This window comes from Callospermophilus lateralis, chromosome 5, assembly GCF_048772815.1.
Source record: "Callospermophilus lateralis isolate mCalLat2 chromosome 5, mCalLat2.hap1, whole genome shotgun sequence".
Classification (NCBI taxonomy): domain Eukaryota; kingdom Metazoa; phylum Chordata; class Mammalia; order Rodentia; family Sciuridae; genus Callospermophilus; species Callospermophilus lateralis.
The window spans coordinates 23,840,183-23,984,361 of record NC_135309.1 but is presented as its reverse complement, the minus strand read 5'-3'; the positions used below and the strand labels follow the sequence as shown (position 1 = coordinate 23,984,361).

At 34.8% G+C, this 144,179-nt stretch overlaps 1 protein-coding gene across 3 annotated transcripts; it reads left to right on the top strand.

Moving 5' to 3' along the window:
* Nucleotides 1-46,565: 46,565 nt before the first annotated feature.
* On the top strand, nt 46,566-130,154 carry Gabrg2 (gamma-aminobutyric acid type A receptor subunit gamma2). 3 transcript variants are annotated; one of them, XM_076855698.2, is made up of 10 exons: nt 46,566-46,672; nt 71,443-71,585; nt 73,115-73,182; nt 76,458-76,678; nt 79,749-79,831; nt 80,665-80,802; nt 120,969-121,121; nt 125,923-126,128; nt 128,469-128,492; nt 129,879-130,154. In XM_076855698.2, exons 1-10 carry the CDS (start codon nt 46,566-46,568, stop codon nt 130,152-130,154), a joined length of 1,419 nt encoding a protein of 472 aa, XP_076711813.1. The 3 variants fall into 3 exon arrangements, with proteins under 3 accessions (XP_076711813.1, XP_076711812.1, XP_076711814.1); XM_076855697.2 differs by having other exon boundaries at nt 71,434-71,585; XM_076855699.2 differs by lacking the exon at nt 128,469-128,492 and having other exon boundaries at nt 71,434-71,585.
* Nucleotides 130,155-144,179: the final 14,025 nt, after the last annotated feature.

The window sequence follows — 144,179 nt, the reverse complement described above, 5'->3', positions numbered from 1 at the left end:
GTGCTATGTGTATACACACACACACACACACACACACACACACACACAAACAAGGATGAAATTCATTACAAGTTTTGAAAAGCAACTTTCCCTGATCCAATTCATCCTACACATGATTCTCTAGGATCTGTGATCTCATGATTGTGTTATTACCACTGGCTCTCAGTGGCTGCCTCTGGTTTTAGTCCTTATATTCCTTAGAATATTCCAAACTTTTAGTTTAAATTCCTAAACTAGATCCTCAAATGTACATTGTGGGAAGGTTGATATAGAATCCTTCTGGCTGGGCACGGTGGCTCAGGCAAGTTCATAACTAGCCTTTAGCATCTTAGCAAGGCTCTAAGCAATTCAGCAAGATCTTGTCTCTAAAAAAAATATATGAAAGGGCTGAGGATGTGACTCAGTGGTTAAGTGTCTCTGGGCTCAATCCCCAGTACCAGGAAAAAAAATAAAAAGAGCGCTTTAACTGTGTTAAACAACAACAACAACAAAAAATCCTATTTTCTGTTAAAGCCTTCTACTGTAGGACATAATTAACCATTTTTCTTTTCCATATAAACCCTCAGTGCTAGTCTAGCTTTTCTGCCACCACTCTCAAAACATTCTTTTTATTCTCACTTTTGCAAATCTACTGAATGCCCTCAGATCACCTTAAAAAACAAAACAAAACAAAACAAAAAACACCACAAACTGTATACTGAGGAAAACAAGGGATGTAAGAGCAGAGTCTAAGTGCTTATCTTGGGAGCAGTTGGATTACAGATATCATTTGGTATCATTTTCTACTTGCCTCTACTGTCCATGCACCTTTTTTTTTTTTTAAGAGAGAGAGAGAGAGATAGAGAGAATTTTTTAATATTTATTTTTTACTTTTCGGCAGACACAACACCTTTATTTTTATGTGGTGCTGAGGATGGAACCCAGTGCCCTGCGCATGCCAGGTGAGCGCGCTACCGCTTGAGCCACATCCCCAGCCCCACACACACTTTTAATGAGAAAGCATTGCTTTTATAATCAGGGAAGCAAAGACAGCCATTTTCTTACTGGGCTTTCCATTCCTCTCCTCCATTGTCATATCAGAATTTCTTAAAATCTGAACATGTTGCTGCACAGAATGAAGGATTATATTTTCCATCTGCTTTGCAATTAGGTATGGCCATATGATTTAGCTATCGCCAACAAAATGTCAGGGAAAATATTCCAGAACGTTGGCTCATTTGGAACTGAATTCAGCCAAAAAAAGACCCATTTTTTTTTTTTCATCTTCCATTTTCCTGTTGGGCAATGGATTTCTGGAATTGCCACTTATAGTTTTGGACCATAAAATGAACTAAAAATGGGATCCATATTCTAGAATAAGGGAGTAAAACAAAGGGAGCCTGGGTCCTGAATCAGTATGGAACCTCTTCCTGCTCTGCCCTGCCACTGAATCAATAAATGAGGGTCTGCCATCTCCATCTTCTCAGCCATCTTTCCTTCCTAGACACCTTTCTCTTGTATATCCCTTCCATGGAGTATAGACTGAAATATTTCTTTTATTCTATTTTAATGAGTAGTACATTGCAGAAATGATACAATGTTACTTCAGATATTAGGTTATAAAAGACCACAGTTTCCATCTCTCTCTCTCTCTCTCTCTCTCTCCCTTTCCTATTCTCTCACTTCTTTACTCCCTTGCTCTGTTTACTTGTGCTGAGAAAGCTAGCTGCCATATTGTGAGTATCCCTGTGGAAAGTCCCTTATTGCATGGCTAGATCTGAGGCTGTCAGTTCAACTGTCAGTTAAAAATAAGCTTGATAATTACATGAGTGGACTTGGAAGTGAGTCCTTTACACTCAGTTTAGCCTTGATATGTCTGCAGCTCTGCTGACAGCTTATTTGCAATCTCACAAAAGACCTTGAGTCTCAGAGACCCAGCTTCCTGACCCACAGAAAGTGTGAGAAAATGAATCCTTGTTGTTTTCAGGCATTGTGTTTTGGGGTAACTTGTTATTTGTCAAAAATAATTTCATTGTAATACATAGAGATCAGAATATCTCCACATAGATAATTTCTTTTTTGATTTAAAAAAAAAAGCAGTATGATGGTCGTTTTTATTTTAAAGAATTTAAAGAATATTTTTTGAAAATTTCTCTTTCAATTGCATACTCTTCCCTTTCTACTTATTATCAGTTTCTAGATGTGGAAAAATAAAATAAAATAAAAACTCTCCAGTTATCATGAATGAACAGAGTGAACCAGACAAAAGCCATTTTACTGCTGCTATGTTCAGGACTTTTGATCTCAGCATTATGGAGGTTTGGGGCCTGAGAAATGGAAAGTTCTTAAGGTTGTCAGTCAGTGTAGACTGGAGTAGCATTGCTGGAGTCTGAACACTGGATGTCAACAGAATTCCTCCTTACAAGATGTGAGAACCCAAAATATCACCTGAAGGAATGGAGAAAATTGCTTCTCATTGGGGACTTTTAATCCAGGGAGAGATTTCAGGTGATTGCTTATTGTCTCACATTTGTGCACAAGTAAGGGTTTCTACTCTTAAAGCAATGTCTTCTTGGGTATCTGAAGTTCTACCTGGATCAGGAATATTTTGTTATTGTATTTTATTTTGTTTTGTGTTGTTTTGGCTGCTGCTTTTTTTGCGTGGATTCAAAAATGCTCTGGACTATGAGTAAAAGGAGGGAGCTGGGTTTCCATGGGGCTAAGCAATGTTCTTAGCTGATAGTCCATACATTCTGCAGGATGTGTTAATGTCAGCTGCCATTCTTAGATGGACAGTAATATCCACATGGGTGACCCTCACTGATGTTTCTGTGGGTGTTCTACAGCTCCCGTTGGCTCCTTGAGGAGATCCATCACTGCTGATAAATCCCCAACAGCCTATGTTTTCGATGACCAGGGTCTCATGATATTTTCTAGGTTTATCTTGTACTGATCCTTACCTGTGGGGCTGCAGTCAGACTTTTCTGTCTTTCTTTATTCCAAGTATATATTATATGCTATAAACTTCTCCTTTCAGGGTTGAGCCTATTGAATTCTTAATTAGCAACTTCATACCAATTGAAATGTTTTTGCTTTCATAGTTAAACTCTCTCCAGAATGTTTCAAGAGGGTTTTTTGGTTTTCCTTTTGTTTAGATTTTCTGTTCAGATGATGTGACTCATCACTCTGATCTGCTTTAATGTGAATTGCAATGTAAAAATAGTAGGGTAGCTGATAGGGAAAGATATCCTCAGGAGTGTCAAAGTACTGCCACATTATAAATTTAAATTGATTATTTTGATATATTCTGAAGAGTATGAAATCGACATGTTTTATGTCCATGAATTTAGGCTCACATTTTTACGAAGGCATGATCCATATGATTCAGTCTCTAAGGACTGTTGCTATTTCAAAGCATGATTTACAACTGAATAGTAATTAAAACAGAATTATATTCTTCCTTTTCATGTTCTGGAGGCCAATACAGATGGTCCAACTGATTGCATTCCAGCAAATTTTCCAAAACGTGTCTTTCATTTCCTCACATGGTGATACCTCCCCCCCTTCCTCTTGCATCTATTACGTCATACTATCTGTGAATTTATATGTGAGTGCAGCTACAAATTGGACCATCTGTAATGGTTTCCAGAATATGTGAAAGAACAGATTCCCCTTTAATTACTATTCGGTTCTAAATCTTGTTGCAAAATAGCAACAGTCCATAGAGACTGAACCATATGGGTCATGCTTAATAAAAATGTAATCCTACTTTCATGAGCATGTAGCAGTGAAATATTATGCTTTTTATAGTACATTATAATAATTTAAATTTATAGTGAGGCAGTATTTTGACATAATAATTCCTGGGGTTATCTTTCTGTTGTCTTCAATATTGTGTAATACATTTTTTGAGTGAAAAACAATGTATTACACTGATCATTCTGAGAACAATTTAGTGAATTGCAGACACATAAGCAAAGTTATTTTATTTTATTTTTTGCATTTTGGTGAAAAGGTGATAAAAATTTCTCTGGTCCTCCTTCTCCTCCATGACCCAATTCCTCTCGTGTAAAATGTGAATCACATATAGTCACATGGAAGCCTTCAAAATCTTCAGTCCATAGAAGGGAAGGGAAGTATAACTCACAAGATGCTTCTTAACTACACGGAGACTGGAATAGAAGTCTGGAGGAGGGAATTTCCACAAAAGATCACAGATGTATTATTTACAGATTAGCCAACATATGGCATGTTTAATTGCTGCTCTGAAACAACAGCAAGACTAAAATTGATGGTTCATTTTTAAAATTTCCAGCTATGGAGCCTTCTAAGCATCCTCTGAAAAATGTCAGTGTTTTGGTTGACTCAAACCAAATTACCTGAGGCATTTTGTATAGTTTAAAAATTAAAAATTCCAAAATAGTTTAAGATTTGGAAAGAAAAATAATTTTTTAAAGTGTGTTGACTTTTCACTCTATGGTAGAATCACAATCTTCTTCCCTCCTTACTCTTTCTTCATTTCAAGCAAGACCACAGAATATGAAATAAAACCACATTACTGAAATGTAAAATTTATATTTGTGATTCATCTTGAATAATGGAAAAAATGAAAATCAAGAAAAGAAAAAAGTATCCATCTCAAAAAAAAAAGCATCATTCAGAATGTACATTTATATTGGGGTGTTTTAACAGTGAGGGAGCCTCTCTGTACTGGGTTAGACTCCACTTTGATTCACGTGATGGCTGTGAAACAGGAATTTCATAACTCCATATGACAGGAGGTGGGTTAAATGTTTCATGTGCCCAAAGGTGTTCTCAATTGCAATGCCCACTTTCTGTTTGTACCTTAGTCATAACTTTCAAACCTCTACTTCAAAGTGGACATCTTTAATTTTCATGAGGGTCTGGAACTTCACAGCTGGCCCTACATTTCCTTGAGGCAAGAGAAGAATGGACTATCAAATCTCACATCCAAGATTCTGGAAAGCTCTACTACTCTACTATCTTGCAATCCATTGTTTCATGCATCCATAGTGAGATCCAGTGACAGATAGTTTTTTTTTTTTCATAATAAAACAGGTGCTTTAGCTTTGGAAACTATATTCCATTTGAAAGCAGTGTTTGGTGAAAATTTTGTAAATAGGTTATGTCAGGACTTTCCTTGTTCAGTCTTTTTTTTTTTTTCAATTATGATATACGCTGAATTTTGTCAACTTACTTTTCTAAATCTATTGACATCAAGGAATTATCCATTTTAATGTCTTAATTTGGTGGATTACTTGAATTACTTTTCTATTGTTAAATCACCTCTCTTGCATTCTGTGATGCCTGTAAACTCCTTATTATCTATTTTAAGCCATTTGTGTTTGATGTCTATTTGTTAGAATATTGGTACATTACATGGTTATAGTTTAGATCTGAAGTGTCCCCTGAAGGCTCATGTGTTGTAGTTGCCAGCCTGTGGTGCTCTCTGGAGGTGGTGGAATATTAGGAGTGTGGGGCCTGGTATGAGTAAGTTAGGTCACCTGGTGTGTACCCTTGAAGGGTTTATTGGAATTCCCCTCTTTTCTGCCTCCTGGCCACCATGAGGTAAATAAGCCTCCTTTGCTATAATGCTTCTGTCATGATGTACTGTGCTACAACACAGGTCCAAAGCTACCGGGCCAAGTGACTCTAACAAAAACCTCTGAAACCATAAATCAAAATAAACCTTTTCTAATTACAAGTTGATTTTTCTCAGATATTTTGTCATAGTGATGGAAGAGTAACAAATTCATGAAGGAACTATGAGTGAATCTATACACATATGATGCTAGCATGTTATTAATACAAATTCCAAAATAAGGCTTAATAAAAAATATGATTATATTTACATATATAGTTATATGTATGTGTATGTACACATATGTATGTATGTTTGTGTATCTATCACACATATATTTTTTTTCTTTTACATGCAGTCATGTTCTGGGGTTTTATATCAGGAACACACTGGGTTCAAAATGTGCTGAGGGTATGATTCTGTGATATAACCTGGAAAATTTTGTCTTTAGTCAGAAAATATTTCTTTTTAAAAACTGCATGAAAGTTAACAGTGAAGCTATTTGAAACAATAATTTTCATGCTGGGAAGGTGTTGCACTATTTAATTTTGCCAAAGGTTTGCATGACAATTTAGGTAAATTAATTCTTCTTGAATAGAGTTTACTAACTGATGTTTAAAATATTTTGTCCATCATTATGGACAAAGTATGCATATCAAATTATTTATAATGTCCTGTTACAATGAATGTTTAATAGTTACAACTTAGTTATGCCTTTTTTATTCATATTATTATTTGAGCTTCTATTTTTCTCATGAACTTTCCTATCTTCTGAACTTCATGAAATTAACCAGAGATTATTTGTTAATCCTCTTGTAGTAGAGTTCATTTACAGAGACAGAAACACTAGAAATAACTAGATATAAATATAGATATTATACTCTAAGGTCAAACCACCTCTTCCCATAATTTCTGTAACTTACTTATCATTTATTTAAAATTATTGGCTGTGTGTGTGTGTGTGTGTGAGAGAGAGAGAGAGAGAGAGAGAGAGAGAGAGAGAGATTATGGGGATTTGATGTTGTGCAAGTGTGTGAATTGTTAGATAACATTGTCTTCATTTCTTACACTGGTGCTTCAGGTTTGCAGGGTGGGAAATCAGCAAGGGAAGATGGATGCATGGTTAGAGAACTAAGGTTCCACCAGGTGGACCCTCTGAGGACTAGGTGAACCACTTTATGGTCTCTCCAGCCTCACTGCCTTTAATTTAGCTCAAGTGAGTGTCTTGAAGAACCAGCCAACACTCTTCCTCATGGAAAAACATTTTGTTGAACAGTTTGAGTAGTGGGAGGAAGAGGCTCAAAAGGAAATGGAGAAGAGAGGCAGCTGAGAGACTGGCCCTAGCCCATGCCAATGAGGTAAGCCTATCATTATGCAGCTTGTGTGAGCTTCAGGTGTCTTCCAGAGCTCAGGGTTGCTTAGGATGACCCATCACTGTTGCCATAGTCTGTTTCTTATAAGAGAATCTCAAAGTCCAGACCACCCACGAGAGACAAAGAACACTGGGGCCAACTTAGAGGCTGCCTATCCATCCATTTTTTTTCTTTATCAAAACTGCAGAGCCAAAAAACCAAATATCAAGATAAACAAGTGTCATCAGACTATCAGAAATTATAAAACTTTGCTATATTTACAGATGTTCAGAGTTTAAAAACCATAATATGCAATATTTTATTTATTTCCTTTCTAATACCAGTATAAATTTTGCAAGTAAATATATATAAATATATATATGAATGTATATATACATACATACATAAACATAGGTGCATATTATTGTCAATATCTTACATATAATATATTAAATATATATAATATATTTAATAATATAATTATAATTAAGATATTAACAATGATAATAACAGGAAGGAAGAAGAAAGACTAAAATTTAATTTGGCAGGAGATAATTATTTTCAATTCATTTTAGTTTCTATGTTTATCACTAAAGCAAATGGGCTTGTTTTTTATCAAGTCAATATTCTACAGCCTTATATCAGAATTTTCTACATATTTCAGTAATTAGAGGCCTCACTGTAACAACTTTTCATAAGTATCAAGCAGGCTGTGTCCTTCTTCATTTATCTTTTCTCTTCTAAATACTTCCTAAAAGAAATTCTGAAAAGTAATCCCAGTTATCCTGCTTTAAAAGGCAAAAGTGTAACAAGAGCAAATGTATTTTTATGCATATTTTGGAGACCAAGTACAAGGAAGATAGGAAGTTGGCCTGGTGCAGTCCTGCAGATCTGTAATCCCAGTTATTTGGGGGACTGAGGCAAAAGGATTGCAAGTTTGAAGCCAGCTGGGCAATTTAGCAAAACCTTGTGTCAAAATGAAAATAATAATAATAATAATAAAACTGGGGATGTAACTCAGTGGTAGAGCACTCCTGGGTTCAATCCCCCTGGTATGGGAGAAAAGAAAGAAAGGAAGGTAATAATATTTAAATTATTTTTCTATAAAAAAAAATGTTTTAAAAAGTCAAGCACAAATCACTATTCATCATATTCTTGTAAAAAGTGTCAATTAAACATATTTGGGAAGACTGTGAAGACATCTTTATTAAGAGACTCCATTTAACATTTAAGATGGGTGCAGACTTCACTCAAATTTACCACAAAATTGATTAGAATGTTATAAAATACATTCTGTAACTTATGGCCCTCTCTTCTAGAAAATATTAGGAAGAACATTTGATGTAAATTCAATAGTCAGGTGCAATATGTTGTGTAAATCTTGAACTTGTAATTCTCCAAAGGACATAATGAGTTTTTTATGCATCAAAATGTGTACAAACACCTACCAGATGGCATCTTGTGCCTAGAATTTTCTCAAGAGGAATCAAATGTCACTTAGGCTGTCTTTGTGTCATTTCCAAAGGAAAAATTCTAATTTTAGTAGTCATCTATTAAAATGGGTCTAAATTAACTAGGGTGACTATGTCCTGATATTAATGCCTCAAGATTCAATAGTTTCAGACTGTCCTCAAGGAGATGAACAACCTGAATTAAAACTCTTCCCAGTCTTTTATTTTACCAAAAGCTAAATGAAAAATGTATGTATTAATAGGTGAAGGTAAATCACAAAATTTCTGGTCGTCATTTCTTATTTCCTGAAATTGTTGGAAAACTGATCACATCAAGTGTTTTCTAAGGAAAGCATCACTTCATTGGCTATGTTTATTTTTAAGAATGTCTTATGGGGCTGAGGATGTGGCTCAAGCGGTAGCGCGCTCTCCTGGCATGCATGCGGCCTGGGTTCGATCCTCAGCACCACATACAAACAAAGATGTTGTGTCCGACGAAAACTAGAAAATAAATATTAAAAAATTATCTCTCTCTCTCTCTCTCTCTCTCTCTCTCTCTCTTTCAAAAAAAAAAGAATGTCTTATGGATCATAGGTGTGTTGCAAATTTAAAAAGACATACATGTTAATTACAGAAAGCTTTTTGTACTTATGTGTGGCAAATTGGTTTAAAGAATAGTAAACAGTTTCACCCACTGATTTTTATCAGTATTATTATTATTATTATTACCGCCTATGAATGATGCTAAACAAATTTCATACTGTTACATAGTATCATAAACTACATCTCATCATAAAATTTCTCTCAGTGGTTGATTTGTATGTAATTATTTGCCTACATCTCTGTTAACTAATATCCACATGATGATTAGCTAAAACAGTGATTTCTGTGATACAGGACATGCAATTTTTTTATCACAGCCAAAAAATGCCTATTGCTTATTTTTTTTTTACCAAAAAGAAAGAAATAAAGTAGTGTATAACTTAGCAAAACATCCACCAATAATAAAAACGTATCAACACTTATCAAATAAAAACAATTCTTCAAATAAAGGTGGATTTGGGGTTAGAAAAAATGTCCCTTTTCTGCATATTTGATAAGCCAAAAATGTGGAAAATTCATTCAGAAGCATAGTTTTATATTCACTTTGTACAAAGAAATAAGAGCAATAATTCAATTAACAGACATTTCACTGCATCAAAAGTTTATGATTATGATCTCTATTTAGCAAATTACAATTTGAACTAATATGCATGGGGAACTTTCTTGTGTGTTAAATACTTCAAATGCCTTAATTAAATGAGTTTTTCCAATGATCCTTATGAAGAAAGAACTCTGTTGTCTCCATTTAACAGAGAAAAATTGCAGCTCAGAAAAGGCACTCACCCAAGGTCAACACAGCACCACTGGTGTTAGAATTCTGATGTTCTGATTTCAAAGCTCGACATAAGAAGTTTGATTATTTGACCACATACTTATCATTTGCCCTCCCAATTCTCCTTCTTGTTATCTGTACTAAAATATTTATCAGAAATGAAAGTAAAGATTTACATAGAGAATCATTGCCAACTCACTTACCTACATTGATATACATACATATGTATGTATGCATATACCTAAACATTTATTTCCATTTCAATATTTATCATTATTACCACACTGTTTACCTATAGTGAAATAGATATTCTACTGCTTTCCTTATTGTCTTCACATTAAGGTGTAACATAAAAAGGGTATACAAATTAGATCTATAGCTCTAGAATTTACACATATGGATAGAACCCTTTAATTACTATACTGATAAAGATTTCGAACATGTTTCAAGACACCAGTAGAATGCATTAATTCTCTTGTAATCAGTATCCCTGCTGAAAGGAAAACATTGCTTTAATGTCTGTTGAAATACCTTAGTTTCACCTCTTTATAAATTCATATTTACGGAATTGTGTAGTATGCTCTCTTTTGTGTCTTACTTCTTTTGCTATAGGTAATGTTTATGAAATTGGTCTATATTTCTAATAAGATTTTTTTTCAATTTGTTGAATAAATAAGAAACGGTGAACAGATCCATTCTACTGTCATTGTAGCTAGGCTATATCCAATTTAATCAATACCCATGTTTTGTAGAAAATAATACCTCTTGAAAATGTTATATATGTGCTTTTGTGGATTTACAAAGAACTTTTGTTGGATTTATACTGACTAGTACTCCTGATGGGACATAGAGTATGTACATATTCAGCTTTCTTAGAAACTGTCAAGTTGTTTTTCAAAGTGGTAATATTAATTCACTAGCAATGTAACTGGCAGCACATTACAACACTAGACATTGTCAGTCTTGTTAATACTAATCATTCTGTAGAAGGAAATCAGGGTCAGGACACCAAGATCTGGAAGTAACTTTATTAGAGGCACCATAGCCCAGAGTAATAATTCCCCAAATCTGAGCCCTGATCATAAATAGGACTTTTAATTTTATACATAAGTGAGTTTGAGGTATATCAAGGCAAAAGGCTAGGTTCAATTCTATTGGAGGGTGCATTCCACATTCCTCATGTGGATACAAGTTTGTCAACAGCCTACGGACTCTTAGCTCATACAGATAAGAGACTTTTTTCTGTATTAAGCCTAAAGGGGGTTGTTCTGTCCCTGTTACTCTTTTTTTCCCTACTTCTGTTACTGGGATTATCTGTTACAGTTACCTGTCAGCTGCTGCAAGCCTCTGTAGCTAGATGTTTGTAAGCAGAGCTACTATGTGTCAGCATGCAAAACCACAGCCTGTCAACCCTTAAACTGCTGAAGTTTCCATTTCGCTCCACCACATACTTTGGGGTGTAGAGTTCTATGACATTATGTCAATGATTCGTTTTTCTCTGGTGATCAATAATATCACTCACTTTTTTTGTTGTTGTTATCAAACAATTGAGGATCTTGAGTTGATAAGCTTTTTGAATCTTTGCTGATTTTTTTTACAATGTATTGTTTCCAAAAAATTAATTAGTCAATTTTGTTTTTAAGTTTTTATCTTTCCTGGAAATCAGTGGCTTGCCATTTTGTTCTCTGATTTTGTGTAGTTATTATTTCTGTAATGCTAGGTATCAAAAAATCATCGTATTCTCAAAGTTATATACTATCTTTCCTTTGTTCTAGAATTTTTATAACCAGAGTTTTCACATGCATTTCTTCATGGATTACTTTTGTTTATAGTATGGAATGGGCATCAAGGTTATATTTCCTCATTTAAAAAAAACTATTTAATCCAGCAACATTGTTTGAAAAATGATTTCTTTCTCCATTAAATAATATTAACTTATTTATGAAAAATCAGGTGAGTATATTTGCAGGTATAAGTCTGGAATTCCTTTCCATTCTATTCTAATTGTCTTACCTCACCCTAATGCCATATTGCCTTAATCACTACAACTTTATATAAATTCTGGAAATCCAGAAGTAGAACATCCAAGCTTTTCACATTTGCATCGGATAGGAGTTCCAGTACAGTGTTGAATGCACATAGTGAGGACTTCTGAGCACCTTTCATAACCTTTTTCCTGTGCTGCCTGCCAGAAGGATGAGGAGAGGTTTGCCGTGCAGTCTGAGAACCTCCTGATATTGCTAGTGGGGAAACTCACTGTACTGTGCTGTGTCTGGAAATATGGAAGCCACCAGGAGATTCACACTGTTTAGCTTCTGCACACTCAGCCTCTAGCCATTTATCAAATTTGCCACTTGTTTCTACATATTTATGACTACAGTACCTTCTCCTCCAGGCAAACGTATCTTAGCATTGATTTGCTGCTTTAGAGTTGCCTGTTTGTTCTGTGACCTTACCTCTGTGATGGTTACAAGAAAAGTTATTGATTTTTAGTTTCTCTTCATTTTTCTTCTTCCCAGGATGGGAGTGACAATTTCCAGGTTTATGTGTTTGAGCTCAATTGGAATTCCCTGCTGTATTCATTTATTATGATAAAATGATAATATGGTTACACTGGTATACCATTTTCCCTTTTTAATTTGCATTTCCCCATGTTATGTTTTCCTCTATTATTATAATCCTTTGTGGTAGTTATTATTTTATTTCTTTATTAGCTCTTTATTCACACTTTACTTGTTATTCATTTTATATTGTTAGTGGTGACTCTATAGATTAAACTATATATCCTAGATTTATTGCACTATTATCAGTTCCCAAAGAATGCAAGAAACATAACATTTTATCCTCATTTGCCACTTTTTACTCTTTGTGGTAAATATAACATTTAAAACATAATAAAATTTAAAAGACATCATATTTCTTTTAATGAATAAGAAGTATTAATTCATATTTATCTTTATACTTACCTTTCTAGTTTACTTCTTCCTCATCTTCTTCCATCTCCTCCTCCTCTTTCTTTTTTTTCCCCTTAAGTTTTAATTTGTTTTAATTTGGGGGTCATTTTCCTCTTATCTAAAGAAATATTTTTAGTCATTCTTGCATTTTAGCCCTACTTGCAAAGAAAATTTGATAAATGTTATTTTTTTTATCTTAACAATTTTTATACCTCAATTACTAAAGAATACCTTATCTACATACAATTCTGAGTTGGTAGTATTTTTTCTTTTATTTCATTAAAAATTGTCTTTGAGCTTTCATAGATATTTCTAAAAAGTTTGCCATCAATTTCTCATTCCTTCCCTTTTCTGGGTGGTGGGAGGGGTACCAGGGATTGAACTTGGGGTGCTTGACCACTGAGCTACATCCCCAGCCCTATTTTGTATTTTATTTAGAGACAGGGTCTCACTGAGTTGCTTAGCACCTTGCTGTTGCTGAGGCTGGGTTTGAACTCCTGATTCTCCTGCTAAGCTTCCCAAGATGCTGGAATTATCTGTGTTCTTGGTTTCCAGTGTCATTCTTTCTGTTTTCAATATCTTTTTTCTTTAGGCTGTGACTAAGATGAAACTTTTTATTTTCATGTCTTAGATGTGACTTCTTTGCATTTAGTCTGTGTGACATTTGCTGGATTGTTTAAGTCTGTACTTCATGTCTTCATTATACTGGGGAAACAATTAAATAACATTTTTACAAATATTACTTATGCTTAGTGTTACTCTTCTGTTTTTCTGGATCTTCAAATAAAAATAAATCATACATTTGGACTGTATCTGAGACACTATTTCCCTTGGGTACTATTTTTAAACTAGTTTTCCCTTTGTATTCTAACTTGGATCTTCTCTATTAATTTTTCTTTTACATTATAAATCCCTTTTTCTTTTCTATTTCTCTAGTCTGGTCTTAAAATCACTGAAATAATTCTGAAGTTCAGATGGTGTATTTTTTCAACCCCAAATGGTCATTTGATGTTGGAAAATGGGTTCTGCTTCTGTTGATGTTCCCATTTTCTTCTTTATCCATCTGTGCTCCGGTGTTGTCACGTGTGACTGTTTTTATGCTGAGGTCTGCTCCTTCTATATACAGTGTCTAGTTCATCTCTGGTTATGATTCCACCGACTCTTCCATTCCCTTTGATTATCTGCCACTTTTCTCTCTTTCTCAAATTTTTTTAAATGTGCACTGAGCATCATAGAAGATATATGGTAGATATATGTTAGATTACCATTTTCTAAAGAGTATTCAATGGTATCTGTCAGGTAGTGAATTATAAGCAATCACTTAAGTTGTATCAACCTTTTAGTGAATCAGTTTCAATTGTTTCCTTAATACTAGGGTATGGTACTCATTCCTATGCTCTCTCTCTGCTAGAGTCTCAACTGAAATCCAGGATGATTATCAGCTGAGCACAGGCTTCAGATTCTGTATCCACTACACTGTACAAACTCTAGAACATCTGCCCAGCTCTACATTTCCCTGTGGCTCTCTCTTCTTGGCCACCTCAAGTTCTTTCTGTGGATGTTTAGCAACCACAAAGAGGGGAGTTTACTTTTTCCTCTATTAAGCATAGGGTCTCTGGTATAATTCCTAGATCCTTGACCCACTTTGAGTTTTGTGCATGGTAAGAGAGAGGGGTTTATTTTCATTTTGCTGCATATGAATTTCCAGTTCTCCCAGCACCATTTGTTGAAGATGCTATCTTTTCTCCAATATATGTTTTTAGTGCCTTTGTTTAGTATGAGATAACTGTATTTATGTGGGCTTGTCTCTGTGTCTTTTGTACCACTGGTCTACATGTAAACATGTCTATTTTGGTGCCAATACTATGCTGTTTTCGTTACTGTAGCCTTGCAGTATTGTTTAAGGTATGATATTGTGATGCCTCCTTCTTTGCTCTTCTTGCTAAGGATTGCTTTGGTTATTCTGGATCTCTTATTTTTCCAAATGGATTTCAAGATTGCTTTTTCTATTTTTATAAGAAATGATGATGAGATTTTAATTGGATCACATTGAATCTGTATGTCAGATTAGGCCCTGACTTTATTAACCAGACTCCTAAAGTGTAAGAAATCAAATCAAGAATTAATAAATAGGATGGACTCAAACTAAAAAGCTTTTTTTTCAGCAAATGAATCAATGAGGAGAAACAGATTCTATATTTTGGGAGCAAATTTTTGCCTCATGAACATCAGATAGAGCACTAATCTCCAGGATATATAAAGAACTCAAAAAACTTAACACCAAACCAAACCAAACAAAACAAAAACAGTCCAATCAATAAATGGACTAAGAAGCTGAACAGACACTTCTCAGAATAAGATATCAATAAATCAATAAATATATGAAGAAATGTTCACCATATCCAGTAATAAGAGGAATGCAAATCAAAACTACTTTAAGATTTCATCTCATGCCAGTCAAAATGTCAGTTATTAAGAATACAGACAACAATAAATGTTGGGAAGGATGCGGGGAAAAGGAACACTCATACATTGATGGTTGGACTGCAATTTGATGCAACCAATCTGTAAAGCACTATGGAGATTCCTTAGAAAACTTGGAATGGAACATCTGTCACACTCCTCAGTCTATATAAAAAGGACTAAAAATCAGCATACTGTAGTAACACAGCCACATCAAAGTTTATAGCAGTTCAATTCACAATAGCTAAACTGTGGAAGCAACCTAAATGCCCTTCAGTAGACGAATAGATAAAGAAACTGTGGTATTCTCACACAAAGGAATATTACTCAGCATTAAAAGAAAATAAAATTATGACATTTGCAGGTAAATGGATGGAGTTGGAGAATATTATGCTAAGTGAAGTAAGCCAATCTCAAAATCCAAAGACCAAATGTTCCCTCTGATGAGTGGATGCTGATCCATAATAGGGGAAGGGTGGTTCACATGGGGAAAATGGGGGAACTTTGGGCAAAGAGTAGGAAGGGGTGAGGAGGGGGTATGGGGGCAGGAAAGATGGTGGAATGAGATGGGCATCATTACCCTAGGTACATGTATGACTGCACATATGTGTGATGCTACATCATGTACCACTAGAGAAATGAAAATTTGTGCTGCAATTGTGTACAATGAATCAAAATGCATTCTGCTGTCATATATACAATGAATAATTTAATTAAATTCAGAGAGAGGGGAGGGTGAGAATAAAGGTAAAAGAAAAATAACAGGAGGGGGAAAGAATCTTCATTTGCCCTTTGTTTTATATCTACCAGAGAAGCTGAACTGTCTTTCTGACTCAAAAAAGTAAGCACTAAAGTTTGTAGCTGGTCCTTTTTATTTGGTTTGAGTCCCTTCGCATTTGATTAGCATCAATTTAACACACTCTGATCAGAGCAATATAGAAATATCTCAGAGCAATATATAAATAATTAGAAGCATACTTGAAGTTTGAGACTTTCTGAACTCTTCTAAATTTCCATTAACAAGTATAATTAAGAGGTATAAAACTGGTAGACACTGTAGAACTCTCCTGATCGTTTTTCTAAAAAGATGCCTGATTAAAAAATGCCTCCTGAGTAAGGTGTGTTCTAGAGCTTAAGTAACATTACATAAGAATGAAAATTACTTAATAAAGTTTTTAATTCAGAACTTAAATTTTTTAGACTGCTAATTATATTCTTTAAGGAAAGTTTTTTTGAAAACCCTAAGAAAGGAAAAAATATATTTGCATAATATATATAGTTATATATATATATAGTTATATATATATATATATATATATATTTATATATATTTATATATTTATATATTTTATATATATATATATATATATATATTTCCTAAATAGCTAGAGATAATGGGGAGAACTATCCAAACACTTATTTAGAGGTAACAATTATGTTTCAAGGTCATGTAGGCATTTGAATTCTGAACTTAATTCAGCTCATATCCTTCTCTTAGCATTAAACTAAAGTTTCTGGATGTTGAAAATAACGCTAACTCATTTGTACTGACCAGGATTTCATTTGTAAAATCACGAACCTATCAAAGGCAAACACCACCTTCAATGAGCTGGATGCAGTGTGAAATAAAGAACTCTAAATTGTCACATAGAAGTTTTCCCTGCTGTAACTGCCCCACTTATTTTCAAGTTGGAGAAAACTTTGAAATTATCCTAAAACTGTGGTGGAATTGCCTTAGAGAAGATAGTATTTAGAATCTCCTTAAGAATGGGGACAACACCTTGTCATTTAACGAATATTCCCTTTCTGAATATGAACTTTGATATGAGAAATAACATAAAAGCTGAAATGTCATAAAAGTTCTACTTACTCCTTGTAGTGATGAGGAACTATTGAGAGATGAACCCACTTTGTCCTAGAGGAGCCTCATGAATCCCTAACAAAAATCCTAGGAGCTACCACTGATGAGCATTTAAAACAATGCCAGACATTTCACATGGGTTATGTCTTTTTTTGTTTCCCAATTTATTGTAAAGTGTTCTCTTCATTTTACGTTTTACACCAAACAAGAAAAGGAGACTTAGATGGTGAAGGCATTTGCCATAATTCTGAGAATTAGTCAGTGTCCACCCCATGTTTACTCCAGGTATCTCTGAACCCAAAGCTCAGGATCTCAATGCCCTTGCCATTTTGCCTCCATGTGGATATGACATTTATGAAAAACTAATTTAGTGGGTTTTCAGACTAATCAATTAATCTACAAGCTCAGAGAGGTTGAGGCCACTTTAATTCATTCTCATTAATTTTTGGTTCACTCATTTGTTACTTATTCATTCATTTAGTAACTATTTATTAGTGCAGATGCCTGGACATTAGAAATTAAAAGCAAGACTGACAAAATCTTTATCTTGATAAAATTGCATTTTAGTTAGTGTAACACGAAGCATGGAGGTCAGGTGGGGTTTTTGTCATGCAAATTTGAAGAATGAAATCCACAGACAAAAGAGTGAAAGTGAAGTAACTGGATTTATTAGAGCAATAGAAGGAAAGCAGAGCTCCCTAAGAAGGAGGGATCCCAAGAGAAGATTGTTAATGGGTGTCTGTTGTCTAGGGGGTTTTATGGGTTTGATCTGTCCCTAGAGGTGATTGGTGCAGTATTAGGATTCAGAAAAGGGTCATTTAACTCTATTTGTCTTCTTCAACAAATCTGCGGAAATGAGTTTTCCAGCCTTTCTTAACATCAGGGTGTTGCACACACACACACAAAAAAAAGTGCTTTAGATATTTTGTGGTTGGCTGGTGCTAACAGAAGGGTTAGGGAGGAAGAGCTGTTGTAGAGGAAGCTGTCAGAGGTAGCAACAGAATATTCTAGGTAAGAATGAGCCATCTTCGTTGAAGCTGTCGGGGAAGTGACAGAATGTTCTCCAGACCTGATATTTCCTTCACCGATGAGGACTCATTTCCTCCTTACCTTCTCCAAGGCTATTTATCCTATCTGCCCATGGGTGGTCTACCTTCTTTACCCTTAGGAAGATTGACACTAGCATTACAAGAAATCAAAACAGTAAGATAATTCCAATCAGTGATAAGTTCTATGAAAATTGTGGTGTGATAGAACAGAGATAAAATTTATAAAAGTGAGATCAATTTACCTAGAGTGCTCAGAGCAGACCTTTTTAGTGCAAGTCACAGTGGAGTGGATAAAATTCACAGCTCATCATCAGCATTTTAAGGAATGGATTTCATCCTTGTCAAGCCATGATTTTGGTTAAGTCAAATTTAATTTTTTTCTCCATTTCTTTAAAATGATTCTAGACGAAAAGTCACAGAGCTCCTTAAATGGAAATTTATCGCTAATATGCTTCTTTTAAATCACAGTTATTACTTCATAGTAAGAACATATTTTGAAAAGATAATTAGTTTCTATAGTAGTATAAGTCATTGGGGAAAATGATTATTTATGCACTCCTAGTTCTTCACCTATTCAAAGGGCTACTGTTGCCATTGTAAGTCCTGTTGATCACTATTGGAAGTGAGAGAAGAATGATTGTCTCTAGAGAAAAGAACATTTCAATTTGTGAAATGGTGGTGAGTTTCTTCCATCCCTAGTATGTAAGGAAAAACATAAACCCATCAGACAAATAGAGGCAATGTAGTAAGAATGTCAAATACTTCTTTACACACTATCATGGTATTATGGTTTAGATGTGCGGTGTTCGCCAAAAGCTCATGTGTAAGAGAATCCTTAAAGGTTGAGAGGTCAAGTGATTGGGGTATGAAAGTCTTAACCTAATCACAGCATTAACCCATGGATAGGGATTAACTGGATGCTAGCTGTATGCAGGTAGGATGAGGGTGGAGGAGAGAGGTTCCTGGAGGCATGCCTTTGGGGTACATATATTTGTCCTTGGTAAGCAGAGCGCGCTCTCTCTCTCTCTCTCTCTCTCTCTCTCTCTCTCTCTCTTTTTCTCTCTCCTTCTTGATGCCATGTTCTCATCTCTTCTCCTTTGCCACACAACCTTCTGTTGTGATGTTCTGCCTCACCTCAGGGTCCCCCAAAATTGAGCTGGCCTTCTATGGACCGAGATCCCTCAAACCATGAGCCCTCAAATACACTTTTTCTCCTTAAAATTGTTCTTGTCGGGTCTTTTGGTCACAGCAACAAAAAAATCTATGTCAAACACATGGGTTTTCCTTTAATGAATAATTGTCACTACTTGCACAAGCAATATTTTCATAAATTTTACCTTAAATGCAATGAAAAAGAATTCAGGCCAAAAAAATGTTTTTTATATTCTGAAATTCCCATCTCCTTCATAATATGCTACTATGTATATTGTCTGATCACTTAAATAATGTAACCTTTGAATTTTGTTTGTAATGTTTCCTGATAGCACCTGATACCATTAAATAAAAACTGAGTATGTAGAAGAAATCAACTTGTCTTCCATTGGAGAAAAGGTATACACTGAAGAGAATGTTTTGATGATATTATTATTTTTGAAGACAAGTTATCCAATGCTTTTGAAACTCTGAAATGGCATTGTAAATCGCAGTTACACATTGTTTCATCAATGGGCAAACTAGTATTTTAAGAATTTTTATATTCTTATTAGCCCAAAGGTGCAGCACATTTTTTTTCTGCTGCCTATTAATTGAAGTGATGCAATCACTAAACATGAGAATAGAGGCATCTGTTCTCTTTTCTTTCTTCAATTATTTTGTATTGGCTTTGACAAGGTGTTACTGGAGATTTAGTGCAATCTCACTTTGCCTGAGCTTATACCCTGTTGTCTAAACATGGCCGAGCCACAGGCCTTGTATATAAGGTTTTGAAAAGAGCTAGAATTTCTAAACCAAAACTTAACATCTTCAATAAAGCACAACTATTACAGGTGCCAAATGAACTATTGAATTGTTGCTGAATGCAAGACCTGGTAAGCTAATTCCTGTTGTGTTAACTTTTTGTTACTTGTCATGACTTCCTGAATTTGTGTTCCATGATGTTCAGTACTCTTTCTCTCTCTATTCTTTCTTGTGAGGTCCATTACAGAAGACTTTTTGAAAAATTAACATTTCATCTTTTCCCCACATACTACCTTTGAAAGGGTGTTAGTGATGCTTTTCTGCTTGAGAATTTCCTAAGAATCAAGAGTGGATTCATTTTCCTAAAGTTACTTCTGTTAACTTGTTTAATTATCTGAAGTACCTACAATAACTCAATCTCTCATCATCAATGATATGAAAACTTCCCTCCCATCGAATAACCCTCTCTCACCACAACATGCACATCCCACAAGAATATATCCATTGAGGCACAAGCAATCATATAACTTGATGACCATGAAATCTACAAATTTTTTCATGGTTCTGAAGTGTGAACCTTGTGTGTTTCAGGAAAAGAAAAACAAAATAATATAAAAAAAAAATCTGTGACTAAAAATAGTGTTGAAGCAAAGACACTATTATCTCAATTCTGGATGTATAGTGGAAAGTTAATGTGTTTACTTAAATATTTTTATTATTGTGGGAAATAACTACTAATTTTTCTCTGACTTCTAGTTATGGAAATTTATGAATGACCTATTATTTAAGTAAGCTTTAAGGTGTTATGGGCTAATTTGAAAGTTATTTTCAGCCTGACTGCCGTCCGGCTGGCTGGGCAAAATAAACGGGGGCGGGGGTGACCAGCAACTTGTGTAAGTTGATACAGCAGGAGTGGAAGCCCTTTATTGTAGGAAAGGAGTGGTATTTATACATCACAAGCCACTCCCTCTGGCATTTTGCCAGGCTCCATCTTGACTTGTTTACAGACCCTAACATTTCTCTGGCAAAATGCCAGGCGCCATCCTGACTTGTTTACAGTCTCTAACACCTGACCCCATTCTGCTCATACATCTGACCCATGCAACATTGGCCTCCCTTCCTGTATGAGCCCACTTGCACAGAAACTGACACCCTCACCCACTTGTACCCTGACCACAATATCTTTAAACTATGGGGCTGGTGCTAACTTAATTCCTGAGCACAGGAGGTACAATTCTGAGAACTTGATGACACGTTATGAAATGGGTCTAGTAATTGTACTTGCCCTTACTGCCCCCCTCCTTTGTGGATTTTTGGTTTTTAAGTCTTGTTCTCTACCTTCATTCTTTGACTTGGGCTACAGAACTCTCTGCTTTCTGATTCTTCAGCCCTGGCCACAATAAATCCTTTGTCTTTACTTCAAAAAGACCCAGAGTTTTACTTGGGATTTTGGAATAGCACCTTAACAAAAGGACACTTTCTGTTAACTTGTAGCTCAAAGTAGTCTGGTATAGTATCTCAAACACGACCAGTGGTAAAATAAATCATTACAACCTTTTAAATAATTATAAAAAAGCAACTATAAGTAATATAAATGTACAACTAGCTGTACATCTTATAATATCACATGAGACAAGGAAGAGAAGCAATTAACTCACTTTCTCAAGTCTTTTTAAAGGCACTCGGATCCTTTATGGCCAAATCACCATCTAAGGTTTCATCTCCTAACACTTTAATATGGAGAAGTAAGTGTGGACACGAAATTTGAAGGACAAACACATGTGTCATCACAATAGAAAATGGTAAAGGTTGTTTAACTCTCTACTTGTTCACCTCATATGAATTGAAGTCTTCATCCAAATCAGCTCCCGTTAGGCGGAATATAGCATATTTGTTTTTGTTTCAATTTTACATATAAATAGATAGGAATATAATTACACTTATTTTTATTTCAATTTTATATGTGGATAGAGAGTTTCTACACTTAAAATTAATATAGAGTCGTCCCCTTTTAGTCACAGTTTTGCTTAGTAGTTTAGTTACCCACACTCAACTTTGGTCCAGAAATATTAAATAGAATATTCCAGAGGTAAACTATTCATAAGAATGAAATGCCAGGTCATTCTAAGTAGTGAGAATGAATCTTGTGTCAACCTACTCTATCTCAGTGGGACAGAAATCATCCCTTTGTCCAGTGTATCCAAGTTGTGTAAGTACCCTTTTTCAGTAGTCACTTAGTAGCCCTCTCCATTGCCAGACTGATTATAGTGGGATCGCATGCTTGTGTTCAAGCAACTTTTACTTTACTTACTCCCAACTCCAAAACCTAACTTTAGTGATGTGGTTATTCAGATATATCAGAGAAGCTGTCTATCATTTTGTACACCATGTATTACATTTAATCAAAGGAAGTAGGGAAGAATGGAATGAAGAAAGGAAGGAAAGAAGGAGCAGGTCAGTAGGCAGACAGGCTGGCTGGCAGACCACTAAACTACATTGATTCACAAGGCTTACCCTTCACATTTACAAATATTATTTTAAAGATATATTCATTTAAAAACATATATTTGACTAAGAAAGATATAAATGAATTTGTTAATTATTGCCTTTTTAAAGATCATTTAAAATATAATGGAAAATAGAGGTCTTAAAAGGAAATGCAAATATCATCTAATTGTGATCTCTTTACGTATACAAGCTGGTTCAATCATTAATGTGGGCTGATGGAAGTAAACGTTTGCTAAAGGAAGAGAGATAAGGATTATGTACTTAATCACTGATTAAGAACTATAAAGATTAGGTACTTACTCAGTAATTAGAGGCTATAAAAGGGTAATCTTAACACATCTTTTAAAATATCTTAAATAGATACCTTCAAATGTCAGCAACAGTGTTGAGTTCATGGAATACTTGGCTATGAAAGGGAAAATTGGTAAAAGGACATTGAAAAATAGTCTGCATTGCCTTATAGTGTTGGATTCCTACACATCTAGTGGCCCAGCAGTTCCATTCCAAAGTGTATGTCTATAGATGCTGAATCCTTGACTATGGGTCCAAAAGATATATCCAAGAATATACATAAATATACAGTTTGGAATTACAAAAACGGCACATATTCTGTTTTTTTTTTTTTGGGGGGGGGGTTCCCACCTCAAGATATCACATTTTTAATGATGTTTTTATTTATATGACAAGGAATGCATTACAATTCTTATTACACATACAGAGCAAAATTTTTCATCTCTCTGGTTGTATACAAAGTATATTCATAGCAATTTGTGTCTTCATACATGACTTTGGATAATAATGTCCATCACATTCCATCATCATTTCTAACCCCATGCGCCACCTTCCCCTCCCACCCTTCTGTCTTATCTAGAGTTCGTCTTCTCATGCTCCCTCTCTGTACCCCACTATGAATCAGCCTCCTTATAACAGAGAAAATATCCGGCATTTGTTTTTTTGGTGGGAGGATTGGCTAACCTCATTTAGCATTATCTTCTCCAATTCCATTCATTTACCCAAAATGCCATTATTTTATTCTATTTTATTGCTGAGTAATATTCCATTGTATATATATGACAGATTTTTTTTTTATTTATTCATGTACTGAAGGGCATCTAGGTTGGTTCCATAGTTTAGCTATTGATGTGGCTGTGTCCCTGTAGTAGGCTGTTTTTAAGTTCTTTGGATATAGACCAAAGAGAGGGATAGCTGGGAAGATATCACATTTTATGTATATATAAATAATCAAAAATATGAAAAAATATGCAATCCAACTACTTCTGGTCTCAAGCATTTCAGATATCTAATTTCAAACCCAGAAATCTTTGTACACATCTGCCATATGTGTGTGGGTTTCATAGGTAGATAGACTCAACATCTATTTGAGGTGAGTCTCAAAATGTATATAGTTTAGTTCCAAATACTATGTCATTGACTAGTTAAACCCTTAGTTCTAAGACTTTCAGATATGATTATCTCTTATTATTTATTTGGGTACTGGGGATTGAACTCAGGGGAACTTGACAACTGAGCCATATCCCTGGCCCTATTTTGCACTTTATTTAGAGACAGGGTCTCACTGAGTAACAGCACATATTCTGAATGACCACCAACATTCGGAGAATGGAGTAATATGTGTGAGATATTAATTCTACAGACTGCACTAGAGCAGAGACAGCCTACACAAAGCAAAATGGATCAATCATAAGAAGTTAACTAGGTGAAAAGAAAAGTTGAAGAATATACACTGTCATTTTGTTCATATATATTTCAAATGAAATAGGAAATTTATGGTGATACCAGCATGTATGGCTGAAGAAAATCAAAGGAACAATAATTTCAATATAGTGGCACTCGCAGAATGAAGAGAAGGTGATGGGGAGCACACAAAACTTCAGATTAGTATTAACAATCTTTTCTTTACACTGAAGGTTCTGCCCACAGGGATCACCTTATGGTTATTCTTTGCTATTTACCTAAATTTTATAAATTTTCTTGTATCTAGTCAATACTCTGTTTAAAATCATGTAATGCAATGTGAGAGGCAATTAATTGTGTCATATTTATGTTTTTAAGTAGATATTTATCCTGGTAAAATAAAAAGCTAAAACCCCAAACAAAATGTGAAAATAAATAGCAGAAGACAAATGGAATTATTTGAGATTAGCATTCCCTACTATGTTTATCTATTTGCCACCATTGTGTGACTGAGGTGAAAATAAAGTCTTGGCCGATCTCTATCTTTATTGGCACTTAAAAAACTTAATAGAGAGATGGGGTTGTGGCTCAGTATCAGAGTGGTTTCCTAGCATGTGTGAGGCACTGGGTTCAATTCTCAGCACCACATATAAGTAAATTATTTAAAGGTTCATGAACAATTAATAATAAAAAAACTGTTGAGTTTTTAATAGCAAATGCTAGGTTTTTTTAACAAAAAACCTAGCATTTGCTATCATTTTTGATTCATATAGAATAGTCCTTGGCCATATTCCCAGCCATGTTTTAGTCTACATTTCCTCAGTGGTAGATGCATATCCATGTGTGTATGCATGCAATTCAAGGAAATTGCCATTGGTCCCACACCTTCATGTGTTGGAAAGACTACTTTTCCTTTTAGTAGTAATATGTTTGGGGAATTAAATATAATGGGATAGTTTGATGATGTATTGTTATTATTGCATTGTGAATTGTCTATTGTAAGGAAAATCAAATCTATCTGTGCCCAAAATAGAAATAGACAGCATTGGAATCCTCTCACAGAGGGTGCCCTTCCTACATTATTGTGTCCTATGCCCATGGTCCACCTCATAGCTTCTTCCACAATGTATGTCTAGCCAAGGCTAAAGATTTAATCACATTGAGTTTACTAACCACCACAAAGTTGATGTTACCTAACACTAATTTGACCAAACTGTATGATTTATGGTCAATTTGAGGGAATATATTGCTAATGGTTATTACCTATTGGTCATTTGAAAGGATGTAAAACATCAAACTGAATTTTGATTCTTCCCCTAAGAGGTGACATTGTGTACATTGTTTCTCAAATCCAAGATAATGATGTTTCTTCCCCACCCCACTCCTCCAGATAATCTAAGACATATTAACAGGATATTACAATGTGCCATGTGGTTGCAGAATGGACAGAGAGGCTGCTGTTGTTGGAACCTGTCCTCCAGAAATTCATGCTTTGGGAACTCATTCCACAGTGAGGTGGTGTTGGCAGATCAGGCCCAAAGGGAGGTGTTTGCTTCACAAGGGCTCTGTGTTCCTGAATAAAATAGTGGAGTTATAAAAGATCAAGGTCAGTCTTCTCTGTCACTCTTGCCCCTTGACCTTCTGCTGTGAGATATCACAGCAAGAAAATCTCGGCCACATGCAAGTACCACAATTGTGAATTCCACAGGCTCCAGAACTGTGAGACAATACAGTAAATTTCTATTTATTACAAGTTACTCGATCCTGAGCATTCTATTATAGCAACACAAAACAGACTAAGAAAGAAGCAAGCAGAGTGATACTTTGAATATGCAGAAGTTCAAATGCAAATATTGGAAAATGTGTTTTGATTATAATTTTCCTTTTTTATCTCTTTAAATGCTATTAAAGGTATTATTTGTGTTTAATATTTTCTTGGTTTCTTTTTCCTCCTAATTTGGATCCTACCAAATTAATTTGGCATCTAGAGTTAAAAAAAGAAAGAAAGAAAGAAAAGAAAAACCTAACAGGCTTTGGATACATTCTCCTTCTATTTAATCAGGCCAAAGAACTTTCACTTTAAATATAGAAGTTTGTCTCTCACAAGTTTCTCTGCAAATATCATGCCACCCATTTCCTATTTGTTTGTTTTTAGATTCTTGGTCCCCATAAAAGAACAAGATCAAGAGGTGAGAACAGTCAGGTGAAGGTTCTGAATGGAATGGAATTAAAAATAATTTAACACTCCATATGGAACTAAGTTTTCCTTAAGTGTGAAACTGGGGGAAAAAAAATAACCTATAGTGTTATTATTACCTTATGGGTTTTTAGAATTTTCAAAGCTAATTCACACACACCAACTTCATGACTTTATAAAGGCTGTGAAAATATAGGATTGTTATTTTAATTTTTGTATAGTGATGAGAAATGAGCTAGTCACAGAACATTTAGATAACCTATACAAAATCACAAAAAAAAACACCTCATGAAGTGAGAGAGTTGGTGAACATTAAGAGCTGATTGCAGTTCTAACACTAGTGAGCTCTACTATGATCATTTTTTTTTTTTTTAGTTACAACTTGCTTTCAGTAATGTCAAGAAAGTTAGGAAATGGCAAACACATCTAGGTTGTATCTTGGGAAGAGTTTACCACTTATATTAGTTATTAATCAGCTATTCATCTTTGGGTCAAATATGGAAGCAAATAGTAACTGATTTTGAGTCTGCTGATTCAGCTTTACCTGGATGCATATATTTGGTAAGTAAAACAAAAATGTAAAATATGCAAATAGTGGAGCACCTATTTCCATAATTGGAAGGTTTTAGTCTATGATCTCTAAGATCTCCTTCAGACTGAGCACAGTTCAAAGTTCTGACACTTCTTTCCTATTATGCCTAAGAACATGCTTTTGAACTCTTCTAGCACATGACTCTTTTATAAAATGAAATTACAGTATAAATGTGTACATAAATCTATATTGACTTTCCAAGTTAAACATTTTACCTTTACCTTATCTGTTTTAAACAATGCATAGAATTCTACAGAACTCCATGGTATTTCACAGCAGCACCAAGTTTATTCAGTCATAAATCTATTTAAGGGAAATTAGATTATTTTCAGGATTTTTTGTGGTTTTATTTTTGTTCTTTTGGCTTTTACAAGTAAAATTGCAGTATATAAATATATACATATATTATTCATAATATGTATATATACATATGTGTGTATATATGAGTGTAAATATATACCTATATATGTGACATAATAAATAGATCATATGTGTGTTTATACATATATGCTTTATTTAAACTGAGCATATTTCCAAGATTCCTAGTGTATTGGTAGCTGACTCAAAGAATGTGAACAGCTTAAAATATTTATGTAATGATAATTATCCAGAAATGTTACAATGTTCTACATTACCCCTGACAATGTTTGAGGTAGAATATTAGGTTACTGCTGGGATGCAAAAAATTGAAAATGTTGATTTCAGTTCATTGAAACATTAAGAAAATGCTTCATCTCCCAAAGTTGAACATTCAGAAGATGAGAGGATAGTTTTCAGGCCAACTCCCTCTTCTTTCTTTTCACCATGTGACTCTTCCTAGCGACTACAGATTGAATGCTGTGGATCCTCCAGTTGTTCATTTGAGATATAAAACCATTCAAAGATTAAAATTGGCCACTTGGCCTATTTTTTGAGAGTATGCAAATCTTTTCCCCCAATAAATTATCATTTTATTTTATTTTATTTTGCCTTTATACATGAACTTTTTTGCATTACAATTCTTATTACACATATACCACAATTTTTCATATCTCTGTTTGTATATAAAATATGTTGACACCCAATTTGAGTCTTCATACATGTACTTTGGACAATGATGTCCATCACATTCCACCATCCTTGCTAATCCCCTACACCCTTCCATTCCCTCCCACCCCTCTCCCCTATCTACAATTTATCTAATCCTCCCATGCTCCCCCTCCCTAACCCACTATGAGTCATCCTTCTTATATCAGAGAAAACATTCGGCATTTGTTTTGTGGGGATTGGCTAACTTCACTTAGCATTATTTTCTCCAATGCCATTAATTTACCTGCAAATACCATGATTTTATTCTTTTTTAATGCTGAGTAAAATTCCATTGTGTATATATGTCACATTTTTTTTTTTATCCATTCATCCACTGACGGGCATCTAGGTTGGTTCCACAGTTTAACTATTGTGAATTGTGCTGCTATAAACATTGATGTGGCTGTGTTCGTGTACTATGCTGTTTTTAAGTCCTTTGGGTATAGTCCGAGGGGGATAGCTGGGTCAAATGGTGGTTCCATTCCCAGATTTCCAAGGAATCTCCATACTGCTTTCCATATTGGCTGTACTAATTTGGAGACCCCTCACACATCACATAGAGCACCAATATCATGTCATTCCAGTCAGAATGCCAGCTATTATAAAGACAAACAACAGTAAGTGTTGGCGAGGATGTGGAGTATGCACATCTTTTGCAGAATTTGAAGAGCAGACTTCTTCAATTTCATTGGCTTGAAATATAGCAAAAAAATCAATGTTTATACCAATTACTGGGAAAAGGTATGACCCATCAGGATCCATCCTTGGAGTTGGATTTATGGCCAGCATATTCTAAAGTGTACAGGTATAATGGACACAGTAACACGTGCCTGCTGTACCAGAAACTTGCGAGGCTGAGGCAGAAACATTGCAAATTCAAAGCCTGCATTGGCAACTTAGCAGGAGGCTGCATTAAAATAACAAATAGAGGGACTAGGGATGTGGCTCAAGGGGTAGCGCGCTCGCCTGGCATGCATGTGGCCCGGGTTCGATCCTCAACACCACATACAGACAAAGATATTGTGTCCACCAAATACTAAAAAATAAATATTAAAATTCTCTCTCTCTCTCTCACTCTCTCTCACTCTTTCTTAAAAAAAATAACAAATAGAAAAGCCTAGGAGTATAGCTCTATGGTAGAGAATTGCTAGGATCAGTTCTTACTCCCCCCCAAGTAACTAAATATAAATAAACAGTGTGAGTATTCTGAGAAGGATGCAGAGCTGCACAAAATCAGTTACTTTTAGAAACAACTAGGTAGTTAGTTGTGGTTAGGCAATCAACAACACATCACATTCCACCAACAACAGGTATTTTTGTTCTTGAGGGAAGGTATTATACCCATCTCATAGACATAGTGGCATCATATTATTGTTTCAATATGCATTTCCCTGATAACTAATGTGATTAAATTTTTTTCACATTTATTTATTGGCTTTTGTAATTCATCTTCTGTTAAAAGTCTATATCCCTTTTTCATTCTATCAGCATAAACATTCATCAATTAGCAGGAGCTCTTTGAAGAATAGTATTAAAGCCTTCTGGATCATTTTTTTTTTAATCATGGTCTACAATTAGACTTTGACTTATTTTAGAGTCTACTTTTGTCATCAAGATTTTTTTTCCTACCTCTCCCTTTATAGATTTTGATGTTTAAGAAACTATTAAGTTATAAACATATTTTCCTGCAACTGTGCAAATAAAATCTAATCTGTTTATTCACTGATATTATTTCTTTGGATATAAAAGTAATATAATAAAAGGAGGGGGAGTTGTCATTAGGAAACATTAATCATAATAATTGATCAGCCAGGCATGGCGGTGCACACCTATAATTCCAACATTTTAGGAGCCTAAGACAGGAGGAACATAAGTTTGAGATGAAACTGAGGACACTGTCTCAAAATAAAAAATAAAAATAAACAAGGCTGGGGATGCAGCTCAGTGGTAGAGGGCCCCTGGGTTCAATTCCCAGAACCAAAAAAGTAAAACCAAAATGATTTAAAAAAATTTTTTTTTAAAATGTAATCAATGATCAGCTGAAAATATAGCTCAGTGGTGAAGAGTTTGTACATCATGTGCAAGATTTTGGATTCAATCCTCAGGAATGATGATGCATTAGTCAGTTTTGGATCACTCTGACCAAAATACCTGACAAGCGCTTAGAGGAGGAAAAGCTTATTTTGGCTCATGGTTTCAGAGTTTGAGTCCATGATAGGCCAGTTCCATCACTTTGGGCATAAAGTAAGGCAGAACATAATGGCAGAAGTGTGTGGTAGAGGACGGATGGATGTTCAGCTCATGGCAACCAGGAAGCAGGGGGAGGGAGGGAGGGGCAGAGAGAGAGAGAGCGAGAAGCTCATGAGAAAATATGATTCACAAGAGCATGTCCCCAGTTACCTACTTCTCCAGCCTACAGTTACCACCCAGTCATCTGCTCAAGCTCTTAATTCATCAAATGGACTAATCCACAACACAGTCACAGCTTCCATAATCTAACCATTTCATCTCTGAACATTCCTGCATTAACACATGAACTTTTCAGGACACACCTGATAACTCAACCCATTAAAAAAATGTAATAACAATAACTGAAGGGTTAGAAAGCAGGATTTGTTAAACATTCAACACAGCCTCTCTTGAGCTGAACCTCAATACAAATATGTCCTCAACCCTGTTAATACTTCTTATTATAATGTATTTAGTTTTTCTATGCTACTTACTAAAAATTTATTAATGTACTTCGGTGGCCTAGTGTGCATTTGTTTTTCTGTTTAATATCTCATCTAGAAAATAAACTCACAGAAGAGAAGGACCACACCTGCTTTCCTCCCTAATTTATCCCCTGGACAACTAAAAGCATTGCCTTTACACAGGAGACATTCGATAAAGTATATTTAATTAACTAATTGACACAAGATAAGGTAATAGGATGCTATACTTTGGATGTTGAATGTCATCTAAAGGTTCATGTGTGAAGGGTGCAGTTTCCGAGTTGGCCCTACTGGGAGATGGTGGAGTTTTTTGAAAAGTGGTGTCTAAATTAGAGGTCTTTAGATCACTGGGGCAGGCCTTCTAAGGAGTTGTGGTACTCTGACCCCTTCCTTTTTATTTTTATTTCCTGGCTTAAACCTTTAATCAGAACTAGAGTCAATTTCTTTTTTATTCCTACTTTGAAATATTATCTCTCCCTAGTATTTACTTCTACTATTTAGGAATTTAAGCAACAAGAATCACTGCCTCTTGTTAAATCTCTCTGGATGGAGCTAAATGTCCTAAAATAGCATAGAGGAAGTTACACAAATATAGACCTTGTGTTTTTCATTGAAAAGGACACAAAATATGATGAAATATGCAATTTTAAGAAAGGAAATAGAACTTAAAACTTGAGGGATCATAAATTAAGAAATCTTAATTTTAGGGGTTAAAGAATTAGAATATAATATACTAATGTACTGTGCAGTGCACATTGAGTAGGGTACCAAAATATTTGACTGAAAGATTTTGTAAATTGGTATCTTTCTAAAGTATTCCTATAGATTTTCAGGCAAAGGACATAGAATCCTAAAACATAATTAGCATATAAAAAACTCCTTCATGATTCTCCTTAATCTTACAGCTTCCATTTATTTAATGCCTGGAAGTTATGCTTAGATTAAATTAGAAACAGAGTTTTTTTTTTTTTTTTTGACTTGATGTTCTTCATCAAGGTCTATCTCTAGCCACAACCTAATGAGTGGGGGAGGGAGAGAGAATGGTGAATACAGCATAGTTGGCAGAGGATCTGAAATAATTGCTTTGAACAGAATAGTAGTTTTAGGGACACAGTCTGACATCAAGGGGATCTGGCCTACAAACCAAGCTCCACTACTTTTTACCTATATTGTCTTGGCAACACAATTTAAACCTTCTCTACTTCAGATTTCTGCTCTTTTGTGAAATTGACAAAGCATTCCTCCCTATTTCAAGGATTTGTTCCTATTTATTTATTCAAATTTGTTATATATAGCAGCAGAATTCATTTCAATTCATAATACACATATAAAACACAATTGACTTTCTTAATAAGACTCCTATTGCACAAGAAATAAAATCAAGAATCAATAAATGGGATGGATTCAAACTGAAAAGCTTCTTCTTAACAAAAGAAACAATCAATGAGGTGAATGGGAGCCTACAGAATGGGAGCAATTTTTTTTTTATTACATGCACATCAGATAGAGCACTAATCTCTAAGATATATAAAGCACTCAAAAATCTTAACACAAAAAACCCCCCACAAATAACCTAATCAATAATAATAAATGGGCCACGGACCTGAACAGACACTTCTCAGAAGATGATATACAATCAATCAACAAATATATGAAAAACATTCAACATCTCTAGCAATTAGAGAAATGCAAATCAAAACTACTCTAAGATTTCATCTCACTCCCATCAGAATAGCAGCTATTATGAATACAAACAACAATAAGTGTTGGCAAGATGTGAGGAAAAAAGCACACTCATAGATTGCTGTGGGACTGCAAATTGGTACAACAATATGTAAAGCAGTATGAAGAATCCTTGGAAAACTAGGAATGGAACTACCATTTGACCCAGCTATCCCACTCTTTGGTTTATATCCAAAGGATTTAAAAACAGCATTCTACAGTGACATAGCCACATCAAAGTTTATAGCAGCACAATTTACAATAGCAAAATTGTGGAACCCACCTAGGTGCCCTTCAGTAGATGAACTGATAAACAAAATGTAGTGTGTTAAGGATTTGCTCTAAAGATTAAATAAGATAATGAGTATGAACCAGCTAACATAGTGTTTGCTGCAAAGCATTCACCAATTTCTTCTCTGAGGCCGGCATTATCAACAGTCCAGACCTGTCTCTGCTTCTGTACCTTATGCCCTTCTCCTCTGACCAAATGAGATTTAACGGAGCATATGTCTTGCACATACTAATATCCTTCCTCTCAGACATTTGATTTTTAGAACAGAGATAACAGGATCATGGTGACATTGGAGGAATAACATTAAAGGCAGGTTCTAGAGATGGTTATGAATTTTCATAACAGAACTGTTTCCTTTTCTTTCCAGCTTGTTAGTTGTTCAAGTTTTGGGGCCTATAATATGTATTACGAAACTACTAATATTTTGATCTATGAGTGTTAACAAAAAGAATCTCAACTAATACAAAAGTGAAGACATGTTCCAATTCTTATGTGAATATTCACATTTCCTTTTGGACTCAAGTGGCAAATAAAGACTATGAAGTTAGGAAGTGAAATAGAAGAAAGATAATGTGTATTATATGTCTATTGTAATATATATATATATATATATATATATATATATATATATATATATTACAATCTAAATTTCATATTGTAGAATAACAAAAAAAAAAGAAAAAGAAAAAGAAAAGCTCCATCTCTTAAAACCATTGCAGCAACAGCAAGCAGCAGGGACTCAAACTTCAACATATGGATTTTAGGGGTATACTAGTCTATAATATTCCATCCCTGAGCTCTTAAAATTCAAGTCCTTCTCATATGCAAAAAGTCCATCCCAATAATCCCTAAAGTCTTACCTCATTTCTGCATCAGTCCTAGAATTTAAAGTCCTAAGTCTCATGTAAATATTCTCTAAATCAGAGATGGGTGCGATTCCCAGTACCATTCATCCTGCAGCAATTTCCTCTCCAACTATGAACTTGTGAAACCAAATAAGTTACATGCTTTCAAAATCCTAAGAACATGCACTGTGATTTACTTATAAAGACCTGTCCCAAACGGGAAAAACATCATCCCTGTCGGCCTGGATTTGCTGGCAGCCCAAGCAATCAAGAATCTCACACTGCAGCCTGGAAGTCTTCCAGATCCTTCTGCTGTTCTGAGCTCCATTCTCCATTCAAGACCAACACCATCGTGGGTAATTCAGTAAGCAGGCAAGACTCCAGTATGTTAGTATCTTGTGAAGGGGGAGAGTGATGGAGAGTCTCAGAAAATGAATTGTAACATGAGGCTGGAGAGTTGGTATATTCTTAAGGGCTGTACTTGTGCCAGTTGCTAAATTAGATTGTGCACGTGATTTTCAATGATCTCAGGTTTGCAGCTATGGGAGACAAGGGTCTCTTTAGGGCTCAAAGAGAAATTTCCATTTATTTATGTGGCACTTGAGAATTTGAATTCTCAAGCTTATCCTTTTCTCTGATTTTTTACCAAGGAAACTAGGAGTAACCAGTCATTTTCATTGTATCCCTTAGTTTGCCATATATACAGGGTTATTCCGAGAATTCTTGCTTCTTATAAGTAATTGTTTACGAGTGTCATTATTTGTACTTGTTAATATCACGTAATTATTACTTTCAGATTCATTGGGCCTAATTTTCCCTGTAAGTTGGTAATAGCTGCTTGTGAAAACAGGCCTTTAGTATTAAGGTCTGAGGCAGGTATTACATTGAACTATTTACTCATGACTAGCAATATGGGCACCTCAAGCAAAATTATTGGATTGATATGAGAGAAGAAAAGAATTTCTATTTGACTACCAAAGAGAAGAAAGCCTTTTAAAATCATAAAGTACAATTTCTAATTTTAAGGAGTTTATGATTTCCTTGGAAAGATGAGAAAAATATTGATGCATTCTTTTGAACATTTCATTTTATGTGTGCTTAGATTTATCACACCTATGCACATATATATACAAACATATCCAAACAATCTTCTTGTCACAGACGCACATTATTTTTAAATATTAGCTAACAGTGTAAGGCTATTGCTAATATTACTTCTTAGAGATTTGATATACTGAGAATTGTTAGTATGTACCAAACATTATTTGCTTTAGAGTTTAATAAACATTTATTTTTCCCTTCCAGTTGAAGATGAGAGAAAGACAGATAGACACAGGAATCTGAATTATAATCTGCCATAATAAAATGTAATCCCAGAAGAGGAAAACATTTAAACAATGAGAGCATAGTTCCCCTGAAGAGTTACTCAAAGAATGGTATTATAGAAGATCAAGACTGTTCTTCCTTGTATCACACATTTATTGTGTGTTCTTTGATTCTTTGGCAAGCCATTTAGCACTTTCAGAATTTTATTTCAGAATTATTTATTCACAAAATGAATAGAATGAACTGTACTCTCTGTCATTGAAGCCTATTCAGTAAAAAAATTGTATACAGTTTTATTTAATAACAATAATATATTTTTAAAAATTCATTTTTATGAATCATGGAGAAATGGTTCTTAATGTTTTACGTAAGATAAAACTTAAAAATGGGTAAAATAATCTTGAAAATACCAAAGTTGACTATGAACTTCCTTTTATTAAATCAGAGAATCACAGAAAACCCAGTAAGATGTTGAAATTGTAAGCAGAAAATAGAAAATTGAGGTAGATAAAAAAAATAGTAAGCAGTTCATTTATTGCTTCATTTCCCTTCTCCTGGAAGAAACTGTGGACATCAAGGGAAGAGTCACCTGGATTCTACTCTCTTCTTGATCTTTGATTTTTAGTTCTTGTTTTTAACTTTCACCCACTTGGATCAGATTTGCCTTTTTCCATGTTTAATAGCATAATGACATTTGCATGTGTCCATATCTTACTCAAACCTACACATTGTTGGTAACTAATAAATGCTTGCTAGAAAAAATAAAGGTTATATGTTTACAATGAGAAGCAAATGTATAATATCAAAATATTATGAAAAATAATATTTTATAAAAATATAATATAATATAATAAATATATCAGATAAGCAATATGATAGGACTCCTTATTGCTGTGATGTGGCTAGATATGTGTGTGATATGATGATTAGTACTTGGTTGAGATGATCTTATTTTACTTGCAAATGATCTTTGAGCTAGTTACCAGTTACTACCCACATTTTGTAGATGGGAAAAGAATGGCTCAGAGAGGTTAAATAATAGGCTTTAAAATATAATATATGACTGGGAATATAGCTTAATTGGTAGAGGGCTTGCCTCACATGTACAAGGCTCTGATTTGAATCCCCAGCACCACTATATATATAGAATGTAGTGAATTTTCAGCCAGTCTTCAAACAGTCTCATTCTGATGGCCACAATTTTTTCCATGTAGATGTCTGGCTACTATCTATTTGTTCATCCATCCATCTGTCAATACGTTATAACTTTGTTTACTTATTTAGCAATACACCACCAATATTTGCTATGCTATTAAATACTTTAATATTCTACTAATGATATGCATTTCCTCTTGTTTTTGACATTATGTACCTGTTTCATCAAAAGTAGATTGTGCTATTTTTGTTCTCTTTATACTTAATCTGTGCTTTAACAGAAATTAAGCTCACAGTTTTCTAAGTTAACTTGAATATGGCATTTTATGTGAAAATATTTCATAAACAATTTAAATGTGGCCTTGAATTTAATTATGTATTCATAAGCTAATTATACTTCTAAAAAACCCTTAAAATAGCTTTTTATCACATTGGAATTTGAATTTTTGAGGAATTTTTCATTCTTTTAAACAAAGCTCAAATTCTAAAAGAAAATGATAGATGACTAAATGATTCCTCCTTAGGCAGCAAGAGATGACAATGTTAATATGATTTGAAGGGAAAAAAGAAATGTTTGAAGGCATGAATTTTTATATTAGAAAAGTTTTTCTTGGGCTGGGAATCTAGCTCAGTTGGTAGACTGCTTCCCTCATATGCACAAGGCTTTGGGTTCACTCCCCAGCACCACCACCAAAAAAAAAAAAAATTCTTCCTTTCTTTCTTCCTCATACACTAAATGCTTTATATGAAAGTAGCATATTTTGCTCAAATAAAAATACAACTTAAAATAATTGCTTACACTCCACTTGTATAAAGCACTTTTTAAATTTTATTTTTTAACTTATTGGTTTACTGATTATTTTTAGTTATATATAACAGTCGAATCCATTTTGATATAATTATACAAGCACTTTATAAAACATATCTGTTTGTCAGTTTTGCAGCTAGCTGGATATGATCAAAATTCCATGAGAGAAAACTATCTTTCTGAAGAGAAAAGTAAAAGTATGAGAATGTCATTAGCTCCATGGTTCAATCTAAGTTCTACCATTAAACTAAACTCTTGTGTTGACCAACACTGTGGAAATGGACATCACCGCCCACCTTGCCCTACAATAACAAGTACTCCTGTCTTCCATACCAAGTATTGTGAAGTTTGATAACTAGAGTAGTGGCATGTTGTTGAACAGTTTAATATCAGGAATCAATAAAAAGTAAACCGTCTTTTGAAGACTGGCTTAAATAAATAAGGAGCAAATCCATATACTTCGTAGCACTCAATAAGAAGAAATGAAACACAAGCTATGGTCATATCTTCTTTCTAAGAAAGTACAAATTGAAGTTGTTGTCAGGGATATAGGGAAGATGAAGACTGCTAGTCTATGAAACTGTCATTAATTAGCTGGGCAATTTGAATCAGTCATCAAATCTCTCTGAGCCAAATTTCTCTCTCTCTCTCTCTCTCTCTTTCTTGTTTTTCTCTTTCTTCCTCTCCCTCTCTTTCTCAAAGAGAAGCTCAAACATTTTATAAAACCTATTTCAAGTCTGAAATAATATTCAATAATTTTGAATGAGTAGTTAATATGATGTTGATTAGGGCATATGTGGGGAAAGTATCAAAGTTATTACATCATTTAATTTCATAAACATTACACCAGCAAACTGGTAATTTCTAAAAGTTTCAGTTGCCCTTCTATTCAGTATCAAATTCCCACATCTAGCCACGAATAAATGTTTAAGATTTCCATGAATATTTCACTTTTTAAGTCATTTTTTTCCAAAATAGACATGTGGGCCCTTGAAAACCAAGTACTAGGCTACTTCCCTGATATATCTGTGAAAAACATGAGGGAAAAATCATGGCTTGCTTCTGTCTGTATCCCCACACTAGGCAGTGCCTGTCACCTCAGGTGGCAGTTAATAGTAATTGTGCAATGAAAGAGTGAATAACTGACTTGAAAGCTGACTGGTTTGTCCAGTTTTCTGTAGAAATAAGATTAAAAAGTTTTTCTATTAGAAATTGGACTCAGATATAATCAACCTCCTAAATCAGTGAAGTCAGTAGTTGCTTTACTAATATTAATTGAGGAGTTAATATAAAAGGAAACTCTTTTCCTAATTATTTTCCATATTCTTATATTACAAAAGTTACAATACCAATGTAATATATCATGTCCCTTGTTTTACATGTTTTCATATTTTAAGTTTAATTCATGTTAAGAACACAAAGAATGTGTCATTTTTTGCCATTATCTTTTAAATCAACCAATGCAAGGATTCTCTCAAGTGCACATAGAAACAGAAAACCAAGGAATGTGGTATAATATGAACAACAGGATTTCAGCAGAGACACTCAGTCATCATACTTTTATTCCACTATGCAAACAGTACCGGACAGAGGATCCACCTTCATGAAATACATGTTGTCAGTGGAGTGACAAATGTTAAATGAATAATGAATTAATTATGCAATTACAATCACCCATATTTCAAATAATGAAAATTCAGAATAGAGAGGGTGTGTGGCTCAGTGGTAGAGCACTTTTCATGACATACAGAAGGCCTTGGGTCTAATTGCCAAGAAATGAAAAGGGAAAGAAGAAATTTCAGGATGATAGGAAACTGTATCTCCCACTTAAGCTGGAACGTTTACCTAGTTTGTGTGTCTGGTGAATCTTAACTGAAGAAAAAAGTTTAAAATAGGAGTTAATAGGCGATCAATAGCAAAAAAAAAAAAGAAAGAAAGAAAAGAAAACATGTAAAGGCAGAAATGACAGCATATGTGCAGGTCCAGGGGCAAGGAAATTATAAAAGTGCCCTAGGTAATGAGGTTTCAGTGTGACTAGTGCATAGGAGGCATTTATAAAAACAGACCGAGTTGAAAGTAGGCAGGAGGCTATAGGGAGACCATGAAGTCCTGCTTGTGAGTTCTCAATTTTATTACATACCTGAGTGATAATCTTTCACTCTATCCCTAACAGATCTACAGCCCCCCACACACATATACACTCTAAAGCATTTAACATTCATTATTTGTCCTTCTTAATATTTATTTTTAGTATGATTTACTCTTTTATCCTCTAGTTTCTGAAGTAGGAAATCTAGATCATTGATTTCTTTATTTTGATTTCTATGTATCTTTAGCTATACATTTTTCTCTAAGTCTGCTTTAGTTCCTCAAACCAAAATTTGATATTGAATATTTTTATTTATTGAGAAAGTTCTCTAATTTTCCTCATGGTTTCTCTTTGATCCCCCTGTTTTATTCAGAAGTATGTTATACAATTTAAAGATTTTTTTTTACGATTTTCTATTACTGATGTCTGAATGAGTTCTGTTACAGTGAGCTTTCAGAATTGTGAAATGTACTGAGAATTCCTTTAATAGCAGTTCAGTGTTCTATAACTGTCTAGTTAGAGAACTCCATTTAATATCTCCAAGGATGATGTTAGAAATTTTTTATGTCCTGTTAGCTTTTGCTTCAATTACTTTGAAGCTCTGTTATCAGTTATACAAACTTTTTTGATTTTTAAAAATTTTCTGATGAATTGACTTTTTTTGTTATTTTATAAATAAAGCCTCTTTGTCTCCTTATATCCACATGTACTTTCAGCCAATATTTTGCTAAGTGCCATTATTTATCCAATTATTTTCCTCTTCTCTTCTGTATTTTCTACTTGCTCGGTACTTACTAAATTATTTGTAATATTAGATTTTAATTTAGTGTTATTTAGTTGGGTTTTTGTCATGTTTTAATGATTACTATTTTCATCTTTCATTTATCATATTCTATTTATGGTTACTCAGATACCAGTTCATAAGATATGCAGGAAATGTGTAATAGTATGATTCTATTTAATTCCATCTCTGGGGTGCTTGTACTATTGCTAACATATTTTATATATATATATATTGTGAACTCCAGAATTCAGTATGATAATTTTTAACATTACATAGTCTGGGTGTCAAAAATAAAATGAAAAAAAGATTTTAAAAAATTAAAAGAGAAACCAAAGGAGCTTAGGGTCTTTTAAACAAATCAAGCTAAAATAATATGATGCTTAATGTTTTTTTCACATATTAACCATTTTTCAGCATTCTTCCTTAAAATGGATCTGTGTTTCTATCTGGTATTTCTTTAAGCATAAAATTGTTAGAATTATTTTTAGCTCAGCTTTACTGGTGACAAATTCTCCCAGCCTTCACTTATTGGAAATATTTTTATTTTGCTTTCATTTTGAAGGTTTTATTTACCAAATTCATAGTTCTATGGATACATTTAATTTTGATGATTTACAGATGTTTTCACCCACTTTCCTGGCCACAGTTATTGTGGTAAGTCAACTGTTACTATATCATCGACCACCAGCAATTGCAATTATAATGTTGCATTTTTTCAAGATACTTTCAAACTTTTCATTTTATCTTTAGTTTGTAGACACATGACCTGTATATAAGTTCCTAGACATAGTTTTCATTGTTTAACCTGAATTGCATCCATTGAGCTTCTTGGATCTCTATGTTAATATTTTCCAGAACAAATTCAGGGTCATTTTGTCCATTATTAAGTTAAATGTGTCTCTGCTTAATTTTTTTCTTCTCCTATACAATTTTATAAGTATTCTTTTTTATTTTAGCTCACCATTCCTAAGGACTCCTTTAACTTTGGTGTTCAGTATATTTTCTCTGTACTTTTTATACTGGATCATTTTTATTGGTCTGTGTTCAAGTTTACTGTTCCTTTGTTCTGCTTTCCTACAAGTGTGTTTCTGCTATTAAGGTACATGCAGTGTATCTTTCTTCCCAAGCATTAAAAATTTAAGCTCTAGAATTTCCATTTTGCTTTTATTTACTAGTTTTCCCTTTTCTGCTGAGATTTCATGCTGCTTGATGATTTGCTTATGCAAACATCATGATCAGATTTATATTTTAAGTGCTTTAACTGTTTTTTTTTAATGTTTGATTAAATGTCCTCATCTGCTATTTACACTATCTGTGTCTCATTACATTTTACCTCTTTTATTGACTGAAATTATTATTATTATTTTTTTAAATTTTTATTATTGGTTGTTCAAAACATTACATAGTTCTTGATATATCATATTTCACACTTTGATTCAAGTGGGATATGAACTCCCATTTTTACCCTGTATACAGATAGCAGAATCACATCAGTTACACATCCATTGATTTACATATTGCCATACTAGTGTCTGTTGTATTCTTCTGCCTTTCCTATCCTCTACTATCCCCCCTGCCCCCCTCCCCTCCCCTCTTCTCTCTCTACCCCCTCTACTGTAATTCATTTCTCCCCCTTATATTTTTTTCCCTTTCCCCTCACTTCCTCTTGTATGTAATTTTGTATAACCCTGAGGGTCTCCTTCCATTTCCATGCAATTTCCCTTCTCTCTTCCTTTCCCTCCCACCTCTCATCCCTGTTTAATGTTAATCTTCTTCTCATGCTCTTCGTCCCTACTCTGTTCTTAGTTACTCTTCTTATATCAAAGAAGACATTTGGCATTTGTTTTTAAGGGATTGGCTAGCTTCACTTAGCATTATCTGCTCTAATGCCATCCATTTCCCTCCAAATTCTATGATTTTGTCATTTTTTAATGCAGACTAATACTCCATTGTGTATAAATGCCACATTTTTTTTTATCCATTTTTCTATTGAAGGGCATCTAGGTTGGTTCCACAGTCTTGCTATTGTGAATTGTGCTGCTATGAACATGGATGTAGCAGTGTCCCTGTAGTATGCTCTTTTTAGGTCTTTAGGGAATAGACCGAGAAGGGGAATAGCTGGGTCAAATGGTGGTTCCATTCCCAGCTTTCCAAGAAATCTCCATACTGCTTTCCAAATTGGCTGCACCAATTTGCAGTCCCACCAGCAATGTACAAGTGAACCCTTTTCCCCACATCCTCACCAGCACTTGTTGTTGTTTGACTTCCTAATGGCTGCCAATCTGACTGGAGTGAGATGGTATCTTAGGGTGGTTTTGATTTGCATTTCTCTGACTGCTAGAGATGGTGAGCATTTTTTCATGTACTTGTTGATTGATTGTATGTCCTCCTCTGAGAAGTGTCTGTTCAGGTCCTTGACCCATTTGTTGATTGGGTTATTTGTTATCTTATTGTCTAATTTTTTGAGTTCTTTGTATGCTCTGGATATTAAGGGCTCTGTCTGAAGTGTGAGGAGTAAAGATTTGTTCCCAGGATGTAGGCTCCCTATTTACCTCTCTTACTGTTTCTTTTGCTGAGAAAAAACTTTTTAGTTTGAGTAAATCCCATTTGTTGATTCTAGTTATTAACTCTTGTGCGACTGAAATTATTTTTTAATACTTTTTCATCCTGTACTATGTATATCTGATATTTTTTACCATGTACTTGACTTTTTCTGGAATATATTAATAACATTCTTGATTAGTTATTTTCTTCTGAACAATGGTGGTTTTTGTTGCAATGGTAGTTAAATTGCTAACCAATCACTGTAATGTGGTGGATGGTCAGTTTTCAAGTTCATCAGCTTCAGTCCTCACTCTTAGGGCAAGTCTTTAGTCCAGGACAGGTGAGGTTGTGGTCCTTCCAAAATCCAAAAGGAACATCTCTGGTGGTAATAATGATCCTTTAACTAAAGTTCCAAACTTTGCACGTTCTGCAGTGAGTAGCAGCTGAAATATTGGCTCAGACTTCACGAATTTTTAAGTGTTGCCTTCTTCCTGGCTTCTTACTTTCTGTTCCTCCTTTCCACACAAAACAGACACTTGAGGCAAATGAATATTCAGATATGGAGTCTTATCTTTCTCTTGTTGTTTTGCTAGTGATGTCCTCATATTATGCTGCTCTGCAGTCCCTACCCTCCTCTGAAACCCCAAGCCAGTAAGATTGCTGCTTTCTGCTGTTTCTGGCTTCTTACACTTCTGGGTTACCTGGGATGTAGGAGTCTTCATTCTAAAAACCAGAAAATGTCAGGGAAATAGGAAGAAAAAGGTTTTCACCCTTTAAGTGTCCTGATGAGAAATGCCACAAAACATTAAGTCACATCCAATTCTGTTTCCTCTTCACACTTTCTAATCACTTTTGGTAATTTTCTACTTAACATGGTTGTACGTTTAATATTTTTCCAACAGTTATAATTATTATCTACAGAATGGTTAATTTCTCAAATAATGAGAGATTTTGTACATTGTTCAATTTTAATCTCATAATTTGTTTCTGAGTGTAGTGGCCATAATGTTAATAATTATGATACTGCAAACTGGAATTAAAAGTAAATGAAGACTTTACTCAAAAATAAAAATTCAGCTGGGTATGGTGGCAGACACCTGTAATCCCAGTGACTCAGGAAGCAGGAGGCAGGAAGATTGCAAGTTTGAGGTAAGTATCAGTAATTTGTGGACGCACTAAGCAACTTAGGGAGAACATGTCTCAAAATAAAAAGGGCTGGGTATGTAACTGACTCAGTGGTTAAGTGTGTCTGGGTTCATTCCCAGTACCAACATAAATAAATAAACATTCACATCCAAAATAACTTTCTAGCATAATTCCAATGCCTCATTTAGATCAAAGGCCATAGGTGGTAGTTTTTGTCTTTCTACTTCCTAATGTTTTTTTTATAAATTTTAATAAAATTGTATGTAAATAAATATATACATAAACATATGTACTATTTCAGTGACTATATATACATCATGTTTACCAAATAATGGTTATGTTTATATATTATAAATCTTTTCTTCAGAGTGGTTAAGAAGAAATATACCTACAAGGTGATTACAAAAGAAACAAGACAATGTCTCTTAAATATACCAATAATGTAACATGCAAAATATTAGAAAACTTATTAAAATAACTTTTTTTCAGAGACTAGTCACCAGATCAGAAAGATCCACAGAGGCATACTGAGACCAACGAGGCATGAACAGCACAATTAAAATTGTGCCCAGATTCTACAAATAGTAAAATTTCTTCTATGAAATCTCTTAACAGGCTGGAAGCTATTCTGTTATTGAAATAGATCATAAGTTAAGGGACCATTATATTCCATTATGGCTGTGAGTTTTGTGAAGGATAGCATTCATTCTCACAGCATCATTATGCTTGTTACTAAATAAACTCACCTGAGGGTCTCACTAAGTTGCATAGTCTGGTCTTGAACTTGTGATCCTCCTGCCTTAGCCTTCCAAGTGGCTGAAAAGATGCTGGAATTGCATTTGCTCCAGAATCCAGTTTTACTTGAAAACCTTTACAGTGGAAAATTGAGAATATCTTGTATGGTAGAAAACAGATTTCTTATGTGTAGTTTTTTTATATATATATATAGTCTATAATTAAATATGCAAATTAGTAGCCTGAAGGTCTATTAGATTTGGCCTTCTTAGGACATTTCACAAAATAATTATCATTGACATTTCTTCTGGGAACTCTGGGACCAGACAATGGTAACTATATTCAGATGACCACTCTAGTTTGCATGGATTCTGCCACTTTACAAATTCATAATGAGCCTCCTTCTTTTATTTCTCAAACTTGCTTGATTTTTATAAGCATCTAAGTATATATATTTAGGCCTTATGAAAATATGATGAGTTGTCTTCACTAAGGCAACTATAATTATAAACAACCTGGGCTTTTTTAAAAAGTCAAATTTTGACCATAGAAGGGCAATGTTCCTCATTGCAGCAAGGAACAGGAGAATTTCATAGAAATGGGATTTACATTGTTCTGCCTCCATTTTAATCTCAGTGGAAAGAAATAATCTTACTACATGTGAATGCTTTTGCTTTTGCTATGTTTTATTCATATTTCCTCCAAGTGTATAAAAATAACTTTTTTTAAGTCAAAGTTTTAAAGCCATGCAGATTTTGAGGATTATCTGTCAAAGCTTGTTGTCAGAATGCATCTCTGTGGCATGAGCAGCAGCCACCAGTAATTCTCTCTACATTTTTGGGTATGTTTTGGAGTTAGTGATGGAATTTGGACCGGATCATCTTGTGTTCTGTTCCTGTCTCCTGGACCTGCCACTCAAATTTCATTTCTGAAAGAGTTTTTCTTGAAGAAAAAGTACCACTTTAGAGACAACTTCCTTGTACTTTCCAGGAAGAGTTCTGATTCCTCTGAATCTCTTTATGAACACCTTGGTTGTGGCATGTTGGCTCTCTGGGAACCATGCAAGATTCCTCCATCTTCTTCCCCATGATGAGTGAATGGGGTTTCCTCTCTGATGGATGATCTGGGTTGGCATAAAAAAGGGTATCTCCATTCTATCAGTATCCATGGCAACATTCTACACTAGAAGGAAACATGCTAATACCACTCATCCACCCCAGGAATGTTTAGAATTGCTACTAAAGGACCAAAACTTTTCAATTCTCATAAAAGAAACAGAATTCCCTCTGCAAAAAAAGAAGGCCCCTGTTGTGTGGTCTATGTTCTTTGCTCTAGCAGCTATCTGGATGAAATTGTCTTCTTCAGTCTTCAAGGAGTTCATGTCTTCACATTTTCATTGGAGCTGGAGAGCTGAAAAGGTTGAAATAGAATCCTGGGAGCATAGAATGTTCCCATATCTTGTAATCCCATCTGCATTTTCTCCCTTCATTCAAATTAAATTCACCAAATCCATCTTCTTACAGGACGGCTTATAGGAGAGCAGCCACTTTCCCCAGTGCTCCCCCACCCCCAACAATATAACCCTGATTTCTAAGACTACCCAATTTTAAATTAAGGCTTCTTGGCAGATGTGACAAGACAAACCTTCTGTCATTAGTGATGTGGTTTTGGGACTTGCTAAAGCAGCTCTTCTTTCCATGAAGGCCAATCCTTACATGTCTGTGTGCATGGAAGGGTTAAAAAGCAGTGGCAGGATGCCATTCATGTGTTAATTCCTGCTGCAGCAGCGTGCATCCTTTGCCCTTTGACCTCTGAGTTAATCTGCGTGATAATCACGCAGAGCTTCTAGTGATGTTTTTTCCTTTCTTTTAAACACACACACACACACACACACACACACACACACACACGCACGCACTGCCCTTACTAAAAGGAAAAAAATAAATAAATAAAAAAGAAAAGAAAGAAAACAAAGCAAATAAATAAAACCTAAAACGATGGAACTGGGGGAGTTCGCGTGAGTGTGAGCAGCATGAATGTGCGTGCTTTTCTCTATTTGTCTCCCTGTGCATCTCTCCCTGTGCCCTCCCCCTACCTCAATTATATTATTCCCCCAGACTTGGAAGCCGCTGCCTGAGCTGACGCTTTGATGGTATCTGCAAGCGTTTGTGCTGATCTTATTTCTGCCCCCTGAATATTAATCCCGAAGCTGGTAGCAATACATCTCCCCAGTGACGGGACCTACTACAGGCAGGTGGGGGGAGCCACCATCAAACCATAAGCATAATAATAATACAAAGGGGAGGGATTCTTCTGCAACCAGAGGCAAGAGACACGAGAGAGGAAAAAAAAAAAAAAAAGCGATGAGTTCGCCAAATATATGGAGCGCAGGAAGCCCTGTCTACTGGACTCCTGTATTTTCACAGAAAATGACGGTGTGGATTCTGCTCCTGCTCTCGCTCTACCCAGGGTAAGATGTGCCTTTTTAGGCGTCGTTTTTTTTTTCTTCCCCCCCCCCGGAGAGGTGGGGGGAAGGGGTGGGGATGTGGAACTAGGAAGACCACCCAGATTTAAAACACTCTTCTAGGATTTGGGGCTTTATAATCTGGGGCAGAGTGAATATATGGGGCGGGAACAGGAGGGATGAAAGAGGAAGGTTACGTTCGTTTATTTATTCATGTATTGGATTTTATATTGGTTTTGTTTGAGAGCGGTAAAGCTATCCCTTTAGAGTTGGTATTGGTGGAATAGCCTTTCTCTATTACTGCAGTGCGATTTGTCGAGGTGGGCTTTTGCTGCACACGCCTGAGGATGAGGCCATGTTGAAGGCATTTGGGTGGGGGTCTGGGGGAGAAAACTGCAAATCGGGTCCTGGCGCACACAGGAGAGATGTTTTGAGGGAAGATGGGGGCGGGGGCAACTCAGTTTCTATACACCAAAGTATCCCTTGTTCCTGCACCTGGTTATTCAGTTAGCCAGGTTTTCTATCCAGCCCCATTGACCCTGCAGCCGACTTCCTGATGGGCAAACATGGTTCAGCACCAAGGACAGCGGTCCTGCTCTGGGCCCGATGGAAGGTGGCTTGTCAAACCTGATAGAGCATCTCTAAATCTGCACAGGACATCCCTATAGTCAGGTAGAAGGCCCGTGGAGCCAAGGAGCAAAAATAAAGCCTGAAGACCCTGCACTGGTTATTGCTACTCCCTCCCTGTGGTGGATGGGAATGTAGTTGAATGAATGTTCAGGGGAATACATGTCTGCAAGAGTTGGCCTTGCTGCAGTGTTGGAAAACATGCTGAACCAAATGAATGTGAGGCCAAAATTCTGAAGTATGCATTAACGTTTTATAGCATTGCTGCACTGAGTAGAAAAGAGGAGGGGGGAGGGAGTCCTAAAAATCCTGAGCATGAGTGTGCTACAAAGTGTCTTGCATCTAAATTCTTGGAACTTTCCTGAAGCTGGAGCATTAGGGATAACCCTCCATGTAGTATAGTAAACCACTCATCTACCTACATAAATAGCCTCACCATATCTCAAATTCCAACCAGGACCAAAGGCATGTTAGAGATCCACTATTTACATTAATTATACTCCTCTATTTTGCTATTTTTAAATAAAACTGTATAAGAATTACCCTAAATTGCCTTACTCCCTATACCCTAAAAAGAAAAACAAATAGCCATAGAAGAAATCCAGACTACCCCAAGATTCTCTTGGGAGTTAGCACTCTTAGATAGTAGTTGTAACCAATCTGGAAGGAATGGGGGTTAAGCTTCATTTTACTTTTGCTAAGTGTATCTGGTCAACTGCTTTGGTCCCCTGTTCTCTAGGATGGGTGATGGAACATGCAAATGTCTGAAAAAGAAGAGTTTTAGGCAAAACAAGGAGAAAAGGGATAAGGTTGTAGATGCTGACAAGGACAGGTCTGTTCAACTCCTCCAGTATTTTTTGTATTTTATTCCTTTTCTATAAAATAGAATACACTTTCATTAAAAGTGTAAGATTAAGAAGTTACTCAGAAAAGAAGAGGACCTTTTTGAAAATGGTTCTATGTGAAATACATTTTAGTGGAACCCTGGAACAATAATTTTTCTATTCAAAATTCACACACACATTTTCCTGTTTAATGCTATATGTGGTTCTTCATCTTTCTTACAGAATTAGAGAGTTTATAGTTGCTTACCAATAGAAAGTATCTTTCCTGTATTCCTAGAGTTGAAGAAACCTGTGGATTAAAACCTAGACAAGACATGGGGGAATACATCTTTCTTTCATACTCACTTCAAATAAATAATTTTATAATTAGAAGGGTTTATATTCTTACATATTTAGTTTCTAACAGTTCTATTTTAACAAAAAATTAATTTTATTGTTATTTATAATACTACAGTATTTAGGATGGCTCATTGTTGTAACAGTCCCACTTTTTTCTAATATCATATGAAAATCAATACTTTATGACATACTTTATTTTTCAATTATAACAGAAGTGGCCCAAATGAGCTTTTAAAGGAGCTTCAAGTAATGAGAATTATGTGTCATGAAAATATCTCCAATAGAAGGATTTTTGAAACATTTTCTCAGTAGCAATTGAGAATGGAGTCATTGCAGCTTGGTGCAGAGAGTGTGATCAGAGTTTCAGTTTGCTGCAGTCCCATAAACAAGCAATTTGAATGGCTGAGTAAGACTGGATGCAAACAGAAGCTTTGATGTATGAAGGCTACCCTGAGAAAGAACTGAAAAAAATAAAATAAAAACTTGGAAACAAGGAGCCTTTGAGTTTAAATACTAGTGGTAGAATCATATAGAAAGTTGGAGGAAAATCAAACAAACATTTAATTGACATTTTAAATTTACAAATTTCTGGAAAAAACTTTCACTCCTTATGAAAAGACTACACTCATTAGATTGTGTCTACATAAATATAGAACAAATAAGAAAATAAAACATTAGAGTGAGCATATTGATAACTCATATCTTTTCTCAGCAATTAAGTAATTCATTTCAAAACTCAAAATCTTCTGAAATGTCATGTGTGCTTACAGTGCTGTCACAAGCACCGCGTAAGACTGAACCAAACTAGAGATTGCTATGCTATACACTAATGATTTTGAATCATGTGCCTGGAGTAGAGTCCAGAAATATGCATTTAAAAAGTACCCTAGAACTCATTCAGAAGAAGAGGCCTACACTTTTCTGACTTCCAAAAGTTTATTTGTCACCTCATTTAATATTTATGAATACTTTGCTTTTTGATATTTATTATTCAGATGGGCACAATGAATCAATTTTGTATCCAGACATGTTTTATTCTTATATAAATCATTTAGTATACTATACAAACCAAAGGAAATGATGAATACTATAAAGAATTTCAATAAACCCACATAATATATAAAATGACAGTGGCTGAAAAAAAAACAATGATATGTACATCTATAAATATGTACCTAAGTATGTTCACAAATTCTATTTATTTATATCCACATAGTGATACAAATAAGTTTTACATATGATTTTGTAATTCTAATTTTATAATTTTTTAATCCAACTTGATTCTATCTCAGAGTAAAAATATCATAAGAGAAAGAAAAATAATTAAAATACAACAAAAATTATTTATGTTAAGTAAGAAAGACATTTATTTCTACTAGAATAAAATCTCAAATAGAGTTAGGGTGACAAAGAATTGTTTTCAAAGATAGATCGAGCAGAAATGAATTTTATTTGATTTTTGATAAGTTGAACTAAAGATTTATAAATATTTTATCTTCCTAGATGTTGCTGAGTAAAAATGCTTCAGGTGACATTTTTGAGAGCTCCTAAAGTTTCCTCTTTATCCCACGATTTAATTTCACAGAGACTTTAACTTATAAATTATTACCATTCACATAGAGAAAATATTGTGAATTTTCAAACAAACAAACTCTATTCACTTACGTAAGTACTCTCTAGGCATAATCTTGTAATTCCCTTACTTCCAAATGTTTTACCTGGTTTTAGATAGGGAAAATCACATTTCCACAGCATATTTAATTGCTTTAGTGGTAGGCATAGCATTATAAATAGTCTACAGTGAGTCTGGGATTGTGGCTCAGTGGTAAAGTGCTCACTTAGCACGTGCGAGGCCCTGGGTTCAATCCTCACCACCAGATAAAAATAAATAAATAAAATAAAGGTATTCTGTCTAACTGTAACTAAAAATAATATTTAAAATATACTCTACACTAAAATAAGCACCTGAATAATAATAAAAAAGAAGAAGAAAGAAATATTACTGACTCAGAGTTTCCCAGAATTTAGTTGCCAGTCACTATCTAAACAAAATGAGGACAGGAGGCTGGAGTTTAAAAATTATCTTTTAATTTAAACAATTAGCTTCATAAATCTCTCTCTGGTATATTAGATTCATTTTTAAATAGTCAATCTCCTCAAAAGAACTGTCACAGAATATTTAATTTAAAACAGAATTTAAAGTTTGTTTCATGCCAAAGATTTCCACCCAAATGGGAAGGAAGTTTAGATTGATGTCAGTGACAATATCACTGTTGTAAATACTGTGTTACTAGGGTCATGGCTACCTCTCTGCTGCATTTCCCAGCCTTTCCAAGATAGACTATTCAGAGTTTAAGTCAGTGTAAATATCTCATGACTTTGGCATGTGACTACACTTGTAAGAAAAGAATATTAAGAAATTTAAACTGATAAAAGAAACAGAGAAGGTAATTATTAAAAGATCTAAAGTATAACCAGTTACCATTATATATATAATACATATATATATATATATATATATATATATATATATATATACATATTTGTACTTTTATCTTTATATACATGTACCATGTTTATTTACTCATCATTTTGCATGCTATTTTTACCAACAGATAAACTCATCTTCTAATTATGTTTCCCTCTAGCCAGTCATTTCTTTTGTTTGTAGTCTTGGTTTCCTAGTCTATCAAACATGATTGACAATAATTACTTCAGAGTCATGGTGAAGAGTCAATGTGCATGTGTGTGTGTATATATATATATATATATATATATATATATATATATATACACATATATATGTAAATACATATTTTTAATATAAATATATAGTTAAACATATACATATATATGCATACACACAGATACATGATACAAGGAGGTTTGAAAATATGAATATTTTCTGGATTTGAAAATGCCATTTAGCTCTTTTAACCTAGTAGTAGAATGGTGTTTTGTGCTGTGCATGTGTGGTTCTGAAGACTGAACCAGGACTTTTCTCATGTGAATCAGGCACTGAACCCCTGACCTTCATCCCTATCGGGATGTACTCTCCTTAAATCTACCAGAATAAAGTGTCCCATTTGGAATATCCATTCAGATTGAAATCTTGAATCTTAGAGAACTTGCATTGTGAATACACCATAGTGATCTAACTTCTAGACTGCCTTAATTGCAACTTTTAATCAATCTCCTGTGATCAATTTGGCAAAAATAATTTGTAGAACTGCAAGTCTTTCATTCCAGTAAAGGCTAATTTTATTGCATCAACTTTAATATTTATAATTCTTAATCTATTTTCAGATGACCAGTGTCTAGGACAGATACTGTAGATGCCATTGGCCCATTGACTAAATTAAAGAGTTCAATTTAATCTATTCTGACACTGGTTTGAGAAAAATCAGTCTCCACCAATTACACCATTACTAAATTATATTTTATTATATTGTTGAAAACCTCTGTATAGAAATACTTAAGAGGAGCTTGCTATTTGTTGTTTTGATGAGTTTAGGAACATATTAAATGACAATATTTAGTTGCTAAACCAGAATTACATTTTGAAAATTTATTTCCCCAAATGACTGTGTATATGTAAGTAAAGCATAATTTAATTTGCAAATCATTACTTATGCAGGAGCTTAACTACTGCATGACATCTCACCTATAAAGAGATCTTGCCATACAGTGAACAAATTTTCAGGATAACATGTTCAATGATGTTCTTCAGTTTCCTTCCCATGTTAGTCAGCATTTCATAAATGTGACCAAAAAACCTGACAAAAACAAGTTAGAATAGGTAGATTTTATGTTGGGATCATGGTTTGGGGTTCAATCTATGGTCAGCCTGCTCCATTGCTCTGGGCCTAAGGTGAGGCAGAACATCATGGTGGATGTGTATGGCAGAGGAAAACTCAGCTCACAGCAGCAGGAAAGTGGGGGGAGGGTCAAGCAAGTACCAGGGACAAAATATAATCCCTATGGATATGTCCCTATGACCTTCTTCCTCCAGCCATGTCTCATCTGCCTACAGTTACTACCTAGTAAATCCACTAAAATTATTAATCTATAAATTAAGTAATGAATCAATTAGGTCACAGCTCTTATGATCTAATAAGTTCACCTATGATCATTTCTACATTACCTAGCATGCGCCTTTTAGGGGACACCTCTCATCCAAACCATAATACTTAACAAACTTTTTAGAAAAATGCAAGACAAAATTGAGTAAACTATACTGAATATTAAAACATGAATAATATCACCACTTTAGTGTCAGGATACGTATATTTGTAATACATAGATGTTAAAGGATGATGTACTTTTATCATCTTAGTACAAGCAACTGCTTAATTATCTTTTTTGTGATAACAATATTAACACACTAAAGTTTTAAAGTCTAGAGGAATTAGAAATTATCATTTCTAGAAGTTGAATGGAACTTTAGTTTTTTACAAGAATGTCTATATCCCTATTCTGTTTTTTCTCAATAGACTTGTGTTAGATAGAAAATATTTTCTGCTCATGAGAATTGTCAAAAGTGACATACAACGAAGTTAAAGAACTTGTTCAAGACTCTGTGACCCTCAGCTTCGGGGAAGGATTAGGACACCTCCTGTTGCAGTCCTAGTGCACACACCACATTACACAAGTACAGCCACTCTTTTTCTAAGTGTAACTTAGATTATTTTGAGAAGCAAAAGGACTCTCCAGTTTCTCTTACTGGACGGGTTAATTCTTTTTATTTGTTCCATATACTACAGGATAAATATCCTTGAAAAGGAATAAAAAGCTCTTTTTAAGTTACACATTAGTGGCATAGGGTAAAAATAAAATATTTAACGCCAAATCATATTAATCCCTATAGTATTATGCTATAAGTACACAAAATTTGGTAATAATACTATATTATTATAAAATCATTGTATAACTCTGCATAGATAAAGTACCATGTAAATAAGTAGCACTTATTTATACTCTCTACCCATTCATAAAGAAAACCATATGAATACCCAGTAACATAGCACTGAAGATAACAAGGGATATTTTTAAAGCAATGATCCTTAGTAATAACTGAAACCCTGCCATGATCTCAAGTCAGTTGTAGAACCAAAGTCTATATAGTAAGACAAATATATTTTGAGTTCTTTAATTTATTTAGGCATATTTAGGTAAAATGTCTCAAACAAACTGAATGTACTACATCCAAATTCATTATATATTTTTGGTCTAAAAAATAAATGATTGACACAAAAGTGTTCTTTTTTACTGGTTATCAGTCCTTTTATAAACTGCTTTTGAATATACATAACTGGAAAAAAACATGGATATATAAAATTATAAATACATGTCAAATTTCTCAATTTATTAAAGGAATAGAATTTAAGCCAATTCTTCTCTGGAGACTGTGTGTGTAATTCGGGGTCAGCAGAATCCATGGTATGTACCATCATAGAGTTTACATTCTCACACAGGGGATGATAAGTAATTACCAAAAAGGTGTGCAAATAATTATCAAGCTTTAACTCAGGCAAATGCTATATAGGAAAGTGACATGTCTTCTTGAGAGAATATAGATTTTGATTGTAATGAATGCACAGGAAGGAGAATCTGAGCTTCCCAAACTAGCAGAAATTCATACAAAATCAATTAACTTGATAGTTGGAATATTCTGATATTTTTCATGTCAGATTTGTTGCTGTCCTTTGCAGACATTCACATTTGAAAAGGAATTTTTTTGAGAAGTATAGATTTCTGAAATGTTCTGAAGGCTTGTTTTCTTTAGAATTTAAAAAATTATCTATGCAATAAACAAATCTATATTAAGGACAATTTTAAAAAGCACCACTGAGGTATGACACTATCCTTACAAAGACTCAATTTACTAATTATTAACTGATTAATGCATTTTGACTCCAGCAACTTCTCACACAATAGTCAACAGATATATACACAAAAAGAAATATTCAAGCTATTTCCATAGAAATGGGACTAACTTCTTACTTTCATCTTCCACTGATACAACTTCTCTGAGTCTGTGGTAATTCCATGTGAATAATCAAATACGACAATGAAGAACCCATGACCACTTTAAATGCACATATCATTTGTGAGCTGAATTTATCTTCATAAATATTAAGGCATGTTTACTTGGATACACTAGAACTAAGACATGCATGAATTTCTTTGGAATTTTTGAATATTAAGTGAAAAATATACTATGTACCAATAAAATTACATAAGGAAGGAGATGTTAGTGCTTTGATATTTTCCAATATTGATCTATTTTAACATTTCAGTAAGATAGTAGAATTTTAACTACATTAAAAAGATTGAGTGCATTTGTATTCCTCTTAAATGACTCCAAAAATTGAAAAAAACAAAAACAAAACACCTTTTAACTGTGGCTACATTCAGATTCCCTTCTCCTTTTTTAATACATGCTTCCCCCTGCTATTTCTTAGTAAAGAAAATTCAAAAGGATAATTTTAGAGTCTGTAACAATATTTACATGTTTCCAGGTAAAAATTATCATTTGACTGAGTCATCTCCTTTTAAGTTCCTCTTTGCTGATAGAACTCTATATTTGTTTTTTTTTTTTAAATTGTGCTATGTTTAGTAAAAACCTCTTGAACTTTTTCAGATGTGTATATTTAGAATTAATTTTGTCTCAATTTCAAAATAATGTAATATATTATTTAAATCCTTACTTTATAAACCTCATACACCAATATTTTTTGAACAAATTATTGCAAATTCTTAAAAATTGTGTACTTTTAGTCTATACCCAGATAATATGTACAATTTAAATTAACTTGGGTGACTTCCTTAACCCTACGACCAAGATTTATTTTATACATAGAAGATATTTGATGTTGGTGTACTGAAATGTGTGATATTCTCTTCTAAAAATATGAATGCTAGGCTTGGTGGCACATGGCTGTAATCCTAATGATTTAGGAGGGTGAGGCATGAACATTGGAAGTTTGAGGCCAGCCTCAGCAACTTGGTGAGACCCTTGGCAACTTAACAAAACTCTCAAAATAAAAAAAGAACTGGGGGTGAAGCTCAGTGGTGTAGCACCTCTGGGTTCAATCCCTAGTACAAATAAATAAATAATTACCACCACCACCACCACCACCACCAAAAAAACACCTGACAATAATAGAATTGCAGCCACGTGTATGTATTAGTATTAATCCAGAGATATTTAATGCTATGCTTTCTGTTTTGAGATGATATTTAATTGGCCTGAATTTTCCCATACTTTATGTGTTCTGCAGCCAGGACTTGGAAGGGAATAGGTTTAAAAGTTATGTTTTCCTTCAAACCTCACCTGTTGAGTCTCCCCCTCACTTGTGGACAATGTGTCGGGTACACTCCAAAGCTTCTTGATTAACTTCAAGATTGAGAATCCATCAGTTCATTTTCTGATATTAAAGTCTCATTAAATGAATCTTTGAATACTCAGTTTAAATCATCCTTCTTGCTGTCTTCAGGTTTCTGTAACCTCAGGCTTTTCCTTCCCTTTATTCTGCTGCCTTTGGCTTTTTAGGATCAGGGTGGGAGGAGGGAGGAGAGTGAACAAAGCAGAAAGATTTTTATTATCTCCTAACAGATGCAGAAAGACTGAATCATCTTTCACTGGTGGGTGAGGGAGAGTTTCACAGGCTCTATGGAGAGAACCCCTTCCTCTGTCCCCCTGGAGTCCCTCAGCGTCACAGAATTGAGCGGACTGAGTGATGCTTCATGAAGACTGACCGTATGAGACATTCCCTCAACCCCATTCCAGAGATAAATTCGTCCTGAGTCTCTGCTAGTATTGTTTGTCAAATGGGCAATCTTTTCAAATTGGTCTTGCATGACTATCTTTGTAGCATCCACTTAGTTCATAGAAAAAAGGCAAAAGTGAAGCTCTTTCTGTCTCAGATTCATAATTGGGGAAGTTCAAAGCCAACAACTAATCTTTCTGTTTCTTCAGGAGAGAAACAGGCTACAGCAGTCTGTTCATGTTATAGAAAATGTACGCCAAATTTACCAAAGAATCCTCTATCAACCTCCTGTTCAGAGAGCATTGGGGAACAGGTATTTGAGTTTTTCTGTCTGGGGTAGAGTTAAGAATTGCCTTGTTAGTCTTCATTGTCTCAATTCTTTTACTCTTGTCCTGAGCTGGTGGTGTATCCAGCACTACCGTGGGGAGAGGGGATATGAAATTGCACAGTTCATTCTACTCTTAGGTTAATAACCTTCTACTAGAACTCCTCTTTCATTGAATCACTGAACTTCCATTACCTGGCTGAAAAGCAGCAAAGAAAAGGGAAACTAGAGCTGGTTTGTGGTCTGGTAGCAAGCTCTGCCTCTTCTTAACAGTGTACTGCGTTTATGTCCAATAACAGTGAGAGCGTACTTGTCACCTGTTTTTCTCAGGTCTGAGATGTCACATATGATAACAGGGGAAAGTCTTATTTAATATTGTGCTTCATAGGCAAAGCATTTCTTCAAAACATCCACTTTCTTCAAATCTTTGCTTAGGCATCACCTTCTCTATAAGGCCTACACTAATTTTTCAAAGCCTTATTATGAACAGCCCTTTAGCCTATACCCCAATTCCTCTTAGTGTCTTTGGTATTATATTTTTCCTAAGTACTTAACTGAAACCATCAGTAAGTAATTAGAAAATTTTTATTTTATTGTCTGCTGGTTTAGTATTTTAACTTTCTATCTTAGCTTTAAACCAAGATCCATGAGAGAAGAGATGCTATTTTGTTGCACTAATACAATTCAGGCTTTTAGAGGGTGTTTAGCTCCTCATAGATGATCAACAACTACTTGTTTAATTAAATTAAGAAAATTACACCTTATATTCTCCAAAATTTGTCCTCTTTTTAAAAAGGGAGGAAAAAAATATTTTCATCTTATCTGCTTTATCTCCTTTAAAGCAAGCATGTATGGCTGTCAACTAAAACAGAACAAGCAAACAGGGCCTCAGGTGCAGAGTGGAGGCTAAGAGCACAAGCTATGGAAATCACCTGCCCAGGACCCCCTCTCCCAACCTTTCCATTTACACAGTTACTTCCAGTCAACTTGCTTGCACTTTCTCAGTCTCTTCGTAAAAAAAAAGGAGGATTATAATTCTTCCCAAATTTACCTTGAGTTGTAACTGGCATGATACACTCCGAGGATCACATATATAGAAACATTCCTCATGCAGTGCTAGTATTGTGCCTATTGTGGTTATTGCTGTTTCTACAATAATGTCCTTATGTAATTCCCAGGGAAAGTCTTACAGGCACAAATAACCCTTCTACTCCTGTTAAACTCTAAAATGAGGGAACATACTTCAACATGTATAGTGCATATTAATATATAGAATAATGTCATACATTATAACTTTATTATAACAAGAATATAAATATAAATATTATAACAAGAATATTAAAGAATTTGATTTTCTTTAGTATATACATTGATTGAAGTGAGGATTTTTAGGCTATACAAACATTTGAAAATTTTGACAAATATTATAAAGGTCTTTCCTATAAAACAATTTATTTTCTTTTACTATTATGTGAGCAATTTTTGAATTTTTCAGTCCTTCAGCTTAACCTGTATGAAAAAGTGAATTGTGTCAATGTCTCTAAGTTTCTAAAATGTCTGTATTATTCATTTTAATAATATTATTTATGTGAACTCAGTGATACTAGTAATATTTCTAATAATATGGATTAATGCCTCACAGGGGCAAGAGCCAATTGCATGAGACTCCTTCCTTAACACAACTTCCCTAACTACATGTAAAGAAAAATTTTTCCCAAAATAGTATGCAACAACTGACATTGAGTTGCTAAGCAAAATTACTCAATTCATGATTCAGAGCAAACTTGGGTTGCTAATCTTGATGGACAAGTCTATTTTGATCAGCATGAAATGAAAGCCATGGTTGTTGAATCTGCCAGAGAGGAATGAGGAAGGAGAACATCCAAGCTGCTATTTTGTTATTCAAGGTCATGACTAACTCTCCATTTTACTTTGTGCCTCTTAGATTTAAAAATTAAAGGAAAATCATCCATCTCCTAGGTTACTGCCTCAGCACCCAAAATACCTTTCTGATACCAGTTTTGCTAATTTCTGATACCGATTTTGCTAACTTCCAACTCATTCCCAACATAGCAGAGAGAATCTCTCTCCCTAACTATTCCTTAAAATAAAGACATAATTCAGATTCAACAAACTGTTTATAATTTAATGAATAGCTAGCTGGGTTTTCCCCCTATTTTCTCTTTTTATTTAACACAGATTAGTTTTTTTTTGTTTGTGAAACTCATATTGATGAAATGAATAATGTAGGTACTTTTTGTGTGTGCCTGGTTCTTTGGTTCAAAATAATGTTTTTGACGTACAGTAATGTAGCACACATCATGTGGTCTTCTTTTATTTCTATAATTGTATAGTATGAGTTACTATGCATTGACCATTATTTCCTTGGTGTTGCAGTGTGAGGTTAATTGAATAAGGCTACCATGAACATTATTATGCACATGTTTTTGAGGACACATTTTAATTTCTCTTAATGAAGTTAGTGGGACATGAAATAGGCATATTTTAACATAATAAATTAACAAAAGTGTTTTCCAGTACATGAACTTAAGGTTTTTCTAAATTCTTACAGCTTTAGAGATTATTTATCTTTGTAATAGTTACATATCTGGTAATATCCTTGCTTGGGAGGTTGATGCAGGAGAATCACAAATTTAAAACTAGCCTTGGCAACTTAGTGAGGCCATGAGCAACTTAGGGAAACCCAGTCTCAAAATAAAAATAAATAACAAACAATAATGGTCTGGGGATATGGTTTGGTGGTTAAGCACCTGTAGGATAAAAAAAAAAAAAAAAAAGAAGGAGTAGAAGAAGAAGAAATCTGTCTCAGTCTGGCTGCAGCAAAATAGCCAGGGGGTGAGGAATAACTTGTGTACGTTGATACAGCAGGAGTGAGAGCTGTTTATTGTAGGACAGGAGTGGTATTTATACATTTTACACAGCTTATCTAATTAGCATAAAATAGATACAGCAGTCAACCAATAAGGAATCTCCACACTTAATGGCTCGCTTTTGTTACTTCACACACCACTCCCTCTGGCATTTGGCCAGGCGACATCCAGACTTGTTTACAGACTCTAACATTTCTCTGGCAAAATACCAGGTGCCAATCTGACTTGTTTACAGACCTTAACACTAGTGTTAGTAGGAATGTGAACAAATGTGGCCCTCATACATTGCTAGTGGGAAGGAAAAACAATATAGTTATCCTGGAGAACAATTTGATAACTTTTATAAGGTAAAAATCAAACACCTAATGTATTACTCATCAGCCCCATTTCTAAATGTTTACGTGGGATAATGAAAAACTTATGTTCAAGAACAATAGCTTTTCAAAAGCAGTGATTTCTTTAGCTAAAATTAATTTTTAGGAATGCTTACAAAAATGAATACATTAAGTTTCCTACATGAAATAGAGACTTCTTCTATTTTTTTGAGAATATATATAGAGACTTCTTCTATTTTATTGGAGAATATATATAATTGTGTTAGTCATGAACTTTAAAAAAATATTTTTTACTTGTAGATGGGCACAATACATTTTATTTATTTATTTATTTTTATGTGGTGCTGAGGATTGAACCCAATGCTTCACATGCCCTAGACAAGCACTCTACCCCTGAGCCACAGCCCCAGTCCAGTCATGAACCTTTCAAAGCTTATGTGTTCTGCTTAGATAATACAGGTATTATGTACCTGAGGTATTACGTACAGGTATTATGTACAACTAAATTTGATACACTTGACTACCTGAGGATTGTGGAAACAAGAGAAAACAATAATAACAAGAAAGATGAAAGGGAGGAACATGGATTCCATTGGAACCTCATTTTATAATCTGTGCACTAGGATTTCAGGCTTTCTAAATATTTTAAAAATAATAACCAGTAAAAACAGAAAGTTACCTTGTTATTTAATTGAAACTCTTTTCCATAATGCAAATTCTGAATGATTCAAGGTTTCTAGCCACATTATATAATAAAGGATATAAGTTTGGAAATCTGTAAGAGATGCAAATATCCCTTTTGTATTGTATGAAACTAATGTGCTTATTTAAAACATGTTTAAACTTCAGATGAAGTTGATGAAGTTAGAATTATTTCAAATTCCACTAAGACTTTTTAATTTTTTTTCTCTTTTCTAACATTATTCCAGAATTCTTGCAACAGAAGTCATTTGGACTTTCCAAATGTATTCAGAAAGCACTAATTGGGGCTCATTCTCAATAAAGAACTTTTTTGTTGTTTTCATTAGTTACACATGAAAGTACCATGATCTTGACATATCATACATTTGAATCAGATGGGGTATAATTTCTCATTTTTCTGAGTGTACAGGTTGTAGAATCAAATAAAGAACTTTTTTTTAAAAAAAATAATAGTTCCGGGTGCTAAAACTACTGCTTAGCCCATCGGAAATCTGTGACTAAACACAAATGAGTGGATGAACATAAAATTTCTGTTATTTGGATTATTTTTTATTCCTAGTTGTATAAATTTATGTTATATGAATATAAAATAGATTATTTATTTAATGGAGGAGAGAAACTAAAGAAGAGAAACATTGCTAGCAACAAAACAGAAAAATAAAGTTAGACAAGCCTCATTAACTTTTAAAAGTGAGCAATAAAACCTTGATTTTGAGAAAATAATTTATCAATAGTCAAATAATTTAAACTTAAGATAGTCTTCTAGAATGGCTTTGGCCACAAGAATGGACCTTAAATTTTTATGACTTGAACTTAAAGATCAAAGGTATATCATAATTTTGGAAAAGAAAGAGTAAAGCAGAAAAAGAAATATTCTTGGAATCATAGCCACTCAGATGTATGTAAACAGGTTGATAAAACTCCTGCTTGAAAGTAAAAGTGTATTCAGTTACCTGAACAAATTAGCTCTATGGCTCCAGACATGTGGACATAAGGTAAAAATTGGAAATTTTCATTTTCTGTTACTGAATTGTAGAAGATAAAACAGCAATACAAATTTTCAACACCTTTTCAATACAACTGAATTTGATACACTTGACTATGCATCTGAAAACACTCAGGTATTATATGAATTAGAACTGACCTTCATTCTCATCCACTTACTCTAAGTGACCTTTAAACAATCCAAGATCTAGAACAGTTTAATCTTCTGTCATATACCATTTGAAAGTGCACAGAGGTTCTGTTTGTGGGCCCAGTACAAATATTTATATGTCTGTGCATGATATATGTATGATCTTTTTTTATTAGAAAAGAAAGTGAAAGTTTTATTAGTTCTTTAAAATAATTTGTATTCTAGAGGAAAATGTCTTTCTTACAGAAATTGCAATTTGGAAGTGAATACAGAGGCACTTTGATAGATGTAACCTTGTGTCAAGGTGGAGGTGCTGACAGACAGATTAGTCATGCTCTGCCACATGAGAATGTTTTATTATTGTCTTGCCTTGTTATTTAAGTGTGCCTTTTTCTAGCTGTTCAGGTATTTGTTTGTTTCCTTAAATAGATGGGAGGTGTTTTGATATCAGCATAGTACTTTGTGCTTCTTTCCATCTGCAACTGTTTCCTGCATAAAAGAGTCTCAAATATAAGCTGATTAGCTAAGGATTAGGAAATCTAAATCTGTAAGGCATCATTTCCCAAATTTAACTGCCTTTATGGATTTTTACCACATCTAGGTGATTACATGGCCATTTATTTACTGAATATTTTTCATAAAACAAAGTACTATATATTTTAATGTAATTATTTTATTTGATACAGTTAATAAAAGTCAAAACCAACAAACAAATCTGTAAATTTAGTGACATTTTTTCCTAATGAAATAAACTGCAAAGTAAAGGTAATAAAACCAAAACAATGCTATCAAGTTTTTATAAGATACTTTTGTTTACCATATGTTATTGATCTCTTCAAAAATTAGATTAGTTGGGCTGGGGATGTGGCTCAAGCGGTAGCACCTCGACTGGCATGCGTGCGGCCCAGGTTCTGCCCTCAGCAACACATACAAAGATGTTGTGTCAGCTGAAAACTAAAAAATAAATATTAAAAAATTCTCTCTCTCTCTCTTAAAAAAAATTAGATTAGCAAATCAAGGGTAGTGCCTAAGGATTAATTGCAGATAATCTGAAACATTTACCTCAGTATCATTAGATATGTTGAAAAAAGTTAAAAAGAAAAAAATTTGTAATTATGAGTTTTAATATATATATATATATACACACACACACACACACACACACACACACACACATACATTTTTTGCTGTTGTTGTTGTTGTTAAATTCTGAGAGCTTGTGTATGCCATGTTTTGGTAATTAATGCCTATGATAACACTTAAAATGATCTATGTGACACTTGGAATTGTCTTGTGTTCTAGTGGCAGGTGTCCCAATTTCTTAATGAGACAAATACAGCTACTTAACAGGACATAAATATTGAGAATGAGGCTATTTTGCATTTCCAGTATAACTTGAAACACTATAGTAAGTGACATCTAAATTATCTAAGAACAGTTTCCCAAAGTGATTATTTATTCTAAGGAAAGAAAGATTGGAAATTCAAAGGGCTGTGTCATATACTCTCTAAGTAGCTCTTAATTGTTTTCTCAGAATTAGTTGAATACCAGTGTCTTGGTGTCATCCTAGACCAATTACTTTAGTATTTTAAGAGGGTGACCTTCAGCATTGACATTTTCATGAGGTCCTTCAGGTAATTCTCACATGGAGCCAGGGTTAAGAATGATTGTTCTGTACCCTGTTTAAACATTAAGTGTGTGCTGGACATTGTGCCTTCTAAACGCCTGATATGCATCATATAGTTGAAGAAATGCAAAGTATTTCCTTCTTGAACTATTTCTTGTTGGTAAATCATTATATCCTTCTCTGGTATTAACTTTTAAGTTTTGCATATCTTTGGGGGTTAAAATTGATCTTGAATTTCTATAGTTGGAACATTGCAGGAAATGCAGAATCCAGTTGTGTCTCTGGAGTTAGGGAGAGGCACCCCCACATTGGCTGAGCATGTGACAATGTTTTCATTATAGTCCAAATACAATATAAGTGCAGTTGGTAAGATCTGCCTTCTTATAGGAAAAATGATACTGCCTGAGACTCACACACTTAAGGACCTACTTCATGATACAGTTAATTAAAGTCAAAACAAACAAACAAAGCCCACTTTAGGCTTTTAAAATTACACATTAGTGTAGAGTGTGCAAGATGACCCACTCCATTTACAGGTTATGAAATCGTGCTGAGTGCAACAAAGTCGCTATAGCTTCTATTTCATTGAAAAGGGTGTACAAGTGAAAAATTGAAAATATTATATTCATTATTTTTTGTAAATAACCACATTACAGTTCTTTATAAAAAGATAAATAAGTTATACTACAGTTTAATAATTACCCATTGATGTTTCTTTCTAACTGAAATTTACCATCCAATCTTTTATATATATTCTGTTCCAAAGCCATAGATAGTTCAGATGACTTCAGAAAACATTTCATGGGTTAGCCTTGACTTACTTCATTTTAATCCCCAAAAAAATATTTTCAGTGTATGTCATTTAAGTTTTCACATGAAGAGAATCAATAGCATTTAATGAAGAGAGAGGATTTTCTGCAATTGCATGTTCTAGAGGCTGCTCATCTGAGTGTTAGCTACAATTGTTCCATAGACACATATATAAAAAGAGGGGATGAATTTTACTAATTTTCACAAACATTAAGTCTTCTTTAAAAATAACCCATACTCTCACTGATTCAGTAAATATTTTGAAAAGTATTTTTTGGGCATATTAGCAGGTGCCAGGCATTTGCAAGCTTTTGGAAAAAAAAAAACACTGTTGAACATAGAAGTAGCTCTTGTCCGTAGGGGCCTAATGTTCTGCTTCTAACCTTGACATTTAAATCTAATTATTTTAACCTTTGTTTTTTCTATTGGGAAGTAAAATGTATAAAAGTGCATAAGACAAATTCAGCTCAATGAGTTATCACATATTGAGATAAGAACTAATATAACCACCAACTGAGAGTGGAAATTAAATATTGCCAACACCTCAGAAAAGTCCTCATTATTTTCCCAGTTTCTGTACTCTTTCTCTGACTTCACAGTAAATGTCCTTTATTTGAGCATCTTAATTCTTTCCTGTCAGTAAATTCTATATAAACAGGAATATAATATATTTGTATATATATATGGATGAATGCACAATATCTTTTGCTCATATTTTTTTATTTCTTGAATTCATTTTTGCTGTATGTAACAATAAGTCATAATTATGATTTGTAAATTCAATAATTCATAATTCATAAATATATATCTACTTATGTATAATATTTAATTATGTAAATATGTAATTTTTATTCTTACATTCTACTGTTTATCTGGGCTATATCCATTTGTGTCAAGTACTAGGACAATAATGCAACTTTGAACTTTCTTATACACATTACTTAGTAGATATGTATAAGCATACATTTTCAGAATAAATCCAGGAATGAGATTTCTGGGCTATAGTATATATAGATGTTAACATTATCAGATAATGCCTCAATAATTTTCTTCCCACAGTATATGAGTCCTAGCCATACCACAACCTCCCATTTTTCTTTGAGAAAGGTTAAAACAAAAGAACAACAACAATTAATAATAAGGGAACTAAAAGAAAATGAACTTACTGGAACATGACCTCACAGGGATGACTTTTTCCCCTAATCATATCCGTATCTCCTCAGTGACCACTGTGTTTTCCTTCTCCACATTTTTTTCTCATAACCTTCTCAAATGCCCCAATTTTCATGTGGTATCTGTGAAGCCAGCACACTTTTGGGGAAGCTCCATTCTCACTCTGATATTAATGGTAAGAGAGAGACTAAAATATGCTAGCATATCCTCATTCTCTAGCTATGGATACTAGTTTTCTATATATGATTCCTTCCAGGCTAGTGATACATAAAATGAGAATTTTTAAGGGTTTTTAGACAACAAGGATCTAACTCTTTTGGAGAGAGCTCTTGGAAAAGTTGATCTCTGCTTCATTGGTATAAGCAAGGAATCATAGTGATGCGGAGTCTTCACCAGCAACTTAGGACCACATGGTCAAGTAAAGTTTGGAATGAAGCTGATGCCATGGAGAATGGAGGAGGAGACAGAACAAATCTCTGAGTTTTTGAGTAAATAGGCAGGCTAAAGCCCATCTTACCTCAGTCTTTGTAATTAGATGTGCCAAGGCTTCCCAATTTGGTTTAGATGTTCCTGAAACTTGCAATCAAAATTCATCCTGACAGACAGGTCTGGGGATGCAGTTTAGTGGTAGAGTGCTTGCCTAGCATTTACAAGTGCTAGATGTGATCTTCAGCACTGCAAAACAAAACTTTTTTAATAAGTCACAGATATTTATTTGATATGAGTCATTAATGACTATTAATAAAATAAAGTTTGAATTTTACATACTGGAATTTATATCTCTGATAATTGATTCAGTCAAATAGACACATGTACCAAAAGGTGTTAGACTAATGTCAAAGAATAGAACTTGGTGAGAGATAAGGAAGTCATTCCAAGTATGGCAATTTACTTTCAGAAAGTTTCACTCTCCTGTGTGAACATTCACATTCATGTGCACACCCTGCTGCATGGAGGAACAACCCCCTCAATAGGTCCTTTATAGGTCACTGACAAGTTGTTTCTGAGAAATACAGAATGCCCTCTACCCCTGAAGTGTTCTACAGAAAAAACCAACTGGTATTCCAGTTCTGTTGGAACTGGAACATCACAATATCTTTTTTTTTTTAATTGCTCTATGCATAAACGTGGCTGTATAACCAATGTGATCCTGCAATCTATACCTGTGGAAAAATGAGAATTCATACCCCATTTGAATCAAATGTATGATATGTCAAGATTATTGTATTGTCACAATATCTTTTAAGACTCCTGGTTCTCCTGGATGTGCACACTGATGTCTGCATCTCATCTTCAAATGCAAATTCTCTATGCTCTCTGATAATGCAAACTTCCTTATTCTACTTGTGACTTCACTTTCTAAAGTTCTCCTCCTGCACAGGCTGGAGGGTATCTTTCAAAATGACCTAACTTATATGTCAGCCATGCTCCTGCTCAAGTATTGCTTTCCAAATACAGAAGTTCAAATGAGGCAGCTTATCCCATCCATTATGTTAAATTGCAAGCTTTTCTGTTATTCCTCACCATGGGAAGATCCAATCACTGATATCTGCAAAGGCTAGTTTATGAAACCTAAATATCATTAACTTGGTGCTGAAGGTGCTGTATCTTTTATTGGGCTCAGATATAAACTAATTTATTCTCCTGTGGGAAGATGAGCTGGTGAAATCATTTATTTTGTATGATTTTTATTGTTTGATGAATGTATAGTAACAGACTCTTTGGTCCCAATTTCTTTTCAAAGCCTTTTAGCATAATGGTTACATGTTTTGTTTTGGCATATCAAGTGTCTACTGGTAACTATAATTGTGTATCTTTATCCTCAATAGGAGGATAATTATAGGAATATCAGTGTTTTAAGGATTAAATCAGAGAAGTATTTAAACCCTCAAGTTACTTCTATAACTCAATGAATATTTAACAACAGTTATTTTGGTGCTATTATTTCTCTGGGAAAATGAGTTATCCAGAAAAAAATGATGATTTCTACAAATTTTCATTAAACACATGCTCAAGGAATTTTATAGTTTAGTAATGGAGACAATTAATAGGCAAAGCAAAAAATGCAGATTGTAATCAGTACTATGAAGCCATCAATTTCCTGATTATAGCATATAAAAAGTGCAGAGAGCAACTAATGTAGAAAAGTCATCCAGGCATGGACAGGGTGAGAAGATGATGTTTGGATTGAAATTTAAAAGGTGAAATAAGCTATGGCGAGTATTAGGTAGAGGGGGGAATGAAGCGAGGACTGTAGGCAGAGGACGGCATATACAAAGCCATGCAGTTTGGCCTGATTTCTGGAACTCCAGGGTAGCATGCAGGTATGAGGAGGAAGATCTTCCTTGTTAATGATGCTCTGGAGTGTGGAATTCCTATGGGATAGCCTCACAAGGAGCCTGAGGAGCAGGGGGCCCCCTGGAATGTGGCTAAAGCAAAGAGTGGAGATTTATGAGATACAAGCAGGGATATTCAAAATTTAAAGGGTACATTAACGGAGAAAAAAGCCAAAATGTACAGAAATCTTTTCAAAGAAAAGATTAAAATTTATCATTTTATGGAACATATATCTTGGGAGATATAGATTGACATTTAAAAATACTGTGCATATGATTCACTATATCTATAAAATAAAAGTTAACCCAAATCGTATCAATAATACAGTGGTGAAGTTACTGTTATGAAAGAGTGAAACACTAGGGATTTAAAAATACTTGAAGTGTAAAACTAAATGAGCTTTTGTTTACTTTTTTAATTCAATGATCTCATCTATGTATGTTACAGAAAGGTGTACATTGTCTTGTGATGCATGTAATATCAACGAATTTAAAGATATATCAATAAAAAGACAACTGTACTTATTTCTTATCATTTTTTTTCAGTTTTACTATCTTAAGAGTGTAATAATTAGGCTTTTCCCCCTATCAAACTTAAAGCTATATTAAGTCTATGGGAATATGAAATCCTTAGATGAAAATGTAAAAATTCCAGAAAAATGTGTGATTAATCTTCTCAGTGACAAACATTCACAAGATGTACCAAAATTTAGAGTCAGAATCTTCTATGTAATTGTAAGAACTCTCAATGAACAATGTCAATCAAGTTTTGTCTTCTTATAAACCTCTTTTAATCCTAGACAAAGTGTTTTATCAGTTTGAAGATGAGTTCATGTTTATAATCATATGTGAAACTGTAAAGACAGAAATAAAAATGAATAATCCAATTTACAACATAGAGACTCAGATTTGAATGACCCTTTATGATAGGAATCTGGGAATCTATATTTTTAAAAGTTTATTCTAGCATGCAGACGCACACATACACATACACACACACACTAAGACTAACATTCTCATATTTTAATATGTATATGAATCTCTTCTACAATTTGTTAAAATGAAGATTCTGATTTGAGGATCTGGATGGATCCCAGGGTTCTTCATTTCTACAAAGCTCCCAGGGGATACTGTTGCTCCTGGTCCAAGTCTTTTGGACAGATGGCTTTGAAACAATGTTTTGAAACTTTCCAGAAATGATAAGCCCAAAAGCTTTTCTTGGCACTGACACTCAGACATGATCACTCAGATGACCAAAAATAAAATCTTTCCGTATTATGGTTTTTTAATTTGAGAGTAATTTCATTTTCACTTCTTTCCCTCTTTAAGAATATCATTTTAAACTAAAGGGCACCAGGCGGAGTAATAATCTCTAAATGCTGTTGCATTTAAAGAAGTGCCTTTTGCTAGAAGTTCAAATGTGTATTTACTCTCAGCCCACCCAAGGGTCAAATCGACCTGAGTCATTGTTAGTCTCTTTCTTCTGGGATATCCTCAAGGAGTTGACAATACCCCAGAATGTCTCACCTAATGGTCATTATCCCCAGATAGCCCACCTGTGAACACAGGGGTTCTTACCTCCAGCAGAGGCCAGAGAGAGAAACAGCCAGCCTTGAAAAGGGACCATATTTTTTTAAAGACAAATTTGGAACTAATTCCAGATTACGCACCAGTCCCATTAATTTAGCTCTCAGCTGAGAGAGAGCCGTAGAGAAGAAAAACCTCATTTATTTATAATACAGTGGCTCATTATTTTTCTTCCTGAAAAACATCTGTTTTTAGTTCTTCTGAACCATATTATATAAAAGCCTTGAAGTAGCATCTTTAGAATCAGATTCGAGAGCTGTTGTTATGAATCAGCAGTGGTCACTCCATAATGACAGTGATATTGGGCCTAATTGCTGTGTCAGGAGTTGTGCTACATACTTAATAAGCATTATCTTAATCTTACATAAGACTATGAGCTGAATACTAGTATTTCCTACATTTTAAAAAAATGAGAGTTTTGAGGCTTATCAAGGCTAAAGTAACTTGTCTCAGGTCATTAAACAGTAAGTGACAGACATATGAATGAATCCAGAAAGCAGACCATGGTGATAGCAGATGGGTCTCTGAGTTAAAGAACTTAAAATTTTCTTTGCCAGAGAGCTGTTCCTCCCCTGTACTAGTAAGATTTGGGTCACAGAATTATAGTTCTATTACACAGAATTTAGCAACACCCTGGAAAAATGAAGAATTGAGCCCTCAAATGGGATTTCCTAGCAGAGGACAGGTCTCAATGCCCACAAGAGGCCTTTCTCTTTGAGAGCTGGTTGAAACATTGCCCAGCCCATCCTACCCACTATGGACACTATGAAATTAATGCTTGTTTAAACTTTCTACGCTCGCTGAAGCGCAAGATGTAAAACGCTGACTATTTTAGGCTTTTTGCACATGTATTTTTATAATGCTTCCTAAAACTTTAAAACACAATGAAAGAAGAGGTTACAGTACTTGCTTACTAAATTGAGATACACTAGTGATTGCTCTAAAAATTTCATCTTCAATCCTTGTCCTCAAGCCACATTATTCACATAATCATCATTTTCTCCAATATTTACTCATCTAAATATTGTGTGTGTGTGTGAATGTTTTAAAACTGTGGGTGATTGAGAAAAGATAACAAATATGGTTTGTGAATATAGGTATTCAGGGTAATGTGGCAATTTGATATCTGACATTAAAAAAAAACCTACTCTAGACCACATATCCACATATTCAGTAATATAAACTGAAATTGGATATAGGGTGGGAAAGTTTGTATTTTTTTCTTTTTAAATTTTGTCCAAAAAATATTCACTGAGTGCTCCTAAAAACAAAATGGCAGCTTTTACAAGGGTTCCTGTTTTTCCTAGATCAGACAAATATAAGCATCTTATGTGTGGCAGAGGTGGGTGTTGGAACTTAGAGCAGGGGAAGAAGTAAGCTCTGGGAAGTCCACTCACCTTCCAAATTCACACTTAGCTTCTATCTCAAGTGTGTATGTATGTGACGCAGGGTTGGGGGAGTTCTGTCAGATTTTAGTCATTTAAGACTGAATTACAGGAATAGTATATGACTATCAGTCAAAACAGGTGTGTATTTATATGATTGCACTACATCAACCACTGTCTGAAATTCCAGCTCAGAAATGTTTGCAGAAATAAATGGTGACTTAAAGTCTGCAATTGCATTTTTCTTCATAGTGCCAGTTTCTTAACAATCAAAGATGAATGAACTTCCCTTGCCTTCAGTACAAGCAAGGGGGGAAAATACAAATGCACACACCCTGGGGGCAGAAGAGGCAGCAAGACAAAGTTCTCTCTAGTAGTTCAATTGAGAGGGGAGAATGTCTGGCGGTCTGTGGGAGTGGATCTAATTATCACTCTCTTACTTTCATGAATAGGTTCCTTCTAAAGGAGGAGGCAGTAGACATTGTACTTGAATTCTTAGACTACATTATGATAATTTAAGCATCACATTCACAAAAATAGTTTTTTTTTTTTTTTTTTTACTAAGTCCTTCCTGAGGCTGGGCAGGTGGGTAGGAAGAACGTCAAACATGGGAAAGGCAGAAATAAATGATAACTCATGGTGTATTTATAGATGGTAGGGCAGAGCACCCTGGAAAACTGGAGAGATGCTTTAATACACTTTAATCCCCATCTGTACAGTTTGATCAGTTGGATTCAACATCAGGCAGATATTTTTTTCCGTTTGTTTTCTACATTCCTGTAAACTTGCTTCATTTTTCCTTCACCATCAGTATTTTTTGGTAAAAATCAACTCACACGTAATTTGTTTCTTGACCAATAATTTTTTTTTTTCCTTAGCTTTACCAGTCAAAAATCTGATGACGACTATGAAGACTATGCTTCTAACAAAACCTGGGTCTTGACCCCTAAAGTTCCTGAAGGCGATGTCACTGTCATCTTAAACAACCTGCTGGAAGGATATGACAACAAACTTCGACCTGACATAGGAGGTATGATGAAGCCTCTCTCAGAGGACCACCTGAATGTGTCTACCTTATCAGAAGAAAAGCAGGGACATATTTCAAGAGCCAGAAAATTTTAAATTATATTTCTATGTTATAAAAAAATAGAGAATGTAAATAGCATTCATGACTGGGTGGGAAGGGAATTGATCAGTTCTACATGGAAAAAAAAATATGATTTTCAAGTGAAGCTTGAGAACCAGAAATTCAAATTTTCTTAGTTATTCTAGACAAAAGCTGTAAAAAAAAAATAGTGACAACTTCTTATGAAATACCATCAAAAAATAAGAAAAAATTAGAAAGGATACACTGGTTAACCTGCTGCTATGTAACAAACAAGGACCAAATTACTAGGCCAACAACAGAAAGCATTTCTTTATCACTGCACCCAGGGATAGACTAACCTGGCCCAACCCAAGCTGAGGCTGCTCATCTGGGGCAGAGGTGCTCCAAGCATCTTTCATTCTACTCTTGGAACCAGCACACTAGTTAGGAGAATCCTTTTCAAGGCAAGAGAAAAGAGCAAGAAAAAAATGAGAAACTCGCAATGTTTAATGCTTAGGCTTAGATCTGGCAAAGTAACTTTTGCCTGTATATTATTATCCAGAGCACGGCTGGTCAAGCCTGAATCTAGAGGTAGAGGAACAACATCACTGAGATGAAGGTCAGAATGCAGATGCCAATATGCCTGAGGAATTCCATCCACTATGGAGTCTGGCATAGTTTTTCTGGGAAAATGAATAAAGATGAGAAAAAATGTACTTTGTTGAATCAAAGCCCAGAATGCTATTATGAATCTTTGTTCATTAAATGCTAAATGAAAATGGAGCACCCGTATTTGGTCATGGATATTATATTATAGATTTTTATACCAGTCTTCACTGATAAATAGGTTTATAATGGGCTTCCATATGGTTTCCTCATCTTTTCTGTGTAGTCACAGCATGCAATAATTCACTGAGGGAGATTGATTTGGGGTTGGCTAGAGGTATGCGAGGATAAAGTGGTCATAAAATGAATCAGTAGGGAGAAATGTTTCAAAAACAATTCATATTACTCGTGGCTCTTTATATCTACCTCATGTTTCTAATGTAGTTTTTTTTTTTTCCTTGAGTTACTAACTAATTATTTTCTACATGGGTAAAGTCAGGTTAAGATATGAAAGTAGATCACAGAGCTTCAAGGTAAGATGGAAAAACTCAACATGTCTGAGAGAAAAAAATGAAAATAAGCTTTGAACAGTATCTTTTGATTTCTCCATTTTTATATAGTATCAAAAGGATAATCAGTTTCAAAACTCTACTAAGCTTGTTTATTGCATTTACATGCACAAAAGGAGATATTCCTTTGAAAACATAGTTGTTATTCAAAGGTATTGAACTAGTAACTGGTACTAAATTAGTTGTGAATAAAATACTTCTAATGTAGCTAAATGAGTCTATTCTAGAAAATAAAGACTAAAATGATAAAATTTTGTACCTCTCCATCTGTATATATCTCTGTGTTTCTCATTACAGTTAAACCAACATTAATTCACACAGACATGTACGTTAATAGCATTGGCCCAGTGAATGCTATCAATATGGTGAGTTTCACATCAAAATTGTCTATTTTGTTAGCATAGAAGTAACAAAGAGCATGCCAATAGAGGAAATTAGGTTTAATGGGTTATGGTCTCCTTGAATTTCTAAATACACAAATGGAGGAAGCCAAACAGAAAAGAGGATATGTATTTCAACTCAAGAGGAAAGTGAAGGGCTGGGGTTGTGGCTCAGTGGTAGAGTGCTTGCCTAGCACATGTGAGGCACTGGGTTCAATCTTCAGCACCACATAAAAATAAAATAAAGATATTGTGTCCATCTACAACCAATATGTGTGTGTGTGTGTGTGTGTATATATATATATATATATATATATATATATATATATATATATATTAATATACACATACATATAAATATATATATATATGAAAGAAAGTGAAATAAGCCAGACTGAGAAAGTCAAGAGTTGAATATTTTCTTTCATATATGAAAGCTAGAGAGAGGGAGGGAAAGAAAGGAAAAAGAAGGAGGAAGGTTGAAATGTCAAAAAAATTGAAGAGAAAATAATAGAACAAAGGACAGGGATAGATAGGGAGTAAAGGGATATGAGGAAATACTGGGGAAGAGAATTATGCTATGCACATGCAAAAATATATCATAAAACCCATATATATATAATGAATTAATTAAAATGATAATAATAATAATAATAATAAAAGGGAGATCAGTAAAGAAAGGAGATCTGATGATCGAGGAGGGAAGGAAAGCTAAGGTACTGTGGAATGAGGCTGATCAAATTACATTATGTGCGTATGTGAATTTTGGCATAATGAATCCAACTAATTATGTGTAATTATAATGCACCAATAACAACTTTTTACAAAGATTAAGTTCAACATTTTGGAAAAGAAATAAAATCTTTCAGATTTGTTTTTTTCTCTTGTGATTCGAAGATAAATATCGAGGACTTTTTGTTACAAAAATTAAATATAATATAGAAAATTAATTTTTATAAAATGTTATAATATTATAATTCAGCTACTGTATGTATACTTGACAATTGCTAATTACAATTAAAAAATAGAGTATTCTGCTATTTTTTAGAAAATTGATGTTGTGGGGATGACAGAGTTTATATCAAATTAGAAAGGTTTTTCAGAGAAAATAGTTCATTAGTTATAATAATGAATGTAACTTTGTTCTTCAATAACATTTTCCACCCAAATCTGAAATGAGAAAGTATGCTGAGTGTATAGTATAATTGAGTGGAGAGAGAAAGAATGGGGTCAACAAGTTATGATAATATGTAATATTATTTAAATAATAATATAATCTAGTGTGATATTGGCACATTTGAAAAAGAGTTTAGCAAGCTAGCAATAACAACATTCTGTGATCAAACTATAGGGCACCCCCTGCATAGCCCATACAAATTCCATTGCTTACTTCACCATGAACCATTCATTTTAACATGTTACATTTTTTACAAATAAAATTCTCAAAATCCTTAGTTTCTGGTATAAATTGTAAATATTTAATAACGGGAATCTATAGGTATCAGTGTAACTTCATTCCTGTAGGAAGTTTATTTAAACTTAGAATTTTTGTTTTGTTTAGGAATTAGAGTCTCCAGAACTGACCCAAGGTCACAGTTTCTAAAATGCTGGTGTTAAAACTCAGATGTTTTCAGTTCTGTTTGATCTTTTGTGGGATTTTTTTTTTTTATTTTGGGGTTTGTTTTCTGTTTTGGTCAAAATATATCCAAAATTTTGGTACAGGAAAAGACACAAAACAGTGTAGATATTGTAAAGTAAGCACATATTCTCTAACAAATCAATGATTTCCCTGTTTCATTATGTTTAATGTAAAACAGAGTGTGAGGGACTGGGCTGGAGAACGAACGTGGGTGACTTTATTCCCTATCTCTGACCGTCTAAGAATCCTAAGCTGTTTCTACTTTTTTTAATTTTCCCATCATAGACATAATTAAAATCAAGTTACAAAAAATTATGAGACTTAATTAGGGTTCATTATTAGGAATGATGCCAATATCAAATAATTTAATCTGTAGTTTATGGTAATAACAGTTTATTCTTTGTTGTATTTACACATAGGTAGTTTATTAGATGAAATGTTGCATGAAAAGTATTTAGCCAGAGGACTGACATCAAATAAGTACCCAATGGATAAAACAAGAATAAAAGGAGAGTAGCCTTGTGATTAAGGGCTGGATGGTGGCAATGGTGGTAATAAAGTTAAGAAGTACAGCATCGTAGCATTACAGAGCTGGAGGGGCCTGAGTATGTATTGAATTGATTGCTAGTTTGTGAAAATGAGGGAAATGAGGCCCAGGGAGTAAAGGGTTTTCCACAAAGAGTTCCTCTAAATGTGACAGTCCCACTGGAACTCAAGTATTGTGACTCTAGGCCTAATGGCCTGAATTCCACAGCACCTTTGTTTTTCTTTGACTGAAGTTAATTATTTTTCTGGTTTAGTGACATATGCTTGAGGGGAATCATTATCGGCATTTAAGAACAGGCTTTGTGATAGACATTAGTGCAATATTAGAAATGATTTTTATTTCATTAATTTCATCTTCTTTAGAAAAAGCAAAAGCAGCTATAATAAATAGTGAAAAAAAATGAGTTACTTTTTATTGATTGTTGGCTGTCTGCCATGCATGTGTGAAGCACTTCATGTGCATTCACTTTTTCTATGTTGACATGACCTGACTCATTAGATTTCTTAGAATCTCCATTTTATTATGAGGCATCTGAAGCTCCAGTTTAGTACCATTTGGGTATTCTAGACTTTGTTTCACTCTGCAATAATGATTCTGAACCTAGTAAGTTTTGTTCCTTAGGAGATATGTGGCGATGTCTGGAGGTCATTTTTGGTGTCACAACTTGCTGGAGTGACAATGGAGTGGAGGGGTTGCTGCTGCTGTCTAGAAAATAAAAGTAAAGAATGCTGCTAAACACACTATGATGCATGGGTCAGTTTTCCATAGCAAAGAATTAGCTGGCTCAAAATACCACCGCAAACTCTCGTCTAGACATGGGAAGCAAAGAATGATGTCAGGGCTCTGAACTTTTGTCAGAATATATTTATAAACGTCTTTTTAAAAAATAGAAATATAAAACTGCTTGTAAAAGATAAGTGAGGCGATGGCCTTATAAACAAAGCTCTTGCTTCCTCTTGGAGTATTCAAAGCCAAGTACTTTCCTTCATATTGGCAATATGTGCAAGAATAAAATATGCAAAATATATTTTTATTGTATTAACATGTTCTGTGTTATCTTTCTCTTTAAAACAGGAGTATACAATTGATATATTTTTTGCCCAAACATGGTATGACAGACGCCTGAAATTTAACAGTACCATTAAAGTCCTCCGATTGAATAGCAACATGGTGGGGAAAATCTGGATCCCAGATACTTTCTTCAGAAACTCCAAAAAAGCTGATGCTCACTGGATAACCACTCCTAATAGGATGCTGAGAATTTGGAATGATGGTCGAGTGCTCTACACCCTAAGGTATTCTTTTGGAAAAGAAGCCCAGTAATCACTAGGGATATAACAAAAATCAACCACACTATCTTTATGAAAGAAAAAATAAAATTTCCAGCCCATATGAGGGTTGGGGTGTCTGATTAAAATAGCATAGAACATCACCAAGTTTTTCTATCTGTTATCAATAATCTTCATTAAAGTACTAACCATAGGCAGAACTAATTTTCTGTGACTAATGTAAGTACACTGTTTTCTTACAACTGGTATTAAATGTCTCTTACCTTTATGAGATCTTCTGACTTTTATACCATCCTTGATATTTTGGATGTGAGTCCTGCTAATTTAGAAGATAGAAACTAAAGTAGTTATCTTGGGGACCACCACTACTTGTGTTTGAAAATTTCCTCATTTCTAAGGAAATCATTAATAAAGGAGAAGATTTGATGTGGGAGCTTCCACACATTGTTTTTCTTTTAGCTGAACAATGGCAAACACTTAGAATTTATTATCTTCCATCTCCTGTCCCTCTTCCCTATGACATTGCCAAGGTTGTGTGACATAATTTATTATCTAATTTAGGATTAGGGATCTTTTGGAAGAGTTGAAGAAGCCATCTTATATCTTCTGAATTTAGGATTACATAATATTTGGAAAGTTTTCTATGTAAATTACTTTCTGTCATCATCTTAGTCCACTTTGTACTCACAGGCATTTAAAATATTATTACACTGAAGTTCCTCACTAGTGAGAGTACATTATTAAATAGTAAAATAGTACATATACTTAAGAGTCAGATTGATCTGGCTCTCTGTCTTGTTAACTGTTTGAACTGAGCAACTCTTCAGAAATTCTATCTATGGGAACTTGGAGATACCTATATGATAAAAAGATTCTTGGTTTCAGAAGACATCTCAAAGATTTGTGTGCAGAGTAAGCAAGATGTTTTTACTGGGTTACACTTTTATTTAGATGAATTATGTGAGAACTGGTGGAAGTTACTGTGACCACCAGCAGTCACTGTACTATGCTACCCCACCCCCACCTCTGCTACAGTTGTGCAAACCTGTACCTTTCATTCCAGATTGTCTATAAATACAGATAAATATTCTTACCTTACAGAATTGTTATAAAGATAAAATGGGGTAATACATAAAATGCTTAATATTGAGTCATAAATAGTAAATACAGCAGATGTTAAAATATTTTTATATATACTTTCAGTAAAAGAACTGGAACAATATGATTCTTTTACATATTAGTATCCTAGAACATCTAACTTCAAAATGATTCATGTCACTTGTGATACATATTTTTATGCCTTATGTAATATTCAATTTACAAAATGAATACTTCAAAATAGTTCCAAAGCCTAAAGGCTTTGAGTTAGATCAAATCAAGAAAAAAATGACTACAACTGCAAAAGAAATTCATTCCATCTATTTTAAATTCATTCATCATGGGTTTTGTTAAATTAAAGATAAGGTAATAACTGGAATTAGAAACTAGTGAAAATCAAAGCCTGGTCCAATAAATTAGATAGAACTTAGTCTAACTTTTGAACTATGAAGTCAGTCACACTGTCTCAAGTCTCTTTATCATTCTCATAACATTATACTCATTCTTTGACTTATTAATTTGAGAAATCATACAATAGTTAATTATAAAAGCTGCCTCAATATGTCACTCATAAGATTCAATTAAGGCTTGCATCATTGCCAGTCTATATATAGAAATGATTTTATACTGGTTGCTTATTTGTAATGAGCTGTGTGTGCAGGGGGTGAGGGTATGTGCACATGCATATGTCTGTTTCTGTGTATCTGCAATCTGTCCGTATCATTTTCAACTTTAATAATTCAGGTTTAATTTGGAGAGATAATACTAATAAAGTATCAAATTTAAGAATAAATTCAATTATGAATAAAACAGTCTTTTATTTGAATGACATGTAATTATGGAGTTGCAATGATTCAAACCTCCATCTCTAAAGACTGATAAACCTAAGCCCAAATATTAACTGTGTCACTAGTTATGTGATTTTGGACAAGTTCAAGCCCAATTAAGGCACATTTATCAAATGAGGAAACAATTCACTTTATCCAGCACTTCTTAGACAATTTCAAATATATTTAAAGATTAGTAATTGCTCTATTACAACACTGAATGATCAGTATCTCCAATTAAAAGTTATGCAATTTGAGAAATATTTAAAATAATTTTTATAAAAACATAAACATTAACATAAACTTAAACATTGATTTTTATATATATTTAAATAAAAGAATTAACAAATATGAAACTTTAAAAATTGTCAGCCCACCATCAATACAATTGTAGATTATATTCACAGTTCTTAAAAGGTGGTCAAAACATCTGGGCTCCTTTAAATTTTCTTCCTCCTGGAGTCCCAGTCTAGGACTTTAGACTAAAAGTCCGTATACATTAATAGACCCTCCAGATACAAACTAATTCATACTCACTGGCAAACATTTTTCTAATATGTCTGTGTATATGTATTCAATATGGATTGGCTGTGATTTGATATTCCTCTTCTCTTTTAACATCCTATTTAATGAATTCATAGTGTTTCATTATAAAAATGCATAAAAGTCCATTGTGAAACACAATAATTTTTAAAGTTACCTACAGCAATTTAAAGCTAACAGCTGACAAGCACTTACTAACAGAACATCCTGTTTTAATTAGCAGATAAGATCTGAGAATTCTCAGCATTCTTTTATATGCAAAGAGTAAATGAGCTTAAGTTCTTAAAACAGTTTGTTCTGGTAAGTAAGTTAAATATATTCACTGAGCAATCTCATGTGTGCAATTAATTTGCAAAAATAAAAAATAAAAAAATAAACAAAACACAAAACTTAAGTGATCACAAATTTTGAATAAATGGAGTTGAGGCGAATGAGAGGCTAAGCTTTGGTAGGCAAAATTGAACACACATTTAGTCTCTTAATTTTTGACTGCACTTAGTGTTATGGATCATTTTGTGTTATGGATCGGGATGTGAGATACACTCTAGAAATCATGCTCATGTGCATTTATAAATCTTTCTATTTATTTTTAATATCTTTCTGTTTAGACTGACAATTGATGCTGAGTGCCAGTTACAGTTGCACAATTTCCCGATGGATGAACACTCCTGTCCCTTGGAGTTCTCCAGTTGTAAGTGTAGCCCTTCTGCATTCTGTATTCCATCTCATGTATAGTTTTTCTGGTTGCAATGTCAATCAAATGGGAGAATTGCAAAGAATTGCAAAATGGCATGAAGCTATGCCTCTGAGTTTGAAGATTTTGACAGGCTTTTAGTTTAATCCCAGTTTGTCTCAATTAGGCAGTTTCTAAAAAACAATTGATCTATTTTATCAGAAACTACAGATAGGTTTCACAGGAGTTCAAAGTTTTAATGAACTGGCAATGTTTGCTTGGACTCAGGAAAAGAATGTTGCAGCACATTGCTAGTTAAGACCTACCACACAGAATTACTGTTTTATTGGTATAACATAGGTAAAATGCTTAGTATGCACCCTGACACAGTTAAACTCAATATGACTTCTTATTAACTGTTATTTTTACCAGATAATAAAGTCCCACGAAGCTTCATAACAAACCTAAACCAGATGAAGTTTTCATAAACTTCACAGGTACCTAAACCCAAGCAAGCAAACCTCAGTTTCCCTAAATGTTTGACTTACTTTAGTTCAGTATCTATATTAGGTCTCTTATCTACTACTCATTTTTGGTCTGCCAGTTAGACATGTTAGGTAGAATAAAAAAATGATTATGGATGAATTTTTGTATACTTACTTATGGTGCTCAACATCAAACCCAGGGCCTTGCAAATGATAGACAAGAGCTCTCCCAACAAATTCTCTCTCCAAACAAACAAACAAAAAATTCCATCATAAAACCTTTTTCATTGACAGTTGTTGCTACATATGTTCATTTAATCATCATTTATCATCATTTTTAACATGAGCTTTTCCATCTCATGGTAGATGGCTACCCACGTGAAGAAATTGTCTATCAGTGGAAGCGTAGTTCTGTGGAAGTGGGTGACACAAGATCCTGGAGGCTTTATCAGTTTTCATTTGTTGGATTGAGAAATACCACTGAAGTAGTGAAGACAACTTCTGGTAAGACCCACTTGAAAAGAATTTTAAATGACCCTTCTGGAGTTAAAATTCTGATGTATATGGTTTGAAAGTATTTTCAATGTCTGTCTACAAATGATATTCAGAAAATTAATGAAGTGTTTTAATTTCCTAGAGAAAATTATAATTGCTTTTCTAGTAGAATAGATAAACATAACTGTATTCTATCAATTTAAAGCAAATTGGATTCAAATTGGATTAGTAAATTATTTACTAATTTGTTTAAGCAAAAGTGAATAGCAATTATTTTTAAAAAGAAAATATTTATTAGGTGTAAATTTATTATTTCTTTTAGGAAATATGTTTTCTAATATATTGAAAGAGGAATATTTGAAATAATCATACAGAGATAATGTACATTCCACAAATGCAGAAAAATGACTGTAATGGATATAGACTCATTCTCCATTCAATAATTTAATATTTCAAACTGGCTTTATTAGTGGAAATAAACCAAGCTTTGGGTATTATCAAGTCTGGTCTCAAATCCCAACTCCATCAGTTATGAGCTATAGATGCTGAGAAAATTTATTGAATTTCTGAGGGATCAACTTTCCCAAGTACCCAAATATCGAAGATGGATAAAAAGAAGCACTCGCAGGGATTCTCTGTATAAAAAAAAAAAGTGAAATGATTAGAATAATGGAATAATACCTACCTGGCACTTAGAATTCAATCAATAGTAAGTGTTACCAAAACTAATTATGCTTATCAGGTATGCATGAGGAATAACGTGGTCAGTACTTTAGATTTTTCAATAGAAGCTAAAGTCAATGTTTTTACATGAAATCTCATAATTTATAATGCTATTATTTATTTGTTTTGAAATGCCAAGTGGTGTGGGTTAAATGTATTTCTAAACAAGAACTTTCTCCTGTGTGTTTAGTAGGAACTCTAAAATACTGAATGTATCCTCCATGCAGATGACTCCAATTATTCCTTTTAAGCTTATGTAAATTTAAATAGGTCACGATTTCAAATACATTGTATTCTCAAATTATTATCTATTTAAGGCTTGTCATTAGAGATATATTTCCATGAGGTTAACAGATTTCTATGGATCTGTTCATACATACCTATTATTTCTAGAATTCACAGGACATTTTTTGGGCTAAGTTGGAATAGACATTGGTCTATTGTATAGAGAAAAGAAAATTTAGGGCCTATATAAAGATAAAAATTCAAGATTCTGCTTTTAAAAACACTATTCCAGAAATCATAGAGTTGTTTGGTCCTGACACTGTTTTCAGCATTTGCAAGTTTATTCTCAAGGCTCTTATTCTGCAAAAAAAAAAAAAAAAAAGAAAAAAAAAAGAAAAAAGAAGAAGCAGAAAGGTCAAGTAATGCTTGAGTATATTTTTGAAAGGTGGCCTTCTGTTCCCTTATTCACAGGAAATCCTGGCCATCAAGTACTAGAACAATCTTTCCTTTGGTTTAGAAAAACAAATTAAAAAAGAGGTTCAGGATTGCCTTGGAGCTGTAGTCTTCCATCTGTGAAAGGAAGTGCAAAAATAATCTCCAATCCTCTGTGCTTCTAGAATGCTGTATATTTGTATTTCTATAATTAGTCTAGTACCCTAAAACAGAACCCACAAACTCATGACAAGCACATTTTTTTGTTTAGTCATTTGGGGCCCAGAGTAGCACTAAGACCAAATGACAGAAGCAGAAGGGTTGGCTTTACTTCATAGGGTTCAGTGTGACTCTCCTCTCCATGTTTGTATGGAGAGTGGTAGAGGACATTTACTGATATTTAGGAGATAATGCCAGGAGAAAATTATCCCCTCATTCTAAGTTTAGCAAAGAGAATTGCCAGGGTCCCACAAGGCTGTTCCTCCTTCTGAGGAAATCACAATAAAACAGTATTGAAAACACACTTGATTTGATACCGAGTATCTTCACTTATCAGAATTCATCAACTCCTTTATGAATTTTAATATTATGGGTAGGCTCTACATTTGGTCTTTTTTGCGGCTCCTTGTTCTTACCAGTTTGTATTTTGTACCCTATTTCAATGACCACTATAAAAAGAAAGGGCTGAATTAAAAACTAGCTCAGATACTGACTCATAATGAGAGTTCATTTTGTGACCATTGGAAGTCTTTGTTGGATATTTGGTTTGATTTCTAATGCCATTTTTAACTTCGAATTAGTGCTCTATAACTAGTTAATAGCCATAAAGAATACATATTTATAAATTTTGTGGAAATTATCAGAAGTCCAAGTTATAATACTTTTGAATAATGGTCATTATCATAAAGTGATTTTCTTCTAGGCTTGTAGAGAATGTATCTCCCTTCAAGAAGCCTCTGTTATAACTGGACACAAATATTGCCTAAAATGCAACATAGCTCTTTGCAGGGTTTTCTAATCTTCATTCATTCAAGCTTAATAAAATCCAGTCACCTAAGTGATAACTGTACTTCTTGTTCCTTAGTGTATCAGAAAACTCTGTTGCAAAAGAACTGATTGCAAGGAGTCCTGAGATCAAACAAAGAGGAAGACAGATCTAGAATTGTACAGGGTATAATTTGTTTGGGACTTCCGGACAGAAGAATGGCTAAGGGCAGCAGAAAGACCAGTGGTTCCATGTGATGTGGGGCAGGTGGAGGGGCTTATTGAATGGTGAGGATGAAATGATGTTAGCCAAGCCAGAATGTACCTGGTTTCTCTCAAACTAATGTCAAGAACATCAGACACATTCCTGGAGCTGACAGCACCAGAGTCTGGTGGTAAAGCTCCATGTCTGACTGTAATAGTGTTTATTTATAGCATGCTGGGAAACTATGCTGGGGGGGAAGAGACCAGAGTTGCTACGGGCAACCATGGCAGGTACAAGGCCAGGCACCAATGGTCAGGCTTATCTTTATCTCTGTATTTAGCCCTTTCTTTTTTCTTTACATTGATTGTTTTAGTAAAATAAAATTTTTTATTATATTAGGACAGTAAGTGAAAAGCTAGAACCAACTGACAAATTTCAAGTGTGTCTATTTGTGTTGACCAGATGAAAGATATAGAATATAAGAGAAAGAGAGAGATCTAAAGATATAGCATAAACCAATTAGTATCCAAGTAAAACATTCTCCTTGATATAATTAAGATAGAAGGAGCATTTCATAGGAAACAATTTTCTCATCAGGTAGCTTAATGATACTTGAAAGTCATTCCATTCACCACCTGGATCACCTCCTTCACTGTCAGTTTTATCTGTACTACACTTGAGAAACATATTTCCTTGGGTGTAGACAGACAGTCCATGAGAAGATCCTTAATTCAGTGTCAATACATAAGAACAAATTCTGGATCCAGGATTTCTCCTGCAAATCAGCATCTCTCCCTGACTATTCTATATCTGGCAAAAGCAGCACCATTGTCCCAGCGAGCCAGGCGTGAACACTAAAGAGTCATGTGTCTGCCTCCCACATCTAATGAATCATGAAGGCACTTATGCCTCTAAAAAATCTTGTGTAACTGTCCTCTTTCCAGTTGCTACTGCCACTGTCCCAGTTCACAATTTTGTTTGTTCTCATCTGGACTATGTCAGAGGCTTATGAAGCTATGTCCCTGCTGTCAGTCTTCCTTTTAAGGTCCATGCCTTACACAGTAACCACAAAGACTAGCACATTGCTGCTCACTAACTACATGCATCCTAAAACACTTTGTGAAAATGACCTACTTTAATTTTCAAACCCAGCCATACCTACAGTTATCAACACAAGGGTCTCATCATCGATGAGGAAATTGAGACTTTCAGGGATCCATTTATTTGCAGGGATCTTGTGCAAGGTCTGGGGCATGAAATCCAGTGATCTGCTTTTAGACACATCATGTAATCATTCTAGATTTCACTACACTGGGGTCCAATGAATTCCTGGGTACAATTTTCATCAGATGTCAAGAATCCAGTAAGTTGGATTAAGCACAAGCTTTTATTTCTAATACATAAGAACCTGCTCATCACTTTTCAGCACTGTTTTCTGTACTTTCCCAGATGTGACAGAACTTTAATTATTATTTTCCAGAATTTACCTGACCAATCCTATCCTCATATTTAATCGTGACTCTTTTTTTTCTCTCTCTCTCATTTGTGTGGCTTCTAAATTCATCCATACCTTCCTATTGTTATGACCTAATGACACCTCTGCAATGATTCCTTCACTTATCTTACCAGCAAAACAGTTCAGAACTATTACTAAGAACATGCACTCTTTTATTTTTTTTATAGAGAGAATTTTAATATTTATTTTTTAGTTTTCAGTGGACACAACATCTTTATTCTATTTTTATGTGGTGCTGAGGATCAAACCCAGAGCCCCGCACATGCCAGGCGAGCACACTACCGCTTGAGCCATATCCCTAGCCCAGAACATGCACTCTCAAACATAATTGCAGTTACTTAGGCACTTATTTTACTCCACAATCTCTGACCCTTTGGGCCAGTAAATGTGAGAATTACTTGAATAAAGCTTCCATATTATCTTTAGCCATGCATCCAAAGCACCTATGCTTCATGAAAGAGCTTTATAATTTTTATCATACTCATCTATATTAGCTATTATTTTCTTCCCTTGTTGTATTTAACCTACACTTTTGGCTTACTTTCCATATGCTAGTCATATTTTCCTAAATTCTACTACAAGAAATATATAACATATGAAAATTAAAATATATATATATATATATATATATATATATATATATATATATATATAACATATGAAAATTTAAAAAAACAACTCTGTGCATCACTAAATTCATCTTCCTCTTCACCAGTGCATACAAATACGGTTTTAGAAATGCCAGCTTCAAGAATGAAGTCCATGGTCTTTGCTGATTTCTAAAATATCTACTACCTACTCCTTATCTTCAAACACTATTTGCCATTCTCCCACTCTACCATCTCCCTTCCTGCAATTTCCTATAGAGGTTGCACACCTACTCCAGTCTCTGCACATTTTAATTCCATTATTCAATGCCAACTTCAAGTCCACTCTTTTGTGCCTGCATCAATATATACACCCAGGGAAATAATACTCAAAATAGATAAAATATTGTCACTTTTAAGACTGTGTTTGAATTTACATATCTTTAGAAACTAAGAAGACTCATTATTTTTTATTTTAATGAGGGATATATGATAGCGGAATGCATTTTGATTCATTGTACACGGTTGCATCACAACTTTAAATTTCTATGGTTGTACACGATGTAGCATAGCACCATATGTGACATGTACCTAGAGTAATGATGTCCACCTCATTCCAACATCTTCTCTACCCCCATGTCCCCTTCCCACCCCTCACTCCACTTTACCCCATCAAAAGTTTCTCCATTTTTCTCATGTCCCCCGCACATTATGGATCAGCTTCCACTTATCAGAGAGAACATTTGGCCTTTGGTTTTTTAGGATTGGCTTACTTCATTTAGCATGATATTCTCCAACTCCATCCAGTTACCTGAAAATGCCATAGTTTTATTCTCTTTTAATGCTGAGTAATATTCCCTTGTGTATATATACCACAGTTTCTTTATCCATTCATCTATTGAAGGGCATCTTGGTTGCTTCTGCAGTTTAGCTACTGTGTTGAGCTGCTATAAACATTGATGTGGCTGTGTTACTACAGTATGCTAATTTTAAGTCCTCTGGGTATAGATTGAGGAGTTGAGATAGCCAGCTGGATCAAATGGTGCTTCCATTCCAAGTTTTCTAAGGACTGTCCATACAGCTTTCCAGAGTGGTTGCTCCAATTTGCAGTCCCACCAGCAATGTATGAGTGTGCCTTTCCCCCCACATCCTCACCAACATTTACTGTTGTTTGTATTCTTAAAACTGACATTTTGATGTTCATTTCTCTAATTATTAGAGATGTGGGACATTTTTTCATATAATTGTTGATCAAATGTGTATCTTCTGAGAAGTGTCTGTTCTGCTCTTTATCCCATTTATTGATTCGGTTGTTTGTATTTTGGTGTTAAGTTTTTTGAGTTCTTTATATATCCTGGAGATTAATGCTCTGACTCATTCTTGAGGTGAGCTGTTTGGGGGAGGGAGATAAAAGACACAATTTAATGGTATATTTTCACTGAAGTGGTTGAAAGGGGAAAAAAAACACTAAATGATAAAGGAAAATTAAACAACTATAGTATGAATTCCATAGTATTTAGTTATTTTTGAGTTTCAGGGAGTTGTGAGCCTATTTTAATTAATAGCAAAATTTTCAAATTACTTCGAATAAGGCAGTATCTTAAAATAAATATTCTTTGAGTTTGGATCATGGTACAATATAACTTTGTATTTTATTTTTGAGCTTCAATTTAGAAAAGTTAACATTGGTTTCAAGAGAGGAGAAACGTATGGATTATGTAAATAGAGCTGGGCAGGGAGCAGCCACAAGTAAGTCACTTTTCTTCTCCAGGATGAAAGTACCTTATCTATAGAAATAATTCATTTTTATCAAGTGCTTCCTTAGAGTCCTCATCCTTAGCATTTTTCATTGACCCCCTAGGATAACCAAGTTTATGCCATAGATGTCATAATGTAAGAGTTACTTTCTCTATGTGTAAATATTTTCCTAGGCTTTTTCTCCTTCCAGTTTTTAATTGTTTTCAAAGCAAGACAAATGCAAAAAAAAAAAAAAATTTTTTTTCTTCAGGTTTAGATTTTTAATTTAAGGCAAACAATGCTTATTCTTTATCTATTTAGTCTTTAGTGACATAACAAATACTTTCAGAAAAGAAAAATGCTAACCAAAAATGGCAACTTATTTTCTTTATTTGAGTTGCAAATATGGAATATTTGTATATTACATTTAAAAATCACACATTTGAATTTCAAGATTTTCCCTATATTACCTCTTAGGAAATAGGTTTGAGGGGATAGAAAGAGATTTTGTAGTGAAATCAAAGAAATTGTTTGGTTTCAAGGTGACACCTGTCATTTCTACTTAGGTTCACTTGGCAAGAAAGCATTGCATGTTTCCATGGAGACAAGATAGGGCTCGGAACTGTAGCTTTGTGCTTGGAAGGGACCATGAGTTTTCTGATGTTTTAGCATCTGTGCAATGTGTGTGATACCATTCTATTTCCACACCAAGCTTCTGAGAAATGTCTTATCATTTTTTGATTGACAGAGTAGGAAACTGAAGTTTAGATGGGCTAAGTAATAGGTTCAAGGATATTCAGTGAAATGGAATTATTTATTCACATTCATAATTTTGACTCTCCTGCCACTTATAAACATATTTCTTTTTAATTTTTTTTTTAGTTGTAGATGGACACAATACCTTTGTTTTATATATTTATTTTTATCTGGTACTGAGGACTGAACCTAGTGCCTCACAAATGTTATGCAAGCACTCTACCACTGAGCCACAACCCCAACTCACATCTTTCATAAAGAGATAGATTAATTTGAAAAAAATTATTCCTAATTTTGATAATAGCTAATTTTACAGGGACATTCAGCAAGGTGGTATTAGCATTTAATATGACAACTACATGTATACATTGACAAGTTAAAGTGTATAAATAGAATTTATCTTTAGATAGAGTACAAAATAAAATCAGAAACTTAACTTGATAATGAGAACCTTTCATTTTTCAGAAACATATGTAAGGTCTATGGAATGTTAGCATCTACTACTTAAGGGGAACTCGGGTCACCATTTCTATCTGGTCTTGATTAAGAAACTCTTAGTTGGAGTATATTTGTATAAATTTGTCCCTTGAAGAAAAATATCCTTTGAGTATAAACATAATAAAAGATTTTCATGAATATTATTTAAAATAAGTTCAAGAATCAATCTCTTATTTTGATAGTCTATCAAAAGCAACCAGGTCAAGAAAGCATTCAATTTTTTTTCCTTGTTGTTGTTTCCTAACTTACTTGAATATCTCACTATGTTTAAAAGATACATCAGCATGAGCATACATGACTAAGAGATAGCACCTATCCAACTCCTGTGCCAAAATTAGTTTGAAACATGAAATATGGTGTTTTTGTTTGTTTGTTTCTAACAAATGAAAATGTGAGTGAGAATATAGAGAGTGAGCAAACTGAGATCATGTTCTTCACACAAACTCAGGGCAGGTACTTTTTACCCAGTTTTATGTAATTGAATGATTCCTTCATCTTATTTTTGTATTTTCAGAAAATAATCCTATTTAACATTACAGATATAGGCACTTACATATATCAAAGACTGAGAAAAGGCAGCAGAGAGCAGTCCAGAAAATAATTAATGAAGATTACTATACATTCCATTACAGAACAGCCCAGAAAATACTTTGCTGGCATACAGACTAGAGAGGCTTACCAGACTTTATTGACAATTCTCACCTGCTACTCATGTAATCTCTCATTTAGAAAGTCAAGAAACATCCACTTTTACAAGTACATGCAGAAACAGATCAGAAAATCCCAGGAAACAAGAGGGACAAATATGTGAAATATGATTTGTAATGTAATTTTTGGTTTACTTTCGTATATAAGTATTAGCTTTTCATTGGTGCAGCAAAATACTTGAGAATATCTACTTAAGAGGAGAAAAGACATCTTGGCTCACAGTTTCAGGGCTTTCCATGGTCACTTGACTCCATAGTTTTTGGAGCTGTGATGAGGCAGAAACATCATGGCAGGGAGCATGTGGTGGATCAAATCTGTAGAGCCTCAAGGTACCTGGGAAACAAAGAAAAGAAGGAAGTAGCCAGGGCCCCAATGTTCCTTTCAAGGGCAGGACCCAATGACCTAACTTTCTCTCATTAGGCCCCACCTCTAAAGATTCCACCACCTCTGAAGAGCACTACAGGCTAGTGACCAAGACTTTGGTGTATGGACCTTGGAGGACATTTAAATTCCAAACCATAACTGTATATCTCAGCTGAAGAAATAGTGCTTTATAGTTAATATAGAATCCTAAACATAAATGTCCAATTTTTCATACTATCATTTTTTAATCACCCACTTCAATATTATCTGCTCCTTGCAATTCATTATCTTACTAAAAAGGAACATTTTCTTACAATCATAGTTTTTCTCCAATGCTCAACACTTATCTAATTGTTTTGCCCATAAGCACTTCAGTACCAGCTCTATGACACTTTTAGTTTTGAATAATGGAGTTCAAGGAATAAGTGGCATTGCTGGTAAGACTTAAAAGCTGAAAAATTCAAATTATACAATGATGTTCACTGGAATAGTTTCCAAACATGATTTCTCTTCTGGCGATACTCACACGACTAATAGGACCACACACCTTGATTTGCACCATTTATATCCATTGTTCACTGCTAAATGGTGAAGAGCCAAATAATATAAAAGACAGTGTGTAATTCATGAGCTGTGTAATAGCTCCTTGTTAAAGAGATAATGCAATCATGGACATCTAGTGTAACCATGTAATGATCACATTTCCTTAGTTGGTGATTTCTTGTTACTATATCAGTAATCAAGGGTGAAATTAGATTGACACAAACATAAAAAAAATGGGGTCTAATTCTTTTTTTCAAAATTTTTTATTTGTTCTTTTTAGTAATACATGACAAAAACCTTAAAGATCATTTGCAACTGTAATTTTACTTAAAGGGAAATTACTCCAAACAGGTAATATGAGAGGGTGTGAATTGGTAGCCGGTTAACTATCTCCCACCAAGTCTGGGTCATTAGGCACAGAGTGAAATTACTGAACTCATTAAATAATTGAGACATTTCATAGGAAATACTTAAGCATCTTTACATCTGCACCCTATTCCCATGTGAAAACATTTGTGAGGAGTAGAGTTGTCAGCCGTCTCAGCATGTGGGGTATGCAATTTGCAGCTTACCAAAGTTCCTGCCACTCCCTCTCCCACTTTCAGGGCTACTTGCTTTCTTCTTGAATTATTACTTAATTGTTACAGAGAAGAGTATTTGTGCATGTTCTTACTGAAAATGGGGGGAGATGAGAGACAATCAATCCTCAAATGACAGCACGTATGTATCTTTAAGAGGAAAAGAGAATGTCTATCATAGAACAAGACTCTATGAATGTGAAAGGTTTGTCTCAGAACAGATATTGAGTTGCAAAGAAGTACCAGGCCCTGCCTGATGAAGGTCTGACTTGCTTGTTACGTGCCACAGCTGTATTTCAGATGGCTAGCAGAAGCAATGAAAACTGATTTTAAGCTCATTCAGTTTATCTTCACTATATGCTTTCATGGAAGGCAAATTTTGAATAAAAGTACTATTGTGCTGTTTTATATATGGATAGTTCTGCTTATAAATTTCTCTTTGTGTTTCTTTTTCACACATCAAACAGCTGAAAGCTTTGTTGCCACTTTCCTGTAAGTTACTGATTAGACGTCTTGCATTGCCAATTAACATTTCATTCTTTTGTAGTTTTCTGAAGACCTACAGATCAATTCATCTGCAGCAAAATCCAGTTCTTTATTTTCTATAATGAGATGAGACAGCTGGGTATAGGGCAAAGTAGCACCACTCCTGTTTAAGGGCTGCCTGTTTAGTTGTATCACCATATGGGTGAATGGCCTTGAGCAAGTCCTTTTCACTTTAGGCCCACAGTATCTCCATCACAAAAAAGTCAGACTAGACTGATTTGGAAGGACCCTTTTACTCTTAAAATGATAGACTGGATTAACTTATATTTAGTAGCTCTGTTATCTAGCAAACTTCCGTTGGATATTGAGATTTTCTATGTTCCCAAGAGTTTCTAATAGAAATCTACTCACGTTGTTTTATTTTGTCAGAAATTAACAGAGTTATTTGTTAAATGGCCTGCCCTAATATATATGTATTGTAAGACACTCAGCTAGGACTTGAGGTCAAGTCTCTTCTCCCCCAGTTCAGTATCGTTCCAAGCTCTTCAGTGGCATCTGGTGAGTGGGGGCATTGCCACAGAGAGGACTGGTAAGTCAGCTAAGGTCTGATTGAGAATTTGGCATGAGCACTATGGGTCCACTGTGGGTGGGAGGAGGGAGGGGGCTGCCAATTGAATTTAGAGTGAGTGAGAAATTGGGTGGAAGTGAAGGTAGGCCAGTGGCTATAAAAAGACTTTCAGAGTGAAGAAAGGACAGGCACTCAGTATTTTCAAGCAGAAAGAATACCTGCAATCAAGAGCACATGGAATGACCTTCCTTTATTTACTTGACATTTTATTTTAATAACTTAATTGTGTAAATTTGGCTGGATGCCAAATAGTTCTGCAAATAAGAAGTCCATTCAAAAATTCACAGCAGTACCACTTCTATAATAAGAGTAATCATAATAACAACAGTGTTAGTATTTATTAGTCCTTTATATGCCTCCTTTCATGCACTTTTCATAGTCATTTTCCAGGTGAGATTATCAGGTACAACCAAACTTGTAGAAAAATATCCAGAGAGGATTGAGGACCTTGTGCAAGATCATGTAGTACATGACTAAAGAGACTCTCATGTTTTCTTACTGACATTCTGATTTAAATCCAGTGATGATTCAAAAGCCAAGGTTGTTTCTGAATTTGTTCTCAGAAAAATGTGCCCTTGTTCCCATCATTTTATCTACTGTGCATTTTTCCTGTTATAATTACAGCATATCTCAATATCTCAATAATTATCTATTTTCTGTCATCTATTTATTTAAAACTTTTCATTTGTAGGTATGGTAGAATCAATTTTACTGATCAGTTTAAGCAGGACTATACCATGATATCAAATAACATTCAAATTTGTAGTGCCTTAAAAAACAACAAATTTATGTTGCTCTTCTTCCTATGCTTTGTAATTTGTTGATGCAGCATTCTCATCATCTAAAGGAGAAATAATATAAAGAAAAATTATTTTTAATGTCTGCATTTGGTAGACATTATTCATTTTGGTTTATATTCTACTGGCTGAATCAAATGGCAAGCCTGATGTTCATAAGATGAGATGCTACTCTGTTTGCACAGAGGACCACCAAGAAAGGCCCAGAAGAGATGGTATTGAGAAAAAAAAAGGGCAGAAATATTTGAACTACAAAAATGTTACCCCAAATTGCATTAGTATAATCCTTAGTGCCATGAATGACCTCCTGCCCTGGCCATGTAAGAAGGAAAAGGAAGTCAGAGGGCCTAGTCATTGGCTCCTATGAAGTCTTCTTTAGGAGCAGTGGTACGTGCAGGACACTGTGCCCTCTGATCTGGTATTATACTCCATGGGGAAGATCAAAGCCCTTGGATGGTGGTTCATAACTCCAGTTTCTGTTGGTCTTCAAAGCTGTTGGTCACATGCCAGGATAAGTTACTCTAGAAAAAGAAAAGGATCACATACTCACAGAGAAAATACAATCCAGATATGAAATGGTTTCTCAGCCTGGGGACCACCCTTTGGAAGAGACAAGTCAAGCCTACTTGACCTTGTCAATTAACTGCAGCTACTGATTCTTATTTTTGTAAAATTGTTTTCAGAAGCAACAAGTGAAAAGATACAATATTAACACAAAAATGATTATAGGGTGATGTGAAATGTCCCACCTTATAAACATGGGCAGGTTTTCTCTTGCTGTACTGCAGAGACAGCTTTATTATTATTTTTTTATTGGTTATTCAAAACATTACAAAGATTGCAGAATCACATCGGTTACACATCCACATTTTTACATAATACCATAATAGTAACTGCTGTTAATTACGATGAAAACAAGTTCATAAATATTGTACTATACTAAATTCAATTTCACAGATATCAGTCTGTGGTAATTTCTAAGAAACAATAACCCATAATCATCTTCTTGTTAGTAGCAGGAAATAATTAAATATGATTTAATAAAGAATGGTCACAAAATAACAAAAAGGTTAGGCTGTTTTGATTGTTGTTATTTTTGCATGAAAACATATTTACTGTCTTTAATAGTCCTGAGTAAGAAGGAAACATTAAATAGAGTAGTTTCAAGTAAAATTACTTTCTTGCATTTAACTTTAAAGGGAGGTTCCATTCTAACCTTTTCCTCTATGAAACACTTTTAAAATTAATTATGCTCCTCTGTTTATAGACAAAACTCATAAATTATAACACTACTAAGAATTTAAAACATCACCATGTGACTGGTTATTAGTAGGACTGGAATGAATCAGCAACAATTTGGGGCCCCAAACAATTGTTCCATGGACATTAGGTTAGACAAAATTAGTATAAAAAGAAATTTCCATTTATTGGCTAACAATAAATAAGTTCTAAGCCATATATTGGTCCTAAAAACCTGCTAGTGTAAACCCATTACACATGTGGTAATATAGTGAGAAGATACCAGCGCAGATACTAATGCCAGGTTTGTTTGGGCATTGCATGTGTGAAATACACTATGGGAAGTACTTTACAAATACCTGCAACAACTTTAGAAGGCAGAACTCCTTTTTATTTTCATTATCACACAGCTGTTAAGTGCCAGAGCCATGGACTAAACTCACAGTCTGAGAAGGGTCCCCAGCATTTTGTGTTGGTTCTCTTTATAGGTAGTGAAGATTTAATATAGAAGATTTATTAAGAAAAAATTCTTCATATATGAACAGGGGTTCCTCTGTGTGTGTGTGTGTGTGTGTGTGTGTGTATGTGTGTGTTTGTGTGTGTGCGCACATATATGTTTATCATATATAATAAAAATACATGATTTCAAGACACTTCATACAAACTGCATGCTGTATCAACACAGTACGTATTATTAACTCAAGTACAGCAAATGAGTTATTCTAGTCACTTTACTAAAATTATGTAAACCTGCAATAACTTTAGAGTTCATAGTTCTGATAACTGACTAACCTCAGATGTTCTTGTCATTTTACAAAGATAACAATGAGGTATGAACAGAAGTTTCTTGATCAAGGGTAGCTAAGATGCTTCCCTTGAACTGAATTGTTATCTATGACTCAAAGAACAGTCTGGTATAATTATGTGGGTGCTATATTACCACAATTTAACTTTTTATTAAAACTTGAAAGGAAAGAATATTGGTCTAGGGGAGAGAAGAACTGGCTTTTAGTCCTAGTTGAGCTTTTTAAATATATATCATATATATATCAGGGTAAGTCATTTAACATCTCGGCATTCAGTCTGCTTATCTGTAAAGTGGAAGAATTACAATGACCCTGTCAGAGTTGCTGTGAGTCTTAGCTAAGGTAGATGTCTTAAAATGCATAGGAGATTATGAATAGCTTTGAAAAACAGATGACAATATCATCATAATATAATTATATTTCCCTTAATATAATCACTGAAATAAAAATGTGTATGTACAAAAATTGCTGAAAATTCCAGTCATATAGAATGTTTCCAAAAAAGAAAAAAAGATTTATACTTTTTTGAAAGTTTGTAGAAGCTAAGGATTAATGCAATAGTCGGATCCCGTTTGCTTTCTAAGCTTCCATTTAGACTACATGGAAAGACAAGATGGATATGGGAACAATCTTTTAATAGCTCTCCTATAAAGTATCTCTGGAAGAAAAGTGCCTGAGGATGTGGGAGAGTGATATTACATTGACTTGTATATTTACTATCACTGGCTTTGGCTGTCAAACATAGGCATGTGCATATGTGAGTGTGCCCGTGCATACACACACACACACACACACACACACACAACTCATTTCCTGTCAGAATTTATTATTTTCCACTCCAGGTTATTAACAATACTCTATGCCATAGTCATATAATAAACAAAAGTGTGCATATGAATGAAAACCTAGACTTCCAGAGTCAAGTTCCTTTATTTTTCACATTAAAGATTTTTTTTTTTTTTAACTATGGGAAAGTAAAGCAGCTTGTGTAAATTCTGCCAGAGAGCATCCCAGGAAATGCAGCAGATAAAAACTGGTTTCCAGATCTCATTCTAACAGACCTTTCTCAATCCTTCCTAGTAAGTTCTAGAACTTAAAAGTTTACTTTGGCACGTCCTCTCTCTTGCCTCCAATGCTGAGGAAAAGCAGAACAAAGAACAAAAAAAAAATTAAAAGAAGAAAAATGATTGCGTTAACAACATGCCCTATTTCTTCATTTGCTGGAAGATTCTGACATTGAATGCTTCACGAAGAATAAGTTACAAAGGGCTTAGAATTTGCGTGGTGTTTGTAGTTATTAATTATTAGTTGGAATATCATAGAGTTTAGAAAGAAAACTCGAGTCAGATCTCTAATTTCAGGTTCCATTCCTAGGCTGCCTTTAGTGTATTGTGTCACCTTGGTAAATCCCTTTATCCCTTGGTGCTTCAGCCTCTCATCAGTAAGGTGTGTGTGACATTAGCAGGCTTCTTTCTCAGAGAAGTGTGGAGAGAATCAAATGAGATAATGGATGTGAAAATGTTATAACATCTTATAAATGCAGCACATATGCTCAGCATCATCATTACCTTTGCTGTAATAATTATCTCTAAGGCCTGTAGGTCTGATATTCTTAATTCATGCTTCAGAGTTATGACTAAAGGTAGGCATTTGTGCCAATAAGGAAACTGAGACAGGAAATAATGAATCACTTGTCACAATTCAAGAACTGAGGCTGAGTGACTCAAGTCCCTGCCTCTCACTCCTGGGGTCCTGAGCTCAGATTTTGTCATCAGGACTTAGGGAGGATTATAATCCATAACAACCAAGGATATCATTAAAGCAACACAAAAGGCAAAATTCTGACTTTTTCTGCCATTCCAGGGGGCATACCGCTAAGAAAAGATCAAGACTAGATGTGGGTGAGAAAGGATGAAGGGAATTACACTTGGAGAAAGACAGGGGGAGGTGGAATGTGCACGGCCCCTAGGATTAATGTGTTTCTACCTTAAGCCAATAAAGGACCTCTAGCCTCGGACATTTTTGAAGTCCCCAGGAGTGTGAGAAAGAGCTGGGCCAGGTCAAACGCAGTCCTTTAACTCCTGGGCATTGAAACTTAAACTGTCAGATGGAGAATGCAGGCTGGAAAGCAATTTGATATTAGACCTCACATAGAGACTCAGAAACAGGTCTGAAAAGAATAATCCTTTCACTGCAAAACAATCGATGCTTTTTTCTGCCTCTAAGTGGGATGCAAGAAAAATTACAAAACTCTGCATTAGTGCTAGTCTGTATTCTGAGTGAGCCTGGGAGATACAGGGCGTATTTTTTTTCTTGCAAACTGACAACCTGGTTGAATATTTCTCTCAGAATAATTGTTTATTTCCTGGATTCATATTTCCCCAATATTGTAATAATTAATAACATGTTTTATTTATTGATAATACATATGCAGCAAACTGTCTAAGGCAATTCATAAAATGTATCTCTTTTAATCCCTATAAAACCCTCAAAGTAATTATGATTATTATCCTCTTTTTAGAGATAAGAAAACTGTAAGTCAAGGATATTGGATAACTAATAAGACAATGGGGACTTTTAAATGAGATTCAATGTGCCACAAACCCCATGTTCTTAAACATGCTTGTGAGAATGCCTCTGGTCAAAGGGTATACATAGGGATAAGGGATGAGAAGGAAGAGAAAAATAATTCTGCCACTAAAAAAATGTACTGTAGAAACCAATGTAAATTCCGATCAACGTATCCAAGGGGCACTTGCCAAACAGCCCCTAAAGTTTGCCAAAGGCTGATCAACAGAGCCACTTCGTTTCTTACTTGGGTTTCCTCACCCCATGTTAACTGATGAAAAGAACATTTTAGAGATCATCTGACAGGCATCTGAATGAGTCAGTGTCCTGATTTCTTAAAGTCTTATTTACTGTGGAAATTCACCAAGTCAGGGAACATTCAGAGACTTGACACAGACTAGGGATTCCTGTGAACCAGTGGGTGAACCCATTTAAATCACATCCGATAGGAAGGTGGGTTCTTCACTCTTAATGGGTACAGAATTTTCATTGCCCTAAAGGAAATGTACCACACTTTGGGAGAAAAGTTAAAAAAAAAAATTCAAAAAAGAATGTTTTCTTTCGCTGATGAAATAATAACTAAGTCCTAGTTTTAGTTCCTGGTTCTCTCAATTACTCCATGTGGGTTTTAATATAGTCAGTAGAAAGACTGAGATTAAGAAAGGAGAAGAAACTGCCCTAAGGCTATGTGGCTAGCAAGTGGAAGAGCTGGGATTCAGACTCAGTTCAGATGTGGAGACTGCACACCTGTGGAACACTGAAGGGCCATCAGTAAGTGGCCAAAAAGTTCTGTTTTGCTCCTTTCTATGGGTCAATTTAGTCCAGTTCTTTGGTTATTCATTCAATGCCTACTATGCTCCAAACAGCACTAATAGGTTTCATGAAGATAAATTTCCCTTGACCAGATCACAAGCCAGCAGAATAATAATGAGCTGGATCTAACTGCATTTTCAAAATTTTTTACTTAAACCTTTATAAGATATGCCTACAAAACATCATATATGAAAAATTCATGTTTTTTAGTCTACCAGAAAAAAATCAATACACATGTGCTTCAAAAGCATGTTATTCTCACTTTTACCTTTCTGAATGAAGAAATCATTATCCTAAAAATACCTTATATTCTTAAAATACCCTCATATATGGTGATATGTAATTTGAAGGTATCAGAACAATCATTATCTTGTTTGAGAGCTATTGTAGTTCTTAATTGTGATGGTTCCAAGGGCTCATTTTAGCAGGTTGGGACTCCCACCCACCCCTCTACCTGACAGTTGGGATTCTCACATCCCTGCCTGCGATGTCTGGTGCCTCCCACTGTGGATCCCCAGAGAAAGGTGTCCATAGAGCCAACTGCCAGCCAGCACTCTGATAAATGGAGCTCTCTTGGGGGTCTTTGCTCAAACATCACACAGTAGCAAAAGAGGTGTTTCCATAACTGTGCCAGCTGATATTGAATGGCTTCACTTGTCTTCCCTGTCTTTTACTTTCAATTTGAGGCCCACGGAATTACCAGGCATGAGCTTTGTATCTAGACAAATCTGACCCGACTCTAGATGTGACAGTTATTTGATACTTTAACCCAACTTTCCATTCAATCTCAGTCCTTTGGGAGATCTTTATGAAGACTGAGATAACAGACCACAGTTTTTGAGATCCTTGCTCTAGAACTGCAATGGTATGTCTAAACAAGAGGTTCTACCCACTTGGATTCTCCATTCAATGGAAATATAAGAAGTTGCAGTAGGTACTCCATCACTGTGATTTTGCTTGAGCAATGCATCTTTCTAACCTATATAATGGATTTGGGAGAATTCTAGATGAAGAGTTAGCTAAGTTACCTCCTTGTATTATCCCTGCAGACTCCATAAACTTGAGCCAATTTCTAGATTTTTTGAGTCTCAGTTTCCAAGCCTATAAATAAGGATCAAAACATTCTATTTAGCCAACCACATAGGATCTTTGAATAATTAAATGAGATTAAAACATACAAAATAACTTTATAATTGCAAAGTACTATAAAACTATGGGGTCATTTATACTGCTTGCATGGAAAAATTAGTTCTCTAAGTTAGCAATATTTTAGTGTCACTGAAGGCAAAAGTCAGATTTTTACAAGACCTTTAAATTACATGAAGAAGCATAAGGGAATCTGTATAAGTAAGTAAGTATAATACATATTGTTTCTTATTTATTTTTTTATTTATATATGACAACCAAATTCATTACAATTCTTATTACACATATAGAGCACAATTCTTCATACCTCTGGTTGTATACAAAGTATATTCACACCAATTCATGTCTTCATATATGTACTTTGGATAATAATGATCATCACATTCTACCATCATTTCTAACCCCTTGCCCCTTCCCTTCGCCTCCAACCCCTCTGCCTTATCTAGAGTTCGTCTATTCCTCCCATGCTCCTTATCCCACTATGAATAAGCCTCCTTATATCAAAGAAAACATTCAGCATTTGGTTTGGGGGATTGGCTAACTTCACTTAGCATTGTCTTCTTTATACATATTGTTTTGTATTCCCCTAGTTTGTAGTTTAAAATATTTTGTTGATTCTACTAGGTACATGCACACATACACAGACTCAGACACACACACACACACACACACACACACACACACACACCACATACACACACTGAGATGCAGGCTTGTTTAAAATCTGAAAAAAATATATATACTCATAGAACTTGAAGTAATTTGGAGTTACTCAGAAAAAAAAGAAAGTTCCATTGGATAAACTTCAGGAGGAATTTGAATACTTAAATGCAATTCATAGGTTCTGTATCCTAGTAAGAATTAGACCTATGCTACAAAATTGTACCTGTAAGAATCAAGCAAACCAAACCCAAACCAAACATATTGGTAATATACTTTTAACCAAAATCTTATTTCTTCACTCTCATTACAGTATGATGATGTCTATACTATTATTTAAATATTTTATGGAAATATTAAATATTTTTATATAACCTTTTTTTTTTTTAAACAAATAAGGAGCTACCACAATACAATGTGATGTTGCGGAGTGTAAAAGTGTAGATTCTGGAGCCAAACTGCCTGGAGCCATCCACCACTGAATTTAAGCAAGATAGCAATCCTTTACATGCCTCAGTTTCTTCAAATGAAGTAAGGAGGGACAAATCATACACTCTCATAGAATTTTATAAATATCAAATCAAGATTATTGGAAGAGTGTCTAGATGAGTGCCTGCACTTTGGTTTTGCTGTTAAGATTTCTAAGAATAAATCTTTGGGTTCAGGTTCAAAGTGGAAGCTTATATTTTTCTTAATATGCATTTAAAAAAAAACAATTAAAAGTTCATCCAGGTAACACTTCAAATTTCCTGAGAACCCCAGTTGTTGCAATAATATATTTTAGGAAAGACTGCTTATTTATCCTTCTAAATTGTGCTCATCTTGTGGTTACATAAGGATCAGACATTTAAAAATAATGGCCTGCCTCAGCTCCCTGTGATAAAAAATCCTCTCTTTCTAAGCTCTTTGTGAACTTTTTGATGAAAATCACTCAGCAGGGTCTGCTAGAGTAGGAAACTATCCATGAGTAAGCTGTCCAAATTGTTCCCCATGCCCTTACCACTAAGGAGCTCTAAGATTTCAGGGGTGGGAAGTCAACTCAGGAAACAAAGAGAAATTGTAATTATAGAAAAAAGGGCCAGGTTCTCTCCTTGTTCCATGAACTAAATCTCATAGTTGACTGAAATATGGGCTAAGTATCCTGACTGGTAATCTTTCTGGCTCAATTCCGCAGGTCATATAAAAGAAGGATATTCTTTCTGCCCAGCATCTCCTGTGGATGCCAATGTTGGCATCTAGTGTCCTTGGATTTTAGGAAAAACTAGCAGAGACAGCACTATGGCTTTCAGTCCTTTTCAAAATGAGGTCTTTCTCAAATAGGAAGAGGAAAAAATTAAGGCTTAGCATTTGATATCACTAAAAATCTACTAGTTTTCAGCCACACTTAGCAATAGTACCATGGGTTAACATGGCTATTATGAAAAAAAATTCAATGCAACTCAGGAAATTTATTGTCAATCCCAGTCACATCCAATCGTGGTACCTTATAAATTAGGGAGTAATTTAGGGGTGAAAATAACTGGGGATCAGCAACTAGGATACTGATTAAGTGCCTGGAAGACTTGCACCTAAAACTTCTCTTACCTAGTTGCACTTGATGGTAATTCTCTTTGCAATATATACTGGAAATGGGTACTAGTGCCCGGTTTAGAATTTACTTGGGCATATATCTTTTGATTTTGACTATGGATAATATTTGAAATGAGAATCATATACAAGCAAGAGAAAATAATAAAGAGTGATACTAGTGTGGAAAAAAAATACTGTTCCTTAATTCAACAACCAAATATATATTAAAATCCAAATTTAGATGTGAATGTTGTACTTAAGAATTCCAGAACTTTTAGGAAAGTTAAAAATAACTTTAAACTAAAGTGAATTTTTAACTTGGAGTAATTATTTAGCCTTACTTTTGACAAGTACTATAATGTGTTCATAAGTGTTAAAATACGGGACAGCAATTCCATCATGCAGAACTCAGAGGACCTCATGAAACAGTAGCCTCAGATCCTCCTGCCATGAACTCCAAATACAGATTTCCAGGCCCCACCCCAATGCTTGAATATTAGAATCTTTAGAGATGTGACCTTGGAATCAGTATTTAATACTACAAGACTCTTGAGATGATTCTCAGGCATAATAAAAATTTGAGAAGTGCTTCTTCCTCTGATATTAAGAAAAGCTGGTCTTTTAAGTTCCCCTTGAGTGAGTGATTCAATCTTACCTAAACAAGATTCTTCCCCCATGCCATTGTGTGATGCCTTCTGCATTCCTATTTCCAGAGGTGTCATTTGAAGTCTCCTTTATTATATTTGATATGGTCTTTGGTCCCCTGGAGCATTTAGCACTACCTTCCTTATTGTTAATGTCTGCCACCTGGGCTTTCCAAGCAGCAGTCTTGGAACAGCTCCTGAAAAAAAAATATATTGAATTAACTGTTTTTAGGAAATTAAACCAGAGATAGCAATAAATGCTAAGGAAACTCCTATTCTCTTATAAGAAATGGAAGGCATGTAAAAATAAATGTGTGATTATAGTAGTTGCTCAGAGTAAAACATCTGACTGAAGTTAGTAAGAAATTCATGAAGGTGCGGTGTCCCCTTGGTCAAATAATACTATGGAATCTCATAGGTCTCCAGGGGAATCACCTGAGGAAAGACAGTAGTTTGTTATCTTACAGTCATTAACTTCTAACTGGCTGTGATTCTTCAGATGAGCGTGGGAATAGCACAGATGGGCTCAGTAGTTGAAATAAATGACAAACCCATAATTTACCAATTTAGTGTGTCATTCATGTTACTCATTATAAATGGAAATTTCTTCATCTGTAAAATTAATAAAATAATAAGTATCTCAAAGTTTATTTTGATTAAATAAATAATACAGAGAAAAAAACAGTACTTGGCACTTCGGGTTTTAACAGAAGACTGTCTGTCTTCATAATCCCTTCTAGAATTGGATTTGTTTTTTTAGGAAAATACTTAAAATGCAATGGTGAGCATCCCCATAGGTAGCATAACTGGAAGTTATTAGTCCAGGGAAAACTGAACTGTCTGTTGATGTTTGAAAAACCTCTGTGGGTGACTGTGTCATCATGGATTGCAAGACAGAGATGAATATGAGCTAAGATGTATGGAACTGTGTATTCCAATTTACACAGTGTTAAGGAGGAGAAGTACCCTGAGGAGATGAAGGAGAATAAAGGGTTTATGAAATCGATGGATTCTAAGTTTCCATAAAATGAAAAGATTTTGCAGGCCAGAGTACCAGAAGGAGTTATTTAGAAATAAATAAGAGATATTTGTCACATAATAACTAGATTCAAAGACAGAGATTATGGAAAAGTCACAATTGTTAATTAAAAAGTAAAACTGTTAGTCATGCCATTCAAGTGGGTGAACAAAATTGTGTTAAGATAAGATCATTGTATTATCATACCAGAGGAATTCAAAGAACTTAAAGGACAGAGTTCCATAGATCATACAGTGATCTTTAAACATTCTAAGAATACAAAAGAGATAGTAGAGTGTGTAATAGTGAGCCATGATCTGAAATGTTCAAAAACTGAGGCAGTAGTGACCTGGTTAGATTGAGGTTAGGCATGGTAGACTCAAAGTAGCTAGTGTCATCCAATTGGTTTGGGTATTTATGAGCACAGTTATCTGTGACTTCATCTGCAGCCTGGAATGACTTTTCCCTAGTCACTCCTGATAATTCCAGCAGAGAGCTTTAGAAATGTTCCACATTGCTCTCAGGACTAATTCCAAGCACCTTACCCTAACACCATAGCTTCTCCCAGCTCATCTTTCTCTACCTTCTCTTTCACCTTTACTGACACTCAACATTACAACCACTAGAACTACCAGGCTTACATTGTACAGAGGGTTTTCCCAACATTCTTCATGTGACAGCTCCTATTTTTCCTTTGTCGTTCAGTGGAGAGGCAGCAACTTCTGAGAATGTTCTCTCCTAGGCTCCCTTTATTTCTCCTCTTTCACACTTAATAACAACACTTTGAATTGCCTGTTTCCCTGAAGTCTCTCACTGTACTTGAATGACGAGCTGAAACTTTCTTGTTTACTCTTGTCTCTCCAATTTCCACCTCTGGGAGCAGTGATCAATAAGCATTGGATGATATAAATCCGTTTGGTTACCAGAAGTAACTGATTTGCTTGAACTTTTTTAAAATTCACAATTACAAAAAAATTCCAGAGGTAATTTCCAGGCTCCATACCCTCTGTACACCTCTCATCATTAGAATTCACCAGTGCCCCTCTTAAAGGATGCAAAGAAAGAGAAGAAACAGATCCTAAGGACAGACACATAAGTAATGAAGATTAAGAGAGCATCCTTTCCTAAATCTTGTTAATTTTGTGAAGAATTTTTTTAAGCAAAGTTATCAAATCTTTGTACCTGGAAACTCTTGTGTGTTGAATATGAAGGGATGTCATTTATTTTTCTTGTTCTGCATGAAAGTCATCTCTTCACTTTTGCCTGTACTGTAGATATTTGGAGTAAATGGATCTCCTCCTCCAAATTTAAACTATGCAAGAAAAAAAATATTAAGATCGTTTGAGGTTCATATTGGGTTTGGTCTGTTCTCCATTTACTCATCTTTATGATTTGCTTTAGGGAATCACTAATTCAGATTTTGATAAGATCATACACTTAAAGAGTGTCATTATGATGTAATCTAACCACAGCTGAAAGTTCACATTTCCAGACATGAGCAATAGTGAGATTTGGCCTTAGGGGTGGATTAGAGTGTAATTTTTTTGTGTTGTTTGGGGGCTTTCAAATATATTTCTGTTAGGTACTGTAATACCAAAAACCCACTCTTCAAGATCTCCTCTGCTGAGTTGAAAGCATTACCTTTAGAAATCCTCTCTAAACCACAACTAGTTAGGAAAAGCAATCATTAGACACTTTCTTTCATGCATCTTTCCTTCCCAGGCATCCAGAAGGGAGGACATGTGATATAGAAGGCAGTTGAGTTTAGATACAGAGAATCTGGCATTCCAAGCCGTTAAGTGACTTAGAACACTTGACAAGAACCAGAGTGAGGGTGCAAATCCAGACTGGTGGTGTTGCCATGGTGAGAGCAGGGTGTTGCTCAGGGCAAACTGGTCTGGCAGATGCCCTGTGTGAAACTTCTGCTTCACGGGACAGAGGGCACCAGAAGCACAAGACCAGAGGAATGGAGAGAACGAAGTATAAATTCCTCCTTTATCTTACTTTTGTTTAAGTCTTCTAAATTAACCAGGAAAAGAGAAAACCCACTTTTCTTACAACTGCCATTCCAACTTCCTTGCCTGGAGAGCACAGAGCTTGGCTTGATGCCAAGCTGAGGATCTCTTCCAACTGTCTCTCTCTTGTTCTCTTCCTGGGCTGAGACACAGTGAGCGGGTGTATTGATTTCATCTCAGATTCTCTTCTGGATCATTCAACCTGCATTCAGCAAGTCATGTTCTTTTCCTCCTAGAGGCGGAGACACACTGTCAGGCTCTCCCTAGAGGACAGTTGACTAAGTGTGCCGAGACTCTTTGCTGGCATCCCTTCCCTTCTCTGGGTTTGTTTTACATAATCAGATGCCACAGCTCTTCAAGGAACAATGTCAGAAATTGCCCTGGCTCCACTTCTCCTGACATCTAGGAAGGAAACATAAGTATTGCAAAGTGCTGCTTTCTCTAAGCTCAGCTCTCAGCAGGTGGAAAATCAATTTTCCCTAATGCCCAACCCCTTTCTCTCCTGTTCTCGTTCTCTTCTGCCATGTTACACCTGACAACCTATGACAAAGAAGCACAAATATTTTTGATTCTCTAGGAGGCAGAATGGGAAACGAGGGGCTTCAGTTTTCTCATTTCTAAGATGAAAGATTTGAACAAGTTGATATTAAAACCACAATGTCTGTGGTTATCGTTGTTGCATTATTAGTTTAGTTGTATGGACCAAAAAAATATATGAAATGCTTTTAATGAAATGTCACTCTGAGAAAATTGCAAATTCGGATTCAAGCTCCTGGAACTGTATATATCTTAGATCTGGTACTAAGTAATTGTGCAACCCTGGTGGTTCAATTTTAACTCTTGAGTTTTACCAATAGATGAATTAGATAATTCTCGATTCCTTTTTTTTTTTTTTTTTTTTTTTTTTTTTTTTTTTTTTACATATAAACAGTCTAAGTTGTATACTTTCTCTTTTCCATTTGGTCTGTATTCTACTTACCTTAAAGTGACAGTGGTTTGAAGAAATTATTTTAGAACTAAAAATAAAGGGGGTTTTATTGATCAGTGTCTTTTCTTAACAAGAATAATAAACCAACCAGCAGAAAACTATAGAGTGTGTGGGGAATGTTTACGTCATTGGAATTTTCTTTGCCTTCCTGCAAAAGATGAGCTGTGTATGCTTGGTGAATTTGACACTTGGGGAGATTACAGCTGTCCACAGAAGCTGATACGCAGCACACAAGGAAATGAATGGGTTGTCCCTTTTTATTTTTTTCTGAGAATATGTCTTAAAACATCACCAAGAGTGTTTTCTCAATCATAGCAACGATTGGAAAACATTTAACTTACAGCAGATATTTTCTTTTCTCTGATGTTCTTTACCAAGTGAGTCAGTTTTCACAAACTATCCCAATTATTATACCCTTGCAATTGGATGCTATATGTTGTTTAGGAATTGGTTGGAGGAAGAAGCTATATATTAATGTGTATAAATTTAAGAGTGTACAACCTATGGAAACTGCCTAAAAAGGAAATGATATTTTTTTCTCCTGAATGAATGGCTATAGAAGGAAAGGAAGCAACTTCAACTTGCTTATTATTTACAAAAACAAATTCCAATTAGGCTTTACATTTATCAATACCAACATCAAATGCTCCTTTAGAAGTCTGTCTTGATCAGCTGACTGGGAAGTTGTTGTCACTATGCTGAGACCATTTGTGCTTCACAAATAATGGAGCTCTTTAAAAGTAAGGGCTATTATGCTTTCCCTTCTTTTTCTTTGTAAGTTATAAAAGCAGTTACTCCACATCAAGGATTGGTTGACTCCAAGATTTATTCAGGCACTTAGTTATGGAAAAGGAGAAGAGCGAAAAAAACCCTATCAATCTTTAATGTATGAACTGTGGTTAAATTTTACAACCCTTAGCTTATTTATTGAAATAAAAGTAATAAAACAAACAAAAGCATTCAGGGATGGACTGAGTGACCAGGTTTTCGGTGCAAGTTTTATACTCTGAGCAGTGACTGCTCCCTCTCAGGGTTTCTCTTTCTAACATATAATACAAAGAAAATGTCCTATTCTATAAATTTTCTTTCAGCTCTGACCCCACAGGGTCAAATTCTAATTCTAATTCAGCAATGGAGGGAATGAAAACTCCCTATATAATGAAGCCAGAGACAGTTCATTTTAGGAGCTGAGCATTATGCCATTGTTCTCGATGCTGATTAGACACAGAAGACCATCTGTGAAAAAATATTAAGTGCCAACTCAAAAAAAAAAAAACCAAACAAACAAACAAACAACAACAACAAAAAAAAACAGTGGACTTGGAGGGCTTTGATAATCCCCTGTATGAATCCCGCAACAGCAGAAGCCGGCCATAGGACAGTTGCCCACATACGTTGGTTTACATGACCCTTCCTTCAGAGCAGTTTTTCCCAAAAGCCTTTTTCTGCACCAAACTTTCTCTACAGACAGAGCAAACGTGGTGCCAATCCCTGCCCTTTATAAAATGCAAGTGTCACGACACACCACCCATGTAGCAGGTTGCCCTAGAATTTATTCTTTGACATGTAAATTGAAAACCAAGACAACCTAGAGGTCTGAAATCCAAGTATAATCTGAAAATGCATGTGGATGCATGCTGTTCCCCGTCTTCAGAGTATGTCACTTAATTTCCCAAACAAGTCACAGCAAAGACTTCATGGTGAACATCCCACAGAGCACGGGCACTGCCTCCCTCTGACAGCCTTATTTTGTCATGGCTGGGGTGAGGCCCTAGTTCTATGTCTGGAATGGAGTCTTCTCAGTCGAACAGGGCGGCTAGTTTGGTTTTCTTGTCTTTGACCCCAAGTACGTATTGCAGTGCTAGAGAGGATTTCTGGTCAGATGTGTACCAATAAAAACATTAGATTTCAAAATGGAAAACGAAGGAATGGGACTAAGGTTTTAACTTCCTAAAATGACCTGCATCATGATGTATAAGAATATAAAGATACTTACTGTAAATATAAACCCGGGCAAATAGCTCTAACATCCAACTTGATTCTCAAGATCAAAAGATCCTCTCAGTCATTTGAAACCATCAGATAAATAAAAAATGAATAATAATGAATCGGTAGTTTTTGTTAAACACCTTCTATATCTCAATCCCTTTTTAAAAACTCCGCACGAATCATTTCATTTAATTGTTATCACATATCCTTTCCATAAGAGGAAAGGACAACTATCATCCCCATTTTTCCATGTGGGAAATGTCAGAACAAACCTTACCCAAGGTTTTGGAAAAATGAGTATTTAAACTAAGAAAGAGCTGTTTTTCACTTTTCATCAAATGTCTTATTACTTTATTTTTAGAAGTAACTTTTAGATAACTCTCATTAGTGGTATTCGCATCATCCATAAAACATGAAATATGTTTGAACTATTAAACAACAATATTATAAAAATTATTGAGTACTAAAATCATATTTAACATTTATATAGTATTTCCACTAGATGCATCATCCAATTGAATCCTTTACATTTTATAGAGAGGAGAAAAAAGAGAACTAGAAGTGATATTTACCCAGAATCACACAACAAAATCAGACTCAAATAGGAATTAGAACCTCATTCTTCTAATTTTGAGTCCTGTGTTTCCCCCAGCAAAATAGCACGTCTCCTAATTGAGAGAAGTTGAGCTTTGTGACTCTGCAGTATGGCATAATATACAGTATATATATATTAGCAATGATTTTTAAAAATATCTTAGCAAGGATATCTTAAAAATATCCTTGGTTATCACAAAACCCCAAACTTCCTGAGAGAAAGAATTCCATGGGGTAGATGGAAGGTCTTGAAAATTGTGTGCTTAGGAATAAAGAGCAAGTAAGGCCAAGTTTTTAAGCCTGTAATTTTGCAGAGTATCCCCAGGAGTGATTTGACATCTCAGGGAACATTTTGTTATTTGACCTTTTGCAACCATTGCCTGCAGTTGCCTGAATTTGAACATTCTTTTTTTTTTTTTTTTTCCAGCTCCTTTCAAAGACATTTCAGAAATGTGGTATTCTGATAACATTAGGTTCCACAATCTCCATGGAGCTTTTTCTTTAAGAAAATGTCAGGGCCTAGGTTAGATTAATCAAGTCTGGCTTCAAATGCAAAGTTATACCAGGTTCATTAAAAGGGTGAAAACATAAGGTTTTTTTTTTTTTTTTAAATCTAATACCATGATTATTTCTCCAAAAAAAGGTTTCTGGGTTTAGTGTTATAATAATTAATATCATTTTAATCATTCTTTCCAGATTTTGGCACCATTTGTGTGATATAGTCATCAATAGGACAGATAGTATTCAAATACCATCATTATGGGTGGTAGTATTAGTATTAGATTTTGAGTACAGCTTGAATTCTTACCATTTTTCCTCCAAGCCTGAAATTTGACATTAGTCAACAATGCAGGGAAGGGCCTTGTATGCAAGATTTGCCATGCTTAGAATTAGCAGGCTTATACCTATTGAGTACTCAAAGTCAGAATAGATTGAGACCATGAAAGCAACTTCTTAACATTAGATCTTTTGTTAACACAAGAGAACTTACCAAATAGAGCATACAAGGAAGAAGATACTAGATTCATCCAGTAAGGAAATACCTCAGTAGCCAAGTGTATCTATTTTAACACAAGGTACATGAAGGATGAGGAGTTCAGGAGAAAACCCCAGAGAGGAGTGCACGCCACAGCAAATCTTGGTGAACAATTGTAGGCTGGGCCTTAGTGGGTGTATTCTTAAAGTATAGATGCTTTCAAACATTACCAGAAATATTAAATGCTGCATAAAGCAAATTATGATCTGAAAAAGGAACAAACTTTATAAAAATAATTTTTAAATAATGTGAAAAATATTTATAGAGATTAGATTTACATAGAATAAGAATTAACAAATACTTATTTTCAAATCTATAAGGCAGCAAGTATCTAATTAAAATTACAACCCATATTTCATAATTCAAAAGTCCCCAAGATTTTTACTGCCTTTTTACTCCTGTTGCATCTTTTATTTTTCTTAAACTATGGAAAATAATGATTAAGCCTGGGGTTTGGAATAAAGTTTGATTTAATATTTTTCACAATATTAACACAAATTTGAAATCTTTGCATACTAATTATTGAAATATGTTCAATAATAGCCAAGTACAGGATTGGGGAGACATGTAGTAATAAAGTCTTAGGTAGTGATTTAATTAGATCTGTAAATTAGATCTGTTAGTGCCGCATAATACTCAACACAAAGAGTAACTATATATTAAAGAATATTTTGTTACCTTTGACTACCATTAGGACACAAAATATTAAATCATTGCAATAACTCTGAGGTTTCTCTGGTGAATTTTTGTCAGCTCTAATTTACATAAAAATGCAACTGAGGCCCAGATTCATTAGTTAAAATAACTCCATAACATCACAAATTAGAACCTGACTAATTTGGGATAAAAACTCAGATCTCACCATCAATAGTTTCCTGTTTCTAGCAAATGATAGGTACCAAAAGGCTTTTGCAGAGAACAAACTTTCACCTTTCAGAATAGATGGATGTGTGGCTGCCCGTGGCTGGAGACTGTTTATAGGACTGTCTTCCACTGGGAATTCTGTTCCTTTCCACAAGTCACAGATAGGAATTCCACTCACTTGCCCAGTGAAGTGCAATCTTTTATGGCAGCATGCAAATGTTATGTATTGACCCCTCCTCTGTGGTTCTGGGATTGTAACTCTGACCAATTATTGATAATCTCAAACTCAAATGAACACAAAGTTTTTCCCCTGGTTCAACTTATCTAGCTGCATATAGAAGTGAATGATTGCGCTCTTTCTTGGGACTTCGCAGATCTTCCCTGACAGTCTTTATACTCCATTTCCAGTATTGAAGACTGACTTTCTTACCAAAGTTAGCAGAAACACCCATGCTATTTCACATGCTCCATATTGACATCTTTCTTCTGAGCTACTGAAAATATTGTCTGAGAGCTGTAAGAGCTAAGAGTGAAACATGAATTCATATTTTAAAATTTCTACAGCAATGGGACTTCCAAAAGAGGTAAATTAGATCTGTTAGTGCCACATAATACTCTACACAAAGAGTAACTACATATTAAAGAATATTTTGTTACCTTTGACTACCAAACCATGTTGATATGTAATTAGTCTGCACTTCAGAGTCTGAATTGAACAAAAGAGTATAATTTTACTGGCACAAAACTGTGAGCTCTATTAAGCTGGGAGTGAATTAATAGTATTCATAGGTACAATGAAATTGGTACAAACAAGAATAAGATTAGCTGCTTTCCTCTCATTCCTGGTAGTTGCAGCCTTTTAACAAAGGTTAAAAACACATATCCCTCAACAGGAATCTTACCTACCAATGTTGTAGAAGTTATTTTGCAAAACAACCATCTTCAGGAAGCTGATTGTAATACCTTATGTATATACTGTGCTTGAAAGAGTACAAAACACCTTCCTTACCATTAGCAAATGTGGTTTTCACAGCAGCGTTAGCAATAATATTGTTCTCACTATTTTACTGGGAGAATTTAAATGATGTGGACATGTCCAGGTACCTTGTTATCGTTATCCTTTGTTATCACTATGCCTTGTACTTAAATTCTGGCTCTAAATCTGCTACTGGGAACCACACTGCACTTATGTAAAACATGTTTTAATATCTAGTCAGATGTTTTCAGGAGTTAGACTTAATTATGCTGGGAAATTGCATTCCCTTTTGGTGGATTAGAGTGGAAAATATATTCATTTGTATCGATAGTTTCTGATTTCTCAGCCAGTTATTTTATTCATATAGAGCCCAAGGTGAATTAATTCAGTTTTTTTGCCTGCTGCATTTTTGGAATTTGATGGTGGATTCAGAATTTGAATCAAACTATAAAAGTCCACACTGGGGTAGGCATCTGCGGTGGCTTTTTTGGAGATTGAGGAAGAGAAGCTGCTATACTGATTAATAAAGAGAATTATGGAACAGAGGAGTACAAGAAAACTGATATTAGTAAATTCCTCATAGTGTGAACCTACAGAACAAGCACACTCTGAAGGATTTGCAAAATTTGATTTTCCTTGCATCCAAAGCTATTCTCCAAGAATAAAAATTTATAGTTCTTAATTCTGCCAAGCTGTTCTTCCAGATGAGTTCCCAGCCTATAAAGGGTACTATGTGTTGTTACATAAGATTCAAGAGTAAATGAAGGTATTATTTGTTTAATGTTGGGGATCCCAGATATTCAAACTAGCTTTCTGTATTAACTACATTCAACAATAACTGCTTTTCACTTTCTCTTCATCTTTATCTCTATGGTCCTAACCATTGGTTCAAAATGAGAGGCTGTTTTCTACAGAAGGTATGTGGGTTTACGAAGGAAGAGTCTTGGTTCTGCCTCTAGAAAACTGTCTTGGGTGAAGTATCCTTCTTTGATGAAACTTAATTACTTAGTCTTCAAGGGGATAGAATTCCTTGGTAAGGACACATTCTAAGATCCTTTCAATCTCTGATTCTCTCCTGCATGTTTAATAACATTTCTCCTATGGTTATTATGGGACAGAATGGTGCTTGATGGTATGACATCAATCACTCTACTTTGTAATAACTGAATGAACAAACTTTATATGTGCTAGCAGGTACACCAAGTCTAGTTGATGACATGTGAATTCTGGGTATGTTCACAATAACCCTACGAGGTGGATTCTATTACTATCCCTGTTTTACAGATAAGGATGATGTGATTGGGAGAGTTAGAGAAGTTGCCTAAAATCACACAGCTAGTGATGCGACTAGGAATGTTGAACCTAGCTATTCTGATCTGACCACCCTTGTAGTGGGCACTATTTTTGTACAGCCACCTTATCTCTGTCCTTGAGCTCATGCATCCACCTTTAGATGTTAATGGGTTGACTGCTAAGGGCTCAATGTAGTCCATTTCTCCAGAGAATGCAGCCATTTGAACTAAGAGATTAAGACCAGCCTACCTCAATGCACAAGAAGCAGGTGAGTCCCCAGTCTCCTTGCCTCCAGGTGGAACCAACACTGCACTGGGTTTTTGCAGAATCTCCTGGAGGCTCTCCCCAGCAAGCTGCAGCATATTCATGGTGCTTTGCTTTTACATGAATGACAGCTTTTATTTTCCCCAATTTCCATTTTGTTTTTGTTCTTCAACATTTGAACTTGAACAACAGATAAAATAAAAACAGCAAATTTTTTTAAGTGGAAAAAAATCCATTAGACTTAACATGAAGACAGTGAGGGGCCTGTGCAACAGCCAAGCCGCTTTGTTCTTTTCTTTCAATAACTGAATCTGTCAGAGAAGCCAAATATCCAATGAATGCTTCACAAAGTATCATGCAGCCTGATAGAGTTGATTTCCCTCCCCTTCTTTTCTACTTGGCAAGAAGTTGATATTGCTAACAGAAGCCGTGATCTTACATTGTCATCTCAAGTGATTCAGTTCAGCAAGATATCCAGGAAAACAAACAAACAAACAAACCAAAACCAACTTCCAAATGCAATAATTCATAAAATAAAAATCTAATACTTTAAAAACTAATATTGATCTCTGCATTGGCATTACTGACGCTGTATAGTTTATCCAAGATTTTCATCATGACATTCTGAAATAAAGCATTATTCATTATAGGAATTCATTGTTCCTTCTGTGTAACTAGATCCTGAAAATATTAAAAAAAAAAAAAAAAAAAAGCAGTTCAGCTCTTTCCCAGATGGAGCTCTGGATTATTATCCAGAGTGTGATCCAGTATTTATACCATTCATATAATCTGGATTATGATTTTACTGATGCCTTACTATGAGATCTTACCAAAGACATTGGACCCAGTAATGACTTTTTGAATGCTAGGATCAATGAACTGATCTAAAGCATGAAAGGTATGAGTTCTATAAAAATATTAGAGTTGCAGTCAGAGGTATAGGCATATCCTTGTCCCAAAGACAATAAGTAGTAGATTTGGGTGGGGCATGTAAGGAACTGTAAGAATGCCAAGTAGCAAAGAAACACCAGTAAAAATGAGGCAGAAGTGAGATGAGTCTTAGTGTAGTTTTGATTTGTATTTCTCTAATTGCTAGAGGTATTGAACACTTTTTTATATATTTGTTGATCAATTGTATTTCTTCTTCTGTGAAGTGTATGTTCAGTTCCTTAGCCCATTTATTGATTGGGTTATTTGTTTGGTTTGTTTATTTGTTTGTTTGTTCTTGGTGTTAAGTTTTTTTTAGTTCTTTATATATCCTAGAGATGAATGCTTTACAGAGGTGCATGTGGTAAAGATTTTCTCCCCAGTCTGTAGGCTCTCTCCTCATATTATTGGTTGTTTCCTTCCATGAGAATAAGCTTTTTAATTTGAATCCATCCCATTTATTGATTCTTGATTTTACTTCTTACACTTTAGGAGTCTTGTTAAGGAAGTCAGATCCTAGGCTGACATGATGAAGACTTGGGCCTACTTTTTCTTCTATCATGTGTAACTAATTAAAACAAATTATTATTTTTTAAATGAGGCAGAAGATATAGTTAGGGGAAAGACCAAATGAAGTGTTACAGGTCAAGTTAAAGAATTTCAGTGTCTGAAATGGTCAATAACTGAAAGGATAGGAGGCATGTGTATGTGTATGACTTGATCAGAGTGGCAGAGAACATTCTAGAAGTTGGGGGCAATGTATGACAAAGAAGAACAAAAGAAAGAAAAGTACTCTTTTGGGGTGGTAGGAATTGGCTGGAAATAAACTGGGAACATTATAAATGGTGAGCGATAAGGTCGTGATGGTTCAGTATGCGCAATGGTGAAATGCACAAGATGTGTTGAGCGATGTAGATTTATAATGAGAAATGTGAAGGGAAGGCAAGGAACAAACCCATATTCTAAGAGGAAGAGGATTTGAGTCAAGGTGGGCTAGTTGAACTACACCCCACTGCCCCAATGCAGATTATGTGCCAGTCACTAGGCATGTGTAGTATTGAGCCCTTGAAATCTGGTTTATACAAATGAGGAGGTGAAGTTTTAAATTTTATTTAATATTAATTTTTACTCAAGATGGCTATCATTTTAGACAGCTCAGGCCTAGATACACTGTGAAATTCGTGTGTGTAGTGGTGCTGGTGGTTTTGGTGTGGATGGCCAGAAGCTTTGATTGGGAAAAGGGGTATGAAATTTTCTAGGGATCTGGGAGAGAGCTGAAGTCAGGAAGAACGAAGGCAGAAGAGTCACCGAAGCATGAAATGAAGATGATGAATTTCCTTTGGCTAAGGTTTAGAGAACAGGAAGGGAATAACAAAACAGAAAGACATTGGTTAGATAGGTGAGATTCAAATTATAGATTACCTGGATGCCAGGATATGGAGTGGATTTTTTTTTTCTCTCTCTCTTTTTGGAAAAGAAAATGGACCTGGTTAAATTTTGGGAAGGTTGGCAATATTTAGTTAGAACTTTCAGAAAGGTGCTTGCCAGAAACTTCCTTGGTGGGGGTGTGAGATCAATTAATGTCTGTTTGTTTTATTGGAGCTCTGGTGCCATTGTGTAGGAAAGGTAAACTGACAAGGCTTTCTTAGCCTGAGGAATCCTGTGACGGGCAAGGCTACAACACCGCTCTGTTTGCCCTCCGTTGACCTCTCAGAGGCTGGTTTCTGCGAAAACACTGAGTATATTGCAGAATAGTTAGTGAGAGGCTAAACCACCCCTGGGAAGGTGGGTAGAGATGACAGATGCCAAAACTCCTTGGAGACAACATGCATAGAAGCTAGCAGCTGATTAATGTGGAAGCCTTTCCTCCCTAATCATGTTCTAGATCTCTTCAACTCGAAGCCTGAGATTGTGCCCAAGGACTGAGAATCCTCCTCAAACTTCTAGGCACACAGTTGATCTTGAGAAAATCTTGGGACCCAGTGAAAAGCAATATACATAAAAGTTTCCGCGCCCCCTCCCCGTAGGTACTTAACATCCTGCAGAAATGTAAGAATAAACTGTGTTTTTTTAAAATAAATAATTTCAGATTATCTTTCAAAAAGTTGCATCTCTGTATGTACCATCTCTGTGTTCTCCCTCCACCCCCAAACATATGTAGCTCTGCCCTTTGTTCAAATCATGTTGGGGCTGAACTTTACATGTCAGTTTTTCCCTCCTTACTCTGACAGTTTAAGTGAAATATTATTTTACACTGAGTTTCACTGATCACTACTGAAGTTAAAAATATCACCATACATTTAGTACCCATGAATTCTTCACTTTTTATTTCTGCTTAGTTAAAAATTTAGGTTTCTTTTCTTGGTGAATAATGGGAACTCTTTATGTATCGGTGATTATGAGCCTTTGATTTTTTTTTTAATATTTCATTGAAGTGTGGTATTTTGCCTTTTAAAACCAGGTATAGAATTATTTAGGAAACATAATTTCTGAGTTTTGCACCTTAAACCTTTTCATAATTTTATATTTTATGTTATGCTTGATAAAACCTTTCATACATAAAGATTGTAAAGATATTCTATGTTTATATAGTACTTATATTTGCTCATAAATTTGGATTTCTGGTCCATCTTAAATTGATTTTGTGTGTTAGGTTGAGGTATAAATCTAATTTGAGAAAATGACTTCTTCAAATGAAAATCCAACCAAATTTATTGTTTGCCTGTAGTCAAACTCAACTGCCCAGAATTATGACTCAGATTCAGATGTCTAATGAGGAATGATGGAGTAGATCTGATGCATTGTCTCACATCTCTATCTGGGTTCCAGAGAGAGAACAATATTGTTCCCATTTAATCTATTTAGTTTAGAATCAGTTGTTAGATTCCATAGGTCTTAATCTCCATATACCTAATAGAGTGCCATACAAATAGCAGTGCTTAAAAATATTGTTGATTTAAAGAAGAAACTAGAAAAAGGACTATACATTATAACACCTTGTAAAGTTAACAGAGCCGAATATGATCTGCTCTAATTATTTTAAAATAGACTAAGAATGATGGAAGAAGAACAAAACAAAGGTAAATCTTAGGCTTTACTTTTTTTTCATTTTCATGACAAAGTATTTAGGACAGTTTAAGATGATGCATGCAAATCATTTAGCCCAGTGTCTGCATATAGTAGATTCTCATTATTGGTAATTAGAAAATTATTATTATTATTTCAGGGTTCCAATGGAGACAAATAATTATATCCTGTAAAAATCATTAAGTTTTTGAGGTTTCATCTATGAAAGAAGCTAAACACACTATCAAGTTCAGAATTTTATTGCTTTCTCATTATTTAGTTTTATTTTATTTTCTCATCTTTGGTACTGAAGAGGGGTTGAATCCAGGTGTGCTTAACTACTGAGCCATATCCCCAGCTCTTTATAGTCTTCATTTTAAGACAGTTTGCTTAGGGCCTCACTATGTTGCTGAGACTGGCTTCAAACTCACAATCTTCCTCCATCAGTGACTCAAGTCCCTAGGATGACAGTCAAGTGCCACCATTCCTGACTCAGGTACCTATGATTTTTTTTTTAACAATATAGCTAAAAAAGGAATTAAAGTCGCATGTGTTACTGACATTGATAGTTGCTTCATAAAACTAGACATAAGAAGCTTGAATAAATTAAGGAAAGAGATGGCTGGACATTCATGGCTGTTATTCTGAGCTATGCCTCCTGAGCTCAAACATGGTCTACCTAAGTATGTACATACTAAATCCGGACCAAAATCTACATGCTTAATAGACCAAAGTCTACTATATGCTCAGTAGACCAAAGTCTAAGTCTTGACCAAAGTAGAGATGGAACTAATTTATGAAAGACTATAAATTTAAAGGCCAAATGTTAGGATAAATCAATGGGAAGAATAAATTTGAAGTGTCTAAAATAACCACCTTTGATTTGGTGGGCATTTAAACCTTTTGGGTTTGGGGAAATCACTGATGCAGCACTTTAAGGGGATTTGACTTTATAGGCTCCTCAGCCCAAGAGTTTTTAAGAATACAAAAAACACCAGGGCCTTGAAGATAAGACAGGCATCGGGCTGTCACTGTGAAACTGCTTTGCTTTTAAACAGCTTGTTCCCAAGTTTGAATCCATAATCCACTGGTAGAAAAGCTTTAGATTTGCTGGCAAAGATGAAAGGTGCCCAGAAGCTCTTCCCTCATAATAGAAATTCACAGATAAGTGCACTATGGAAGTTTAGACCCTGACTTAAAGGGAACTGGAGAATTGAATTGAGATAATTATCTTGCTAATATTGGACAAGATTAAAGTTCACCTTTAAAGAGTCAGATCATTAATGTGGAAGTGCAGACTCTCATTCCCTTACATGATAAGGAGAAAAGAAGCTACTAACATTGTGAGGCTTTACTTAAAATATTAAAATTTAGAAATTTTAATTTAAATATTTAAAATGTGGAGAAACTCAAGGAATTGGAAAATAGCAAAAAAAGTATCCATATATGACATTTTAAAAATAAATAAATAAACAAACAAACAAGCAACAACAAAGAAAACCCCTTCTCTTTCTTTCTTTGTGTTTTTCATACAGAATAAGAGGCCTTGCATTTTCCTTTGGTATCTGATCAAAGAAATGAAAAGAGAAAGATGACTTAATAGAGGCCATCTCAAATAAAATGTTTTTACTCCTCAATCATATCCCATGTCTATTCTATTTGAAGTTAGGACAAAGCAAAGACTACACTGATTTATGACATGATATAACTTGACCTATATATCAGAAATATTAACATACAGAAGCATAATCTCAAGGAAGTCAGCTAAAATCTACTTATCATTAATCAAGTATTTCTACCTTCAAGTTTTGAGGCATAAACTAAATAGTTATTGCTAAACTAAATAGTTATTACTCAGTGATCTTTGAGAGGGTACAGATGTCCCTGGGGAAGCCTTGTGTCCCACTCTGCACCAGGTAGTGATTACTGCATCAACCAGGCTTAGCCTAAACACATAGTGAGATATGAATCTACTGAAAGGCAGTGCTGAGGGAGAGGCTTTGATCCCTCAAAGAGGGCTTAAAGGGCTTTATATCCCATCCCTTTGCAAGATTAGCAGGTAAAGCTTGAAAATGGCAAAGAACTAGACTGCATAGTGATACCTTGCAAAGTTAACTCCTCTGCATGAAGCTTCTTAGGGTGTCTGATTTCAGATTAAGTCAACATAGGCACAATGCCTAGTTATTATGCTCAGGCACATGATTTGGATTTAATTATCTAGGTATTTTAGGATAAAATATAATTTATTGGGTTGGGGTTGTGACTCAGGCATACAGCACTCTCCCAGCATGTGTGAGGCCCTGGGTTCGATCCTCAGCACCACATAGAAATAAATAAATAAAACAAAGGTATTGTGCCCAATTACAACTAAAAAATAAACATTTGAAAATACATACATATATGTAATATATAATTTATCAAAGAAAAAAGGAAAGCAAAATTTGAAAAGTGTTCCCATGTATTTCTCTCATGTCATAAGCACAAATACAGTCTTTGAAACTAATGTTCATATAAATATACTGTAACTGAGATGTAACTCCATGTTATCTTCTGTAATTTTGAAAATCAAAATGCTTTAGAATTTTACATGCAATGATACAAAATGATGGATGTGGATTTTAAACAACAATATACACATCATGATTTAATAAAGTTAGAGACTTGAAATTGTTTTACAGTAGGTTATCCTCATGCATAGCTATGTAGTTACTCTTCAGTTCCTTAGTTCTTCTAAGCAGTGTATTTCCTGGGTTATTTATATAAATTCCATTTTAACCCAAGAGTTTCATGATATGTTTTTTGTATTTTCTTCTTTATATTTTAAATTTATCAATGCATCCATTCATTTGTTTATTTATCCAATATATTTTACTGAGCACCTGTTTGGAGTCAAGCAAGATGCCCAGTACTGATTGTACAATGGTAGACCAAAATGGGTACTTCTAATGAACTTTTTCAGGTACCATGCAATAGGAAAGACAGGTATTGCAACATTCACCTTCCAAGTGAATGAACAATTACAAATTAAAATAATTTCTTTTAAAAAATCATATGATTCAGTAAAAATATGAGGAAAATGTCTCACCATAAGAATTTGGCTATAAATTCTGAGTAAAAGATTCATTTGTTATTGTCAAGCACCTAGATATTCCTCTCTGGTTTTTGCAGATAAAAGTCTAAGAAGGGCAGGAAAAGGTTACAAAACTTAGAACATACTATATTGCAGGTAAGACAGGCAAAGCATAAAAAGAAGAATAGTAGGTAAACAAAAATTTTATACATTGTGTTTCAAATGTGATAACAAGATTAAAAAACAAGAGTCATCTGAAAGAAGAAAATATGATCAATGCCCTTAAAATGTTTTCTTCCACCTAGTAGCTAACATGGCTTCCAAAAGAATCAGGATTAATCTCCCAAATTTCCACTGTATTTTTTTTTAACCCAGTGTTTAGAAGAGAGTTTTCAACATAACCCTCATATAATGCTAAGTGAAATAAGCCAATCCCAATAAAACAAATGCCAAATATTTTCTCTGATATAATGATGCTGATTCATAATGGGATTTTGGGGGGGGGCAGCATGGGAGGAATAGATGAACTTTAGATAGGGCAAAGAGAAGTGAGGGGAAAGGAGAGGGTATAGAGGTAGGAAAGGCGGTAGAATAAAACAGACATCATTACCCTCAGTACATGTATGAAAACATGAATGGTGTGACTCTCCTTTGTGTGCAACCAGAGACATGAAAAAATTATGCACCATTTGTGTAATATGAATTGAATTGCCTTCTGCTGTCATATATAACAAATTACAATAAATAAAATATTTTTCAAAACCCTCTCCATTTAAATGTGTTGAGGAGAGTTAGATTGTCTGCTCATATTTAAATGTTTCCAGCTTTTGATATAGGTACTGCTATCTCTCCTCTACTCTCCAGGGGACTACGTGGTCATGACTGTCTACTTTGACCTGAGCAGAAGAATGGGGTATTTCACCATACAGACCTATATACCCTGCACGCTTATCGTGGTCCTGTCTTGGGTGTCCTTCTGGATCAACAAGGATGCTGTTCCGGCCAGAACATCTTTAGGTGAGTTACATTTCTTTACGTGATGGTGTCCCAAGATAAATACACAACGCAAGAAATTTTTATTTACTCTTGATTTGCTCAAAATTCAGCCAGCAATTATATAGAAGTCCATTTGTTTCATCTTTTGGAAAGTTAGTACATTTTTTTAAAAATAATAATGTTTATTTATAATTATTTTTAAATAATGGTTTAAAAATAGTGTTCATTTTACAGTGATGGCAATGACATTGGAAGTAATTGGCTCTTTACAGAAGATCCATTGAATAGATTATTTTTTGAAAAACACATTTATCTGTGAAATTTTGGACAAAAGGCCAATTTTAAGATTATTTGAAGTTTTTTCCAAATATTATATATGATGATATTTACCTTAGATTCTCCATAACTTTTTCTTCACCTGGAGAAGAAGTGTTAAATAAACTAAATCAAAACAAAAACACAGGAGCATTGGAGTCTGGGTTTATGAATGAAACTATAAAGACTTAACTAAGTATATAGCAAGGGAAATGTCATTAGAAAACCACAGTACCCTCTCATCATTCATCATCTACATGAAACCTAGAACCACAGCTTTTGCCAACTCCCTGGCTAAAGAAGTGATATCAAGTGATAAGTAAGAACTGGGGATTTGAAGTCAAATCTGGACTTTCAGTCACGCACACTACATAACCTTGGAATGCCCTTCCATCTCTACATCAGTTTCCTCACATGTAAAACATGCATCATTTCCAATTCCTAATTTGCAGGTTCTCTTTGGGTTATGTAAGGTATTCTATGCACAAAGCACATGGAACAGAGTGAAGACTCAGAAATGATAGCTACTATGTAGTCATTTTCTGACAAAATGTACTAGGTTATTAAACTGAGGGCAGAAGTGATTACTGGGAATAAAGACAACATTTGCATATCTGTCCTCTTCCAAACCTAATTTAGTTTCCCATCTGTTTCAAAATGAAGTTATTTTGATTTTTCCTGTTATATGCAGTACTTTTTGTTTCAAGTCCTATTCAACAATTCAAATATCTCATCTCATGCTTCATGCTGACACATACTCAGAATACACTGAGCCTAATATGTTAGGACTAATGCTTGTCACTGAGTAGAAGGTGTTACATGACATGTTTACATGTCATTGCAAATCAGAATGTAAATGTCATGTGTCTCCAGTGTACTATCTGGCACATAGCTGGTACCTCAATGATCATTCAATTAATGTATATTTCATTGAATTGATGGGACAAATACATTGATAGATTCCAACTTACCCTCTTCCTCAATATATTTTAAGTTAAATATTTCAGTCACTCTCTCCTCTTGAAACCTGGACTCTTGCTGGTCAAAATCCCTTTTTTGGCCCCTTAGATAAATCATTTCAACCACTCATGAAATGTGTTCATTGACTTATTAGCAGAAGGAATGGAGATGTGTGAGTTAAGAAATGGAGAACAGATTTTTCAGCAAGATATGGATACATACTCGTATTTCTTGATCACTTATGAATATGTCAGTCATGTTCAATATGCTCTTTATCCTTCGTTACTCTTTGAAACAACTGCAAGAAGTTGCAATGATAACAACACAAGTTATCATAAAAGTTTTTAGAGCTAAACTAAGGAAGTAAAGATGCTGCAAGGTTAAACAGCTTATATAAAGTCACATAGCCAATAGGTAATAAATTCGCACCTTGGCTAATGGAACATACATTTGCTCTGGGTGGGCAGCTTTGCTGAAGGCTAGTCATGGTAAAGTCAAGAAGCCAGCCTAAACCAATATCGCTCTTTTAACTTTGCTGTCTCACTCATCTAGATCACTGCTTTTTAAACTCAATTATATATTTATATAACTAGGAGCACTTTTAAAAAGTAAGATTCTTTAATACAGTCACCAAAGATGCTTATTTAAATTGTCAAGGGCATGGCCTGGGGTTTAGGATTAAAAAAGAAAAAAAAATTCAGTCCATTTTAATGTGCAGTCACCTTTTAGAACATTGCTCTAGATTTCATTGAGTTCCATTATCTTTTCCTGTGTTCATCATGGAGAGTTAAATGAGATGAGCATGAACACCTGCTAACTTTAACCTTACTGCCAGAGAACAGTCAGAGCCAAGTTCTTTATTGAGTGAGATAAATATGCTCACACTGCTCAGAGACACGTGCTATTCTCTGTGCCTAGACCATCAGAACACAGGGAATGGTCATCCTGGAGCTTATAACACTTGACTGTAGCTACACAGCTGGTAGCTGATGAGGTTCGATTATGTTTCAATGATGATGCACAAAAAGAGGAAAATGACAATTGGTATTTTTTACCAAGTAATCTGAGCTGGGCTAACATTCCTGAGAAGGATACTTCATGCCAAAACTGGAACATTTGGTAAAACCTATGGGTATTTTTCATCTACCTCCAGTAAGAGGATTATGTCTCTGTTTAGCAAAACTGGATTTTAAATGCTTTCTTATTGTTAGTGAGTGAATAGGGGAAACCTACTCTGTCATCACTTCTCATTCTTGATGTCATAGCCAGTTTCTTTCCTGTGGCTTCAGGTGGCTCTCTAAAACTATCATATGGTGATTCTTCAAACTATACCGTAAAAGGTTGTGATTGATTGACTTCCATGTAACCTAAATAGCATCTTCCAAATGCGCAAGATCAGTGTTTAATCTGCATGTTGGAATTGTTTTGCTTAAACTGTCACACACCAGGTTTTCTAAAATGAACTCATCTTTGGTACCACAAACACGGAGGTTTTCACTTTTCATAAGTCAAGCGAGCTTGAGGCCTGATCATGACATGAGGGCCAAGGCTCCAATTTCATTTTTAAGTCTTCTGCTTAAAAAGATGAGCTGTAATGGGGTACAATCAAGCATTTCAACTTTAATGAATGCATAGATAACCTAACTAATTTCTTTTTAGTTTAAAAAATAGATCTCCCCTCTCTAAAATGAATGATACCAATACCGAACCTTTACTGAGACTTCACGGAATATTGCACTCTGTGTTGATAAGCTTTCTAACACTGTAACAAATACCCAAGAAAGATAAACTCTGGAGGAGGAAAGGTTTATTTTAGTCCCTGGTCAATAGAGCCCGTGCTCTGGTTGTAGCAGTGCAGTACACCCTGGCAGGAGTCCATGGCAGAGGAGGCCTGCTCACCTCACAGCAGCCAGGAACCAATGACAAAGACACACGGAGGGGCAGTGGTCCAATATGCTCTTCGAGGGCACATCCCCAATGACCTAACTTCATTCTTCTGGATCCTACCTACTAAAGGTTCCACCATCTTCCAGTTGGGACAAGCTGAAAAATCAAGCCCAGGCCCTTTGCAGGACATTTTACAGATCCAAACTGTATCACGCTTTATGCACATTATTTAATTTAATTTTAACAAAAGCTTCATGAAATTTCCCACTGCTTCCCCACCTTCCATCCCCTGCTGGTAGATGGGAAACTCGAACTTTCCTAAGATTTCTCCACAACAGCATGAAAGACCCCCAGGCCTATAATAATTCCTCAATCAAGAATTATTCACTAACAGACGCTCCCAACACTTTGATGCTTCATGCTGCATGTCATTCATATATTTCCATTTGTTCATGGAAATGAAACAGTGGTGGTTCAAAACATGGCATTTGAAGTCAGGCTGCCCAGGTTTGTATCTCATCTTACCACTTACTAGCCTGGACAAGTGTTTATTCTTCCTGTGCTTTGTGTTTTTTAACAATTAATTAAAAGGTAATAGTTATAGGACACATCATAGGAAATTAGGAATATTTTCTTGAATAATATATAAAGCACTTGACATAGCGCCTTGCCAAAGAAATTTGACTATCTCCTACATTTTGTGAATATGAATTACTATTCTCAAATGTAGGCTGAGCCTCTTGAGTCTTTCACATATATATTATCTATTGATACATTATGTCACACTTTTCATTCAACAAGTATTTATTGAATCCCAGCACTATGCTCTACTATGGGGTTACGATGGCCATCAAGAGAGATATCCAATGTCACAGAATATAGAAAATGGAAAAAAAAGTGGATTATTAAATACTCAGGAGCAGTGTAATACCAGGGCTATGACATTTATCATCACAGTTTGCTTGATCACTCTTCTCCTCTTCCAAAGTTTGATCTTTCCTCTGAAGTCTCCTGGCCAGCAATAACTGTTATCTGCCATCACTAAGTGATGGAATCTTTGTGGGTTTTCTTCCCCCATGAGAAAAATCATAAAACCGGAGAAAATAAAGACACAGAGCTACTATTTTAGAAAAACCTAAAGACACTTCCAGTCACTACAAGATATGCAGAATTAGAATCCTAGAATGATAAAATCTAAGGTGGGCTTTCAAGGAGCTAGTTCAAATGATGGGAAAATCAATTCCCAGATGGTTAAGATGGTGAACTAAGTTTCTACAGAAAGAGCTAGAATCAACTTGAATGCTGAAGCTGTGTTACCTTTTCCACACACGACATAGGTTTTATAGAGGAACCTGTCACCTTTTCGTGGTCGTTGCAGCAGGTTGTCTTAATTTTGTTCCCTGTCACAAAACAACTAGTGGAATGGGTTGGTTTCCTTGGAAAATGTTCGAGTATATATTCAGTGTTTTTCACAATAATTGTTGCATAGTGAAAATATAATAATATTCATGGGGAGAGTGGATTAAGTTCAGTTATATCTCCTTTCCCACCACTGAGGTTGTCTATCAGAAGACACAAACCAAGTTTAGTCTCCTTAGTGACACAGTTACTCAATGTACTGATACTATAACACCATCAATTCTACTGTGCCTCTTTTTAGGTATCACGACTGTCCTGACAATGACCACCCTCAGCACCATTGCGCGCAAATCTCTCCCCAAGGTCTCCTATGTCACAGCAATGGATCTCTTTGTGTCTGTTTGCTTCATCTTTGTCTTCTCTGCATTGGTGGAGTATGGCACCCTGCATTATTTTGTCAGCAATAGGAAACCAAGCAAGGACAAAGACAAAAAGAAGAAAAATCCTGTATGTATCATGTCCTATTGGTACCATAAGAAATGTTTATACAGGAAGTTTACCTGGTTTTGTCTTAGTTTGGTTCTGTTACCTTATCTGCATGCTAAGGCTCAGCACTTTGGGCTTCAAGATGAAAACAGAATGTGTGAATTTGACCAGATCATAAATAGATCCATTTACGGCCACTAGTTACTTGAGAGAGCCCTGATTCTCTTAGACTCCTTATGCAAATGTAATTACTTGATTTCTTCATTTTGTGAGGATTAAATCCAATTATGAGTAATATATCCATTTTCTAATTAGTATTACTCTCTAGGTTTTATTGGTTTTCACATTTTTGCCCAACTTTAATATTTTTAAATTACTGATGTTTTAAGTTAAAACTTTCATTCAAGGTATTCCACTAAGAAGTCACAGGGTTTGAAGTTTCAAGTTTCACAACGCTTTTGCAAATAATGTGTGTGTGTGTGCACGTACGTGCATGTGTGTGTGTGTGTGTGGTGTGTGTGTGTGTGTGTGTGTGTGTGTGTGTGTGTGTGTGTGTGTGGTGTGTGTGTCTGTGTCTGTGTACCTGAGCATGCACATGTACATTGCCCGCTGAGGACTTCTACTGATTGCATACTTCTACTGATTGCATAACATGCATCTCTTTGTTTTTAAAACAAATATCTCACTATTGTGTGGGCTAGTTACTAAGCCTCCATATTTTTATTTTTCTCTTCTTTTCTCATATAGAAGATGAATTTAATATTATTCAAAATAAATCTTCTGGTGCTGCTCTGAAAAATAAATATGGTAATGGAAGTAAACAAATGAAATACCAAAACATTACCAAAAAGGGCATGAAAATCCTTATTGTTAGTAGCTGGTCATGATATATGCTCTTAATGGTCTATACAGTTACCAGCCTGAATTTCTTTCAGTGTCAATGTGATTTGGAAACAGGTAGGATGATTTCCACTTGCACTAAACATTAAACAGAGGATAAGGCAAAATTATAAATGCCTACACAATTCTCTTTTATTGTGGGTGTTATGCTTTATTAGGGGTAGGTAACCCACTTGAGTGCAGTATCTGGCTCTTAGAAGCTTGCATTAAAGTTAAAGACCATTCCCTTCCAAGAGAGGGCAGAGGTAATGGCCCTGGCCTGTTTTGACTTAAAGCCTTTCCTGGTCCTCTGCTCTCGGGGCTTCCAGGGCCATGACAGTGGCTAACTATCTGACTCCTGGACTTTGGGAGCTAAATTATGAGGGAATCTGACTGAAATAGGTCATAGCTTGATGCATCTCCAAAACTCAGATGGATTTATGCAACTGGCTCATGTTTACTTGACCATGAGACTGCGTAGCAGGTAAAGAAAGAAGCAACATTATTCTAGATGATTAGCAAAAATGGAAATGCTTATTTTTAATTTTCAAAATGTTATTATGCTTTATGCAGTCTTTCCTTCCCTAGCTGTTTTGCTTCTCTCTACTTTTACATTTTTTTTTCCTCTACTGGTTTTAATTTCCTTGTTGTGTTGTGTTTTTTTTTGTTTTTTGTTTGTTCTCTCTCCTTCACTTTCCATTTCATTGTCCCCCAAGAGGATGGCTCCATTGACACTCAGAATTATTACCTGCCAGTGTCACAAGGATGGGAGGGCTGGCTCTCACATGAATTCTGAAGAGACCTTTAGAAGTCCTTTGGCCTTCTCTATCAGCTGTGTCACTTCAGAGTGGATTTTGTTGCTGAGTTAGACACAGATGGATTCCTTTAACCAGGGTCTTAGAAATAACAGAAGAAAAAAAAGACGGTAGAAAGGACAGGGGATTTAAAAACCTGAGAAAGTGAAAACGAACAGGTAATTTTATTCATTTTTTCCTTTTAAGCCAATTTGTTAATTTACCAAAGCTAGTAAAAGCCTACATGGTGAGTGAGCAGTCGAAATTTCATCCTTCTGTTTAATATACCCTTGGCTCATTGTATCACGACTCACCAACACTAACATCAGGTCTCCTTGGTGACAATGAGAAGATAAATCATAGTATTTCCATATGGGGAAACCAGGTAACAGGAAGTTTCCTCACAGCTGAACAACACTGGAATTTGCAGTCAGATAACTGGATTAATTTATTGAAAATTTCACTAATATCACAAAATTCTGTTTTCCAACTTTAGGCATATACTTTATCCCAAGCTCAGAAGATTCCTTCTGTGTTTATAATTTCAGTTCATTTTTACTTACTATGTTTTCAAAATGTATTTTTAATTTATCTTATTTTGTCTCTCTCTCTTTTTTTTCTTTTCCCCTTTCCTTCTTTTAATTAAAAAAAAAAAATGCTATTCTCTTTTCTGTCTACAAACCCAAAGCTTCTTCGGATGTTTTCCTTCAAGGTATAATGCTTTTGGAATGGAAATTCACTGCATGCCACTGCTAAATTTAACTATTAACGCTTCCATGGTGTTTTATTTATGTTTTTATAAGGAGAAATTTAAGCATTTTACTAGAAATAACAGAAATATCTGTAGATTTCTAGAGTTGATTCTACAACTATTCACTAATTCTCATAGGTTTTGATCTTATATCAGGCTCAAAAGCTATCAGGCCTATGAGAGATGTCAGAGGTAAAGAAGGTCTTTTTACACATCAAAACCAAGTCTGATCCTCTTTCCTTGGATGAACATGGGATCCAATTCTACCGGCTAATTCTACCACATACAGACTCTTTTAAAAGTAAAATTTAACTGTATAAACCTTGATTTTAAAAGTGGAATCTAAAACATTGTGTTTTTTATATATCGTCTGTGTTTTCCTTAACTATACTTTTGATTTTTTTTTTTAAGAATACTGCCTTTAAAAGGCTGAGTTTAAACATCCATACTTTCTTCTAGGGTAGTTAATTATCAGGGCTGTTGGCTCTGAGAAATACTGCAATGAGATTTCTATTCAACTCTAATATCTGATTAAACACATTAGATATTGTGTTTATATTAACCTAAAGCTAAGTCAGTCAAATTAACATTAAATAAGTCTTCTTGTCCTTTAGCAAATTTATTATTGGTCTTGCAGCAAAGGTTAGATTAGCATGTAATCATTTGGCACTAGTTCCTCCTCATATGCTTAAACATTCAACAGGCAGTTATGTCTTTTTTTTTTTTTAATTTTCATTCAGATGTAGGTCAATATTGCTGATAATTTTAAGCTTCTAACTGGTGAATGTCACACAAAGTTCTCTAAAAACATAAACTATCCCTCTGTGGCATAAAATCAGGAAACTTCTGTTTTTTACATATATATTAGCATTTTCTATTAACATCATTTAATATACTTGCTCTGTGTAATGATTTCCTATTTGCCTTATAAGTAAGCATGACCTAAAATTTGATTTCAAAATAGATGCATTTTTATTTCTCTGTTTCACTCACATGCAATACCATTAGCTTTCATGTAACCAATCTCATATTTAATAATTAATAGAATAAGATTCCATGTAGTTTGATTTAGATCTTCAAATTTGAGTTCTTTTGGTGTTCAATATTCTTGCTCTAGCTATTAGCTTGGTGATATTATTTTCAGCTGCACTGCTTAAGCTCAAAATTTGAAATATGCAAATGTGTTCTCTAAGTTCAATTTTACCATTGTAGATCATGATGTCATAGCAATTTCCTGAGTACCCATTTTCAGATTCATCATCACATTGGTGACATTATGGAAAAATCGTCCAGGATTTCTCAAATGTAACTAACTTGGATTCCTCTCCTTCCCTACCATTACCTCAGGCCCCTACCATTGATATCCGCCCAAGGTCAGCCACCATTCAAATGAACAATGCCACGCACCTTCAAGAGAGGGATGAAGAGTATGGGTACGAGTGTCTGGATGGCAAGGACTGTGCCAGCTTCTTCTGCTGCTTTGAAGATTGCCGCACAGGGGCCTGGAGACACGGGAGAATACATATCCGCATCGCCAAGATGGACTCCTATGCTCGCATCTTCTTCCCTACGGCTTTCTGCTTGTTCAATCTGGTGTATTGGGTCTCTTATCTTTACCTGTGAGGAGGTATGGGTTTTATTGATCTGGATCTTATTCACTGAATCTCATGGAAATAAGATGTCCCTTCTAAGTCCACTTCAAAAATCCCCTGTGTGGTTGATAATGACCTGAATTTGTTTCTATGTCCTAACCTGGTAAATCGTACAATGTCATATCGTTTGTGCCCAACTCTCCTTTGGTTAGTATAATTTGAACTTTAATGTTTGCTGTGTTTCATACCTGCAAGGCAAAGGAAAATTAGAGCAAGAATTGAAAACAAGCAAGGTATTTTTCATCTATAGCAACTGAAATAGTGAAAGCTCTTCCTGTTTATATTGACCAGAGTCCTTACTTGATTCATAAAACAGTTAGATACCAAGGTCCAAAACCGTATTCTAAGTTCACTCGGGGGCAAGTTGTGGTAAATTTGGACATAATGAACACAATGAACTCCCTCATTTGAGGATAATCACAAGCCTAGACTAGAAATCTCTTATTCCTTCATCCCATGATAGGAAGAAAATTTCCTCCACATCACATGTACAATGATGTAAATATTTCAATAATGTAGAATGCTTCAAATTTAATGCATGCATCTCTTTAGAGCCAAAATAAATGGATTGAAGTTATCATCATAAAGTATTGTCCTTTATTTTGTGTCTTTGAGTTATAAGAGAATCATGAATGTAATTATAAGGATTTGGGTTTAGAATTGGAGGGAGGAATTTCCATTGCCTTCTCCCTCATGCATGAAGACTCAGTTTATTTTTATTTCTTGTATGGCATATTAAAAAACACTTTGAGTAAAATATAGGCTGAATAATTGACATTTGCCAACTCTAAATATGCCCAATTTCACAAGTAAGCTATAAAGTAATCATATGTGCTTGCCGCTATTTTTTCTTCCAGTTAGGATGATAGATCATAGCAGACTTACTCTCCATCTCAAGATCTGCTTCTAGTGACTGTTAGTGCCTTGTGGGCAGAATCCTTGTCATTTCTTCTTTGGGTCCTCAGTACCTTGCATAATATTTGACATATAGTCAGTGCTCAATAAATATGATTTGCGATGAGTTGCCTTCATAAACTTCTGGTGAATCTCTCCGTGCTGCCCCGGAACGAGTGATTCATCCATTCATGTTGGCACTGTCAAGTGATGCTTGATTTTGTAGACATAACCACAGAGGATCCAAAGATCTTTGGTTATTACGTTCATCTTCAAAAATTTGTTTCAGGTAAAGTCTGCACTCCTTTTAAAATAGTATCTATGTTCTATATTTGTGTACAGAAATGACTAAGAGGGCATAGAGTTTATAACATTATTTTTTTTCCAGGTTTGGGTGTGAGTCAATTCTGACCCCTTGAAAATTCTATTTGCAAATTTACGAAAGGCAAAAGCAAGATTCATACCTGACTGCCATTCAGAATGTAGTATTCTATGCTCTGTGAAAAAAGTATACAGAGATTAAACTAAAAACCAAATGAAAAGATGAATTATACAGAGATTAAACTAAAAACCAAATGAAAAGATGAATGGCCCACATGGAGGTCATTGAGCCAATGATTGTGGCCCCATGAGACTATATTGTAATGAAATGAAGTGATTGTCTGAGACGTCAAATGTGATGAATTGAGTCTTATATTTATATACTTACCTGAGTCCTTATTTTTCTAAAATAGTACCCTTTGTTGGTTCTTCTTTATGCAATCATTGCTCTAAGTCAGAGTTTAATAATAGCTAGTGTAACTTTATAGATGATCTGAAAAAAAAGTAGAAAGAAGAGAGAGACTTTGTGAATATAAAACCATGTAAAGTCATCTGGATGAATCTTGAAATACATTTAGCTGCCAATTTTGCAACATTTAATATATCAGTGCTCTCATATTTAACCTCAAACAAGTGTAAATAGAATGAATTATTTTCTTGTTTTAAACCGTCAAGATATTAAATGTTGACTCTTTGGGAGAGTTGTTGGCAAATTTCAATGGTGAGAAACATGTTATTATTGTCAACTTGAAACGTGTTCTGTAATGGGGACACTAAAAAAAGCTAGCTTTCCAATGTGTGCATAGTATTGGCAACATGGATATATAGTATATATAATCTAATTCTTAATTATCAGCTGCGCCCTGTCTCTGTAATTGAAAGCCTTTTCACAAAAGGAATTGCCTAATGTGGACTTTTACAATAAAAATGCTGCATTCTAATCCTGGTAGCATCTCATTCGTCTAGTTGGACTGTTTTTCTTAAAGATTGTGATCTTTTTAGTTTCATTTCCCTAACTTCCTTTCTAATTGTGAGCTATGTGATGATGTTTTACATGGTGATTCTGTTGCCTTCAGAAGATTTAAGGTGCATTTGGAGCATACAATGAAGAAGGAATGTGGAAATGTGATGAAGTTAGTAAAGGTCAGGCTCTCGCCTTGAGATTTTTGATGCAGTTAAGAATGGGGAGTTTGATGTCTGACAAAGTTGGGGTCCCAAACTCAGCCTTTAGGAATCTCTGTTTTCCCAACTATAAATTGGGTGTAACAATGACACCCCATAAAGTAACCATCAACAAATAGTCAAATGCTCTCTCCCTTCTTCCAATATTGTCCACTCACCAATGCCCAGCTCCTTCTTCCTCCAACAAATCAACCCCACTGAAAGAATGAAGCAGTGGTCACAGATGTGCCTTAAGGTGACCCTGCCTCATGGCATTTCATTTTTAAAAGAAGATTTGCCTTGCAACTCTATTTTAAACTGTAAGTTTTCAACAATTGTTGAAAAAAAAATGTTCCACATCACATTAGGTTTTATTTTTATTGATTGATTTCTTTTTTAGTTGTAGATGGACACATACCTTTATCTTATTTATTTTTATGTGGTGCTGAGGATCAAACCCAGTGCCTCACACATGCTAGGCAAGTGCTCTACCACTCAGCCACAAACCCAGCCCCCAGATTAGTGATTTTTAAGGCTCAAATAACCCCAAAGAATTTCACTTCTGAAACTCAGATATATAGGGAGTTAATTATCCCTGCTTCAGCAACAGTGTTGTAGATTCCTGAAGTCCTTTGAAACTCTCCGAAGAATAAAATAACTCTTTAGAAAAGCTACTCTAACCGTTCTCTACCTGTCAATTTCTTTGCCCCTTGTGATTTCCTATATCTGATTTAAACAACCATTTCTCACTTCATAGATATGTAGACACATAGTTTTCACCTAGGTTTTACCTGCTGTCTAATTCAATGCCTCATTTTTGGCTGAGTATAGATTCATTGCATGGCCCTCATACCTTTTTTTGGTCTCACTCTTATTCTGTTAGTTGCAACAACATTTGTCTGTGAGGAAGGTCTAATTAAATTAACCAAATGAGTGATCTTTAGGGATTATGAAAAAAAAAACTGCTATCTCTAATGCTTTGTCATTGCCGATTGGAGTCAAATGTGTAGGAGAAAGGGGACAACCTAGAAGTTCTTCTGTAAAAACGTGTCCTATTCCTAGTGTCTCTTTTCCTACTCAACAGACTCAATATCTGTACCTGGTTTTACTGAATTACAATATGCATTTTATTTTTTTCTTTTTCAATATTTGATGTGATTTTTGAGTGGCCTAGTCCTAATGTTTACCTCATCTGAGTATTTAACATTTGTACAATCCTCTTAGTAAACAAATTTTAAATGAACAATGCTGTGACAAGAATATGATATAAATAATTCACTACCCATTTGCATTTTAAATCAGGCTGTTTATCTTCTGCCTCTCTGCTGAATAATGTGCCCCACAATTTTTTTTTCTGTTCCTTGTACATATTACAGGTCTGGAGTTAAGTCTTTTATCAAAGAAATTTTGATTAAGCACCTATAAATTTAATGCAAGAGAAAGCTTTCAGTAAACATACCATGGGCTCCAAATAAGGCACTGTGGATGCAGAAAGAGAACAATTTCAAGCCTTCTTTGCTTTAAAGTGTTTGTGATATGATAAAATACAAAAATAAATACATGTAACTATAATGGGGCTGCACATAATAGCTTTAGGTGGAAGAAAGCACTATATTAACCATAAGTGAAACCAGAAAAGTGTTTCTTATATAATGCAAAACATTCTGCCATATTTGGAGAGGTCCTATCACTTTCTTAATGTTTCCTTTATGACTACTATGAAAAACTTGTGGGAAACTTATAAAATGTGAAAAAATACAAGGAAGAAATATTAGTCAATCCATCAGCAAAAGTTAAGCACTAAAACTATCATATAACATTTTTTCTTCTCTACATATTAAACAGATAGATAAAATAGGTAGATGTACTCAAATATGGATATGGATATGGACATATCTGATTTGTAGATTAATTTTTACACAAATTGTATAAATCTATGTAACATAAACATTTTCCAGAAGTCTATTATTATACTATACAGCTCTATCATAATTTAGGTAACCAGTCTTTTGCTTCTAAAAATCTGCTTTATTTCTTATTTTTGTTGTTATAAATAATGCTACAGTAAATGTCTTTGTCAGAAACTATAGCTACCACAGATTCATCCCTAAATATAGTCTTTGCTATACCAAAATGCATATGCATATTAGAATCCTGGCTGAAATTAGGTGGCACATTCCAGAAGATATTGAAGAACAATAAATGAAGGGATTACTCATGACAATGTAGGTCAGGTTAAGGTCCACCAGTAAAAGAATGGTACAGTATTATGTGCCTACTAATACTGGAAAGCCATCGTCACCTAAGCTAATTTCCTTATGGCTACTGTACTAAATTTTCATTAGTATTTTGCCTTAGACCAATACAAATTATCATATCTGAAGGCTGAAAGTCTCACTGGATACAGTCAAGATGCAGGCAAGGCTGCAATTTTTCCCCCAGAGCTTTCTTTCTTTCTTTTTTTTTTTTTTCTCACATCCTATAGGTCTCTTTACTCCTCAGCTAAAACCTTTCTTCCAAATTCAAAGCAAGCCACTGCATTGCTCAAATGTTTCCTTCATCACATCTCTAGCTGTGACCTCCTGCCTCCCACTTATGTGAGCTCTTGTAATTACATTGAGACTATATAATCCAGGATAATCTCCTTATCTCCAGATTCTTAATTCATATCTGCAATGTTCCTTTTACCACATATGTTATTTACCATTCACATGGATTAGTTTATGGACATCTTTAGGGGGGCCATCATTCTACCTAGCACATCACCCTAATCATATAAACACAAGAGAAAGGATGAGCTACAGTACTTTAGGGAAAGCAGTAAAAATAATAGTTGTCGATCAGAGAGGAGTAAGCACCCAGAATAAGCTCCTGGGAATAAGGGAGGATTAAGCACCCAGAACTCTTTCTTCTTCTACCTGACAAACAGGAAATAGTTCTAGCCAAATGGAAACTAAAGGGCAAGGAAATCCAAATAATATGGGCCAGAGGGGTCACCCTCAGGTGGGGCACAGGTGATAAAGAGGAATGGACAATGGATCTAGAGAAATTAATGGAAATGTACTAACAAAATTCTCCACAAATTTGTACGTGTGGTACAAAAGAAAATTTATTTGCAGATTGGTCATTAGGAATTCTGAAGAAAAAGGAGAAATCTAAGTTTTTCAAGTGGGAATCCTACCCCATGAGGGAAAAAGGTAACTTTAAGAATATTAGAGTCTCATATAGTTTATGCTGGGTAATATGTTCAACATGAAAATCTTTCCAACTGGCTTTAGAAGCCCTTTATGGAGTTATACTCTGGGAGTTAATGTGGGTTAATAGTCATGGCCCTTTGGTTTGTCCCACAGCAAGAGTGCCCAGGCAGTCACTGATTTACAGGCCCAAGCAGCCTGGACCTGCTTCAGGAATATGGGGAACTTCTGAGCCCATATTTTTCTTCTGCTATTGCAAAACGAAAAAGAGACAGAGCTTCTGAGTCACTGGGTGCCCAAGGGTACAATTCTATACTGGGTTAAGGCTAAAAATAGCAGAGCTACAGTTCTATTTCTGTAAACACAATGACTATAAGGACAATTAAAACTTAATTGGCACAACATAACCTGAAGTGAAAACACTTGAACCACTTGGAAAACAGACTGGTTTGGTCTGTGTTTTCCATTAACATTTTCAGACTGGATAACTGGAACCTGTGTGTCCTACTGTAAAACGCATGCACCAGGCATACCTATGCATTTGCAAAATGCATGGCTTATGAAAACTTTCTTATAAAGCTATAAGCTCCTTAAAGTGGGGCTACACATGTTACCAGTGAATCAATGCCTATCATAGTGCCTGATTCATAATAGGAATGTGAGGAATGAAGTTTTCAAAATAAAATCTGTAAAACTGATGCCATGGAACTAATATTCATAAAATTTTCATTTAAAATACACATTATGGGGCTTGGGGTTCAGATCAGTAGCTGAGTGCTTGATTAGTATCCATTAAACCCTGGGATCAATCTCTACCATAAAAAACAAAATAAAATATCCTGTTATTTTTTGATTTTTGAAAGAGGAATTAAAGTATACATATACATTTTTTTTCACCAAAATCTTCCAAAGACACACCTTCACAATTCCTCCACCAGAAGAACACACTAACTTGATGAAAAAATCAGAATTAAACAAATTTTCATTAATCTAACAATGTCATCAAAGCTGAGAAACAATGAAATTTCAAAAAACTTAATGAGGTTTATTCACCAACTATCCATCAATGACAGCCAGTAGATTCAATTAGTTTTGGGGATAAACAAAAAAAATCTTTCCTTAAATGAGATTTTTGTAAGGTACAATCTGTCCAACAGGAGGCAAAACTCAAAATGCTTTCTTTGTTGATAAGTTGGCAACCATTCATGATTGTTTTAATTGACTTCTTCAGGTCCTCAACAAAACCCACTTTGAGAACTTCTTGTTTTGCACGCATATAATTCTCACAACTAATCAGAGGTGGGAAAATAAAGAGATGGTTTTCTAATTATCATTTTGTATGACTTCATCCTTCAATAACTTTTTTGACCATTTTATAAACTTTTAATAAATTGTATGAAATCTATCACCTTTATGACTCAGAGGTGAGAGTAAGAGAAAGACCAAAAGCAAGCTAGAGCCAGTATGAGAATGAAGAGCACAATGGGCAAGGAAGCTGGCTATTGGCCCTCCTCTGGTCATTGCTTCATTACTATGAACAGTCATTTAGCTGGAATGTAACAATTTCATTATATTTGGGCTCTAAATTTTTTTAGCAAAATGTACATGAACCTTCATATTACAACTAGCAGTAATTTATATTGGCTCCTGTAATAAAAAATACCTTTCAAAATTTTCCAAATGTTCTTTTGTTTATGTCAAAGTGTTATCATAGTAGGCTGCTTACAACTTGTGCTCAATAATTGTCTGCTTTAGTAACAATGAGAACTACCAAAATTTATATACAAGGAAGCTCCATCTCTATAACTTTTTTAAAGAGACGGAGAGAGAGAGAGAGAGAGAGAGAGAGAGAGAGAGAGAGAGAGAGAGAGAGAGAGAGAATTTTTTAATTTTTACTTTTTAGTTTTCGGTGGACACAACAACTTTATTTTATTTTTATGTGGTGCTGAGGATCGAATCCAGGGCCTGCGCATGCCAGGCGAGCACGTTACCGCTTGAGCCACATCCTCAGCCCTCTACATTTGATATATATTTTCCCAGTAAGTTTTACTTCATAGAAATTGATGCTTTATGACAAATGACAAGATTATTCCACTTTTCTGCAAATAAATTTTCCCTTGTATCTGTCTTTATATGACTCAATAAAAAGAACAAAACAAAAATAAAAAAATAAATAAAAATATAAAATGCACAAGAAGGAGAAAAAGATTTCTTAGTCAATATAAAAAATACTAAAGATAACATGAGCAAGTGATAAACTGGATTATATTAAAATTAAAAACTACTTTTATTTACAAACTTTTTATTCAAAACTTCTTCAATTATTTCATTCTTTAATTTACACATTTAAGAAAGCAATCCAAGGGTGTTTAGGAATTGTTTGCAATACTTGTATTTAACAAAGGATTCATTAAATTTGCCTAAAGAATTTCTACAGTTCAATAAGAAAAAGGCAACTGAATAAAAAAATGTGCAAAAAATGAAAGATCATTTCCAAATGAAGACACCCAACTAATATATTGAGTGATCATGAGAGTGCAAATAAAAATCAATGTCACTATACAACCATTGAAACTAGTTTAAGAGAAAATTTCAAGCACTTGCAAGTATATGAAACAACAACAAGTCTCAGGTTCTGTTGTAGAAATATAAATTTTACAATAAAATGTAAAAAATCTTTTAGAAGAACCTATTAAAAATAAACTGCACACATCTAATGACATACCAATTCTTCTCTTCAAAGTATAGAAATGTCCACACACATACAGAACACACTCAAAATGCTTATAAGAATACTCTATTCGAACACTTGGTTTTTTTTGTTTATTTGTTTGTATTTTATAATTCAAAGCATGAAACTCCTCCAATGCAAATCAAATGTGGAATGGATTTTAAAAAAAGCAAATTATGACATAGTCTAGCAATAAATAGCATACCAATCTACAACAACTTGATGAACTACAAGTAACAATATGAATGTATTAGGAATTGATGTAACAGACCTAGAGTATGTAGAACAACATTCCAAACTCAAGAGAGGACATTATTCTTCCAATAAACTGGATATTTTTGTTCCTACTAAATCCACAGGTTGAACACTCATCCTAATGCGATGGTATTTGGAGGTGGGATCTGTGAGAGCCACAGCTGAGTCGGAATAACCCCTGGCATTTTGCCAATAGTATTGGTTGAGAGGCAAGCCATTAAGATGATGCTGGATTGATTTCGTTGTATATTAGACCTTTACTGTATGCCTTGGCCTGCTACTTTGGAGTTCTTGCACTACTTGGTTGGGGAAGTGCGGGAGGAGGGATTTCCAGAAGAGGGGTTTCCAGTTGTTGGTGCCTGGAGGAGCCGCGTGGCATTCGGGAGAGTTCCTGGGAAGCGTGTGTGGAGTGTGCTGGTGGAGTTCAGAAATAAAGTTTGTTCCTGCTTCAGTGGCTCATGATTTGTGCCCAGCCAGACTGTGGCAGGGATCTTTGGAATTAAATAGGTTATGAGGGTGCAGTCCTTATCAATGAGATTAGTGCCCTTGTAGGAAAGGCTCTCTGGCTTCTTTCCACTGTCTGAGGTGTTAGGGTTTAGAGATGAGGTGTCCTTTAAGAGCCTCTGAGTGAGCAAATACAAGTAAGTTTAGAGGTTAAGTGATTTGGTTATGAGAGCCATAACCTATTAAGCGCATTAATCCATTGACTGGATTAACAGTTGACACCTGTAGACAAGTAGGATGTGACTAGAGAAGGTGGGTTACTGGGGACCTACCTTTAGGGTATACATTTTGTCCCTGGTGAGGGTAGTTCTTTCTCCTTCCTTGTTACCATATTCTTGACTCCTTCTTCCTCCACTCCCCTCTGCCATGATGTTTTGCCTCATCTCTGGCCTAGAGCGATGGAGTTGGCCATCCATAGACTGAGACTTCTGAAACGCTGAGCCAAATCAAGTTTTCTTCCTCTAATTGTTTGTGTCAGCTCTTTTGATCACAGTGACAAACAAGTTGACTAAAACATAGGTATACAACAGAAACCCAGCAGTCTATAAGCCAGAAGAGGTCCCTCATCAGAAACAAACCATGCTGCAACCTGATCTCAGACATCCAGCCTCCAGAATCATGAGAAATATTTTTTATTGTTGTTTAGAAGCCACCCAGTCTATGGGGGTTTGTTATAGTAGGATGACCTGAATAAATTTATATAAAATTACATAGAAATTTTATATAAAATTAAAAACAAATCAAAACTATTCTATTGTGTGGCTGTGAGGAGAATTCTTGTATGTATATATATATATATATATATATATATATATATATATATATATAGTGATGGTGGAGAGAGGATTCCCAATAAGAGAGGGGCTTCTAGGACACTAATAAAGTTTCTTTTTTGATTTGGGTTCTAGGCACACAAATAAGTCATTCTGGAAAAATTATTTGATAAGTATACTTTTCACTATATACATTTTAATAAAACTTTAAGACTACATAGCTTAGTCTTATATCTATCTACAAATTATCAATCTACCATGAAAATAAAATGTACCCTTTTTCATGAGGCATAATGTAAAAGACTTTGTAGAAAATCAAATCGATTTTATTCTAATTCTGTTTTTAAAACTAACCAGCATCGTGACCCCAGGAAATTGATGTAACAGACCTAGAGTTTTCTCAGGAGGAGCTTGGACCACACTAACTCCAGTTATACCTTTTCTCTTTTACATTCCATAAGCTATGTATGGAATTTTACATAAATCTCCCAGGGCTGGTACTTCCTTTGAGAGGGAATAAAAATAAATAATGCAGTTTTCAGATTACTCATAGATCCACTGATTCATCTTAGACTTATACAAGTTCACTTCATAAAATGCTTTTTATTAAATGATCATCAGTTTCAATGACAGAAAGGTAAATAGATAAAATTTAAATATTATTTTAGTAGTTGGGGAATATTCTGCCAGTTTTACAAACTAAATAATGTAAATACTATGAAGAATATACCTATATAAATTTCCATATCCACACAGTATCTTTTATTTCTTTGAGTCATTACCTCTCACAAATGAAGAAATCCTTGATGTCATTTACTCTCATGCATGCTATGTGCATTGGCAAATCAATACTTGATCAAAATTGACAGCTGTTTCTGTATTCACAATCTCAGGCCCTCTATCTGTGCCTAAAGCTTAGTTGCTTTCATACCCCATTTTCCAAGTTCTCCAAGGTGAATCACCAAGACTTTTGCCCTCCACATAAAAAAAAAAAAAACATGCAAAAGAGTCTCTCATGATCACAACAAATCATAACCAACAATTTCTTTGGGAACCTAATCATGGTTCTATTAAAACAAATTTGGGGTATATCACCTAAAACATTTTTTAAAAAAAAGTCTTAAAGATAACTTTTGAATTTCTTAGACAGATTAGACAGAAAGATGATTGGTAGACAGAAGACAAATGCTAATAATATTCATATTGTTTGGAGCTTTAGAGATTATTAATACCTCTAAAAATATTTTCTTCTGTGTTTACTAGAAACCTTAGTTATGAACACAAATTAAAATAAAAGCAGAATACTATTCAATTAGAACATTAGTATAATAGAATTTCTGGATTTTAAAAAATACATTATACATGGTCAGTATGGGAAGAACTTCCTTAGAGAAAAAAATTATACCTTAAAAAAATCAATGCTAGCAAAAAAATCTCATAAAGCTATATATACAATTCACCAAAATTAAAAAAAAAAGTGTAGTTTTTGTTAAATGTCAAGTATTCTAAAACCCAGAAGGTGAGTGCATTCCTTTTTCTGCTGTTGTTAAAACATGTTCCCTTTGTCCTTCCCCCGAGCCCTTCCTGTTTTAGATGGCATTTCAGGGAGCTATTTGAAGAATCAGCCCCTCCTTTACCCATACCTCCACTTTTAGTTGCTTTTATTTTTTTAAATATGAAGAAAGTATTCATGGACATGACAGAGGGAGAGCTCTGGAGACTGGAAGTGTCTTTTCATTTTCATCATTAGTGGAGCTCATGTGGCAGAGTCTACTTATGTTCAATCATCCCACAGTATGATTTTAAATGTTCCTGAAGTGAGGGGACCCCAATTAGTCATAATGACCCTGCCTGGTGAATGTGGCAACATTCCTCTTCCCTCATGTGGACTGGCTAGGAGTGATCAGTGTGCTTTGTTCTCCACAATGCCCATGCAGAGAGAATAAAGTGACCAGCATTTGATAAGGATGCTGTGAAAGATTGATATAAAATATATGTGTGTATGCATATGTGTGTATACTCACATGAGAATCTCTTAGCTTATAAGAACTTTTGAGATCTTCTGTTCTACTAAGGACATCGATCAATTATTCATTCATTCAAAAATATCTTGCAAGCAGCAAGCACCAAGCACCAGAAAGAATGCTTGGTGGTGAGAACAGAGGCATGAATAAGTCATAGACACTGGCCTCTATCTTTGTTTTTGTTTTTGTTTTTCAATATTCAATTATATTAAAAAGTTTGGAATACGTAGTAGGTACCCCATACTATAAAGTACTTATTCTAGGATGATGTTCAGGTCTGTTACAAATGCTGTTAAGGCCCATGTCTGTCACCATATTTGGTAAACAATATCCTGACTTTCATCTGCCTTCTCCTGTTTCTTTATTGGGGTATTTTGGGCCACTGGAGTTCATTTTGCCATCTACACCAAAGGCTAACAGTGTCAGGGGAATTAATAGACACCCTCAACCCCTAAAGTTCTCTTAGAGCTTCCTTCAACCAGTAACTGATGGTACCTGCTGTGAAGACACAATCAGGAGAGTTGTTCAAACAAGTTAGTGTGTGGAAATGTTAACTCTTTCGCAGTGTAGCAGTGTCCACTTACCAGGGTGCTCACATGATTGTTGTGTGCCTTAGTGACGGCTTTCTCTTCCCTGTTTCTCTTTCTTATTCTGCCACCATTATTTCCTATGATCACTTTCAAAATTATTTTTACTTGAATCCTTCCCTTTCCCAGGGGGGGAAAAAAAAGCTAAGAGAGAGTCATGATGCCCACCTTTGAAGGGACCTAAAATGCAGTAACCGGGTCAGGCAAGAAAATGGCTAATTAGGAAGCAGAGTGATGAATTCTCCCGTGTAATGATGATGCTGTCTGGGAGAATAGAGGGGGATCCTGGGAGAGAGATGGCTATAAGAGGGAGTTACATTTGAGATGAATTGTGAAGGATGAGATGCGGCCAATCTATTAAACGAAGGGAGAAGGTGAAATTAGGCAGGAGAACAGGACATTTAAAAACAAAAACAAAAAAAAAACACCTGATGCTGAAATAAAACATAATGTGCTCAAGAATCTCCAAATAGTATCCTTTTGTTGGGGTTTAAAATGAGGCCAGTTCTTTTGATAGAAGAAGGTGTAGATCTAAACAGATGCTGGGTCATGAATGACCTTCATGCCCTGCTAAGGAGTGGGACTTTATCCTGAAGGCAGTGGAATGACATTGACAGGCTTTAAGTAAGCCAGAAAGTGATGTGATCAGATTTGACTTCAGAAAATCACTCAGACTGCATTGCGAAAAATGGATTGGAGAGGCCATGACCTGACAGAGGGACACCAGTTAGGAAGCTGCTGCAGGGATTCAGGACGGAGAATGCTGTTTGAACAGCAGGGATGGGAGAAAGTGCTGTATTTTCAAATCATGAAGAAGCTAGAAGATAAAGGGTCTATAAGGGGAAAAGGTCCAAATTTTTTAGTGTGCAAGTGAAATATTTGGAAATCATTGCAATTATAAATCAGATGAGAGGTATCCGTTTGGTCGTGTGGGATGTGAGTTTTCCTGGAGTAGCCCTTACATATTTACCATGAGATGCAGTAGGAAAAGTGGTTAATGATTGGGAACCAACCCATCTGGATTTTAGTTGTATGTATTGAGCAGTTTACTACATATCTCTAAAACTCAGTTTACCTGTAAATGAGCATATTTGAAGCTATTTTATAAGACTGAGATAATTTATGAAATCAATCTATCAAACAGGCTGGTCCAAAGTTTGTGTTTATTGTTGTCCTGAAGTTTAATAGTACTATTATCATCCCCATTGTGACATTCAATAGATACATGGATACTAAAACTGGAGTCAAAGAGAAAGACTTAGACTGGAAATAATCTAAAAGATTATAAAACAGGATGATTGGGGAAGCATTTAGAATGACAAGAGCAACGCTGAGGAAAAAACAGAGGCAAATCCAATCCGCAGGATCTAAAGAACAGGGCAAGAAGGGTGGGGTGCATAGTGTGCCTCATCTCCCCCACAATAGAGCTCAGTTTAAGGAGAGATTGGTGAGTAGGTAAAATCCTGCACAAGTGTAACTAAAGCTAAGGCTGAGGTGTTTCCATTGAATTGGTAGCAAAGATGTCAACGATGATTTTATCTACAGCAATTGC

Excerpts from the sequence above, each read along its gene's own strand:
- Gabrg2 (XM_076855697.2), top strand. The coding sequence starts at position 46,566 with ATGAGTTCGCCAAATATATGGAGCGCAGGAAGCCCTGTCTACTGGACT. Across the intron at positions 80,803-120,968 it reads AGTAGTGAAGACAACTTCTG|GGGACTACGTGGTCATGACT; the intron begins GTAAGACCCACT and ends TCTACTCTCCAG. Across the intron at positions 128,493-129,878 it reads TTCGGATGTTTTCCTTCAAG|GCCCCTACCATTGATATCCG; the intron begins GTATAATGCTTT and ends CCATTACCTCAG.